Raw genomic sequence first — 121,070 nt, 5'->3', positions numbered from 1 at the left:
TACTGTATGTAGGGCCAGTGATAAGCTCTGATCACAAGCATTATTAGGTTTAATGTCAAGTTTGATGAGTTTAAAACACAACAGTTCTTCTTATAGAGAATCACATTCTTACAGTATTTTTCATAGCTGCATTTCTCTGCTCAAAACTATGAGGAGCATTGTAGCACATCTTTTCTGGGATCAGCTGTGGTCGGACTGCCCATCAGGCAAAATAAAGCTTAAATCAGTCTCAAGAATTTGAGAAAATTTACAAACGAGAGGTGATTGTTTGGTCCCTCTAACCTGTTCGATAATTCATAGCGAATTGATCTGAGGATCTCATCCAGCTATTTCTTGACACAAGCCAGGGTAGCAGATTGAACAAGATGATTTGGCAGCTTCATATACTCACAACCAAACAAAGGAAGTGTCTCCTGTATGAAATGCACTTCCATGTAGTTTTCACTTGTTGGTTTCCGTTTCACTCACTGAGGATTTCAAATACTTGCATCAAATTCCCTCATAGTCTTCTCTGTTCATTAAAAAGGTTGAGTTTTATTATTGTATGTCGGTGGAGGACTTTTGTTTGAGTTCGAGAATGTAACTGGTTGCTTTTCTCTGGACTGAAACAGGGCAGCAATACATTTGTTGTATCATCTTATCCAGAATTGTCCCCAGTCTTCTAAATGGGGTCTTACTTGTTCATTTTACATAGCATTTTAATACTCCATCCCTTAATTAACTTCTACATTTAGAATTAAATTTCCTCTTAAAAGAAAAAAAAACATGTAATTAAAGATTTAGTTCTCCAGTTCTCCATGTATTCATTTAAAAATAGCCTATGAGCAAGGTTTTGTCTTTCTAAATCACTATGGTCTGTGTACAGTTTGAACAATTGCTTTGAAAACGTCAAATATTGCATCATATTTGTGTCACGTGTTTTCTATTACAAGTGAAATATTTTGTACTGCTAATTTTCTGGAGGCCTACGTTTTCTGCAGGTCACAGCCAGCTTTTATACACAGCGAGGTTTATTTGAAACAATGCCCCAGTGATTTAAAAACAGGAAAGTTGCATTGTGAATTGTCGTTTCTTGTCGAAAGGTTTTACGCAAACATGTTTTTGACACTCCGCACTGAGAGGCAGTGATTTTTTTAATTTTTAGTAGCTATTGTATTGTTTTAATTCCCTGTTCTTCTCTTTTTTTTCCGCAGACTGTAGATTAGAAAACTAAATGATAGCAGATGATCTAAGTGATGAAAGGAGTTAGGTCTCTCAGTAAGGATTGTAAAACCTTTTAAAAAATGATCATTAGTAGAGGTTTGACAGGTTATCATTTAAACACTGCATTTCACCATCTTGAAACAAAAAAAACAAGCTATCTAATTAAGCATTGTATACATCATTATACCACAGCTTGACATTGAAATTAAAATTTGGCAGCAATGGCGAACAAGATGCAAATGACTGCTAACTTTTCTGGAGAGAAAGTCATGAGAAATAAAGCACAAGAAAACATGTACAGAGATGAAAAAAAATATTGTAGCAGCAGCATTACCACTCTGTAGAATTTGTTTTAACTTCACTGCTGGTGCAGAACTGGGGACTCACCCAGGTGAGAGCTGCACTACAGTGGTGAAGCAAGTGCATCTGCTCTTATGTCAAAAGTACTTTGTGAACCTCAGGAATGACAAATACTATGTAATTCCTTGCATGTATTGTTCAGTTAAAAATAAAATCAATCTTGGAAAAGAAATGCACAAATCATACTTGCATCTTGCTATCATTCCCTGAGTTTGAGACGTGGCTGTTGAAAAGGTAGAGAGTACATGAGTTGATTATGTGCTATTCCTATGGGGGCTTGAACCCATTGCTGTGGAGGAGGACGTCTTGTTATGGATGCCTGTTATGGATAGGGTTCTGTAGATATACGCCATAACTAGCCAGCAGGGGTCTCCCTTTCTGTTGCTAAACAAGACTGCTTTCCTAAAATCCTAATCCAGATTTTGTTTCAAACTGTCAACAGGATGTGTACTGTTACAATTCTCCTTTTAAATTTAATTTTAAAATTGTAAGGGGGGGGGGGGGGGGGGGCAGGATTTGGGCTTCCTTTTCTCTCAAGGAAAACACATGCTTAAACTACAGGATTTTCACTAGACAGCTGTTCGGCTGTGGAGGCTTCTTTAGGTGTGATCTTTTAGGAATGATATTATGACATCTGTAGAGGAACAGGAGGTGGTTAGAAAGCCTGGTCTTGGAACAGATGGCTGTGAAGAGCCAGAATGCCAGTTTAGTGAGAGGAGCAAGGAGCAAGGAGAAAGAATGACAGATTGATCTAGAAAAATATATACAGTAGCGGAAGGTGTAGTGGGTCACAGCACAAATAGGTTGAAAACTTTCAAGCAGGGAACCATATCAGCATGTAGGCTGTCAAGGAACAGGTAAATTTATTCCATGCTGAAAGGAAAAGAAAAGAGACAATGTTTCGGCTAACCTCAAGAAGGCTCCACAGCCGAAGAGCTGTGTCTCTCTTCCTTTCAGCACGGAATAAGCCTTTACCTGTTCCTTTGCAGTTCACATGTGCGGCAGACACAGCTCCCTACTCGAACTGGACAGCTGTGACAGTTCCTTTAGTGACTGCACATGACTGACTCAGTGCCACCAAGCAGAGACAGTCCTGGGAATAGAGATTAGGTCTGGGAACCTAGTGCTCTCTTGGCTCCTGACACCTGCAACTTCTGCACCAGCTGGCAAACTCCTGATATTGTCAGTGATGCACCTCAGCATAGAACCTCCTGGAAATTGCTGCAGGACTCAGATGTCTGAAAAGATGAATGGCTTGAAGGTGTGTCACAGGTGCCCATCTACAGTTCCTCATTCTCCACTGTGGTTCCAGGAGCTGTTGCCCAGAGAACTGACAATTCTAAATTCAGAGAGTCCTTAGTAAACTGGAGGTTCTAAATATACTTACCTACATAGGCATTGAACTAAGCAATATGTTAATTATTGCATCTCAATATAAGTATTCACAAAAGATAGAAAAAGCCTTTTAATTCCAGTATTTATATTTGTTATTCAATACATAAAAAGAAACAACTAGGCTAAATAGTCTTAAAAATGTTTAATTTATGCTCTTAAATGTACAATAATTAATTACACAATGTTCCCAGATTTTTTCATAAAGGCCTCTGATCTTCAGACATGGCCTCATTCATAACCTGTACGATAAACAGTATGCACTGCAGTTTCATTCATGAGAACTATGAACCACTGCGTGTTTACAAACCGTTGGCTTGATTCTCATCTTCATGTTTACATTTGGCAGATCATACTCTTAACATATACTATTTCTCTTTATAAAATAAAAGTGCAGTACAATATGTATTGAAATATACAATCATTAAAAAAATAGTTGAGTCATGTGAAACCTGCTCGATGTACAAAATAAAATGGTTATTTTTGTACTTTGGATTCTGAAATGGAATGCATGTTTGTTTGTTTCAGGTCACAAAAACACAAAAGTGCTTAAAAAGTATTACCTCTTTTGTCTAAAAAATATTCTGGAGCTTCTAAAAGCTTTCTTTACAAATCATATTTGACAGGCTGAGAACTTCTACCACTTCTACATTATAAATAGAGTGGTGAACAAATGTGGTTTCTCTGAACATATCATTTTTTATTGTTTCAACAAAGGTGAATTCCAAAAATAAGCTCAGGACTAGTGTTACTTTAACAAATACTTGGAACACTTATAGTCAATCTGATTTATTGTTTTTTTTACAGTTTCCTTCGATTCAGTATATATATGATCCAGTCATGGTGTAGCTTGTAACAAAATGTTTTTGGAACTTGGGAAAATCTGCAAAACTATCAATTGACATGGCTTCTTAATAACCTCAACCTCAAAACAAGAGGACTGGGAGATAGTTTAATCCATGCATTATAAAAAAAATCTACATTATCTATGCTTTCCACATTCTACAAAGTTCAGTTCTGAATAATGATAATAAACGTACTCAAACTCCTAATCATATCATAGGGACTGTGCCATGAAAATATGCTCGACCACAATAAAAATACTCAAGAGGTTCAAAGTCGTTTTGATTCATTCTTATAAACCAGCCTGTAACCTGCGGAGGTTATCTTCAAATGGATTCACAAGCACATCTGAGCACCGGACACTTAATTAATCACAGCTGTTTTTTTATTCCTTTATTTTACCAGGTAGGTCAATTGATGACTAATTCTCATTTCTGAAGCCAACCTAAAGTCTGATTTATACAGCAGGGTATTTACTAAACTGAAGTATTTTCTCAAGAGAAATGGCCACATCCCACAGAATTTCAATCTGCCTAATAAAATATGCAGTGATATGGCTTCAGAGCAAGGGTTACAGTCTGCTGTTTTAGATGTAGCAATTTCTGTTTATCACCCGGGTGGGTGTCAGACTTCTGTTGTGGATAAAGTGAATGTAAAGCACCATATGAGAAGTAAACTATATATCTATTTCCATTGAGATTAAGTGTCACATAAATGGAAGGAATTATTTTTATAATTATCACACTTATATTTGTATTTACTTAAATCTTATTATTTCACAGATTCAGCTACATCTGTTTTTTTTAAAGATTTGTTTTTTTTTAAATCAAGGGAGTTCCTTCGTAGCTGCAAGGCAGTCAGTTTTACAACACTGTACTGTATACTGTATATCAGCTACACTTGCATTAGCTCATAATCATATGATAAAAATGGTGTTCAACAACAACATGAACAGCAAATCTCTATATCATAATATTGCTTGTTTATCAAACCAACTGAAACAATGCAAAGTGTACGGTTTGTATGGAAACATTAAAATAAATTGAAAAAATATTTATTTAGAAATGCTTTTTTTTCTATTGTAAAATACATTTAATTAATTATTCTAAATTCTTGTTCCCTACAAATATAAAGTACAAAAAGTGCCACAAATATAATGACTGTGCTTGCTAGGGTACAAATTCTGTTCATCAAAAAGGTTTTGATTTTCCCCCCCAACACCTGGGTGGAAAATACTTTAAATAATACAATAGTAGAATATAAACACAAGCTCCCGAGCAGACTGAGAAATATGAAAAAAAAAACGCATTTTGTTTCATTTGATCGTTTTCAAACTTTGATAAAGTTGAGCTATCCCCTATGCAGAATAAAAATCCTATTTAAGATTAATACAATTTATTTTTAATGAAACACTTCTAAAGTGCTACTGGACACACTTTTTTTCCCCCATCAGCGGGTGAGTTTCTGACAGGTGTAAAAAAAATAATCTCTATCAGTCTCTCCTTTTTTTTTTGCCGCTCAGGAATTATGTAGGTCTTATGAAACAAGGCATTTAAAAACTTCATTACACTGTTGACCATGATGATTAATACTTTCTGTCCACAGCTAGACAAATACAATCATTTTGACAATTCAGGAATGAACCCAGCGTGAAGACGTTGTCACCACAAGCAGAATGCCACCAGTACTCTGTATTCAAGGGCAGACTGGATGCATTAACTCCACGGTCAGACCAGCTCTGTTTGGTGGGATGGCTAAGTAGTGTAAACCTCAGTTCTGACATTGTACATCCCATGGTCACCTGCTCCTGCTGATGACGATTGTGTGGTTTTTGGAGTGCTCTTTGCCAGTGGGTATCACCATTTCATCCTTGTAGCAGGGAGTAAACACAGCGTAGTGCAAAGCGTTGGTCCGTGTAAATAAACTGGTTAACTGGAGGTTTTCTTTAACATTCTTGGTCTCCCAGGAGAAGACAACGGGTGATGAGTTCAGCCATACTGCACGACAGAGGTGCGGCTAAAGTGCACAGGTTACTGGGATCTGCCACTGGAGGCTGCTCTAGAAGCTGCCCTGCACGAACGGGTGGCTCAGCAGCTCCTCGGCTGTGGGGCGCCGCTTCTCCTCGACAAACACCTGCCTGAGGAAGTCCCTGCAGGAGTCCGACACGCCGTCGGGCAGCGCCGGCTTGGTTGGCTGGGTGGCAATTTTGAAGATGGCAGCCATGGCTTCATACTCTGCCCAGGGCGGCTTCTGAGTCAGCATTTCCACCACAGTGCAAGCCACGCTCCTGTCACATCAGACAGACACACAGATCAGCTGGGACAAGCCTCTAGCCAGACAGGCACTAGGTAAGCTGGATTATAGACAACAGGTTTCTGGCTGCTACCAAGAACAGACAAGGTATCAGGCTCTCACTGTGACTAATGCATTTCAGTTTAACCTAATTGAATGTCAAGGTGAGTTAATTGTTAATTACAGTGGACGAATCAGAATAATACATGTATAAAAGTACCCAAGCAACTTGCTGAACCTGACTTCCTGGGTTCGTTAAGTAAGAGATGACTTGATGAATGCAATTTTAAAAACCAGTCATTTTGTTCACAGGAGTCGTGTGTTTCAAAAGTGTTGTATCTGCTAATGTCTTTGCCCTAGAGACAAGATGTACTGTTTGCTATGGCTGTTGGTTCCCACACACAAATCAAATTGCCTCACCAAAACTTCCTTTTTGCTCTGAGTTAAAGTACAAAAAGGCAGAGATAGACAAGGTCTTCAAGATAAACATTTCATTTCAAGGGAGAGAACACTTCCACATTGCCATTCTGCGTTTTATGTTAACTCGTTAGAAAATTAATTAAAAATACTAGCAGTGATACTGATCACAGCTAGCACAAACACAAACTCCTGTACAACAGTCTTTCTCAGTTGAGACAGATATAAAGAAAGCTTGCCCCATCAGATTATGTTTGCAGAATGCTTAGATGGAAAGATGAGGGGGACAGGGATGTGAAATGGGCTGAGAATGGTGTAGTCTTAGCTATAAGGATGTGGTGACTGACTAGAAATAAGTTGGATCCTAATTTCTGGGCTCTACCATTCCAAAATCATGAAGTGCATCTAAGATCATTTGTAAGCATTTGAAAAGTCAGAACTGGAAAAACCCAAATCATGTTTATCCCACTCTTGACAGACACCACAGAATTTACATTGCTAAACAAGTTAGCATTGCTATACTTACTATTACAAATACAAATTGTATTATACAATTATACAAGATACAAATCAAAACTCTTGCAGATCACTATCCTCATTAATCAAGATTCTGTTAGTTTTATTTCCCTCAGCTATTTAGCTGACCTGATCTGTTTAAAATACTGCTAGTGAAGGTACAGTATTTATTGCCCCCAGACTTACTACCCGTAGCATGTAAAATATCACTGCTTGTCTGCTTGTTGATGTCTACAGGGACATTAAATCAGAGAAGTGTAGCAATTGCTGAACAGCAGAAAGGCTACAGGGGAGATGAGGACATTGAGTTCATCTAGCAATTTAAAAATACTTTAAAAATTAAATGTTTGTATTAAGATTTATCCATCCAAGTTAGTGGTAAGGCCATTTTAATATTGCTATTAACAGGCATCTGCATAACTAAGAATTAAATTAAATTAAATTAGGTATTGTTGCTTAAAATAAAAAAATAATTACACAGAGTATTAAACATAACACTGGTTGAAACATGCTATAGCGATTAAAAATATATGAGATAGTAAAATATACAGACCTCTGAATTGTTTAAACAGGCCTGATCAACAGTGAAATAAAGACATTAAAAACGCCTACAGAAATAGCAGCATGAAAAACAAGCTCTTTACCAAACATCAGCTTTCCTGCCATAACCTTCTCCACTGATAACCTCTGGGCTCATCCAGTAAGGTGTCCCGGTCACCGATTTGATTCCAGTGCCTGACATACAGATTGTCTGTATTCGCTTGCTTGCACCAAAGTCGCCCAGCTTCACATTCCCAGAAGAATCTCTTAAAATGTTAGCCCCTGGAAAACAACATCAAAAATAAAAATAAAATGAAACAGCAATTCCTAAAAAATTGCCTTTCTGAAGGCTGAAGTGCTCTTAACTTCATTTAAGTCCAGTATCTCATTTGCTTCTTAATTTAACCACACTGCAATAGTCTAACCAAAAGAATAACAGAAAAATATTACTTATAAAATGTTGCAGATTTTTACAAGTTCACAGCCTGATACATTTTAATTACTTGTGTCCCCACCCAGCACTGTGTTTTTCCAAAGGAACAATCCTAGACAGGCCTGATTGCAGCTTTGTGGTTATTTGAGTAGTGACTAATTCATCCTACCCACCAGTATTCCATATCCAGAAAAGAAAAGTTGTTCCACTGCATAATATCAGTGAATCTATTCTAATCATACCTCAAGAAAGTTTTCTTATAGCTCTTAGTAAGATTGATCAGCAAATCTCAAAAAGTTTGACTTATAGTAATGTTTAATATGTGCTTTAGGATTTGAAATGATAAAGAAACCACACTAGCTGCTTGGAGTTCCAGTTTGTTCCGGTTTGTAACAGGAAACTGCTCACTCCATGCACTGTACTTCCAGAGTTATCAAGCTATGGCTTTCTGACTGTTCCTTCCTCTAGGATGAAGTCAGAGTGGTTTCTGGCAGACTCTTAGAGAATATTTTGTCTGACAATAAGAAATGCCAAACCAGTCCTTTTGAAAGTGCTGCTTTAGACATGGAAGTTAGATGAAATTGTGAATTCAGCTGTCTTGATTTGCCTTTTACTTAACATGGTATAAAAGTGAGCATTATAAGTGTGAATTTAATATTATTATGATGGATTAATCTTATTAAATATTCATTACGTTAATTAAAACCATAACTTTTCATCTGTTTTTTTCTAACTCTTTTGAGCAGAAATATTTTCATTTGTAATACCGCAGGACTTTTGCCAACTGCAAGGAGACAATAATTTACCTTTAATGTCCCTGTGTACAATCATGTTGCTGTGAAGGTAGAAGACTCCCTGAAGGATCTGCCTAGTATATTTACGGGTTACATTCTCTGTCAGAGCTCCGTAGGCTTTCAACTGGTCCTTTATTGAACCCTGGTGAACAACACCAACACAGACACAAATGAGGAAAAAAAGAACATTTACTGTCTCATTTTAACAGTTTATTTGCTGAATAATCCGCCAAAAAAGGGAAATTTGGAATTTGCAACATCACAGCCCAAAATTATGTTCTTGTTCAACAAAATGTAATGTGCACGAGAACAAGTAGAGACCATATTTTCAAACACATTTTGGTTTCCATTTTCTGTGATGGCTATTCAAGGGCGTGGCGTCTTATGAGGAAAGGCTCTTGCAATGGTCCTTCTTGATTGATATCTGTGAAATCCTTTTTTAAGGCCGCACCACCAGATGTAACATGCACATTATTCCTGACCACTGTGGAGGTATAGTTTTACCACATATTAATAAGTATTCCTCAGAGGGAGTTTGCATCAGTATTGGCCAGATCCACAGAACTAACAGTTAGGATCTTGATTCACTTGATTAGAGATGCCAAGTGTCCACATTGCTTGTCCCATGTTTACAGATGGATCAGGTCATCAGTAATATAAGAAAAACTGTCTGCCTAAATGCACATTTTCAACCTAGGAGTGTAACTGATGTCACGTTTCAGAATAATACTTGTAAATTCTCTGAGAATAATCTATTCCCATTCAATGTAACATGTTTATTTGCAGATATCTTACAGCCAGAAAGCATTGCATCCTGTGCCTAAGTGCATCCTATAGTCAGCATTTTTGCAGCGTTTTCTTCAGTTTCTACACACTACTGGCCTTTAATGTTATTAAAGTGAGGTGTTATGTTTACTCATTGCTTCCACTAAATTTACTGGCATCTTAAGACTAAAGATGTAGAGCTGTGCATCCTTGCCAACTTCCCTTTTTTCCGCTGTCCTGTGTAAAAACAACAACTTTACAATTTCAAAACACACCTCGACCACATACTCTCACTCACCAAAAGGCTAAATAGTATGTACATTATCTTTGTAAATACTTTTTCAAAAGCAGAGCTCAACACCTTTTTCATTTTCTCTTGTGTTAAACTGGGATTAGCACCTCTTTAGTTCTTCTTATCTAAAGCGGCTCCAGCTGTAACCTGATCCACTCCACAATCTCAAAGGCCTAAATCTTATCAGTGTTTTACAGCAGTGTGAAGCACACTCTCATCACACTGTTTACTGGTCAAGGAGGTGCAGGGGAAATGGAAAATGACATGGCTGGCCCAGGCCACTGGTAACATTGCCAGAAATATTCCTACAATATAAACATTCACGATTTTTTAAACAATGCATATCAAAGAGAATCAAGCAGTCACACTCAAATTATGAATCTACTGCTATACCTCATACAATGTTATATCCGCTTGCCTTTTTAAAAAAACACCATTGTGTAGGGCAAATCCTCTTTAACCTATTAACACGCAGTTTTGTCCAATTTAGCAGATCTAAGGACAGGAATAACTATGATTTATCTTAGGCAGATGCTTGATTTTTAACTTCTTTAGTAAGCTAATTATTGTCATTGAGTACACTGGTCGTAGTCCATCTTCAGATTGTGACCTGGAACAGGGCATTTTTTAAAACATAACTTGGCATTTGTTATACCCTTTTCGTTAAACAGTTAATTGAAAAGGTCAGCAGCATAGCAGCATGTTAAGCCAGTGCAGTGAAAAAAAAATAGTGGTCAAACTGTTTTAATGCTATGGAACTGAGTTCCATTCAGCATTCTATAGACAGACCACAATGAGAAGGACACTCACCCCTGCCATGAATTCAACAAAAATTGACAGTTTTCTTTCCTCCGGGTCTCGCAAGCAGCCGTAATACTGCACAATCCTGTCATGGCGAAGGTTCTTTAGCAATTGAATCTCACACTCCAAGGCATTCACTTCCTGCACAGAAAAATGACAACTAGTTTCCCATCAAACCATTTTTACTACAGCTTCAATATCCCTAGAATAGTGCTGTATGTACTGAATTTGGAAATGTACATCTTACTTAATAAACCAACATTTCAGAATGTGTTGTGCCACAGCTAATATGTACTAAAACACAATGAGAGAATGAGACTTCTGTCATTCGTAAAACATTTTACAATCTTTTTCAAGTATAGAGTTTTTTTTAAAGTGTAGACATCAATAACAGCACATATGCAAGATCAGTTATCTCTGTTGATTCTGTCCTTTCCAACAAAGTGCATGTACTGTATTTTGTTATTGCATATAATACTATTTTCTTGATATTGCACAAAGTATACATTCAGGGAAAATACAACACAGCTAACAGCCATCTAGCCCTGTGAGAGAATTTTTATCTTCTCTATCTTTGAGTGTTAGCACATAATATGAGAATATACAGTATTCAAATTTCAGTTTTACACAGCACAGACAAATGTTATGCACATATTTACAACCAGCTCCATTTAGCCTGGACATTAAAAGGAAAGTATAAGAGCTATCATGAAGAACATGGCAAAGCAGTAGATAAGAGGGTTTTAATGTTACTACCATGTAGGCTCAATACGTCAGTATGTAGCTTGATCACTACTGACATTGAATACTGCAGTTTTCCACTGTAAAAATTTCAAGCCAAAAGAGTTCTATGCAAGTAAAGAGCTTCCCTACTAGTTTCCAGTTTGAGTGAATTCCTTATTGTGTGAAAATTAACCTATTATTTCAAGCACCGTCAGCAGAAACTACAATAATTTGTTACTGTTGAATTGCTTTAGTAAAGTTCCAGCAGTTTCACTCTGTCATGCACAGCATGGCTTGTATTGTGATGTTGTTTTTTACTCCTTCATGCTGTCTGTTGATCAATTCAATCTATTTTTTTAAACTATGATCAATAGCAAAGCATTAATCACTGCCACAGCCATAACTTCCATCAATAACATGAAGACAGGTAGTGTTGCTTGGCAATAAAAAACCTGCCAAATGACTAATTGCTTCTGCACTGCAATTAAGTGCACCTGCATGAAATGCCAGCAACCCCACTACAGAGCTGGTGAAGAAGTGCAAATTTACTTCAACAATTTATATAAAGGGAAATGAACAGAGGCCTTATTATACAGTGATATTCACCCAGGACACCGGCATTAACACCTCTACTATTAAGAACTCTGTCACAGAATCTTTAAAGATCTAGCAGTCAGAATCTCAGGTTCACATCCACTCTTAAGGATGGAGCCTCATTCGGCAACCATTTCTCAGATGACCAGCCTGGGGCACTGGACTGGAAATGCTTATCCAGAGCGAGGAGTACCACCTACTGGTCCATCAACACATAAGATCTCATCCATTTCCATATCAAGGAGCAGTGCGGTGGCTCTGTGGCTAAGAATCTGCACCTGTGGCTGGAAGGTTACCGGTTTGTATCCCACGGCCGGCAGAGGAATCCTACTCTGTTGGGCGCCTGAGCAAGGCCCTTAACCCAAGCTGCTCCAGGGGCGCTGTATAAATGGCTGACCCTGCACTCTGACCCCAAGCTTCTCTCCCTGTCTGTGTTTGTATGTCTGTGGGTCTCATGGAGAGCAAGTTGGGGTATGCGAAAAGACAAATTCCTAATACCAGAAATTGTATATGGTCAATAAAGTGATCTTATATGTTTCTTGAAAGAAGCCAAGGTATCAGCCTCGACAACCCCTTGCATAAAGAATACCTCCAGATCACAAGTAGTGACAACTTGTGTCCTCTGGTTTGTGTTTTTTATTGTTGATTGAACAGGTCTATTCAAGGATCTATTAGCCTGTCAGTAACGTGAAAATGGCATTCCCCTAGATCCCAAAATGTATCTGACTACTCTTTGCTGAACTGATCCCAACTATATTTTCTATAATGTGGTGGCCAAAATTGTATACACTGCACACTCATTCTAAATGAGGTCTTACAAGAGCAGTGCACAATTTCAACATAACTTTATTTGATTTAAATTCTCTGTTTCCATGTAACCGAGCACCTTGTTTACTTTAAATTGCTTCCCCACAATGTATAAAAGATATTAAATGGGATAACATTAACACTTAACACAACATAAAAACATAAAGTATTTTTTCTAAGTAGCATTTTCAATTTATTTTCAGTTTTGCATTGATAGCTTTTGGTTTTAATACCTGCATGCAATACTCTGCACATGTCAACATGAAACCTCACCAGCCTGCTGTTTGCCTTTACTTACAGAAACAACCTGGTTTATTTGGGGGGGTCTCCCATCCCAGTACTGAGCAGGCAAGCAGTGGGAGTGCAGCTGAGCTGTTGATGACCACAGTAGTTTTCTCACCTTGCTGGTATCCTGACACTCCGGGTCAAAGGGCACCTGTTTGACTGCTAGCTCTCTCCCTGTGTCCACGTCATAGCAGAGGTACACTTCTCCAAACGCTCCCCGCCCCAGGAGTTTCCCAAGCCTCCAGTTCACTGGCGCAAGAGGGGCTGCAAATCAAAACAAGCCTGAATGAGTGAGAGCTAATCTACTGTAGCCATTGCTAGTTGTATATGTTCAGCCAGCAGCAATTGACTAGCTGTAGGCTGGATGATTGATCATTCATATTCTCTTAGCTGTTGAAGTTAGCTAATTATTCTATTAGTCAGTATTCCAATCGCATATTTAGTATAATCTGGAATAGCTGTCTTGTTAAGAGTAATTGGGCGGCCACTTTAAAAAGGTGTGTTCTGTGCTCACTAACACAGAGTTCATCAAGCTAATCCAGGCTAGAAATTCTGAAGAATCTCCAGCTATACAGTTCTCTGTGAGATTTCCTGACACAACAGGATATTGTGTTCAGACAGTATTGCATGTAGATCACTAGGCAAACTTTCACATTTTTGGATTTATTTTTTTCAAGGACTCTACTGTGTATTTTGTCAGGCGACTTGGCAGTAGTGAATAATCTAGTACAACCCTTTTATAGACTTTATTTGGATAAGCACAGTACAGCTGTTAAAGGACTAATCATGTTTTACCACATTCACATTAAGATATAAGTATGAAATAAAGAAAAAAAGATTCATTATTCAATTTCTGTGAATTCATAGGCATAGACCAACTCTTCCAATATTTTTTTTACTGACCTTGCTCACAGTTTCCTTATTTTCTCCTTAATCTAGCCATTAAACCAGTTTGATCATTACACTACAAAGTCAAAGTTTAGGATATGAAAGAAGAATTTTTACAAACAAATGGGGACATTTGCCCCATCTCGATAATCGAGACCTTTCTATTAAAAAGTTTCTCCTGTTCTCAGTTTACTTTGGTAAAGTCTAATGATTGATACTCATCTTAATTCTTTAATCCCAAACCAACAGTTCCTAAATATCCACATTGAAAATATGATACATAGTATTAAACATTATTACTCAATATTATTACTAAAGCCAAGCTAAATCAAAACAAAGAATGAGCACAAAAGGGCAGAACATTATTCCATTTTTAGTAACTAAAAAATACCCTTGCAGTCCAACAGGGGGCTATTCTGGTGCTTTCTCATGATAAACACAGACTGGACAAATTAATGATGCTTCTCTCTTAAATACTATAGACAGATTTAGAGTGGGTTTATTATGACATATAGTTGTGAGTGTATGCATTTCTATGTTTTTGTTCAATCATTTTACTACTCTAGAAGCCAAACTGTACTAACATATGTCTGAAGTACATTACAAAAATTAAAGCAAAATGGGTTTTAAATGGGATTATTAGATGAAATCACAACAATAACACCCTTATGATGATCTTTTTCTGCTGACTTGAATGATTTACAGAAACCAAAGCACATGCTTAACTTGTTCTGTGGAAACTATATTTTTATATTTAAAACTAATTCCACTAGTTTCAAGAAAACAAAAGCCTCTTAATATTCGATGCAGGAGTTTTCGACAGTGCTGCCAAAGCAATGGCACAAAGTTGATCCCACCGCCTGGTGTTTTCAAAGGCCTATACAGTTGACTTGCAACTAATGTGCTACTAACCTCTTACAGTAATTCAAGATATTAGAGAGAAGTATAGAAACAGTAAATAAAAGTAAATAAGATGACTGTATAGGCTCACTAACTAGCTCTGGTAGGCATGCTTGATACATTTTTCAGAGGGTAAAGCATTTTTGCAATATTTTTGATTTTCCAGAGCCACCCGCATAAAGCTGAGACCCCACAAATTGAGAGCACGTAAAATTGCGAGACTGCCGTATTACCATGTTACTTCCTCCTTAATGTCAAAATACCTTAGTCCTGGAATCATTAAAAGCTGAATTTTAGTTAAAAGTGGAGGCGAAAACAGACTGTGGAGCCACCCCCAAAGCTTGCCCAGTGTTAAGAGTGCCGCTGTGGCCCGCGGGTGGGGACTCACACTTGGAGGGGGCGGAGATCTGGCTGGTCTTGTCTGGGCTCCAGGTGATGGTCCTGAGGTCGTGGTACTGCAGGGTGGACGCCGCGCTGTCCCCGTTGTAGCTGCGGGTCCTGCTGGAGGATGCCAGCGGAAAGGGGTTCTCCGGGGGCATGAAACTGCGGGGGAAGGTCCTGCGCCCTGGGGAGACGTCACCGCACACACGGCGACCGGTGAGACAAGGGACAGCTGGCACAGGCTCTCTCAGGCTGCTTTGCCCTTTTCTCAGACAATTCATCTCTCTGCACCCACTCATGATGTCGTCAAAAGCCAAATATGGAAACATTCTTCACTTCTGCACTGCTTCTTGAAAGGATACTAAAGGGTTACATGAGCAATATAATGGGAAAACTTTTCATCTTACATGGACCTGCATTAGCATTAGCATTCCATTACAGTAATATTTCACATCTAAAAAAAAATCTCTCCTGAATATGTGCTTTTATGAATTTACAATTATCCTGAAATAAATTAATAAATCCTCGCTTGAAAAATAATTCACTAATATGTGCTGTAATATGCTTATTTTATGCTGAAAGCTTCTCTGTACTTCCATCTCATTGTGCGTTGTCACACTTACCATCATTGTAATCCTTCTGCTGACGGGGCAGGTGAAACTGTCTTGGAAAGGTGCCACCTTTGCCATATCTGTTACCTGGAGCAAAACAGAACGGAGCACAATTTACCAAAAGATTCAGAACTTAGAATTAGAAAGTAGTTGGGTAGTACAATCAATTAGGTCTAGTGTTAGAGCAAGTGTTTTTGAGGAGACAAATCCAATATCTACAGTACATGCAACCATTCTTTTAGAAAGGAATTGCTGTTATAAAATAAAGGACATGAATATAGGCATGAGCTACAGCCATTCATTTCAATAGATACATCTTTTAAACTTTGTTTTTCTCAGTATAGTATTAATGTTATTACATATATCCAATGTAAGTACCTAACACACAGAATACAAAACATTTTGTAAACAAGAGAAGCTTGTTTTCTTTTTAGTGGCTGTCACAGCTGGTTCTTAAGAGACATGATGGTCTTGGCTTCAACAACATGGCTGGGTACTTCTCTTCCAGACTCCCAACACCCTTTGTGTAAAAAAGTGCCTTCTGTAGGCCTGTATTCATCACTTGCTTTTCTCATAAAAGGAACTATAACTGGGAAACACAAATAATTCTAAAAGATGGTACAAAAAGGTTATCAGAGAGGAGGTCTATAAGGGAAAAACAGTGTTTAAAGTAATTTTTGCATCTCTAGCACAGCACTTGAATAATCTGCAATTACTAAGTAGCAGGGTGACCACTGCCGACTCCAGCACTGATCTACAATCATGAGCTTTACGTAAAGAATGTGTTAGAAGGCCAAGAGCAATTGAAAGCAGCTGTTATGTATAATGATTGCTTTTTTTGTTTTTGTTGCCGTTTCTAAGGGAGATGACGTTATTTACTTCCCTTATGTAGAAATGGGGGAAAAAATGAAGTTTTATGAAAAGTAGAGACCGAATAAAAGAGACATCCAAGAAAGATGAAATCCAAGCAATGTCTGTCATTCACAGTTCGGTAAAGTCTCTTCAATTTAACTAAACATTTAACCTCTCTGCCATTAAATTGGAAATCTTAGGCTTTTTAAAAGACTGCCTCACTATTAATCTTATCAGAAGGAGACAAAACACAACAATGAAGCAAAAAGACAGGCTGACAGAGCGAGCAAAAATGTAATGGAGTTTATAATTTTCATTATAAATTCCGTCTCTATAAGTGATTTATGAAGTAAAATAGTTACTTATGGCACTCAAATGTCCCACCTGCATATTCGTAACTCATGTAACTCTTCTCTCTGTTGGACACCGACTGTGAGTACGGAGGGCTGCAACGATAGAGTTCAAGGTTTTTGTCTTTAGCTTGCATATTTTTCTTGCCAGTGTTTGAGTCCTCACATACAGTATAACACATTGCTGAATCTTTATTACACAATATCTCTTGAATGCTTCCAAAAGTTTATCAAAAGGCTTTTCAATTTTTTTTATCAGAACAAAACAATTCCACATTTATATACAGAACCTCTTTAATGCCTAAAAACATGTCCATTTCAATTTGTAATTTGTATTGCACTTGTGTTTTTGCATAAATGTATTTGATGTCAAATAATTCTCATCGACAGAGAAAAGAGTACAGTTTCGGATAGTTCCATCCTCTGAAATCTCAGAAATTCGAGGATCAAATTATACATTGTTACTTTATGCTGACCTATTATGAAGTAACACTTCAAGCACTAAGTCCTCTCGTTTAATCTGCAATAAATTTACATCATAATTCAAGATCATGATAACAAAGGGACATTAAAACCAAGATAACAGCTATCCAAGTTCACATTAGAAGTTTCTATGTAGCCACTTCCTTTAATTGTTCATTGTTTCGAGGCTAAGATAATGATTACCCTAGGTATTGCAGTTTCTGAGTGAATGGGCTATGCGACACTATCACCTTTGGGTCTGATCTTGTCAGATCTCAGAAAATAAGCAAAGCTAGGTCTGGGCAGTAATGGGATGGACAAAAAGACTAATATTTCCTACTGAACCAGAATTGCCAAACCAACATGGTGGCCCAGTATGATGACCAGTGACCAGTGACACTACAACATGGAGTACCACTGCTTGGATGAGAATTTATAAACCACAGTCCTGATTAATTGGTTATGAAAGATACCACGGCACTATGATAATCGGCTAAACTTCACTCTGAGCTTTAAGGATCTGGCATTCCTAAAGTCCCCCCTGAATTCAACCGATGAAAGAGTTTCTCACTTCTCCAGTTGTGGGGATGTTAGCACCTAACACATAACACTTGTCACATTGGGGAGTCCTACACATCAGTAGTAGATGATATGAGTCCCCTCCCACATGCAAAGGAAGGGTTCCTTTGGAATGAAAAGCACTGTATAAATGCAATTACTTCCATAAGCATCACAGAGGAGGCTATGATCTCCATGGATCAGGATAACACTATCACTTATATTATTATTATTATTATTATTATTATTATTATTAATAATAATAATAATAATAATAATAATAATTGCTTACACTTATATAGCGCTTTTCTGGACACTCCACTCAAAGCGCTTTACAGGTAATGGGGACTCCCCTCCACCACCACCAATGTGCAGCATTCACCTGGATGATGCGACGGCAGCCATAGTGCGCCAGAACGCTCACCACACATCAGCTATCAGTGGTGAGGAAAGCTGAGTAATGAAGCCAATTCACAGATGGGGATTACTAGGAGGCCATGATTGGTAGGGGCCAATGGAAAATTTGGCCAGGACACCAAGGTTACACCCCTACTCTTTTTGAGAAACGTCCTGGGATTTTTAATGACCACAGAGAGTCAGCACCTCGGTTTTACGTCTCATCCGAAGGACGGAGCCTGTTTACAGTATAGTGTCCCTGTCACTATACTGGGGCATTGGGATCCACATGGACCACAGGGTGAGCGCCCCCTGCTGGCCCCACTAACACCTCCACTACCAATCTTCCTGGTTGGCTTCTTTTTAAAGTATATGCAGTGCATTGTGTGCTGAATGCAGCCATCTGGTTAAAACATGTCTTTCTTCAGCTTAAGTGTATCAAGTAATTTGCCCAAGAATGATGCTGATAACTCTCAACTCCTTGCATGTTTTCTGGCTGGTTGCCACTCACCTGTCTAATGACTTACAGCTGTCTGACAGAGAATCCTCAGCACTTCCAAAGGGTTCCAGGATCTGTTGTAAAAATAAACTAAATCAATATTGTGCTTCCATACTGAAAACAGGATTTAGAATTTATACACTGTTTTTCCAATTACCAGACTATTAAGTGAACACTGAATCCCCACAAAAGCCTGCTTCCATAGTATCAATTTGTCTAACATCCTCCTTCTTTGTTCGTCTTTCATCTTACTGGATGAATGAATCCATGTCTGTGCTGCACACAGTTTAGAATCTGTATTGAGATTTAAAGAGTCCTGGTATGTCTAAACCTTCTTCTATAATAAGCCACCTGACAAAATACCACACATCGACACTACATCAGCACACAACACAGCAAAAGATTAAATAACTCTAATCTAGGACCGAGTGAAAAAAATTTCAGAAACTAGATTTCTTATTACACTATTTAGATTTCATCACTTATTCCACAGACTGCATATGGTTTCCTATGTGCCCCATTATAACCATGACGGTGGAGCATTGGTTAGCACTGGAGTCCTGGGTTCAGTCTCTGGGGTGCAGTCTGTATGGAGTCTCTATGTTTTCCCTGTGGGTCTTCGCTGGGTTCTCCTGTTTCCTCTCACAGTCCAAAGACATATGGGTAGGTTAACAACTGGCTTGACTGGAAAGACCAGCCCTGGTGGGAGTGTGTGCGTGTTTGTATCTGTGTGTGCCCTACGGTGGACTGGCATTCTGTCCAGGGCGTATCTCGCCTTGCGCGTGTTGCTTTGCTGGGATAGGATCTGGCTGCCCCATGGATTTCGATTGCAACGGTAATTAAAAGACTTTAATTTCAGACAGTAGCTATAATCATCCGATTACCATACAAGAATACTAAGCGATTTTAGTGTCTCTAAACCTGGGTGGGAACTGAAGACGCTTAATAAAGAGAACAGAGTACAGGAGGTGTGGGCTAGTGGAGGAAGAGATGCTCACAGTCTGTTCCACGATCTCAGGGATGAACTCTCCCTCACTGTTGATGCTGGTGTATGAGCCCTGCCGGGCGATCTGCTGCTGCTCCTCTGGGACGCTGCCTGGTGGAGGGGAGCTCCTCCCAGGGTGCAGAGACCCTGAACACAAAACAGCAGCAATAAGGAAAGGAACACAGCCCTTCCTGAGCAAGATACCGACATGTTCTGCCACTGCTGAACCTGAACATTCTGCATGACACTTCTCAAAATGTTATTGATATTATAATGGTTATTCAAAATACCTGACTGCTGTACCCATTTGTACAGCTGGGCATATTATATTATGAGTACTGAGTGAAGTACTATGCTCAATGAAACAACAGCAATGCCTCACCCGGGGTTTGAACCTACAACCTTCTCTTTACGAGCCCTAATCTTCCTGTCTGATCTGTCGATCACACACTACTAGGGCAAATACTTTTCCTGACTTTTGCTATACTATTACAATACAAAAAACACAGCTATGACCGGCAATCGTTGGGCATGGACATTTTTTGATACAATACTTACTGCAGGTTTTATTCGCGTGTCCCAAACAACGAGCCTATTTGAAAATTATAAGAAGCTATATATAGGATTTCAGCATAAGAAGTCATTTTTAAGAAGGACTATTTATATGTTCCCATACTGTATGCATTTGACTTCTAGGATGTCATTGGTCTTAGGCAAGGACATTTTTTGACACATTGTTTTCTATACGTGTTCGATAATAACTATGACCACATGTGGCACTTTAAAAGAAGTTAAGAGAAATTTTGCTCTTGCCATTTAGGAATAATCGTCATGGGCACGCTAATTTTTTTTATATCTGGGTGGAAATGCAATACTATTTACGTTACATACTGACCATATCTCTAGTGGTACCCTCTAAGCATGTTTTGCATTTGACTTTTAGGAGAGGTAAAATATCACAGATAAGGACACTATCTGACAGGCTACATATGGTTTCCTATATGCCCCATAATAATAATGTCTTCAAGATTCAGTAAAGTAGAAGATTCCCCTTTTATCTTATTTAAGATGTTGCACAGAAGAAATAAATTTAAAAAGTCCTCAATTTCTATGGAAAATGTGGCAGCCAAACTATGTAACATGTGGGCTTAACTTTCACTCTGACACAACTTCCCTTGGACCTTTATAATCTTGCCAAATGTAATGAGTGTTTATTCAGGGATCTGGACTTGAGATACTCAAAAATAAAGGCAGAAAAAAATAATCCAAAGAATAAGAACAGGGAACCAGCCACTCCATTGCTTATACACTGCATCTGTGCTTTCACTTATTAATAATCAAAACTGATTGACCTTAAAGAAAACTAAAAAAACTGCCTTCTGGAAATCATACATATCATGTGCAGGGACCACATTTAAATATTAAAGCTCTTCATGAGCGCTCACCAAGTGTAGCTAATGCAAAAACAGAGCATTTCCACTGAAGCGTTTCCCCGCTTGACATCAGTGAATGACTGCACAATTTTATCCACAATTTTTTACTGGGGGCTTTAATGTGTGCTTTTAAAACATGTGGGCACACGCTAAGCTGCAAATTCACCAGACTTGCACAATGACAGACTCTGGGGGGCAGAAGGCTTATTGCAGAAGCCACCAATTACAACCTGTTCATCATACCAGTAGCCTTCAGGGAAGCTGGAAATTCATACTGCCTACAGCTCATTTTAGCGATTGCAACACTGTTTTAACTAGAGTGTCGAAAATATTTTCACTACCAAAACAGGGGTATTACAGCCCATGCATGAGGATCTCCAAACTAGCAGGAAGACATTTTCAGCAAGTTCCCAAATCACCATTTGCAAATACAAATGGGCAATATCAAGTAATTCACTAAAAACTGTAAAACAGCTTTAGCACATTCGATTGATGGCAAAAAAGAATCAATTCAATCAATTTTCAAATAAGTCTACAACACAGCAAATTGTACAAAAAGTGGAGGGGTCCGAATACTTTCTAAAGGCACTGTATGTGCTTTGATTTAGTGTTAAACTAAATCAAAGCCTTGACATACATTTTATTTCTTATGAGTAAGAGCATTTATTATTCATGATTATTCTATGATTAAGCTTGTCTTCTTCCCTTTCTATTTTCATGTTACGGTATGGCTTGTTAGCGATTTTTTGTCAGAGTATTTGGCAAGGTGAATAACAAATTGTGTTATTGATCACACCAGAAAAAGGCTCCACGGCCAAAACGTTGTGTTTTCTTTCTTCTTTTTTCAGCATGGAATAAACCTATTCCTTGTTCCTTAACAAATTGTGTATGCTTATTTTAGTGTTATTACATAACACTGTTATCATATATACATACTTTGAATTTATTTTTTCTTCATATTCGAATTAGATTAAAATTGAAATTAGACTGTAAATAACGTGCAAAAAGGAAGGGACTATAATGCTAATATAGGACTTTGAGCACCTGTGTTCCCCTAATCCTAATTTTCCATAACCTCGTACATTTCTCCAACGTGCTATGCTGGAGGAATGAAACCCCTTGCTGTATAATTTAAGAGCTTTGCCCTTCCTCTGCCTGAGGCATACTTTTGAATTTTTCCCTAGTGCACACCTGAGTGAAATATCCATTTGGTACATCAGCCACTTCCTTTTAATTGTCTAGAAGTTATCCATTGTTATACCAGATATATTTTGTTTCATCCTTTACAGTTCTTTTGCTGTTGTAGTAAAAACCTTTTATTATTGACGTTAGATTTGAATAGCTTCGGTTTTCTTTTATTCTAAAAATTAGAATATCTCTATTAGTTTTACTTTGTGCATTTTATCATACACTAAATTTAACCCCTGCTGTTACATAACAACCCATCTCTAGACCACAGGGCAGGGTAAGTTACAGCTGCAGTCTTTATCTCTACAATGTTTTTGTCCTTATTAGATACTTCTAGAATTATCCTACATTTTCAAATTTAAAGGCAGTTCCTTTCTAATGTTATTTTGCTTAAGAACACTCTCTTGAGCTTGTTTCATTATAAACTAATTTTATTATTTACTACTGTAACATAGCTCTCCAGAGACCCTTGTCTGATGTACCTCCTAATCAATAAAAAAAACATAGCTGCGACCAGCAATCACTGGACATGGATATTTCTTGATACAGTACATGACAGTACAAGTCATTTTTAAGAAGGACTATTTATGTGTTCCTATCTGTATGCATTAGACTTCTAGGATGTCACTGGTCACAGGCAAGGAATTTTTTTCACACATATTTATGTGTTCCATAATAAGTTATTTTTTCCAGTCTTAATTTTGCTTTAATACTCTCTCGAGCTTGTTTCATTACAAACTTATTTTTAACCACATAGTAAGACTGTTTTGCTTTATTGTAACATCTCTCTCCAGAGATCCCGGTCTGATGTACCTCCTAATCAAAACTCTCTCTCCAGCTTTCTTGACTAAGATTAAGATTCCAGTTCAGCACAGTCTCTCTCAGTAAGGATGTTTTACGGGAAAACTAATGAGGACCCCCCTTCTGCTAAACGTGGCAGTCTGCCAATATGCCCATAAACAGTAACACTCTTTGTGATTGGTAGATGGAGTATATTCCAATTTCTTGTGTATATGATGTTATCAGCATAAGGCCAGGAAAAGGCAACATTCAACTGGAGCAAAAGGAAACTTTTGGTAGTAGGTACACTTTTTAGAAGTAGAAACACAAGCAGGATGTGTCTGTAAGCCCTGAAGTCCTCAAGTAGTGTACCTTCTGCTGCTTAACAGTTTACTGAGGTAATAGCCTGTCTCTCATCAAAAAAATACTAAAAGTATTTAGTTTTCTTATGGGATTATTTTCTTGTTTTTTGAACCAGTCATCAGAATTTGTGTAATGACTTTCTTGTGATAATTGTTCATGAAAGCACACAAAAGAAAAAAAGCTTATATTCAATATATAAGCTTGAATAGATGCAGCCAGAAGAATCAAATTACAATTTCATACCTTCGGATATTCTTCAAATAATTAAGTTGCTTTTTGTTTGCATTTGAATTTCAGTTTCTTTTATAACTCAGGTGGTACTTTAAAAACGTTAAATGAAACGTCACAAGTCGTCCAAGAATCAACAGAAAATCAGAATAATGTGCAATAAGTACAGCATTAATAGCACTCATGATGAGTTATCTTACCAAAGCAACATCAGGACCTTGAAGAATAGAGACTAAATATGATTTTAGGCTGAAATCAATTTGTACTCAATAATTAAATCTCAATAACCTTCTTGTTAAGAAGAAATCCTACCCGCATATAAATGAGTTTTATGCCAAGTTAGAATTCTTCACTACTTCATGTTTATATTTACATATCTGAAATGACTTCTAATGAGCAAAGTTGCCTAACCTCAGGCACATACTAGTTGCATACTTTTGACCTCAACATTACAGCCAAAGAAACAGTACAGGTAAGAACAGATTTTTAACATAACATTGTAAGCAGGCTTTGAATGACAGGTTCAGAGATCTCAAACGACCTGGCATTGCTTAATGCATAAAGTGAAATTGGGAGCTTTTCACTCAGTTGAAAGTACAGAACTTACTGTACGTGTGCTTGATTACAGACATACAAGAAAAATGTGAGAAAACAAGAAAGCAGTCTTTGTCTTGTGTTTAAAAGAGCTGGTACACTATGATCATAGACCATCTGACTTGAAAGATTGAACCAGCAAGGGTGACGCTTAATTTGAAATTAAATCTGAAATTGCTGGTAAATGACCATTTACCATCACAGATGGCTATATATTGGATTGTTACAGAAAACCATATCTTACTTAGAAAATGTAAGTGAACCTCAGGGTAACCCGTTAATCCCCATCTAATCTGGTTAGTGATGTCACTTCAACTAATCAAATCAAATGATGTCATTGAGCCAGTCTGGCTAATGCATTATTAGGACTTAGCTACAAATATGCTTGTAATTGGAGCACAACTACTGCCAAGATGAAGCAGGCACAAAAATGGATGTTTCCTGTGCACGACAACAGAAAAGAATGAACAGAAAGGGGGCAAAAAGAAAGGGAAGGGTGATACCCTCATAGAAAATATCTGAGCCAGTCTGGGTTGTGTGTGAAGAGGCTGGTACCGAGGCTCACCTGTGGAGTGTTTACGCACTCTCTCCGAGCTTTTGTATGGAGAACCTTTCAGGTCTCCCATGGACTTGGACATTCTCATCTCTGACTGTTTGTCTGCTTTGCTATTAACCTGTAAAAACTACAATTAGAGAGAGGAGACCAGAGTTTTAAATACTAGTTTTATAAACATGGACAGAAAGCAACAGAAGTCAAGTCTACAGAACACAAATCCACACAGTGGAGCCTGCTGTGGGCATTGCTGTGAAAGTCTGGCTCTTTTTAAACTGGTTGGTCAGTTTCCAATATGAAGCAACATTTTGGCAAAAGTCTGATGTATGCCACCCATGTGACATTCTGTAATCAAAAGCATTATTTTCATTAGGAATTTTTAAACTATTTTGCATACAGAACATCCTAAAACTGATTTCTAAAATACAGTACTGAATAATATGCTAATTAACCAAAGCACTTCAAAAATGCAGTCATACTTAATATTCCATTTTATTAATAAAAAAGCTCACGTTGCAAAACTTAAATAAAGATAATCGAGAATTATTATTTTGAGTGGGATCGAGTAGGGCTAGCACATATCTGCACCACAAAACAATCTTTTCAATAAATGCAAAGTATCCCAGATTTTCATCAGTGATAAAAACAGCTCCTGAACAGCCAAAATCACTTTTAATTGGACTGCATTTTTAGATTTTTAGTTTCATCACTCATTAAAAATGGGAAATTATCTAAAAAAAGTATGATACAACATCACATACAAAACTTTTAAAGTCAAATGCTAAAATTAACAGACACCAGATCAGGATGCTTTTTGATTTAATTCAGGAAACCCTCTTTTTGTTTGTGCTTTGGAAATCTCTCTCTTAAGCTTGAAACAAATCCCAGCTGGAATCCCTGCCATAAAGATGACTCACATGGTTTTTTGGAGTCTTGACTAATACTCTCAAGCTCTTCATTGACGGGCTACGGTCCAAGCACAGCATAGCCTTGTCTAAATCCTCCTGGCATTTCAGCAGAAGGAGAAGCTGAAATCGAATTTGAAGTTTTATAAATGAGCAATGGAACTTGCCAAAATGCTGCATGTTTTTTCATTAATATAGGAGTCTTTTCACACAGCAGAGTTCCAGGGTAGAGGGAAACATTTGTATCACCCACACAACCTTTCTCATTTGTAACCAACTAGATACTTTGGAGCTTTAAATCATTCCATGTTGCTTGTTCTTTAAGAACCAAGAGTGTAACACCAATGGCAGAATCCTAGGACCTTAAATATGAGGAAAATAGATTACAGTTTATACTACAGACACTCTGTAATCGAATTAATATAAGAGACACTAAGCTATGCGTTTAATAATTGTTGCTGGAAATTACATATGAAGATCATCTTTTAAAAATCTTAACATCTTAATAAATCCTAAAAATCCTAACAATAACTGCAAATAGACAGTAAATGTTAGCTAAGATTTTCTGATCATTATGTGTAGTCTCAATTTCATCTGTTTAAATTCTAGTATCAGAAGATGATTCCAATCAGTCTGGCATAGGAAATAGCACCTCTTTATCAGGGTAGTACAAATCCATCTGTTGTCCAAAGGCATCTGTGACTTTCTGTGTGAGCTCCTTAAACTTCAATGGTCTTCGAAACTGAAGAATCCTAAAAGAACAATTTGAATTGAACTTAGTCTTTAAAGTGCCTTGCATTTTGTCAATGACAATGAAAGTCCATTTCAACTTTTACTGTTTTGTGGCAAACATCATGCTGTGGTCTATTATTCTGGTGGACATTTCTGTAGTGTTCCAAAAAGCACTCCTTTGAGTGTGAGAAAAGATGCAATACTTCACATACTACATCAGTGACCATGGACATTCCTTAGTAAAGATTAATGTGCTATTAATTTCTTCCAGAGTTTTCAAAAGATAATACACAAGTGTTCAGCTTTGTACATTGCCACTTCAGAAAATATATTGATGCTTCAAACTGTCCTCGGCCTAGACTATAGAGTGAAACACTAGTTCTTTGACTCTGAATGCCCAAATAAGTGATGCTAGTCATTATGCTGGAAGAGACTTGAGTCACTTGTTTGTGATCTAGTGTTGATGAGTTAGGTACTGAGGCGATGGCTTTCTGTTTGTTCTCAATTCCAAGCACACCCCAAAATATATCTATATATTACTGAATCATCTGTCATGAAAGCAAAGCACGAGCATCAACTTTTTGTTTGTCAAAAGTGTCTGCTAAATACTTCTGCACTCAGTGATTAAATGGCATTTTAGTGTTCTGGGAAACATACATCTAAACTGTTAAGTTTTTAACAGTTTTTTTTTAAATATCTTTAAAATTCTGAAATAGAACTAAAAAAAAGTACACTTAAAAGTATGTAGAAGACAAAGAATAAAATGTATCTTTTAAAGATATGATGTTACATAAGAGAACTTGTTTAACAACACTTCATATGATATGGAACAAGTAATAGGTTTTTTTCATACTGAAAAGAGAAGAGAGAAGAGAGAGGTGTGTGCACACACCTGAAGAAGGCTTTACATCTGAAACGTTGTGTTTTCTCTCTTCTCTTTTCACCATGGAATAAACCTTTACTTGTTCCTTTGCAGACTACGCATGCTGACCCAGCTACCCACCTGAACTACTTCATATGATGACTCTTTCTGATTAAAGCATTTACTCACTATTACTTAAATTATTTTCTTTAAAATAGAGTATTTGATGCTAGATTATCAATTAAAACAGACAAACCTATTAAAAAGTGTTATTTGCAAGATTAAATTACACACATTCTCTATAAGGCTTTTCTTAAATTTAAGATCTGAATTAAATCTCATCTACCAATTTTACTTTATTTTCTCTGCACAATTCACAATAAATAACCAATGATAGGCTTATTATGTTACTACAATAGGAACTAAAAATAATTACAAAGGTGTACTGTTTACCAATGCTTGTAATACAATTAAGTTGAATGCTATTGTACATTGACTTCTAGAGGAACAACATGATTTGTGTACTGTATAATTGAAACGGTCTCAAAAAACAACAGATGTTGCTTTGCAATAAACACATTTTACAAAGTTTGTTTCCATTCCAAATGATACCTGTCACTGGCAAACATTTTAAATAACAAATTTGGAAACTGTATTAAAAAGCTCCCCTTACTAACCTTTACTTTATTCTCGCTTGGCGGGAAGAGGCTAATAACCTCCCATTACCTTGAGCCCTGGCTCTGCTCAGGTTCAAGTGCCTTCAGCTTACAGAATATGACTCTGATGTCAAGCAACTACTCTCTCACATACTGCTCAATTTAAAAAAGAAACAATAAAATGGAACAACCACTATAATTTCTGGGTCGATAACATTTCTATTTTCTTCAAAATGTAGCATGTTTTCTTCTGTTTCTTTTCTGCACGTCAGCTACTATGTTTGTACTCCTCTGCAAGAGTCAACACAACCTGATCCATGAATGGTTTCAAAAGGTAATTTCTTTCCTATCTCACAGGTTGCTGGTGGAGTAGGTGTTCCAGGGTCATTAATCACAGGAAAAGGGAGTGACCCTGGTTTTGTTTCTTGTGGGACTCCTCCCATACCAGGTTTCTAATCAGTAATGCAGGCCGTAGGTTTAACACTAGCGGCCCCGAATTAGAGCAAGTCCAAAGGGAAATTTCCTGAGAGGAAAAAGAAATAACTGGAACAGCATAAAAGAAGCAGGAAATATTTTTCAAGTTAGTTTTTAAGTGAGTAATGCTCAATGGAAAATGTTCCTTATACAGCATAATTTACCTTTAATTTCATAACTACAAATAGTTTCTCACTGATTCTATCCTAAGAAGTGGTGTTGGAAGATTTAACTTCATGCCCCTTATTCAGCTAATTCTTTCAGATTGTTTTTTTGTTGTTTTCTGATTTATATACAACCTATTTTAAACAAAGCGTCTTTGGAGCGTGGTTTAAGCTTTAATTCACAACGCAATGAGTACTGCTGACAGTATCACTGATTGCAATGCTAGTTAAATCCTCTGATCCAATCTCTTGGGGGCTTTATGAAAGTCATGGTTAAATTACCTAACTCATGGTAGATGGTTAGATGGTTTATACTATTATACTATAAGTTGAAAAATGTGTTTTTTTTCTGTATATTGGTTTAATATGAACACATTTTTTCTCATACTTCCATTAACCAATGCTCCCTAAAGTCTATAAATTACTAAAATGTTTACTATGATGCATCCTTGCCCCTAAAAAATGCCTGAGCCAGGTGATATCAAATGAAGACCATATTTTATATTATTATTATTACTACTACAACTTTTGTCAAAGAGATTGTAAACCTTTGAATTAATGATTCAGAATACTGAGCTTCCCAGGTAATTACAGTGGAATAACAATCATTCTAGTGAAATATTGACTGGCTGAAATGGATCATCAGGTTTATAATTCTCAATCTGGAGGTCTGTATATATACAGTAGCTTAATTAACTGAGATGATTCAAATATAGCAAATGTCTTTGCAGCTATTCTTCAATTAAAGATCTAAAATAAAGGTTATTCACTTCATAACTACTTTTCTGTTTATGATTGGAATTTGTATTAGATGCGAACTTGAAACGAACAGCCTAAAAAAAGTGTTCAGTGACGTGGCAGCCGCAGAAATCAGTTGTCCACGCTGAAGTCAAATTTACTGTATAGAGCTAAGAATCATATTCATTATTTGTGCTATTCCACACAAGGTAACAGTTGTTTCTGCCAGATGTTCACTAGAGTGAGTAACCTACTATTTGTACATAACTGGGGCGTTTTCATACAAAGATAGTGATTAAGACTTCTAAAAAACGAGATATGGGAAACTGTAGCAAGCTTACGATACTTAAAAAATGTACTTAAGTAACATAGGACCAAACCTATTTTTCTAGAGACAAAAAAAATGTGTTTTATTTTAAATATACAGTATATACATCACTTGAGTATGCTATGAGATTTTTTTAGCTATCAGAGGGAATAAATCCAGTTTCACTCTATCAGGCAAAGAAATCTTTAGAGCACAACTAGATTAGTGTACAACTGTCGTATAAAACAGAGCAAAAGAGTGTCAAGATTTTGGTGCACATCTCACAAGACTGGGACATAAAACTGAAAATACAAGCATGTTCAAAACTAACATCTGGAGCTGAATTGTCTTTTTCTGCACACTAATAATGTCAGGGAACTAAGCCCAGAAATTCAATATGCATATACACCTCACTACTGAGCTAGAGACTGCATTTGACACCTAGTTGGTAAACCTGCTTTATGAGTATTAACAAAAATGTTTCATTCTGTAATGTGGTTTCTTAATAGGGGATGCTTCTTTGATTCAATGCAATTTAAGATCTCTAGCGCTGAATCACAACTTAACAAACTCCTAAACTTCAGAATCACTCTTCAGAAGTGAACTGAAGCCCTTTTTTTCTTGTTAGTGAACAGTACACTTCCAGGCACCAAGTAACTGAAATTGCATTGACCTCGATATGCTAGCGTGATCTCTTTTTAAAAAGCCAGAGCTCAATCTGCATGTAGCTGGACAGAGCACACTTGATATATTGTGTTATCCTTTGGATAATGAATACCACATGAAAACTCAGGAAACTCTAAAACACTTTACAAAGTCAACAGCAAGACACGTGATCAAACATGCAAGTCTATATGAACTGATATTAGTACAAGTAATCATCACCGAGGTGGTACCACAGTCCACTCACTTTTTTTATAGGTTTTGCACATTAATTCTATCCAGTAGGATCCAAGGGTATTTTTTTGTTAAACTAATAAAAGCCTCATCTGGCAAATTCAAATTAAATGCTAGATTCATGGAGATTTTTTAAAAGATCAAAATCTAAAAAAATCCAGAAAACATACTCAGAAACTTGCCAATAAATATTATAGGCTTAAATAAATTAGTTTTGAATGTGAAGCCATTAATGAAAAAATAATTACCTTTTTTCTCTTTCATGTTCTAACTTGATCCGTATGTCCTGCTAAGGAAAAAGAACACGACTGTTAAATTCTGGACAAAGCTTATGTGCTTAATGATTAGAGGATACTGAATATCCAACTTGTTCTTCAGAAGCTATAAAATGTGTCGAGAAAATTGAAGGGAGCAAAGACAAAATGGAGAAAAAGACAAGAAATAACAAATGAAGAAAAAAATCCTGCTTCATTACCACAGGTGACAAGGTTCAAATACTTTTAAGGCACATTCCTCTGGGTGGACCTTACTCTTTCAGATTTGTGACAAGGAAATATAATTCAACATAAGAATGGCAGTTAATGAAAATCGACTCTAAATCATCAATCCTAACTGAACACAAAAATTAAGCAATGAAAGTGTGCTATTAAAAAACAACATTATTCTGTTCACAGCAATGTGATCTCTCCATTGCTAATAGTATATCTACTTGCTCTGTTCACTTATATCCTTTTTTACACACTTTCTTTTGGCCTTAACTGCACTAATTGGAAAACTTTGTCCAAAGTAGTAGGAATATAAATTCATACATAAATTGCATATTGTAACGCATACGGCCGCCATTGCAGGTTGTGCGAGCCGGCTTACCAGTGCGATGACGTCACTGCCCTTCCCTGTGAATAGCAGGGACCGCAGCCGTTGGGCTGAGGGGAGATTTCCCTTTAGCTCAACCGGCTGGGTCCCTGTTGAGTGACGCCGGAGGCCCGGGTTCGAGTCCCCATCGGTGTTGGGGGACGACCTTAGGCGGCAGCAGCGAGGGCGCATACCCATGTGAACCCGAGAGCGCTACAATATTCATGAAACATAATGTATTTCTTATACAGTACGTGCGACTGTACTATCCTCTCACACTAATAATTCAAATTCAATATGGTGCCAGAGTTAATAGTGTGAAATAATAGTTTCAGTAGTAGTATAGACATAGAAAGACTGACATAAGGCTACATAAGAATTTAAATCTCAACAAACAAGACAAGCTTAAATAAATAATAAACCCTAAATTGTGTACACAGTTTCTCCACACCCATGACTAAATGCTTCTTATTTAGTATTCCGCTTTTTCTTTATTTTATATTTACATACTCTATGATTCCAAGGTAAGAACGTATGAATATAAAAAAGTTTACAAATGAGAGGAGGTCATTTGGACCACTAAGCCCGTTTCGTAGTTGAAATTGGCAACACATCTTTGTTATGCTCTGGAATCAGTGTTGCCTGTAACTGTGCCTGAGGGAGTGAAGAAGCTAAAAACTCAGCAGCTGAGACGTTAAGTGAAATGTGGCTTGTCACCGTTGACATCCCAGGCCCTCCTCTCCCAGGTGAGTTTGTTCTGGGCCTGCTGCACATAATTCCTACTCTACTACTCTCTGTCTAAGCCAATAACACCGTCATCCGCTATCTTACAACAATACTAACTCAAATACTATTAACTGCTTGTACTAACTCCTGTTCAATTTCTCACAGTAATGTTCTACTCACAAGCTGCTACGGCTCTCCTCTGGCTCTCCAGTGGAAACACACCAGGCTTGCATTTATTACCACCAGAGCCAGAAGCCAGACAGACTGCCCCTCCTACTCTTCTTCCATCAGAGTCTGGGAATGGTCTCCCAATCTTTTTACACTACATATCTAATTTAAAACCGCAAACACCACTAACACTCAAGCTTTCATTCACCCACAGGCATGACCACACAGGAGAAAAGGTCTGATACAATCTGACAGACGACTAGGGTATGCTCTCTACACTTCTGGCTTCACTGTCTTTTTTATCCCTTTAATGTGGCCTTTTTCTGTCAGAAACCTTCTGGGATCTCCGACACTTACACTTACAGTACATACAGCACATGCCACTGCTCTGCCTTATTGTATCTCCTGTGGCCACAGCTGTCCTACTCTGCCATTCAATAAGACTGTTTACTCCAGTCTCTCTGAAGACGGCCCTGTGGATGGCTTGGACGTTCCACCAGCTTTCCAACACTTTATGGCTCCTACAGCCAACAACATCTCTATCCACGCTGCCTCCGCAACAACCACACTCACATAGCACATACTGTATTTCCAACACCTCCACTGCCCCTGCCAGGCCTCTTCTCCAGCGACTGCAGCCACAAGCCTCTGCTGCTGAGTTAATAAGGCTGTTTTCTCCAGGTTCAACAGAGCATTCACCAGGAGAGTGTTGCTTCTGAAGAGAGTTTAAATAGGTAGACTCCCAGCTGCCACCCATGAAGGTATCAAGTCTTGGTAGCTGTGAGCTCCCAAATGAGCACCAGCTGACAAGCTGTCAGAGTCCTCTTTTGGAATTAGCATATGATTAGTGTTTTTAACTGGGAATCAGAAAAAAAAAGATTTTAAAAAGTTTAAAGGGATGTCACATGACAAAAAAAAACAAGGGACACATAAAATGTAACACCGAGAAATGTAACACCAAAAGTATATATAGAAGGGTGGCATAGTGGTATAGTGTGTAGCCTCACAACTGCTCAAAGCCAGCAATGTATACCATGGAGCCATGTCCCTGAAAAAACAGTTCTCTTTGCTTTTTAGTCTATGAAGAGTACTCACTGTAATAAACCTGCACCACACTGCTATGCAATTAGTGTAAAATATTAGGTACCATAAAGTCACAAGGATAAGAGAGGTGCTGTTAGATCAGAGCTGCACATCCAGCAACAAACAATGAGAGACATAAGAAATTGCATCTTCAGCCGTCATTTTAATTAAGTATAATCAATACTGCCTGTGAAATTATAGTTGTCTGACAATAGCTAAGTTTATTTAACATTCATTTATATACAGTAACTAGTGTTATTCATGATTTCTACGGGTAGAAACTAATTGAAGATACGAAGTGTTGATATTTAGACCTTGACCTCCATAGACTTTAACAGAGTGGCAGAAATAAGTATCTACATTCTGTAAATTCATATTATAAAAATAGAGGTGGCCAATGCCTGCAGCTGTGACTGTACATTTGTATCAAACACTAAGATTTTTTTTGTTCTTGAGCGACTGCTGTTTAATGATTTAAATGACCACTGGCATGGAATGATGCAATAACCCAAAGGCATGTAAATAATGAACAGCTGCTGTACTGACATGCAAGACAACTATAGAAACACACCCATTAAAGGCCAAGCCAAGCCTTTAGTTGACAAGATGAAAAAGAAAGCTGCTTTCTGCTTAAAATGATTACACCATTGAATGCTATCAAGCCACACCCTTTTGAAAGATTTATTGCTGTTTCAGCAGCAGCAAGAGTCTCTACCCCAGACATTAAAATACTGTGCTGAATGGATGACCAAATAATTAAGATATGTGGGAAAGAAGTCAGGTACATAAAAATTGTAATTTGAATGGATAACTAAACATACATCTATAGATGCAGACATGCTTCTGAAATTGAATTTTAGACAAGCAAACTCAAAACCACAAAAGAACAGAGACATATCTATTCAGGCTTTCTATGTGGTACTGTATTAAAATATTTTTCTGTATTTGTTATTTACATATTTTATATATATAACTATAAGTCTATGCCTGTGACATACAAAAACAGAGACAGGGGTTTGGCTCTGTTAACACTGTATTATCTCCTAATAATGCATGATTCACTTGAATGCATAATGCCCAGGAGAAATGATGCAAGAGCACTTCTCCAAAAGCACAGGTGAAGCCTGGAGGAAGCTGCTTTGTGTCAGCTAAACCACAGGACTGCAAGTATCCCAAAACCTTGTCATGAAATACCCTTTCACACTGCTATTTGCAAGTTTCTAAGGGTCCTTTCCTAAAAGAACAATTATTCTGCTAATGACATAATGCAGTACTGGTATTCCAAAAACCTAGGAGAGCCAAAAATATATTTTTGTTAATTATGCTCTTCTTCAAACTTACCATAAATTAAGATTCCATTGTGACATTAACATGAAAGATTAACTGAGAAGACTTAGGTGTTCACCTCCATCTGCAAACCAGAGCTCTTATGTAAATACAAAACAGATGAGGCAGGATCATATAGCTTACCTGTCTGAAGGACAACGAGCTGTTTTTTGTTTTATTGCTGTTAAGATGTGCACAACATCGACCCAAGGCAGCCAGATCTTTCATAATGGAGTTGAGGGCTTCCTCGTCATCTGTAAATAGAAACAAGATTGTAAGAAGGCGAGATTCATTCATAGGCAAACATCGCCTCTTATGATTTATATTGACTATAATCAGTACCTGTGACTGCTCTTGCACAGGTTTTGGATACAAGATCCACTTCAGAACTACAATGACAGCTGTAGCCTGTTTATTTCTGTTTACTGTTACTTAAACAAGGAAACCACAGGTTTCTCCCATTGTCGGTTTCAAGCTCAGGTAACACGCAGGAACCTGAGTTCTTGAAAAATCCAGCCATGGAAACTTGCATACGTGGTGCAAGATCCTTCATTATGCCTCATTTTGCTATAACCACACGTGGATCAGTACACCCTGCCACTTAAATTTGTTCAACAGCATGACTTTCATATTTCAAATGACTTCTGGGATTACACAGCTTGTACAAAATAAAATTTGATTAGGTGTTTTATATGGCGGCACACACATTTGACATTTCATTCCTCAACGGGCAAGCAACAGGTGCAAGACAGGGTACACCCTGGCCAGGACACTGGTCCATTGCAGGGCACACACAGACAAACACACTCACACCAGGACCAAATTCCCAGAAGCCAATTAACCTACCAGTATGTTTTTGCAACTGTGGGAGGAACCCACTTTAAACTCACACAAACACAGGGGGAGAACTCCACATGGATAGTACCCCAGGGTGGAATCAAACTGTGTCACTGTGCCGCACACATCGTATTTATTAAAAAATAAGTAATTTCTAACAATTCTACCTTGTTTTACATTCTGGTGGGTGACTACAGAGCACATTTACACATCCTCACCTATACACGCAAAAGCAATTGTAAGTGAAGTTTAATAGAATTAAGGCTGTGAAGAAAACAACGTGATTTGTGTTGGTTTAAGTTCTTATGATATTTACTGGTTGCATCATCCATTTCACAAACAACAAAGGGTCAAAAGATGGGGAATTTACATTTAGGAACACATTAAATTTGTTCAATATGTTTTCCAGAGGCTTACCTTACTGTAATATAAAACAACAATAATAGAAATCAAGACAAAATGAGCAGTGTCCTGCTATTAATTTAGAAGAAATACAATGTTCTGTAATACAAGTATCTAATTTTTCCATGTTTTTTAATTCATTATATATCGTTTATCTTAAGTTGTTTTTGCCTGAGATTCATACCTGACTTAATTGAAATAATGTATTTGAATGTTTTAACATACATTTAGAAATAAGGACAATAAAAATTCCACTGCATAGAAATAAAAATCTTCTGCAGGCCAGACAAACCTCACATGTCTTATAATTGAGGCATTGGATAGCTATGTATGTACTGCAGCAGTACATGTGGCAAAGGAACTTTCCAGCAGAACCACTATGATCTCACAGGGCTGAGGTACAACTTAAGTATTAGTAAAGAAAATTGAAGAAGGCCCTAAGGACAGCAATTCTTTTACAGTTTTGTAGATGCAGTTTACTAACATGAATGGGAAAATCCCTACTCTGACTTTTATTCTTCAACGAAGAAAACAAGAAGTATCCACAAAAATGTATTTCTTTCTGCAGCTGCTTCTGTCGTTTCATGTTACTCATATCAGACAATAATTAGCTCCCTTTTTCTCAGTCACATTATCCTTTTTAGGAATCAAATAATTGAGACCTAAGAACATTCAAGCTTATTTTCTCATTGAGTTTCGTGTACAGCATAGCTTCCTAATAGTTTAAAAGTAGCTCCTAAAATTTGCAAATTTTAAACTAATGTAATTCTAAGACCTTAAAAGTATCTTGAAATCTCCAACTATGCCTGAAACCTGAAAGGACACTTTACAGGCCTGTAAAATATATATATGTTCATAAGCAGGACATAATAGGCTTAAATCAACAATTTCCAGAGCCAAATAACAATTGGTCACCCATGTGTTAAATGAAGTAAGCCAGTGGTTCTCAAACTTTTTGGACCAAGTACCACCCCTGATCAAACCAAAGCATCCAAGTACCACATACTGTACAAGTCATCTTCTCATAGGAACCCCAGAAAATCTCAATGACCAACATGAGCACGCATGCGTGCACACACTCACATACACATATAATAAATATTATAATAAACTTTATTTGATATAGCGCCTTTAAAGGTGGCTTCTCAAACTGCTTTACAGAGTGACAACAGGAAAAACAACACTTAAAAATAAACAATAAAAAAACACCATTTCAGTGAGAGGGGTGAGCCTGTTTAGGCGAGCAAAGCAGATATGAATTCATTGGTCAAGCCTTGATACAAATCACAACAGAGTCTAACAGATTTTAAATCGTCAGGCATTTTCTTGACGGCCAAGGCCTTGCGGTGGATGCTGCAGTGTGTCCACTTCATATCTGGAGCAACCTCTAATTCGCGCAACTACACCACTGTGTCGGCTTGTCATCGCTCTAGCACCGTCTGTACAAACTTTGACGCATTTTATCCTGTTGATGCCATTCTCTTCGATGCATTCATTCAGAAGCTGAAATATGTGCTCTCCTGGAGTTCCTGTTGGTAGTGGCTTACAGAACAGAAAATCCTCATGGGACATACCCACAAACTCGTATCTAATGTAAACAAGCAAATTGGCCAAATCAACGACATCTACAGACTCGTCTAATTGTAGTGAAAAGCATCTGCTCATCTTAACGCGCTCTGTCAGCGTACTTTTGACATCATCCGCCATACCAGTAATTCTATAAGTGACTGTCTTTTGAAGGGGCAGCAGGTCAAGCTGCTTAGCAGCTTTTTCTCCACACATAATACATGTTAGCTCTTTTGCCAATGGTAAACAAAGTTCTTCACAAGTAGTGTGGGGTTTACAGTACCTGCTTTAGCAATCCGCATTTTCCCCATTTACGTTTCAGAAGTCCATCTCAGAAGTTAAAAGAAGTTTTTATTTCATGCACATGGGAGCGAAACACAAAGAAAATCGGTGTATTTTTTTTCAAATTAACCTAGAACAGTCCTTAAATATTTTTCTGTTATCTATCACACTTTCCTGTGCTCACAAGATTGCCAGTGTTCCAAAACCATGCACATTCTCCTACCTCCCTATTTGCTGAAGATAACTTTTTTTTAAATACAATTGGTCACTTACGTTCGTAGTATGCATTTGTATGCTTTCCTGTGCTTACAAGGTTGGCATTGTTCCAAAATCACGCACATTCTCCTACCTTCCTATTTGCTAGAAATAACTTTTTTAAAATACAATTGGTCACTTACGTTAGTTGCACTCATTTCTATACAATGGTATAGAATTACATAGTAGCTCTTGTGTCCACTCAAGTATTAACGCGCTCTGTATCATAGTATGTAGGCTGTGTATTCAACATGTATTAAAATAGAAAATATGAAAACCGGTCCCGATTTTTCAGTGCACACAACAAAGTTCCAGGGTCATACGACATACCACGAGTTTGAGTAAGTAAGCTAATTAGGCCTAATAGAGATTATCTGGAAAAAAAACATGAACACCATGTAAACTTTCTAGAACCAGAATTATCCTCTCCTGAGATAACTGAACAATGTGCTTGCTTAATGAGTTGGAATTTACAACTTTTCAGTGTCCTTAAATTGACTGCAACTTGACTCTGTTACCTGTGGTGTTCGAAGAATTCAGACACTGCCCAGCCAGCGATAAAACAAACGAAACAGGATGCGTCAAACAGCAGGGCATGCTGGTCCATGGGGCTCCATTCTAGCCAAGTTCTCAAGCAGGAGCAATCACGTTTAATTTGATCTTTTTAGTCATTTTAAGTGCTAAAAGTGGAAGTGCTTAGGTTTACCTATAAAAGTGAGTTACATGAAACGTGGCATTTTTCCCAGGCATTGAAAACTGAAAAAGATTTCTGACTAAGCAAGTTATTCTTTCAGTCAAGGGTTCAATCTAGTAAATGAGTGCACAGCTGGGATGAATTTGTAGAACGTACTTTAACCATGACAGGAAAGAGTCATGTCCTGCCTGCATGGTGCTCTCAGCTCTCATTGTATAAATCTAAATTCCTCGATTCACCTTTTCTAAATGACTACAAGCACAAAAGACAATAGTTTGTATATATGAAGCTTTCTGAAAGAAATTTCAAATGGTTTATTGACGAAGTTTTATTAATTTAATAGTTATTAAATGCTTAATCTGCACTATTTCTCCTGAGTATTAGCTGCTGTATATGTTTAACACGTGTAGGTATAAAATCTATTGTATTATGTTTTGTTAATATTCTGTTTATCGAGAAGTAAAACAGCATACTTTGAAGATTCTGTCAGGTGAATCATTTGGCAGCTTTCCACTAAACACCACTGAGAATAGGTCATGCAGCTTGGATTCATTTTACAGTGTAAAAGCACACCTACAAGCAGTACTGTAAGCCCTCTCAGAAAACCGCAGCTCTGCAACCAATTCGACAAAGCAATATTTGATTGGTAAACCCATGAAATGTATTCATTTTACTTTGTTGAGGTATGACAAACCAAAAGTTTTTTCCATTCTTATTAAGGACATTACTTAGAAAATCTAGCAAATATAAAGAAGAAAAAATTACTTTTCTCACCATGAGAAAATCGCTAGATTCGTTATGCCATTGAAATGGTTTTCTACTGACCGATATTGCTCACAGAACCTTAATGAATCAGCATTGTCTAGATACCTATGTCAGCAGTACTTCAGAGTCTTAGATACTATTCTACACTAATACAAAAGTTACCCCTTTAATTTTTTAATATCACACAAGCCGTGCTGTACTTTCAGGGAAGCTTTGTTCAAAGGGAGCAACTGTAATCTCGTCTGAAAGACACTAATTACACAGCAGCATGGTGCACACTTAATATAGTGAATGCTCTGCTTCTGTGCAGAGAGGAGTACTCGGGGGACAGAACTATAGAGGATACACTGCTGCTTTTGGACAATAAATCAATTGAATCGTGGACTCAAAAGCTTTAATTTCAGTAGTTCCTGATTTTAGGAACCAACTGCATGTAGAACAGAGATACTGTATGTGATGTGAAACAGCAGGTTTTCTGGTTAGACCTGAAAGTGGTATCACTTCAGTGTGCATCACTCATTGAAACACTGCATCAAAAATGTGTGAATGAAGAATTCTGCTGTGAAGAACCTGCATTTTCTTTTTATTGAAACGCACACAATTCTTGTCATCACAGTTAATTTGTGCACACAATTCTTGTCATCACAGTTAATTTGTACTGCATTCTGGAAAAGTGAAAACAGGTTTTAGAAATTGAATGTGATTGCTTTCAAGTACAAAAGGCTACATTTAATTTTATTTTCATTATCTGAAAAGATCTTGTTTAGATTATTTATGCACAGGTACATTTATTAATATAATGCAATAAATGTAGTTCTAATAACTCATATAATAAGGTTAGAAATTGTTATATCAGTCTATAAATAAAATGGATTCCATTATTCTTCAAGTGGTTACACTAAAATGCCTGTTTTATCAGTCCTGACAATGTAACAGCTTAGGTTTTTCAGTACATACACAAATTAAAATGAACGGGGTTTATTTTATTGTGAACTCTGGGACTGGAGGCACTAAAAATGCCACAGAAATTTACTAATAGAGACCTTTGTTCTTCGCCACAGGCACTCATGAGTTTTATTTATTTTCTTTACTTAATATAAGAGTTGGGTTTAATATCTGCACCAAAAAACTGTTTTTCAATATTAAACATTAATGATAGGAAATCATTTTCATATTGTCAGTGTAAGACCATCATTGTTATTTAAAACAAGATCTACAGTAGCTAGATGTTAGATATAGTGCTTTTTAAAATTGTGTAAATGTTCTGTTAAGTTTTTAATGATCTCCTTCCTTCTTCTGGCCCTTTTCCAGAAATTCAGTCTGGATTTTTATAATATCTTTAATGCACCCTATCAAAAACAGAAATGTGAACTTTCATAAATACAAGGGAAATTGAACAATGCAAAAACTTAATGGAACAGGAATCAATCTCTGATCAATGGTTGTACAGTACAACTACTTTATATTTTCATTGATATTCAAAATAGATTTAAATTACTCATAATTCAAATCATGTATAAAGTCTCACTTTCAACAAAATGACGGGTATATTATTGTACCAGTTACAATAAAGCTGTTCCCTACTAAATTAGGAAATACTCCTCAGAATTCACAAGTAGCTTAAATGAAAACAGCCTTTAAAAATAAAAATCTGAGCTCAAACAAGAAATCTAAGTTTCTTTTCCCACAACCTTTAAAACTGGGGACTTACTGTTCTGAAGAAAAGCTTCCAGTTTTGTACTAAATTCTCAGAAACTCTGATTCACTGTAATGTCAGAAAGACAAGGGACAGACAGTATAAAGAGGTCTTACTTCCCCATTAGTTATTTTCGAAGGTTAATGCTAAGACAGATGAGCACATCTCCTGTTCATCCAAAAGTCTCACTCCATTCATTAGGGGTTTTCTATCACATGGCCTAGTATTTGTGATAAATGTCAGCTTTATTTCTTTAACATATTTATTATAAACTTTATTTGGATTTTATTAACAGTATACCTTGTCATACATTTTAGTTTTTTAGTAATGTTTTTTTATATTTTTTTTTACTTTCTTAAAATAAAATAGACCTTTATGGTCTCTTAACCTCCCTCTCAATAAATGAGGGTTTATGACACTAAAGATGTAGCATCTAAAGGAGCATTATTTTGAAGAATATACTGTATACATTTATTTTAAGGGTTTGAGCATGTTCTTTCTTTTTTAAGCTTGCATATACGTATTAAATAAAGAGCGGTCTAATTTATATGCTATTTTAAAGCATAAATATTAAATGTGTAGTTGAAATGAAGTACATTTGTATTAATTTCAATTGCTTATCCAGGTTTCATTTCTTAACTAAAATGTCTTGTGCATCTCAAAAAATAGAATTACATACCAATTCCACAACTGCATTTCTCTAAAGTTCAAGAACATTTTAAAAACTGTTCTTATCATCTGGAAAACATACTACATTATGATTTGATGTTGATTTGATTATTTGATTGATGACAAATGGCAACACTTATACAGTATGTGAATTGCCAACATGAGGCAGCTGAATGAACAAAAAAAAAGCAAGGAGCAGATAGACCTGTTGCTTTTAAATTCTAAATTTGGTACCATTAATTTCTTTTCCCAAATTTACATAGTAAATCATGATCGATGGGACTAATGCACAGGAAAACATTTCAGATCATAACTGATTGCAAAAAAGTAAATTGATGAATCTGAGGATCTCATCCAGTTATTTCTTGAACAGCATGGCTGGGTATTTTGTTTCATATTCCCAGGTAAAAGTATAAAAAAAGTGTGTCATGTTCAGCTTTAAATCTACAGTACTTCACCATAATTGCTACATGTATCCGCTTGTTTCATGACTCACTGTACATTTAGACTTTTAATGTACATTTTTCCAGCAGAAAAAATATTCTCGGTGTTGTACTTTATTATGTAGTTATATTGTGGAGGGCTGTACAGTTCTTTATTTTCCATGCTCAGGGTTGCCAGGCAGGGAACATACTGTATACTTTACTGTACTTTAAGGGTGTTTCAAGTAATAAAATCAGTGAAGCTCAGTAGTGTTCCCATGGATGCAACATAATCCATTTTTGGTACCTTCCCACATATAAAGATCAAACTTTTCTCCCCTTAAATTTATCAAGATATCAAGAAAGTTCTACAACCTAAATTTTTCAATTTTTTTCTTCTCAAACAGACAACCCTGACCAATCCCGACAACAGAACCAGTAATTTATGGATTTTTGGAATTTGGATTAAATGTCAAACGTGGAATTATGGTCCCGTGGAGCTAAGAGATAACACTTTGTTTCGAAAATGTAAAAAGATCGTCAATAAGACTATGAATTGAATATTGCATTTAAGTAACTGATCTTAGTCGCATTTGTGCCACAAGCTAAAAACTTAAGGAGGCACAAAATAAAATAAAATACCCTTGAGCTCATATGCTTCTACTGTACTTGCACAACATGAGTTTCTCAATTTCAGCAGAAACCATAGAATGTGGAAATCCATTTACAAATGACAATATGGCAGTAAAAGAAGAGCAGGTTTTTACAGGATGTAATATTAAGATTAGAGGGAATTTCAACAAAAATCCAAACATCGATAATGTTTTTTTTTAATGATATTTTACTTTATCCTTAGGATAGCTACTTGAAACTATAATTTGACACATAGGGAATTAAACAGAAAAAGCAGAAAAATGGCAAATTTAACTTTCTTACCAATATGAAATTGTGTGTGACTGTGTGAGAGGAGCTAGTTACACCATCTAGTTACACACAAGGGTATTTACTAGAGATTATATTCAGACAGAGCACATTAAAATACAATATATATGTATATAATATATACAGTACAAGGTTGATAAAATGGTAAAAGATATCCCACACTCAGTTTAAGACATCACAGCTGTTCGTTATTCTAATTACTGAAGTTCTTAAATTTAAATAATAATGTAAAATACAATACTGTATAATATAAGGATATTCCACTTTGCACTACATTGTTGTTAACAGTCGACATAATAATTTGACTTGTTTTGACCACTTCATGTCTTGTATAGAGCTAGGAATCTTCTGGTAGCTATAGCAGTTCTTATTGATGCTCCACTCTCATTATCTGTAGTTAACATTGGGTGAGAGGTATGTTAGGTGGCTTGTTCCTGGCATGCTAGGTGCCATATTTTAAATAAAAATGCTTGTGATTCTGCAAAAATAACTGCAATATCTGTCAGTCTTTAAAACGCACTAACAATAAGGTGAGTGTAGTTTCCCTTTGCACCTGTGAAAAGGTGCAAGTTTCAGCAGGTGTACATATCATTGGAATCCTAGACAGATTTAACAGAGCTATATACAAGTATCCAGTTTTCAGAAAAGCATCAAATATGTTCACTACAAGTATGTGAGTATATATATTAAAAAGGCTTTTTAGGTAGTATTAAACCAAACATATAAAGATTTAAAGATAATAATGATTGTAAAACCCAATTTCTTGCTTATTTTGTGCTTCAAGAATGTCTGAACAATCCTTGAATCTGGAAATCAACTACTACAATATAGTCCCTTGTACCACCTATAAGAAGCTGAAAATACTAGAAAAGAAGAATCTGTGGATATAAAAGCAGAAAATCCTGTTCCCTGAAAAAACACCCCCTCAAACACAAACACTAGCGTCAACCGATTTCCTTTTTCAAGTGCTTTCCTCTCAGAACGAGAGATGGCTGCCGGCTCGGAGCCGCAGCTCCTCCAGGAATGTTGACGGCCTGAGCTCCAGCCGCCAAGGATACCAAACAAACACAAGGGGCCCGGTGTGGGAGAAGAGTGGTGCAACTGTGACGCAGGGTAGTAAATTAAGGCATTACATCACTCGCTGAACACACAGCTGCCAGACCACACAGGCCAGGCCAGCTACACACACTTGATGCACAACGCCTTCAGATTCTGATTCTGGTTCAGGCTTGCAGCTTGGACCAGAGGTACTGTATGCACACATGACGTCCATTCTCTAATTCATAGAATAGGATAGGGCCACAGGCATTTCTGTACTTGTGTGTGTGCACTATGATTCCTGAGATACACAGATCTCTTTAGAGAGTACAAGTGAGGATCAGTGTGCCTGTGCCTAATGGTTTCTGTACGTCATTATGTAAGCTTTAGGACTTTTTAGTCAGTTTAGGACATTTGTGGGTGATTCAGTGAATATCATGGTGGCAAAATCTATTTTAAAACATAAGTTTTCTGGCATGTTTCTGATGCGCTATGTCAAAATTGCAGTGCGGGGAAGGGTTTCTCATGGCAAGGGTGATAAATAAGTGATAATTCTGGAGCATTTCCGAATGCTGTGAACAGCAGATTAAACATTTACTGTATGTAACCAGTGTTGCTTTCAATTTTTTTTTAGATTTCAGCTTAATGGATATACCAAGGTTGCAACAATTACCATTGCTGGTAAAAGTTCTTACAGGTTTTTAAATTAACACTTTCTGCTTCTGAGGCTTTCCTTATGCTGCAATGGGCAACTCATCCTGGTTACCAGAAAAATGCAATCCAGAGAAGGTGAGCGGATAACAAAGGCCTAACACAACACTGTTAATAGCTTTTTCTAACTCTGTTCTTTCAGTTTACACTCCAGTGTGCATAAGTGGTTGTAGGAACTGGTCAGCTGGAGAAAATCCTCATAGCAGGGCATAAGACAAATGTCCTTAATGAAAGCCAAAAATGATAGGGCTTTAGAGGCTGGAAGAAAAGTCTTCCACTAGATTACAGCCTGAAATATGCACAAAAACCTCAAAGCTCAGATAAAGTAAAAGAAGATACTTTGGGGACAAAGTAAAAGAATGTGACTCTGCTGGGAACAAGTGGAGATACTGGACAACATATCCCAAACTCTTACAGAGTCACTCTTACAGTGCAGTATGCTGGAATGGAGCATACGGTGGCAGAATGCAGGAACAGACCCTAGCCTACTCTTAAAAGTCAAGATCACAAAGCAATTTGAGAGAAGTATATACTGTATGCCTGAAAGATCCCTCCCACACACCAAATGGAAACATTTAGAGAAAATGTTTGTTCTGCACATGCATCTACAGAACAGTATGCTGTGGACTTTGCCTTTGTCAAAAACTTGTAGTCTGTCAAGATTGCTCTATGCTTACCACTTAACCAATCTTTTGATTATTAATTTTGACAAATAATCCTGTCATTGTTTATTTATGTCATCTATGTTATCTTTTATATGTTGATAATTATTATATGTTCAGGTGGGTAGCTGCGTCAGCATGCGTAGGCTGCAAAGGAACAAGTAATAGGTTTATTCCATGCTGAAAAAAAAGAAGAAAGAGAGCACAACGTTTCGGCCATGGAGCCTTCTTCAGGTGAAGAAGGCTCCACGGCCGAAACGTTGTGTTTCTTTTTCTTCTTTTTTTTCAGCATGGAATAAACCTATTACTTGTTCCTTTGCATTATTATATGTTGTCCTTAATGTACGTTTTTATTGTAAACATCAGACAGTGTCTCAAGACACAGGCCATAACAGAAAGAAAATTAGATTTTTATCTTGGAAAAGACTAAGATGCCATTATTTCAATGGACATGAAGAACATGACCTTGAAACTATGACTTCACTATGACAAAGTCAAAAATATGACTGCACCGTGGAGAAAATAAACTTTTCTTCCATCTATACTACACACATCACGCCATAAAATATATTAACATCTTATGATAATAATTTAAGTAACTTGCTTTGCATGTTCCTGTGATGCCCAGGTCCCACAGGGAAACTGTCTTCTACAAAACAGAGAATAATTAAAACTGTATTTAAGACACAACAGCACATTCTTTTTAAAGTAAAAACACATTGTTTTTGGGTGAAAGGGCTGCTGTAAATAGCCAAAACCCGAATACCCATGAGCAGGAATAGCACACCAAGTTAGGAATGGCTTTTAAAGAAGTCCAAAAATAATGAACCATATTCCATTTACAGGCCCATGCAGTCTACTAGCAAAAAAGTAAGGCAGATGTCTGAGCTCACTGGTTTTGGACCCTTTAAGACATACTGTAAGCCAATGGTGACAGTGACTGGAACTTGGTAAAAAAATGGTGTGTCCTCAGAGAAACAATAAACAAGGAGGATAAGCTTCATCACATGAATGAAAAGTTGGCCCCACTGAAGATTGCTAGCTTGTAATTGAGGACCCTAATGGAAAGTAGATTAGGAGCTGCCATATGCAGCTGAACTAGATGAAGACATTCCGGGCTTGGAAAACAGGGGACATTGAATGGGCCTTTGTTTTAAAAGGACCAGGGAATCAAGAGAGACATAACTGGACCATTTGTTGGGGAGTTAAGAGATGTCAATATCAAGATTTTGAACAAAGACAAAGTTATATGTATCGTGGCAAGTTATAGAAGAAAACAAATAATAAAATTTAGAGTCAAAATTCTACAAAACCTAGAATCATTGAGGGAACATCTTCATGTGATAGTGGTATAAACAGTGGTAAGATCAGGTAGGGCTGGGCGATAATTCGATAATGATAATTATCGCTATAAAATTTTCCTCGATATACATTTAACAAAAGTTTGATAAATGTTCGATATATGTTTCTGCTTTGCGCATGCGCACAAAATACTGCGCGAGTGCGGGTGCGTGTTGCAGACCGGGCAGCTAACGTGGTGTTGTTTACCCACACGGTGGTGGCTGACAGGACTGTAGTTAGAGTGGAGAAATGAGCGACACTGAAGCAAATGTAGTGCTGCCAACGACCAGCTCGAAGGACGATGACATCATCGACAGAAAACTTTGGTAATTTGGAGATAATTTGGCTTTTTACGATCAGACAAAACAGAGCACTTTAAACTTTGCAGTCTGTCTGAGCCATCTTCTATGTGTGTTTTATCACACTGCAGTATTTAATTTTTCTATTAAGATATTTATTTTGTAAATTTTACTCATGCATATTTTGACATAAAAAAAGACTTGAATACTCTCTATTCATTTGTTTAATGTTTCTGCTGTTTGGCAAGTGTTTGTTGTGTTCTTAAAATAAAGAGTTGTTTAATTTTCCAATTAACTGTTTCTTCAACTTTCACTCAGGAGAAAAAATCTGCCTTTAAACTTTAAACTAAAAGAAATAATGATTTGAGATTTATCGTGATAATTATCGATATCGACTGATACGAAAATTTTTATCGTGATAATGTTTTTGGCCATATCGCCCAGCCCTAAGATCAGGGAAACATTTTAGGAAGTATATACTCTGCCAAAAAGTATAAACAATGAGTGACTTGTAGTCCTTTGATCTTTTCAAGTACTGCAGCAAGGTCACCAAAAGGCTAGAGGAGGACAACATCAAATCTGACCTAGAACTGCTAACTGTGTTTGTTGCACTAAAATGTAAACATTACTAAGACAGTTCCCAGAGACGGCAAGACAGAGAGTACACTCATTTCTGTTATGAATGAAGTTCCTAATAATTCCTAATTTACAATTTTCAAAATGAAACAGAAAAAAAACCAAAAAGTATTACCAGCTTGTGTGTGTGTGAGTGAGGAAGTCCTCTGTGTGGTGGGACCTATAGAAAGGGAAATGGAGAATTAACAGTTTTACGTGAGATTTACAGGCCCAAAGATATGAATGTGGGTCAGCTCTGTTGACACATTCAGAGCTTTGTTTTGTAAAGTCTTTCCAGGGACCTTGTTTTGTGTTCACTGTTTCTCCATCTTACACAGTGTGCACGGTAATCTTTTTGAGGCTGTGGGAGGTCTAGGTTTGTTGGTGCAAGAGACCTTTAGAGGGAGTGCAAGGAGATAATATTTCAGAGAAGAGTGTTGATTTTGTTGTGACTGAGGGAGGGATTCTCCTAGAAAGGGAACATAAAAAAGCCAATTCCGACATTTCAGGAGAGGATGTTCCTGATGACAGTTGTCAGCTGAGTGCTTTTCTTTTTTATCAATTTTTTTCTAAACTTGAAATATTATGATTTTTAAATTTGCCACACATATTTGTCTTGTACGCTGTCTCTTACCAGACTTGAACTTGAACCAGAATGTGCTTACCAGACATGAACAGTTTTTCCTTCCCCTAACACACAATGTTGAAAAAGTGAAACTACATTACATGGCTGGGATGCATGCCTGCACCTGCACTGGCAATAAAGTGTAAAAATATCCCAAAAGGAAACAGAAACAAATGTGCAGCTTACCCATGTTTACAGTCATCATCAGGAACTGGGCTCACTGAACTTCACTGCAGCACTGAACTTCCCCTTAGTCAGTAAAGCCTGCACCCTGGTAAATAAATTTGAACAATTTGAGTTAAGTGAAATTTTATAAGCAATTATAGTACAATTCTAGAGAGGATGATGTTTTTATTATTGTACTGAAATAAGAGAAAAGCTGTGCTCTACACTATTGCACAATGTTAAACAACAAATTTATTTTTTAATTTATAGTACAGGTCCTGAAAGACCAAACACCTGCTGGGTTTTATTCTATCTGAGCTTCCTTACATAACTGAAGTCTTAACTGAACAAAGAATTTACTAGTTTGGAAAATTTGCAGATTTGCAAGTTTTGTTTTTCTGCTCAGGAAATGTATTTTATTAATGAACACCCAACAGCTAAAAGGATACCTCCAATTTAGAAGAGATGAAAATGAATTGTATTATTAAGTCATTTCAGTTTTCAACTGTATAACAGAGTTTGGCCAGAACAAAAATCAGCAGTTGTGTGGTACTCCAGGAACATGATTGGAAACTGTTATAATTTGTTCCATTATTAATGCATCAAGTATACCAAAGGAAGAAAGTATACCAGAACAACAAAGTAGTACATCAAAGGAAATACAGTACATACACGTCTATACAGTGCATGAATGAAGCAGCACATTTATTTTGAAAAGTTGGTTCAAATTCATATTCATTCAGAAATTAAAATAGACACAAATTTACTATGTTAAATTTTTTTCTCATTTTGTTCTTCATTTGACAAAGTGAAATCGTAACTCATAAGATCTCCCCAAACTATGCATAGAAGAAAGACTTTTAAGAGACTGAAAATATTTAAGGAGCATATTTAGCATATAAGTTTGTTAAATAGTTCCATAAGCCTTTAGATTTCATTTTTGACAGTCCAGATAAATATTATAGCATTCTGGGAGAGAATACTCTTTCTAAGATGGAATACCAATGCCAGAATGGTTCTGATACTTTCAACCCAGAATGATATGTTATAATAGGGCAGTATTCAGCAGGTGAAAGGACTTGAACTTCAAACGTTCTAAAAATATACTGTATCTAGACTTATATCATAGTCAAATAAAGGGGCTGTCACAATTAGAGATCAGGGAATTTCTCTTGGAGTAAGGCAACTCATACAAAAGGTGCAACCAAAAAGTGTACTGGATAATGTCAAGTCAGTGTCCAAGTCCAGACTATTCTCAAAACTGAGCTGAAGGTCAGACTTCTTTGTTCATTTCCTGAATTTTAATGATATGGATGAAGTAACTGCTGAGGGGAAATTCCATGGCCCCACACCAAGTTGATGCTGTTTATGCCTCCTCACGTACCCCCTCACTAAACTTACACCTACAAAGGCAGAAATACTGAGCTTACTATTGGCTAGGCAAGATCTCGTGCCCTACAGATTTTTTCATGCTACCCTTGAAACAGGAACAAAAACATCATATAAAAGAATGTGTTATGGAACTGATGATGTGGCTTGCTTAAAGCAATTCTAAAAATGTTATACTGTAATCGTAATAGTGCTGCACAGAGAAAAGTCATATCTGTCATGATTAGTTGAATTCAAGAAACCACAAGAGTCATGGTTATTCTTAACTGAAAGTATTTTTATTTTTAATGTGTCAGAATTCCTCTTCAAATCTACAATATCATTCTGCTCTTTGTACTCTAAAGTGCAATGGGACCCTCTTCAATAATATAGAGGCCTCCGAAGGCTTCCTGTTTCCCTGAGGTTTAAAGGGAGGTAGTGCAAGGAAAACCTTCAGCAGCACCATGCATCATCATGGTTAAGATAAGACAGCTCTCCAAAGACTGTATGTGAATAATTGTGACCATCAAGTTTTCTGGACTTAAATTTTTAATGTCAAATATGTCTTTGCTCTGTGCAATGCTATTAATATTACAGCACAACAGTTCTGGAGTTTTTTTTCAGCAGGAAACATTACTCCAATCTGCAAATCTTTGCTATATGAAGTTTTTCGCTCCTGTTTACTCAGCAGCATGAATAAATCCGGAGGGCACTGTATAACTGAACGACTACATATCGACCAACCGAGATCATCTGAACAGCTTTACATTTATACTTTATACTTCTGATTAATTAAGGAGTTATGGAGGCTAAGAACATGTTGCACTGCAAGTTGTAGTGGTAGATTACAGATTGTGCACCCTTTGTTTACTCTGCAACAAGATCAATCATTATATTTATTCATTCCTTCACTTCCATCCACCCCTAACAACACAACAATTCACAAGCATTAAAAATACTACAATTACTGAGCTGTTAATCAAACCCAATAATAACCACATTTCTCAGTCAACTGTGTATTTATAACTAATGTTCATCAGGGATAACACCGCCACTTGGTTCAATTGGCTTCACTAGTCCTAAATTGTATTCATTCCAGGATACATACATCCAGGATAAAAATATAAATACTATACAGTATGTAAGCCCCTCTTTCCTTTGCATTTGTATCTCTCCCCTACCCCATCTCCCCATTTGCAGCTGCCCCAGGGTTAACCCTTTATTCTTCATGTTAACTCCTAGAGGTTTGTCCTCAGCCAAGTGTGTTAAGGCAAATTTACTATGATTAAAAAACAATAAACACTTTTTAAATACGCTTTATTCTTGGGTGCCGTTTTACCTCATGAACTGTATTTAAAAAGAAAGTCATCCTTAGTTTGTATGCTATGGGTGCATGCACAGAAGGATGGGAATTAGCTGCTGCATGTTGTTCATACACTTTTAGAAATGTAGATCGCACTTACAGTAAATCCCCCTTAAACTGTATATTGTTTTCTCATTGGCTGTGGAAGTTGTTTTTATTATATACTTCTACTACTGCTATTGATTCTATGACTGTGGAATTAACAGAACAGGAAAAACATCTAAATTAGAATGTATAACTATAACACAGAAATGAGTAGCATCACAAACTCTGAACAAACTTTAGAAACACTCCAAAGCTAACCCTGGAAAAAAACCTTGTGGTTGCCGATAGGAACTTCAAACTCTCTTAGTATTTCCTCTCCGCATCAAAGCACGTCTGTTAGCTTTGTTTAAAAAAAAAAACATGGGTTTCAAAAGCAAAGATTCTCCCAAGCCTTATCCCTCTTTTCATATGGTGTACAATGTGCTGCGTCTGTAGGTTTCTCCAAAACAGTCAATAGGAAAAAATGTCCTCTCTCAACATGCTGCCACAAAGGGTTGCTGTAAATTTCCGTAGTGTGAGCCAAGGGCCTCACCACTCACAACAACAAATGTTAAAATAACAGAACTCTGAGAATGAGACAAGACTCCACTTCCTACAGCACAGATAATGCTCGGCACTCTCGCCTTCTCCCAGCAAAAGACCTTCATATCCCTAAAAAAAAATACTGAGCTGTATTGAATACAAGCAGGTTGCAAACAGCTTGCAAAAATGAATGGCTTTAAATGGGATAGCATACAAGTGCCAATCACAACAATGGCATTAACATTCATCCCCAAAACCACAAAGATAAGGAAGGCCTGTTTTTAACAGTACAAATTCAGCAAAAGACTTTAAGTAACAGTACCGTCTCATTGTACACATTAGGCAAAGCATAAATGTGTGATTTCTTTTCTTGGTATGTAACAGCCAAATGCATATTAACTAATACAGTTTGGTTGATTTTTCCACCAAGATGAGTGATCACAAAATGAGACCAAAAGATTTTCTTCTCATTTAAATGTCATACATTTCCACGGTTGCATTTAATGTCCCTTTAAAAAAAACACTGAAAATCTCATTTGTTAACTACTGTGGCCAAATGAAAGGAACAGTGCCAAAAACATGTTTTTCTTTGGGTTCCAGTTTCACTCTACTTTATTACATTTCAGAAAACCAACTCACAACAACCAAATGTAACCAGCTAAATCTCAGTCTGGAGAAGAAGGATGAGCCCTGTTATCAGATTTGATAGGCTGCCAAGAGTGGAGCCTGCCAGCATCATATACACTTCTATAACAAAGATTCGTTCACTGTGCCACAGGACGCCAGGCATAAATCATGTCCATGGATAGTGACTGTTTCAAAAATCTGGCAATAAGAAGTGGAGTTATTTTAAGAAAGGCAAATCACAAGTATACAGTCCTTAACAGCAATGCAGCCATTAATGATACAATTTCTCCATTAATTACCAAGTAATTGGTCGGTAAGTGACCACTACTAAGTGGCATTAGGTTCTCTTCATGTACTGTGGGTTATAAGACAATTATACATAAATTTACACTCCCGATATGTTACAAAAAATATTTAATGGATTACAAAATGAGAAACAGTTTAATCTAGCCTACCCACACTTTCTAACAAAAACCCTCAGTACAGGACAAAAAGACTCTAGAAGGCGGCAGAGAACTCAAAAGATGATGGAAACTCTTGGAAAACTTTGCTTTTTCCATCCTGGCAGTATTATGAGCCAAGAAAGGTTGCCTGTTAATTATTTGGCATATTTAATAAATGCTTGAGAAAGATTAATACCAAATGTTTTCGTTATCTCTGAGCAGTGGGGTATGCAAGTTTTGGTTCCGTGCTGCTCTGATGAGGAGATTTATTTTCTCTAGTGCTCTTTGGGGAGTGCTATCTCCACAACACAGCACAACTTTGAAAATATATTTACTCCATCTAGCCTTATTATTTTTTGCTGTGCAACAAAAAGAAAATAACATATACGAGAACCCAAAACTCCATAACTAAGAACAAAATTAATAGCACGTTCATTGAACAGATTTGCTTCTCTACGAAACTGAAAAGGTGTCTAAACTGGAGGCTGTAAGGGACTTCAGAAAGCCAATGGCCATCTCGTATATATAATGTATGGTGTCAGTACTTCAGAGACAGCTTGGGCTCCTCGTTCACTTCCTCTCTAACCTCCATGGTGAAAGGAGCATCACCAAGAGTGGATACCATCATATAAAGGCCAGACATTCAGCTCTTCGGGACTTCTCCTTGAAGGACTGAAAATTGTCAGGTATTTCAGAGTTGAAGAGACCGCTTATAATTAAACAAAAAAAACTTTATTCTTAAAGTCGTGGACATATTTCCTCTTTTCTGTTATTCACCTAGCAAGAGAACCCTCTCTGTTGGATTGAGACCCATTATTTAGTCTAGGTTTCATATAGCTTAGCAAGTTGTTGTTTTGAATATGAATTTGAATTTTATAAGAATGGCTTTATGTTTCTCTTACTTACAGTTGGACACTCATTAATAGGGCCTAGTGATTTTCTTAGCTAATTTCCTAATTAGCATCTATTTCAGTTCTCCAGCACGTAGACATCAATATAATCTTGTTAAAGCAATCATACCATTCCAGAAATCACCTGAATTAGTCAACTATAACATCCACATATAATGGCATGTACAGTACATCAACAGTGTTGTTTATAGCTACTGACATGGCATCATACAATTTATTCAAAACTACCACAGACGATGATTAAATAAATTAAAATGGTCACCAGGAACATGTATTAGTGTCAACAGAATAGTTTGCTTTGATGGCTAGATGAAATGTACAGAAATCAGAAAATGAGTTGGGTACAGGCTGAAGAAACCTACAGTGTTCTAGTAGTGGAGCAGGAAAGTAAAAACTTTTTTTGCTTTACATTTTACATTGTTACGCAAGATGCATTTGAATGACAAGTACAACATATTACATACAGTATTCATTCACAATAGAACAAAACACACTTTGTATTCAACCGATCAATCAAGTAAATTATGTAAACTGTAAATTCAGTATGAAGTTATCTATCCTTTTGAAACAATAACTACACCGAGCTTAAACTCTCATTCAGGATGCCTTGCCACGCCTCTGCTGCGTTCTGAGTTTTTGTGTTTTTCTATTTTTCTGTCTTCAGCAAAATAATCCAAGCTTAACATGTTTTTCTCATGATATCTCTTTGGTTCCATTGGCCATGTTTTAGGTTATTGTGCAGCATGGTGAAGCACCACCCAATATGTATGGAAGCACTGTTTTCTACACAGGTAGAGAAAACATTTCAGTAAACTTCAGAATTCGTGATGCCATCATCAGTTACACCATCAATAATTCAGCAGCTGAGCAAGCCAGTTGCAGTAGGCCATGCATGACCATACCCTGATATTTCCAAGACCATGCTTCAGAATTTGCTTAGAACTATAAATATGGGCTAAGAGAGCTTTGGAAAAAAAGTCTGACAAATTAAATTAGATTTTGTAGAACTTTATCAAATGTACTGAATTTGGCATTAGTTAGTATGCCTTGATCACGTAGCTGACATTATTTCAGACAAATAGTCACATTTTAAAAATTTACTTCAAATGCCTTTAACACAATACCCTAACATAAATATGCTTTCTTGAAAGTAGTATCCTCTTCAACAACATGAATGGGTAGCCTATTCCAGACTTGCACAATCCTTTATCAATGTGGAAAGAAGTGGAAAGATTGAAATTTGAGTACAAAAGTGCCTTTAAATGCACTATCATGTACAGTGGTGCTAGAAAGTTTGTGAACCCTTTAGAATTTTCTGAATTTGTGCATAAATGTGACCTAAAATGTGATTAGATCTTCATCTAAGTCATAAAAATAAAGAGAACCCAATAAAACAAATAACACACAAAAGGATATACTTTTTCATTCATTTATTGATCAAAACGAGCCAGTAAATGTCTTTGTCAGAAAAAGTATGTGAACCTCTAGGATTATCAGTTCAGTTAAGGGGTTAATTAGAGTCAGGAGCGTCAATCAATGGGATGACAATCAGGTGTGAGTTTGGGTGGCCCTGCCCTATTTAAAAAACATAAACCTGAGTCTTCACTACCAAAGTCTGGTCTTTGTGAACGCATGCCATTCAAAGGAAACTTCTGAGGACATCAGGAAAAGTGTTGTCATCAGGCTGGAAAAGGTTACAAAGCAATTTCTAAAGACTTTGGGCTTCACCAATCCACTGTCAGGTAGATAGTGTACAAATGGAGAAGATCCAACACCATTGTTACTCTCCACGGGAGTGGTCGTCCAACAAAAATCACTCCAAGAGCAAGGCGTATAATATACCAGGAGAATACAAAGTACTCCAGGGTAACGTCTAAGGATCTGCAGGCCTCTCTTGCACTGGCTAATGTCAGTGTTCATGAGTCCATCATCAGGCAAACACTGAACAAGAATAGTGTGCATGGGAGGACAGCAAGGAGGAAGCCACTGCTCTCCAAGAAGAACATTGCTGCCTGTTTAAAGCTTGCTAAAGACCACCTGGATGAGCCAGAAGACTATAGAAATAGAAATGTTGTGGCAGGACCTAAAGCGGGGAGTTCATACAAGAAAACCCACCAACATCACTGAGTTGAAGCAGTTCTGTAAGGAGGAATGGGTTAAAATTCCTCAAAGCCGATGTACGGGACTGATCAACAGTTACCGTAAACGTCTGGTTAAAGCCATTGCTGCTCAAGGGGGTCACACCAGTTACTGAAAGCATAGGTTCACATACTTTTTCCAACATAGACATTTAATGTTGGCTCATTTTGATCAATAAATCAGGAAAGTATATCCCTTTGTGTCTTATTTGTTTTATTGGGTTCTCTTTTTCTATTTTTATGACTTAGATGAAGATCTGATCACATTTTAGGTAAACTTTATGCAGAAATTCAGAAAATTCTAAAGGGTTCACAAACTTTCTAGCACTACTGTAGTTTCCATTTGTGTCCTCGTTTTACTGCTGATTCTGAAAAAATGTGAGCTAAAAATGTCAAAGGGTTTTCAATACTTGAAACAAGTCCCCACGCACTCTTCTCTTTTCAGGAATGAGAACATTCACTTCTACAACTCTGTCAGTTAAGGATATTCCTTTAAGCCTAAGATAGTACCAGACCACTTTTCTCTAGACTGATTCCAGAAACCTGTTTCTGTATCAAGATGAACAAAATTGTAACACATATACTAAAGAAAGTTGTACCCGTGCATTGCAGAATTTTAACATAATATCCATCCATCTTCTTTATCCGTCACTTATACAATTCAGGTTCACAGGTGAGCTGGAGCCTATCCTGGCAAGCAACAGATGCAAGGCAGGAAACACTGAATGTGACGCTAACAACTGTGCCACTGTACTGCCCAACATATTATTCCTTAATTTTAATTCTACAGTATTAACTACTGTATATCCTGTTCACTTGCTTCACCACATCACCTATAGGTGATAATCACGATGTATCAACAGAAGGATTTAAGTCTTTTTCATAGGTGGATCCTCAAAATTAGTTTTCACCATCTGATAAGTTTTATGATTTTGCTGCTTACATGTAGGCACTCTAAACATGTCTACCATAAAATATCATCCAGATGTTTTCACAGTCATTTAGTCTATTTTTTAATTTCCTTTGCTGCTTCTAGTGTTTACTGACCCTCTTATTTTGTCAAGTACAAGTGTTCCTAATGAAGACCCCTATGGTACACCACAGTTGAAGTATCCATCCCCTGTGAATGTACATTCTCCCTGTACCCTCCATTTCCTACCCCTTAATGTTGCACTTTTTGATACAATGTGTACAGTATATCCATTTTCAGTTTTACTTCATGTTTCTATAATTATGTAAATATAATGATCTGCATTAATAAACTTATAAATCATAATTCTAAGTTTATAACTAATCACAGTTTCAGTGCTGATTACTTACTGATTTTTAAATTAAGAGTCTCTACAGAGACACATGGAGAAGAATGAGATTAAGGTTAGAAGTCACATGGACCAGAAAAACTCCAGACCCTACTCTTTAAGGCTGTCACTGACAGACATGCGTTATGTAAAATGCTGAGATGAGGCACTGAAACTCAGTATAAACATTTTGCAAACAATAGTCTAGGCATTTTGCATTTTTTTAATCTTGTAAATAAATACACATTTGTCTTTTAAGTGATGCTGTTCATACCCTCTGAAACCATGTTGTGCAAAGGAAAAAGAATCCACTTGACAACATTTGACATTGCTTGACCAAAGAAGCATTTTAATTTTAATGTTTTAAAAATATGTTTGCTAGACAAACTGGTATCAGGACTGACTTTCTCACTTAAAAACTGACCTTTTGACACACACCTAATTCTGTTTTGAATATTTGTATTATAATAAAAATAATAATTCAATAATAAAGTTATTACTGAACAATACACTTCAATTTGCTTAATCAACTGTATATAGTATCATACAAAGTTCTAGTTCCCTGTGTAGAATGAGGAGCTATGAGGTCATTTACAGTATATAAGCTTTTGGGAGTGTCTAGAGATGGTTACATTCTGGAAGCAGGTTTCTTTTTGTTTGTCAATTATTCTAAAATCACAATGCAATTTTTCATCTAATGTTCACAAAAACAGAATCAGCCAGCTATCATCAGTGGGTCTATAACTAGCATTAATTACATTAAATGTTATTTTGTTGAGCGTGTATTCTTATTATATTTTTATACTAGAAATTCTAGAAAATTATGATTTGATACTATTTACCACAACAATACATACTGCATACTATGAATTCTTATTTGTTACTAAATCAGTTTTAAACAGATTATCATTTAACCGATGCAGAAATTGTATTTCTGCACTCCAGTCATGGTACAAACAGAGGGACATATGAACCATCTGTCAAAAACACTTCCTACAGTGTGGCCATGCGTTATTTTTTTAAATAGATCAGTGGAGCTGCTTGCACAGTTATTATTGGCAAACACACACTGAGACAGCTGTGGGTCTTCTGCGCTTGGTTCTGGGTAGAACAACTCATATCACATTACATTTGGTTGCTTGCAGTTCTGCATTTCCTGGAAAAAAAAACATGCAAGGTAAAGAATATTTTGTTTTTATAAGGTAGGTAATAGTGGGAAATTTTGCAAAATAAATTATCAGAGACCACCACCCTTTCACCATTCGATGCAACGGTGTGCATTCATCCACGTCCTCTGCAAAACAGAAAACCAGCCATCCAAAAAGAACTGCTCGTGATCTCATAGTAACAACTACTCGTTTTCCCCTTGAAGGCAATTCTAAATCCTAAACTGAAAAAAGAGCTTCAGAGACAGCCTCTGACTTTACTCACTGGCAGTTGTTGTTGGGTTCCTTTTTTTCCAAAGGGAGTTACTGAAAAAAACTGTGCATTTCCTCATACTAATACTAATGTTCAGTGGCATAAAAAAGATGACATGGTAGCATCACAGATCTTAGATCCTGAGTTTGGTTAGAAAGCAAGGCATCTCATGTGTGAAGTTTGCACCTTCTCCCTGTGTCAGTGTGCTCCCACTGTCCCTGTGTGCTCGCTGAGATGGGCAGTGTGGGCATACAGTCCCACCTACAGTAGTCCCCCATGTGTCCAGGTTGCCTCAACCCTGACCGGGAATCAGAGCAGCTTTCTGCCAGTGAACAAAGAGTACAAAGAGACCACATGTAGAGATTAAAGTCACCTAAGGCAAATTCCATCAACCTGCCCCTGGGTTGATTTCATAAAGAAAGGTTGATCATCCACAATATCACCAAAATGACTAATGTTGCCATATGTCCACGTTTTCTCACAGTTCAACTTCAGAAAGGTCTGTTAAAACACAATGTCAGAATAGAAACTGCAGCAGTAGTATCTAATTTGGTTTGCAAACAAATCTGACTGCCAACAGCACAGCACTGAAACACAAAGTTGTGATGAAGAATGACCCACTAAAAGGCAACATGTAAATGCTAAAATACAAAGGTCCCGGCAGAGATCCTTGTGGAACACCCTGTGTCAATGGGATGATGTCATATTTCAAACATTAGTTAACACCTGCTAGCCAAATACTAACCAAATAGCAAAATCAATGCAGGAAGAACGTACTGTTGAATCCTCGATAATTTTTCATGCAATCTAGTAGGATGTAGGATTGGTAGTAACAAAAGTTGTACCTAAATCCACATTAAGACAGCCATCATTTGGCAATGCTATTGATGTTTGAGTACTAGCTAGTTTCATTTTATCTGTGATCTCAGAGCTACACTGACTTAGAGAAAAAAAACTACCATCAGTTTTCCGCTGTCTAAGAATTCTCTACACAAACTTTCAGGCTGTTTGGGGATAATTTTATAACAATATTATAAGGAGTGCATTATGTATTCTAATTTGTAAAAGACCAGTTTTATTGCATTTCTACACTCATAATACTAACAAACACAATGTTTAAGTACATACTAAAGATGGAAAGTAGTGGTGAGTCACTAAGGACAGAAGTTCCTATGTGGTTTTTAAGCAGATATCCTTCCAATTCTCACTATAAACCAGCAGGAAACAGTGCATTTATCTATAGAAAACTTAAGATCTCTTCAGTGACAACTTACATGACATCTGTGTTCATGTTTTTAAACAGATTCTACTTTAAATGGCAGAGGAAAAAAACACTTTTATTCAACAAACCTACATCTAAAATCCAAAATTACATTAGTGCCTTCAAAAATCAATCTAACATTCTACAGTTCTTCAAGGATTAAGGTAACATAGTCTAATAGTATAAAAGTAAAAGAGCTTTCAGGGAGCTCTGTAAGTAAAATATAAAGAGAGAAATGTCACTACAGAGCAGAACGAACTTTTTCTTTCCTATTAACTTCAGGAAAGAAGTTCTGTTAATGTAAAATCTACATTTCCATGAAACAGCAGTAAAATTATTTATCATACATTAGAAGCCTGAGTTTTTTTTGTTCTACTTAAAATGACAAGACTAGACAATTTCACATCTCTAGCCTAAAACTAAGGGTGCATCTCACATTTACTCTAACAAAAATAATGCATTAGGCAAAAAATGAGGCCTATCGATGGCTCTCAATTTGTTTTCTCAAAAAATCAGACATGAATAGCATCCATAACAATTTTATTAAACCATGTGAAAATAGACTGGCTGGAGCAGCCCTGTTTGAACCACACATGCCTCATTCTTAAGTAAAAAACATTTTTCTTAGGGTTTTTACGTTGTTTTAAATTTCATGTTTTTCCATCCATTGTTGTAGGTTCTCACTACTATGGCTCCAAAACAGTACCAAGTTACTGTAGTGTTAACGGGTAATGAAATCAAAAACATGTTTCCAAGGCTGGATACTGTATTTTTAAAACTTAAAATATATTAGTGCTTTCCTCCCCTTGTTTCGCTTGCAAATGTTTCTAACAATCATGTAAACAATTACATCAAAGTGCAGAGATCCTTAACATTATATTTAGTGTGAAACAATACCCTAAAAGAAATGTTGACAGGTTGACAACTGGCTCAGTTCGCTCAAGCACAATATGGGATTAAAATGTCAAACCACGAATTATAAAAAAAAGGTATATGCATTATTATAAGCAAACAGATTAACATTACGTCTTACACATACAGTACTTAGAAAAAAAAAAACACATATTACACACACACAGTATATATGACTGAATCAATGCAACATTCAAGATCTACATTATTGAAGAGCCTAATGCCCTGTAAATAGGTGCTATTTCGGAAGTAAACAGTTCTATATTCCAGGCTTTGAAACTGTGTCCCCATAGGGAGAAGATTTAAAAAGAAGCTGGCGGGATGGAAGGGGTCTGTGGACACTTTCTTAGCTTTCCGTTTGATGTGGCTGGCATAAATAGATGCAACAATGGGAAGATCACATCCAATGTTTTTATAATTAATAATAATTACTTACTAACACTTATATAGCGCTTTTCTGGACACTCCACTCAAAGCACTTTACAGGTAATGGAGACTCCCCACCTCCACCTGGATGCTCTACCTGGATCCATTCTTGGATGCCCTATGATACTTTCAAGCTGTTTCTTCTCTTGGGCAGCTGTATTGCTGTACCACACTGTTATTGATAAGGTGACCATGCTCTCAATCCCAATTCTATTGAAGTGTGGCATTGCTTCCAGATTAACTCCAAACTTTCACAACTGTAAAAGAGAGTACCACCTCTGATGGACTTTCACCATGATGAGGCTGGTGTTAACTTCCCACTTTGGTTAGTAGCAGATGGTTGTGCCAAGAAACTTGAAGTCCACTCTCTCCACAGATTGCCCATTAATGACAAGTGACAGCTCATCACCTCTGTGAGTGTCCACCGCCAGCTCTTTGGTCTTACCAATGTTAAGCTCCAAATGATTCTCATTAACTTAGCTGGAGCACTGATCTCTATATGCTGTTTCGTTATCGTTAGTAATTAAACCTACTAATATTGTCTCATCTGCAAATTTTACTATGTTCACACATACTATAATCTGAAGAAGAGACACATTATTCATGAATAACAACTGAAGGACTGGTAACTGAACTGGTAACAGTACACAGTCATAGGGGACACCAGTTGAGGCACAATTATATTAAATGCTGAGCTGTAGTCAATAAACTCCGCCATAGCCAGTGGCAAGCCCGGTTGAGAAAGGAGAAGCTAACGCCCAATATCTGAGGGCAGTTAAATAACTGGACCAAGGCCTGGTGCACCTGACTGAAAGGAGGAAATGCCTTTCAAATAAATGCACTCCCAGCCCAGGAATGTGGGTGAAGACCACAACGACACTGAGGGCGACTTCAAGTAGTGAGGGTGATACAGATGGTTCCCATCGAACTGGCCAACCATCTACCCCACGCTAGCCTTGCAAGCAGCTGGGGGAACATGTTGTCCATGATGTAGTCAATAAATAGGTAGCAGAGGTCTCAAAGTGCTCTCTATGATGGAATAAAGGCAAAGAGAAACAGCATTCTCTATGGACCCATTGGCCCAATGCATGAACCGGTACGGGTCTGGCTCAACACTTGACAGATGGTTACAAATCAGGTGCTCAAAAACATTCATAAAACAGAACTGTAGATCATAATATTTCAGAAATATACAGTAAGAGACAAAGGTCAAAATCACTACAGACTTTATTAGCTAGCCTCGCAAAAAGTATACATATTCATTTCTGTGTACTGTTGATGTGGAGTAGCCTCAGAATAAGAGTCAGTTAATGAAAAATAGTTTTGGAACATGACAGAAATACAAACTCCATCTTCCATTTGACTTTATATTACAGTCTGAACTGAAGGCAATTCTTTGAAAATGAAATTCTTTGAGCTACAATGTTAATGTAGTAAGTAGATCTTATCATGTGAAAGCAGGAAGGACAACAACAAGAAGAGCAATGCAGACAATCACCCACATACTATTTCTCCACAACAGATTACATCTCTGTATAAAAGGTGTGTAACTATTAACTGGACAATCCAGGGTGTCAGAGTGCACCAAGTTTTTTTGAGTAGCAACTTCAGAAAAAAAGCAAAAATAGCAAAATAGTTCAAAGAAGTCAATATCACTTTCTTCATAATCAGTAGAAAGGTAATCCATCTACAACCCTACATTTTGTTTTCTGTGGGTTTTGAGAGATATAAAGAAACTACAATATAGTGATACTGTGTGTTTTGTTGTGTTTGGTTTTAGCTGTTTTAAATGGATTCACAGCTACCAGAGCTCCTTACAGGAAATGTTTTATGATCTCTTACTCATGAACCTCCAAAGTTTTTTGATCCACTGACCTCAGACCATTTATAAATACCAGAACTATTAAAAAATGTGCTTCATTAATGGAATACTAGCAGCACATTCTAACACAATGAATGCCAGTAGGCTGTCTTTGTTAATCTACACTATAAAAGCATGATGCACAACAGTGCAGTACATCATCCACTGACATAATTTTTCTTTATGGCAATAAAATGTGGGATTAAATAATTACCTAGAATGTGCTTAAATTACTTTTGGCTACCTTTAGTTTATTCATTAAAGAAAAAAAGCAGGCCTCACTGTTAAAACAACTGTTTCACCACAGATCTTCAGATTAATTTCCCTGTCATCACTGGACTGGATCCTGGATTATTTAATTTAGTCATTAATTTGGCTGACATGATCTAAATCAACTTACATTTTTACTCATTTATACATCAGGGCGTGTTACTTAATCTCAGTAAAATACCCTGTTCAAGGACACCACAGGATAACAATGCCTGCCAGTTACGAGTCCAGATCCATAATCGCTACCCTTCAATGCTGGCTGTTTATTCATATGGAACCTTCTAACCTGCCGATCACCTGGCCGTAGTTGAAAAAGATCCGGACCTCCACACAGAGAGAAACGATAATCAAAGGGCAGCTGCAGAGGTGGAGATGGGGCGGAGCAGGCACGCAGAATGTCAAATTGAGCAAGAGAGAGAGAGGCTTACATTGGAATTTATAGTTCTTCAAGAAGTGAAGTCATGGAGAATTACAAGTTAAGAGTAGCAGAGGTGAGGGAGACCTTCGTTGCGGTCATCCCTCCTGAACGATCTTTAAATAAACTCCATTAATGATGCTTGAAGGTTAGGTGGGGGGGGAGGGATCTCAGTGTGAGAGACATTTTTCTGTTCTCCATTGGAATTATAATATTCATATAAAAACATACTCAGATTGAAAAGAAACATTACTCTGCATATGTTTCTTTGGAAACTGCATGTATTTTGGATGTTTATTGAATATTTAGGCATCATTTTGCTGATTTGATGACTGAAAGTGATACACTGAAGTGGCATTTACTAGTGCAAAAGCACCATGGCACCTCACAAGTGAAACTGGGCACGTTCATCAGGTGGACACGAAGAATTTCGTCTTGAACGATAAGTAAAGATTTGGTGTAGACCAACCTGATGAATGTCAGCAAGTGTGGTACAGCCATACAGAATGTGGATCCCCATTAATGGGGAGTTTCTAGTGTGAACCTGGGCACATTTATTTGAGTTCTACATGAAAACTAGGACATAATTTCATAAGACAGCATCTGCAACCAGGTGAAAAGCATGCTTCACAAATGTACAGTTTGTACGGATTATAACTGTGGCCACATACTGTAGGCCAATAGCCTACAGTGACTTTCACAGTAGATCCCTCTCTTCATCAATTTGTCAATGATTAACATTAAACAATGTTAATTGGCATAAAGAATTTACCTACAGGTATGTAATGTTTGCTCAATAACACTGTCATTTTCCTGATAACTTTTTGAATTGAGTGCAGCTATAAGTGATAAGTTTCTTTTCATGCTCTGTATAAATGTGTTCACAATAAAAATAAAGTACGTGCTATTGCAAAACCACTAACCTTGAGTTTCTCTGACATAACCAGTAGGGTAATTTTTCAGAGTACAACAATGCAGCAATATGAATTTCCGAGTCAAGACCGAGATAAGATGAAGACACGATTGCTTGACAATGCCAGGTGCAATGAACACATGACTGAGCAATAAAGCACCAGTTTTACTGGAACATTCCTAACATTGTACTACCAACATTCACTTCATCCACTATTTAAACACTGTACTCTGTCGCATTGCGCAAGTGTTTTAGCTCAATTTTTCAAGTTAAGGTTTCAGTCTAGTTTTGTGAAAGACTATAGGGAAGTAACCAGTTGAATGTGAATACTGTAATTTGATTCTACAACCCTCATCAGACAAAGAATCAGAAGACTCTCATCTTACAAAACAAGACAACACAAGTTTTAAAGTCAGTCTTGCAGATCTGCAGTCATATAGATAAAGAGAAAGTGGGATGAGGAGGCAAGGCAAAAAATGGCACACTCGCTCAAAACAAATAAGAACCAGAGAGAAAATATAAAGTTCAAACAGAGTAAAACCCGCACTGCTGGAGTACAAGAAATCTTTTTCTGCTTTTAACTTCTGCATTATATCACTTCTTACACTGTAACAGGAACATCTTTTTGTTAAAAAGCAAACTGTTTTCTAATTCCATTTTCTTTATAATAATGATGTCACAAAACAAAAACCTTTACAAGCCATTACAATGGTGCATATATGCACATGTAAAGTATGTTTCCCAATGTCCTTATATGCCTAAATGCATCATTAGGATAAATAAAGTAAACAGTCTTTATTTCAACTATAAGATCCTGAGATTGAATAGCTACCATTTCATAGATGGGCTGTCTCTTTTGGAACCTTAGTTTTGTGCCTGCATCCTCTGCATGGCAGGGTTGCCAAAACACCAACTTCAATTTATTAATAATGAACACTAAAGAGGAAAGTGTTCAATTAAGCATTATGTAGTTCTTTGACAGCCATTCCCAAACTTTAATGACCATTTGCCTGGAGAGCTCTCTGACCTCAGATGGGATTTCTTCTTTTAACAATCACCTTGAAGATATTCCAGAACACAAAAACATATTAAGGAATAAAAGTGGTATTACTGAATGTGAACATTATTAAAAATAAAATGTTATATTATACAATGCTAGCATCATTGAAACAATGGAGAAGAAGCCAGGCACGAAATTAAAGACTCGCACACATCCTGTTATTCACTCACAACACCTGTTATTCCCAGGTTAACAGCTATTAAAATGAAATACATGCAGTACATGCACACAATGCCTACTAAAGAATTATGTATTTAAAACAATGCATTTCTGATTCAATCAAACAGAAGTGACTGAGTAGCTGCAGTGAGGTAATCAAATGCATAACCTTAATGCCTAAGAACAATCTAGTCCACCAAACCTTAAAGTGTTACATAAACAAATGCTTTTATGTTTAGATTGTCTTGATGCTTATGATAGCATTCATGACTTAAGTAAGAAGCTCAGAACAATTACTTTTTTGCAACAGCCACTTTAACTTCACTTTCTGTGACTTGAAGGTGCCATTTAAGTCCTACAAATGTAATGTACATTACAGCAAATATGTTAAAATGAAGGCACTATTGGTCACATAATGACACAAAGGAATCATTTCATTTAAGGTTTAATTAAAAACAACATCCTGATGGCTAAAAACAGGGGTGTCAAAGGCACAAAAGTAGAGAAAAATGTGTTTTTTAAAGTGTGATGAACTGTAGAAGATATTGTAACTCACATCACACATCAAAGACTGAAGTTTTATAATACAGATGCTTTAGCTTGCTGTCTGGGATCATAGTGATATGAGATGCTTTGGTGGCAATAGGTCATGTCTTAACCACATTGAAATGTTATGAAGAAGGATTTTCCCTAAAAAAGAATGTTTCATTTTTTCACTGAACTTTTATCAATTAGTTTATTGTAGCAAAAACTCAAGTTGGAGTTCAGCTGGGTGTGTTATGCACGTGAACATTTTCAGTTTCTCACCAATAGAGGGTTCCTCTGCTGCTGAAATTTCAGCTCAGCACAAAAGTCTTCGGTGCTGGGACTTCACGAGTGCCCCAAACGGTAAAGGTGCTTGCCTGAGCATAACATGCCCTCAAAAAGTCTGTGTCATGTCACTAGCTGACTGTGACTGGGATCCCCAAGTGGCGCACAAGTGGTGCACAATTGGTTGAGCCACTGAGGGTAGAGTTGGCTTAGTCAGCTAGGGCTCTCTCAGCTTTCAGCCACTCCTGTGGCCTGCAGCCTGCCGGGCTTGTGGCGCTATCAATGAAAGATGCTGCTCTCGTCCAGTTGGCACAGAACCTCCTGTATGGGACAGCTGGGCCTGTGACGAGTTAAACATTTCTTTGTCATTCTCTCATATGAGTATGTGCTGGGTTTATAGCTGTGAGCTAAGACGTGAAAAACATATTTAGCTACTCCAAATCAGGTGGGAATAACAAAAAATAGTTATTCTAAATTTCTTTTAAACTCTTCTGCATACTGTACATGATGCACTTGGATGCAAGGGCTCCGCAGTCCTGGTTACGCACATGAATGTCTTAAAGTAAAGTTTTTTTGTTTCATCTGACACCTACTTAGATTTTATTTAGTCTATAATTCTGTGGTCAGAGAGGTGTTAAGACGACTCTTCTGACCACCAAACACTATCTTGAACAATACCTTCAGGCCCACTCAAAATCCATCTGACTAACTCTAAAGTACCTTTTTTTTTTAGATGCAAAACATTGGTGGGTGGGATTCATTTCTGCACTCCTCTGATGTTTTGTTCTGAAACAAAAGTAAAATCCCCATAAGTGCAAAATGGTGAAGTCCCATCGATATAGCTACGTGCCTGTCTGAAGACTAAAATGTTTGGCATAGCCATAATTACCACTTGTAACACCCACATCTGATGTCTTCAGTCATCTATCAACTGGCAAGCTACAGTACTCCTTAAACTCCAATCCGAAGGAGAACAAAAATGACTCACAACTAAAGAATAACCAGTGATTCCACAAAATAAAATCCTGAGAAAAACACTTTACTCCTCTTCAAAGGACTCTTAACATGCTTAGGGATCAAAAAACATTCCACAAGAGTATTTTCACTAAGGTATCCTTATTTTTTCACATTAACATACATATTATCCACATTTCCGTATGTATATACTGTATGCAATTATGGTTCAGATGGTGTAAATGAGGATGGCACTGCAAAAATGGTGATGAGAAAGCACTTGTGTGAGAGGAAAATATCTGCATTTCATTCTCTTTCCTCTCCCATCTTTCTGTGTCTACTCTACAAAACATGACTCTACACGTGAGAAACCTAGTCTGGCCCAATGGCCTAATCATATGAATAAACTGCCTTAACCTTTGATTGCTGACCTTTATTCCCAAAATAACCTTTGCCCCTAAATGATGTTCTGACTTAATCCTTATAATGAAATGTACTGCATGAAAATCCATATAAATAAATGTGTGGTAGAGTCTTATATTCATTGTGTGAAACCCACCATTTATTACTGCATTTGTTATTTATGTCTAGTAGCCTGGTCTTTTTTCATATGGGTCTTTGTGAAATAAAATATAAAAGTTTAAGAAGATTCTTCTTGTAAGAAGAATTCTAATAGTTAATTGATCTGAAGATTTTATCCAGTCATGTCTTGGAAGAAATGATGGGGTAGAAGATATGTAGAATGTTCCAGACTCCCACAACTCTCTTACACCTCTGGGTAAAAAAGTGCACCCTATTCTTAGCTCTTGCACACAGGTTTAATAGATTTCACTTATGTCCTGTGGTTTGTGTTTCACTGGAGAATCAAAAGAATCCTTAGGTTAAACTTTCTCAATGCCTTTTGAGGATTTTGAGTACTTCAAACACGTCTCATCACAGTCTTTTGTATTCAACACTAAAAAGATTTAGTCTTTTAAGCCTGCCAACGTAGGACATGCTTTGAGCCTGGGAATGTACCTGGTTGCTCTTCTCTAGACTGATTCCAAAGCAGTAATAACCCCAGCTGGAGTATTCGGTGCTTATCTGTACTCCTATCCATTTACCACTTCTTAATCCAAATACATAATAATTGCTTACACTTATATAGCGCTTTTCTGGACACTCCACTCGAAGCGCTTTACTTGTAATGGGGACTCCCCTCCACCACCACCAATGTGCAGCATCAACCTGGATCATGCGACGGCAGCCATAGTGCGCCAGAATGCTCACCACACATCAGCTATCAGTGGGGAGGAGAGCAGAGTAATGAAGGGATTATTAGGAGGCCATGAGTGGCAAGGGCCAATGGGAAATTTGGCCAGGACGCCGGGGTTACACCCCTACTCTTTTCGAGAAACGCCCTGGGATTTTTAATGACCACAGAGAGTCAGGACCTCGGTTTTACGTCTCATCTGAAGGATGGCACCCGTTTACAGTATAGTGTCACCATCACTATACTGGGGCATTAGGACCCACACAGACCGCAGGGTGAGTGCCTCCTGCTGGCCCCACTAACACCTCTTCCAACAGCAACCTTAGTTTTTCCCAGGAGGTCTCCCATCCAGGTACTGACCAGGCTCACACCTGCTTAGCTTCAGTGGGTTGCCAGTTGTGATTTGCAGAGTGATATGGCTGCTGGCATGGCTATAAATACATGTGATTACCTCAGAGGCACACAGACTGCAATTTAAAACATTCATTTTTATGAGGAACTTTATGAAAAACCTTCTGAAAATCTAAATATGCCATATCATGTTTTATTTGTATCCATTACTGTTTCTGCTAGTCAAATTTTTATAGGTTAGTTAAGCAAGACCTATCTTTCCAAAATCCATGCTAACTCAATTTAATCCAGAACATTGAAATTGAATTATAGTTTGGTTCTGTTTCTAAACTTTGTGTAGATATATTGGTTTATAATTACCTGCTATGGTTGTGTCCACCATTTATAGATGGAGGCTACATTATTATATTTCCAGTCAAATGGTATGACCTGTTTTTAGAGACCACTGGAAGTCTTATGCTAACAGCCTATGAAGAACATTTTGTTCCTTTAATTAAAATTGATAGAATATCATCAGTTTTAGACTGAATATTTCTTTATCTTAATGCTTCTATATGCTGTAAACACTTACACTTTTTCTATGCTAATACTATTTAATACAAAACTGTCTTTTCTCAGCCAGAAGCATATTGATGATTTCTTACTTGAAAACCTGAGAGAAAAATTCATTTAATACACTCATTTCCCTTTCATCATCTAAATGTTTCTCATTTCTATCTCTGAGACACTTACTGTTACTTAAGCTACTGTAAAAAAGCTTTATTACTTAGTTATATTAGTCACCAATAACATATTTATATTTTCTCTCGACCTTTGTAATATTTTTTTCACTATACCTTTTTTAATCAGTTATGTTTTGTTTCTCCATAGATTTTTTCCTCTTGATTTATTAAACACTTTAGGCCAATGCTTTCTAGCCCTGGATTCCTTTACTCTTGGTATCCACTCTGTGCTTAAAGCAGAATATCTTTAAACTGCTGCCATTGTTTCTCTACTGATTCTGTACCCATACCGTTCTATTCTACTTCTCTTAAGGTCTGTCTCATTCCTTCATAGGCCTCTTTTTTTAGAATCAAAACATTTTGCTTTGTTTTGGACCCTGTACCTGTTCAGTTTCAAAATAGACGTCAAAGCATCCCATATTACAATCACAATTTCTTAATTGTTTCCACACCTCTTTTTATCCTCATTTCATCCTGATTATTCAAAAGTGTTGGTACAACACAAAATATCTCCCTAGTTTGTGCTTTGACTAAGTAAAGAACTGTTTGCTAGCCAGGTCTTCCATTTTGGTTTGAACTATCAACATTTACCAAACAATGTGGAGGAAAATAAAATCTCTAATGAATACTGCTTCTTCCTTTACTAATACATCCCTGATTTCATGGCATACTGTACGACTGTATTATAATTCATACCTGAATTAGGTGATCAGCCATAAACACCTCATAGTAGCCTATATCATATTTTTAATCTGACTCCTTTAGAGTGTGATAGAGTGTTGTATGGAGTTGTGCCCGAATGCTTTAATTTGCAATGCTTTGTTCCCACCTCTTCCATTTTCCTCTTGTCAGAATACAGTACACCTACTAATGTTATATTCTTCAGCATCATTTTCTGTTAACCAAGTTACAGTGACTTCAACTACATTGTATTTGCATGCTAATGCAGTAAACCTCAGAACACTTGCTGATATACAATATAGTATGTTTTTAGAGCATCAGTTACCTTTACAAAAACAGTTTTGATGTAAATAAAAAACATTATTCAATATTTTGCAAACAAACCTAACAAAACTGCTTACTTAGTGTTTGAATTCTATCCACGTACTTTACAAATTACTAGTGGATTTACACTGAAAAGGAGTACAGTGTTTCCTAATGCAACATAATTGCTTTTATGAAGCACAGAGTAATCTATGTAATATAGCTTGCAAATTATATCGGAGTTCTGCAGATATAAAAGAGCTACAGAATGCATCGTATTTGGGGTTTAAAATGATTTTAGAGTGTTTGCAGACATGAAAGGAAGGAGACTGATCTATTAAGAAACCGTATCTTGTGCTACAGTGATGCAATGCTTTTGAATTACCTCATCGTCAGGAAAGTACCTTCTGCAGATCTCTCAAGCACTTAAGTTCTCAAAGTAAGCCTGAAATACTTCATTGCAAATGACAGATACATTGCTGCTAAAGTGCTCTAATGACTCAATACCCTGATTAGCAAACAGAAAGCAGCATGAGACTTTTTCCACCACTGACCTCAACTCTGCAACTTTGAAATGAAAAGCATACTTCTTTCAATTGATGAGTAATACATTAATTTGTGCATAGCCTCGTTGTGCCCATCTTTGTTTCATTTTTATTGTCGTTACTACCAAATTGCACCCAAAACTACTGAGCATAGTGAAGCATATTATCATTCTTGGGTTATAAATTCATTGTAAAAGCCCATGTGAAACTCTTCAAGTATTCTTCGAGCATGTTTCTGATCTGAGTCACAAAAAGACTAAAAACTGATTAATCTGATCCACACAATTGCTTTCTTCACAAAATATTTTGGATTAGTATAACATATTCTGGATTAACATGTATAATTGAAGGAAAATTTTAGATTACATTTTGATATCTGTGCCATCCATGGGTATATGTCAGGAATGGATATGCATGTTTTTGAGAGACCAGGCCCTCTAATGCATTGCAAATAATTTTTGAGATATATGAATGGAAGGTACAGTATACTTTGTGCACAATGTGTGTTACATATTGATGTTTGATCTGCAACCAAGATAAAGTAGTATGCTGGACTCCATTATTCTCAATCAAGAAAACATCCCCAGTACCAAATAAACAGGAACAGAAGCGAGATTAGATGTTACGTTAGATGATTTGCTCAAGATAAAAACCCCTGGCTTCCAGACCTAACTGTAACACAGTCTTCTAGAACAGAGGTACTGTTTCAACTGTCACTTTGAGGTCTCCATTAAAAATAGGTTGCAAATATAGCACTCTAGATCAGTAATTTACTTTATAATGAGCTTTAATTTGATTTCTATACAGTGATGCATGAACTACTACTTAGCTATTGATATTTTTTAAATGCAGATAACACTGTTACTGTCCCCCTTCACAAAGAGAATGGAAAACCCTGGCTGTAGTACAATAGCTAAGACACTTTGTACATGGCTTACTGTTAAAGGAATGTTCCAATAAGGAAATAATTTAAATTGATAAAGCATTTTTTTCCTAAGGACTTCATATTGAAGGAAGCCTTATCTATTTTAAAGGTACAGTATGAAAAACAGTAAATCTGAGCTTTCTAATAATAAAAATAACAAAATGAGAACTAGAGCAGCACACTTCAACCTCATCACAAAAAACAAGTTGGTGTCAGAATATATTTACATTTGGAAGAGTAGGAACGCATCTAAGTACAACAACAATAACAAAAATTAAAGTAACAACTGGTCCTTGCACAATTTGAGGCCATCTAGATTCCTGTGTAAGATAAGACTAAAATAATTATGTACTAAATGACTCAAGATGGAAAATGGAAGATGGAAACAAGATGCAAGATGGAAGCATTCCTCAAGGAACAGGCTTGTTTCTGTAAACATTATTTTCACATTGCCTAGGTTTAACAGAGCACTGGAAAATATCGCCACCATCACACTCCATTACTCTAAATGCAATTTCCATCCAGACTAAGGTTCTGCTAAAGCATGTATAACAAAAACAATTTAAGCGTCTCTTCACACAAACATTTAATTCCTCTTCGAAGAAAACCAAAGAAGTTGGAATATGGTGTTCAAAAGTACTGCTGGACCCTTTCACTTTCTGCCTCCTGGGGTAAAACACATACTGGAGAATGATTCTCTCTTCCTGTTAATAGTAAATTTGCCATTCCGTGATTAACAGCAGAGGAAATGAAAACAGCACAAAAGAGATGTAAGTCCTTAGCTGCATCCGTTAAAGCAAACCGCTATTCCATGGTGATTCAAGGTTAAGTCTTTAATTTGAGGGCTCTCCGTTGGCACCCCTTCTCTGCCCAAGAAAGTATAATTATATTACAGTGTTGTAGCCTTTTTTAACTCAAACGGAACACAAATCCATCTCTAACCCTGAAATTAAACAATATGCACAATTGTGGGTGCTGGGCCATTAATCACACATCGTTTTTAACCTAAATACGATACACTACAGCAAAGTTTCACTGCTATCATCTGTGACACCATACATCTAAATCAGAATATTAAGCAAGAAATCATTACAGGCTACCTATTAAAACAAAGAACCATACATGCCAATTTTAAAAAAAGACGACCCCAACAGCAATCCTGATGCACAGCACCAATGCTAAGCAAATAAAATGCTTGCTCAGGTAACATATCGAAACGACGAACACCAGCAATTAACATTTTTCCAACTACTATAACACAGAAATCATCAAGAACTACAGCAGTCTAAATGCAGTTGTGACTAGAGTTTTTTTAAAGTTTGTTTCCTGCAAGACGAATATGAAGGAAAGGAGAATATGTTCAAAGCCTTCACTGGTAAAGATGTTTTCAACATATTGATTTCTCAAAATATTTTTCAGCAGTAAAAAATATGACTCGACGATGACTCGCCCGCTCTCCCAACAAACACACACGAACACTAAGTCCTCCAAAATAAAAAACGAAAGCAAGTGTGAGTTTTTTTTCCTGCGCATTTTGCTTTTATATATAGCCTTGCAAGCTAGGAAAATACTCCGAATTGAATGGGCTATCAGTGGGAAAGGTATGATATTGTAGCGCTTTGTCTTGTCTCTGCACTCACCTGGTTACCTGCGTAGCTTCATTTTCCACTCCAATTAGCAAACTACTGTCAGAACAGCAATATGAAAAAATCCGTTCCGACACTCTTGTTTGTCCGTCGTTGTACGGCACTTAAAATCCGGAAATTGCGATAGCTGCACACAAATCTTACAGTTGTCAAGCTTTGAATTTACATGGGAAATCAATTAAATCCACCGATGCAAAAACTCAACATTTTAGGTCAAACCGGCGATTTCTTAAAGAGAAGGCAACTTCAACTTAAAACAAACCGAGAAACGTCCTAAATGCGATGCAACATGTCTATGCTCCAGCAGTTAGTCAAAGTTTCTTTTCTTCTTTTTCGCTGCTCGGACCGACTGTAAACTCATCCACAAGACCGAAGCTAACACTGTAATGCCTCCAGCACTGTCTCTGATGTCAGCAGAACCTGAGCTCCAGGAAATAGTGACGAACGCAGGGCTCGGGGCAGCTCTGGTCTTCAGGCGCATGAGCTGCTGCCCTCCGCTGGATTGAAGACCGCTGTGCAACACTTGGGTGAAGGTTTCCTGGATCTTCCGTCAACCACCTATTAAAATAGCCATGCTGAAAAAAATATGATAAGAAAAAGCATATCTGTGGGTCAGCACACAATTACATACCGAAGCATTTATCAACATTAGGTGCGTGTATAGTTGTTCACATTATATGCATAATACAGTGTAGCTTGGACACAAGACTAATGATGGTGCGAAGTTAACATCTGTGGCGTTGTGTGCCTCTAAATCAGAATTATCCCTAAAAGGTCACAAAGCATTGCATTCTGCTGCACCTCAGAGCCTGTCGCAGACTTACTGTATAGGGCGAAAGGTCAGATTAAACACAATGCTATGTCATGTCATTTGCCAAACCGCTTTATACCATACGGTGTCACAGGAAGCCGGAGCCTACCCGGCAAGCAACGAGCACAAGGCAGGGTACCCCTTGGACGGGGTGCCAGTCCATCGCAGGGCAAGTGCAAGCCAATCATACATGGGGACAATTTGGAGGCCATGGTAAAGGGCAAGATGGGGGGAATTTGGCCCAGACACTGGGATAACTTCCTACTTTTATCGAGAAATGCCTGAAGACCTTTAATGACCACTGAGAGTCAGGAACTCAGTTTAACGTCTCATCCGAAAGACGGTAAACACAATGTAAAAAATGTAAAGATACCAATTAAGCAGAAAGTCCACAGCAGGTAGCAGGAAACCGGAGCACCCAGAGTGCACAGAAGTGGGCACAGGAAGAACCTGCAAACTTCACAGAAACTGCAGCATAGAATCAAAACCAAGAACCAATGCGAGGAAGCAGTGCTTAACCACCATGACACTTTGTTGCATACTGTATGGCCAAAAGTAAAAGAAGACCCTGCTTTTGTTTTACAGTAGTCTTTTAGAAGTAGTTAATGAAAATTAGGTACTAATGTATCTGTATTTTGTGTACGCCAATAGCTGTCTTTGATTTCTCTTTTGACAAAATGTCAAACTATTTGGGTAGGTCTTAAAGTATTGCCTTGACTAAAACAATACTAAAAGAAATATGAGATATAAATAAATCCATATGATCCATCCAGATTTGTTAACAACTCATATTTTCATTCCTAAATGCACCTGCACTAAACATTCCCACTAGTGTTCCGAAGTCCCTGTGTTTGATTGCTGAACTAGAGACAGTCCTTGGGTTGGGCAGTATTATAATCAGTAGAATTTTGAATACTTAATTCCATTCCTTGTGCAGCTAGTTATTAAAACCAAAGTTCCTAATAAATGGTATCATTTGAGTGATGAAGGTTGAAAGCTCAGACCCAGAGCCAAGTCCACCATTAACCATCGCCAGCAGCAATAGTGAAGCACAAACCAGAGATCACAAATGGAAATGTGTGAAAGTACATTAAAAATATGACAATCGGAGACCTGTTTTTACACAAAGGGTTGTGGGAGTATGGAGTCAAGTTGTTAAAGCCAAAACCCAGTTTCCCCCCAAGAAACAGCTGGATTAGATGCCAGGATCAATTAGCTACTAAATACCACATGGGTAAGATGGGCCAGATGGCCCACTCTCATAATATTCTTCATGATCTTATCTGATTATCGTATGAAGTGGCAGATTTTCCTTCACCTTACTGCATTTTCACTGGGGCATTTCAGATGTCAAGGACTGTATGTTCATGAGACACAAGTGAAAATAACAGGCCTTCCTAGCATGACGTATGGAAATACAGTAGCATGAAATTTCCTAATAAACTACAGGGTATTCATAAGCTCTTCAAAAAACACTGCCCAGAAATAGCAATTAATCTCCTGAAAAGATATTTAAAAATGTATATTTTTATGCTGTTGTGCAATTACTTGCTTAGTGATCTTGAAAATGTCAGTTCATGACAGACTGTTTCCTCAATTCAGAAAAAAAAATTGCTGTCAAGTTCTGTTTTTTAAATTAATTTCAAAGTTAGCTAGTTTCACATATTCAATCCAACCCAATATGTGTTGATAAAGTAATATAATGCCCAAGATGCATACAGTACATCACAGCTCTGTAGAGGCAAAGGTCACCCAGGTCTCTGGTCTCTTTATTATGACAGTGTGTCGTTAATACTTTTCTTCCTGATGAAAATAGCAAACTGCCTCCCCATTCATACCACAGGATGGTATCACTGTTAATGTAGACATAGGAGTGTTATCCAATCTCATGTGATGAAGGTGTGCTTAAATGTTATTGTTGTATTATAAAATACTTAATGGAATACTTCAAATTAAAGCAGACACAGCTTTAGAGAGCTTGTCCCAGCACGTGGACTACTTTCCAATACAGGGTTGCAGGGGATACAGAGCCTATCCCAGCAAGCAGCAGTGGGTTTCCTCTGGACTCTTCCTCCCACAGTCCAAAGACATACTGTTAGGTGAACTGCTTCTGTAAAATTGCCCCTGCTATGAATGTGTCTGTGTGTGCCTTGCAATAAACTGGCATCCTATCCAGGGTATATCCAGCCTGCGCTCAGTGCTTCCTGGGGATATTCTTCAGACCACTGTGAACCTGAATTAAGCAGTTATTGAAAGTGATATGATGTGATATTCTAAACTGTCAAATTCTAAAAGCTACCACATTGACTTTTCATTAATATATAATTTCTTGTAAATCTGATTAAATATAAATATTTCCACTGAGTTTCAGAATTACACAATGGACAAATGTATTGTGTTGGAAGTCCTGTCGGCACCACAAGTACTGCATAGGCATGGTTGAATTGCAACTTGTTAGAGAGATGCCAGTTTGTTTCAATTTTAATAATGCACCACGTTTTATCGTTTTACTAGTAATCCACATCCTCAACAATTCTCTTCCAAGTGTGTCAACATGATGCAACATTTTTCTAGATAAACGTTCCAGAGTTTAAGGAAATATAATTTCTTTTTCTATTCTTTTCTTTTTTGGTTATGACATCTTGATGCGAGATGATTTAACCTTTATAACAACATGCCAATTGCTGAAGCTGCCCCTAATTCCACATCTCCCCTACGGTAGGTCACAAAATAGTTTTGTAACACAGACATGCTGCGCCTCCTCGTGCAAAGAAACGTGATCTGAGCTTCCACGATTCACGCTGAGTGTCGTTCTGTGTCCACGGCGAGCTCACACGAGACCACAAGAAGCGAAACCTCTGTGCACTTATTTTATCATCTCTTCTGATGTCGACCATACGCACTATCATCTGTCTACTCAGGAATGATCTACGTTTTCACGATAATGAGGTAAAGACAAGACTCACTCTCGTTACCATTACTTTAAAAAGCCGGTCAGAAATAATTCTGTAAAAAATAACAATCGAAATCCGAACTCCGAATTTGGACTTTAGCAGTTTTGTGTGGTTGCATTCACGGCTTTATCGACACAATAACTGATTTTCAACAGTTTCGTTTAAAACAGCGTTGTTTTTATAACATATTCCAAGTGACGTCATCGAGGTTTACGCAATAGTGTACGCGCATGGTAGACGTCTCGAGTAATACGCTCTTTATTTTGGTTCGGTTTCCTAATTTATATTGAATTTGACATTATTGAGTTCATTCGAAGCACAATAAACTGCATCAATATTATACAACATATTATTGAGAATTTGTGGTGATTTGAAATAAAATAAAAGTGCAAGTTTAAAACGCACCTAAAACAGCTGCAGTCTGATTCTGAAAAATGCTACTACAGTACGTGAACAGCCTGCGGTGTGCCTTGTTCTCAGCCAAATATATATATATATTTTTTCCTTTAGCTATTACATTGGGCTCAGGGGAATGCAGAGCAAATTGTTCCGCTGTATTGTTTTGATCCTCGACACTACCTCGGGACCCACTGTTACAACTTTCCAAAGACGGGCCCCTTCCGGCTCAGATTCTTGCTAGAAAGCGTGAAAGATCTGAGGGACACGTTGAAGAAGAATGGCAGGTGAGAATAGCTTTTTGAGCCTACAGCCACTATGGCAGTTGTTCTACCATACAATGGTACTTTATGCCAGCAGCTATATTGTCCTGCTGCTCACAACTGACAACCCACTGAAGCTCAGCAGATGTGAGTCTGGCCAGTACCTGAATGGGAGACCTCCTGGGAAAGCTAAGGTTGCTGCTGGAAGAGGTGTTTGTGGGACCAGTAGTGTTACCCCAGGGTCTTGTCTGAATCTCCCCTTGGCCTTTACCAATCATAGACTCCTCAATCTAAATCCTTAATCCCCATTAATGTATCGGCATCATTACTCTTTTCTCCCTCCACCCTGATAGCTGATGTGTGGTGAGCATACAGGCACACTGTGGCCACTGTCATGTCATACAGGTGGGTGCTACACTTTGATGGCAGTAAAAGTACTATATTATTATCATTTTTTCTCCTTATTATTAAACAATGTGGTATATCAGACTCATTCTCCTAACAAAGCATTTTCCTTTCCCTAAATGATTTCATGCTTCCAAATTCCAATCACATTGTTTATCAATAAAATAAAAATTATCACCTTTACAGTGTGGTTGCTAATTCTGACATGCAATGTTTAGAATTTCAATCAATAATTTAAATGAAAAATCTAAATTTCATTACAATTAAAATGAAGTGGTATTCCTGCTTCTTTTTTAAAAATACAAGAGTTCCATACAATCCTAAAATGACAGTAAATAAAATCCAGATGCATTTGGGGAAAAATAAAAAAGTGGCACACAGACCAATGAGGGGTCAAATTTTTTAATTTTCGGATACATAAGCCTCAAAAGGGACGTGTTAAGGAATTAACACAGAAAAATGTTGCGTTAAACCGAAAAAAGGCAGTGTCATTACTACTGTGTTATGTTGTACATAAGTTGTGTAAAGTCATGGTCATCAATCTTAACCGAGAATTTCAAGGAAATGACCCATTACATTCAGGAAACAACACAAATAACCAAGCGTCCCTGTATCATTGCAGCAATCTGCTGGTGAAGAGGGGAAAGCCAGAGAATGTTGTCGGTGATCTCATCAAGCAGCTGGGATCAGTAACTGCTGTGGCTTTTCATGAGGAGGTGAGTAATAAAAAAGGGAGATGAAGCTATGTACAGTACTGTCAGTCAGTCTTTGAGAGATTTCTACAGAAATGTTACTCAAGTCCTTGCATTGCAAATTGATTCTCTTTTTTCTTTTGGATGTGGCAAGGTTACAAAAGAGGAGCAAGATGTGGAGACTGAAGTAAGGCGTGTGTGTGCCCAGTTCAAGGTTAGAGTTCACATTTGTTGGGGATCGACACTTTATCACAGAGAAGATCTGCCCTTTAATCATATTGCCAGGTGAGTTGGGCGGTTTAGTGTACAGAATCGGTGATGAAGCACATATTAGTGTAACGTGGAGAAATAAAACTAGGATAAGGGAAAAAGGAAACAGTAAACCGTAAAGAAAACATAATCAATATCTTTTTTGTGTACCAGCAGAGTATTGTTATTCCTCTTTCCTGCAAGTATGGTGATCTTAAAGAACAGGAATAAAGTTATTTTTCTCCCATGGAATTTTAAATAGCCTATTTAAGGACACCAGTATTCTTCCCATTTAACTGGGGAAGACTGTATTTGCAGTTGAACACAATGAAATAATCAGTTCTTTCCTCCATGATTTAAAAAAACTGTAGGTATAGGTAATGAAGGAGCTATAATATACAGTATGATATGCGGACAGTGCATTTTAGAGGGATGATTCAGGATCACCCAAATGTGACAACAGTCACTGATCTACCCTGAAGATGCTGTGATGTCAATCGTCTGATGTTTCATGAAGGTGGCATACTTGCTTTCAAGACTTTCATATAATTTGATCATGATACAGTAAGTGTAAATAAAATATGACCTTTTAAAATGTTTTACTAGTACCACATACTGGCAGCAACCTTACTTACATGCAGTACTGGAATGTACCAGCTTTCTTTAACTTCTGCAATGACTTATTATCATGGTTTCTTTACTAAGACAACCATACTAGGAAGAGTAAAGGTAATGAGAAAGGTTGTGGGAAATATTTCTAGTAGCTCAAGAGAGTGATAACGTGGTAGATTTCGGGAAGGCCTACTGATGTTACCAAGTAAATGTTGTCCCCCGGTTTATCTATTTGATCTAGTGACATAATAAAATTCCTTGTACTGTTATGCTGAGGGAAGGGTGATTTGTTCCATCATAGAGGTGTCTGCACCCTCAAGTACATATACAGTATGTCTCCTTTCAATTGCTTAACACTTTCTTGCCTCTGGAAAAAGAGTCAGTTTCCACCTGGTATGATATCCCCTCAAATATTCTGGAATATCTTTGGAAGTTTATACAGCAGAAGCCTGATTTATGGCTTAAATTAAAGTGAAGAGCCAACTGCTTTGTTTCTTCTATTGGGGATTAAAGGGCACTGTAGGCCTGCAGAATGTTTGTTCTGAATTTCAGTCTCTATGAACATAGTAACGTTCAGTGCTGTTTCATCATGTGTAGATAAGGCCTTTACACTTTATTACAAAAAGATAATTTGGCTATGTGTGCTTTTACATTCAGGGTTGATTGCATGTGCCTCCTTTGCAGACTTCCTGATGTGTACACTCAGTTCCGGAAAGCAGTGGAAACTCAGAGCCAAGTGCGGCCAACCATTCGAATGCCTGAGCAGCTGAAGCCCTTCCCACACAATCTGGAGGAAGGTCCAATCCCAACACCTGAAGACCTGGGGCAACCCAGTAAGAGACTGATTACCGAGCTCCCATCTTTTAACATATACAGTATAGTATTTAAATACATACTCACTATACACAGCAATTTAATTGTGATTCATTTTTTTGTGGTATGTTTTAGATTGAATATAAGAAATGAATATTTAGTGCGCTATATCTAAGTAAATAACTACAAGTCTTTGGTAATGGTATTTTATATGAATCATTTCATAAAATAGATACACCAGAAATGTTTTGTCCAAATCCTTGCTTTTGACATGAATAATAATAACTTTTATTTATAAAGCACTTTCCAAACCCAAGGACGCTGTACATCATGAATAAAGAAAAAAGACAAAAAAATGTGAATTAAAAGTAAATGACGAAAAAAACAAAAGCATACAAGTTTTTACTGTAGGCAATTAGACGTGGATCGTGGTAAAAAGGTAAATTTTCAGTTTAGATTTGAAGAGAGTTGAAGTTGTCTCTTGTAAAGTCTAAAGAAGGTCATTCCACAACACTGGAGTAGTGACAGAGAAGGCACAGTTACCAAAATCTGTGATTTAGTCCTGGGTACAGTGAATAGAGGACCAGCAAACATGAAGGAGTTCAGAGATGTGTGATGGAGCCAGATTGTTTAGAGCCTTGAAAGTCAGCAACAAGATCTTATATTGAATACGTGATTTTATAGACAACCAAAGTAGAGACTTAATTGCAAGAGTGATATTCTGCCAAGGTCTGGTGTAAGTGGTTTAGCTGCAGAGTTTTGAACACGTTTCAACTTGTTGAGAAGAGAGTCATGAAGCCCATAGTGTATGGAATCCACTACGAGAAATCAGGGCTTTAAATGCATGAATCAGACACTCGGCATTGGACATTGATAAAAATTGCCTAATGCGGGCAATATTTCTAAGGTGAAAGAAAGAAGTCTTAATCAAATGTTTCACATGTGGCTTGAAAGACAGGAGAGGATCAAGAGTGACTCCCAGATTTCTGACTATGGCTGGAGTGTGAATGGGGAAGCCATCCACCATTACTGTAAAATCCTTAAGTTTATCAAGCTGCGATTTGCTGCCAACCAGTAAAAATTCGGTTTTGTAACTATTTAGCTTCAGGGAATTTGATGTCAACCAGAGTTTGATGTCAGACAAACAAGAGATAAGTGACAGAGGGGGAAGACGTTTTAACATAAATCTGAGTGAAACTGAAGAACATGTTTGCGTGTAAATTTGGTCAAGCGGTAGCATATGAATAATAAAAAGTAAACTTCCCAAGACTAGTCCCTGAGGCACACCGTGATCGAGTGGGGCCATGAGGAATTTATGAGAACCAAGGGAGACTAAATTGCTTAACCACACATACTTTTATACTGACTTTCACTTTAGTATCCTGAAGATAAGAAATGTTAATCAACCTAATAAAACAGACAAAAAATTATTTTCCTGAAAACTTGGATAATTTGTAGCAGGTGTAAGTGATAGTTATTTTGATGCTCCAAATATTTTGAGTCCAAACACAGATTTGCAGCTATCCTTCTTTAGTTATATGAATGCCATATTCATATATGAAGGGCAGAATCTTTTAAATTCTGTTGTATTCTGTTGTGAACCTATTCACAGACTACATATATGACTGAAGTTCTCTTTTTTTTATTCTGTTGTACAGTACTTTTGTGATCTTTCATTAAGAATCTAATTTGAAAATTGTATGCTGCATTGCAGTCTACTCCTGTTTTCAGTACACATCCTCCACCGATTTGCCAATGAACATCCACAAGAGATCTGTACCATGATGGTAAAATTTTAATACTTTGAATTGTAAGTTGAGCAGCATGATTTAGGAACTAAAATTACAATATGAAATCGAAATTAAGAAAGACGCCTCCAGATGGGTCCCCTTACATAATTTGAATATAAAAGTCAGCATTGTGGTTTCCTTTTGGTGGCAGATGCTGTCTTAGACCCACGTACAGCTTTCCCTTGTATTGGAGGAGAGACTCAAGCCTTAGGTAGGCTGAAGCATTATTTCTGGGACACGGTGAGTAAACATGGCAAACAGCAACAAGATGAGACCTGCCTTTCGAAAACTGTTTGGGGGTGGCACAAAAAACTGTGACTGAAACACCAATGAATCCTTAATGAAACTACTTCTAAATATTTTAGCAAGCAATTTTAAATTTCATTAGTTTAGCATAAGTATTGTCCCATAATAGAGCACCTTAAAATGTGTTCAGTGAGGAGTCACTGAACACAGACCTGTGACAGTTTGCCTTTGATCCAATCTCCAGAAGATGCCAGAATCATCAGCATCTCTCTATGGCTGGCAAAACACCATTGCATAACTTTCATGTTTAAAGAAGATGGCTTTTTAATGGAGATCGAGGTCAATGAAGGATTTTTTTAAATATAAAAAAACATAGTTGCACTTTTGAATCTTTAGCTGTGTGTCTATTTCTGCGCAAAGGGGTTCAATAAGCTAAATCAGCTAAATTAATTTGCGTGCTGAGGAAATATTTTCTCTTTAAATGCTTTAAATATTATTGGAGTTGGAGATGTGCCATCACAGGTAGGGTAAAAATAAATGGACTCTTTGTGTTTCATTAGAAAACAGTGGATTGAAGAAGAAAATAATCACATTTTTGTTGCAGAATCTAGTGGCGTCCTATAAGGAGACTCGCAATGGGTTGATTGGAATGGATTATTCAACTAAATTTGCCCCATGGTGAGTTATGCACTGTAGAAAAATATAAAATGCAACCTGTATTTGTTCAGCCATTTCCATTTATGCATTAATGTGCTTAGATTTAGCTATGATCTCAAAAAAAGGCTTCTGATTTTATTAGATTGTATCTGTTAATATAATGTACAATAATAAATTCAGAAGCATTTTTACTAAGTGACACTTTTTCAGTTGGTTCTGTGAGAGTTCTGTGAAGTATCTCCCCCAAGCATTTAATAGGAATATGAAACACTGGTCCTGGGGGGGCAGTTTTTTTTCTTAACTACCTAATTGAACTTGTTATTTGCGTAATTGGACAAACTGAAGCCTACCCTCGTTCTCAAGAAGCTGGAGATTAAACAGTAAAAACCTACTGAATATCGGCCCTTGAGGACTGGAACTGGCCAGCCCTACTATACAATTTTCTGTTAATTAAAACACTCTTCCTGTAACCATGGCATCCATGCAGAACACAACTGTGTTGTTTGTTGCTTGGTCTGGCAGTGAGAGATATGTTTGAGCTATATATTACCATAGCATTTGTTCATATTTTATTGACTTAGTTTGCATTCAGTATATTTAATATTTGGGAGCTCACTGTTGTATTGTGGGGAAAGTGAACATATTTTGATTTTTACATTTTTATATATTGTTTTCTGCAGGCTACTAGATACATTTCTCCCATTCGTACTGTAATAGTTGGAATTTTTGTGCTTATTATGTTCTTGAGTCTTCCGTTGCGCTTTCAAAAACAGAATGGTTTTTGATGGCTTTTGAAGACATACTTAGGGATGAATAAGTGTGACTTGTCTTTTTTCTGGAACTGACAAAAATATGTGCAGTGCTAATATATAATTACAGTATAACATTTAGATTTTTTTAAACAGATGCATTAATGCATTAATCCATAGTTCATTGTGTTATATGTTTTTGTAACCGTTTCATCAAGGATACTGTATGAATAAGTCTGGAGGGCATTGGGTTTACCTCCATTTCTTCCATTTCCTGTTTCTTTCAGTTTCCCTTTTTGTGTTGCTGTTTTTAATGTTTCTTAGGTTTTCTTCTCTGTTTTTATCCTGGTTTATCTTTTACAGGTTAGCTTTAGGCTGCATATCACCCAGGTATATTTATGAACAAATCAAGCAGTATGAGAAGGAAAAAACTGCCAATCAGAGCACATACTGGTGAGCATGATACATTACACTTGAATATAAACTGCTCTTTGGAGTAGTTTTGGGGTTAGTTTTGTAACAGTGGCTTGTAACAGAGTCCGTTTTCATTACACAGGAAATGTTAGGGATAATAATGTAGTCCAAGTCATTCATTAAATGTGGTTCTGAAAACTTTAAAATGTATTAAGATCTAAAAACGTTCCTGGCTTTCATATCCTTGTGAATCATTAATTGAAGTAGTGTGATTAACTATATTGCAGTATTATAATAAGAAAAGTGTAAAACTGAAACTAAAAAATCACAGGGCACTATCAGGTGGGACTTGCTATGATAAGGCTTCCAATTATAATTTCTATTTTATTATTCCTTCATATCCATAAATTTACGGAACTCTACAGGTCAGTAAAATACTTGCAAAGGAGCAAGTAAAGGTTTATTCCATGCTGAAACGAGAAGAAAAGAAACACAACATTTCCTCTGTGGAGCCTTCTTTGGGTGTCAAAAGAAGAACCTGAAACATTGTTTCTTTTCTTCTCTTTTCTGCATGGAATAAGCCTTTACTTGTTCCTTTGCAGCCTACGCATGCTGACGCAGCTACCTACATGAACTACTTCAGTAAAATACTTGTGTATTTTTTTTACATTTGACCTAACTGCACTATAATTAAATCCCCTTATAATTAAATATTTCTGTGGAGAATAATCTTTATACAGTAACTCTTTCATTGTTGAGGTAATTTAGTGGTTTTGTAACAGTCAAAAGTCATTTGAGCATTTTGCAGTCACTCATGAAAGATCAATTACTCAAAATGACTCCAAATCTGTATGCTTTATTCTTCAAAAGTATAAATTCAGAATGATATGTTTGTCTTTCATGTGTACAGTGATTACATTATATAACATATAAGTGTGATTTAATTTATTAATATATTCTGTATAATTCAATGTGTATGTAATGTATTGTATGTGTATTTATTTCTTTATTTCTTCTAGCAAATGTTAGATCAAATTGTTGCACGGGATCTCTTTATTGTATTTTGCACATACAGTGAAATAAAACCATTAACTAATACAGAAACAGAGTTTACCCAAATTGTGAGATTTACAGTTACTCTTCTAACGTTTCTAATGTGAAAACCATGCTGCTATTGTCTTAACTATGAATGGGAAAATTAAATCTCAGTTTTGTTTCTCAAATCATAATCATTAGTAATGAATTTTAAAACTTTACTTTAGGATAATTGTATGCATGTACAGTATGCATTTTCCCTTGTTTATTTCATAGTGTGTTTGTCTTGTGCTTAATTTCAATTTGAGATCTGTCATGTTTAAATTCAACAGTAATAACAGAAGTGGTGAGAATTTATGTAAATAGGTCTGCAGCTCATGTCATCAGGGCTTGATCATAATGTGGATAGTTCTTTTTACACTTGTATACTCATATATTAAAGAAATGTATAATTTTTAATGCTGGAGTGGAGGAGTCCAAGCTTTAATTAGCTGTCAGCAAAGAAGGATTGAGGGAAATAATTACAGAAACAATTATTAAAAATTAAAACCCACAAAGAAATATACTCAGACAAATCTAAACCCAATTTCATATTTCATGTGAGATTAATTATTTTTTCATATTAATGTTAAGCCTACAGATTACACTTGCAAGAATATTTGAGATTCTGACTCAAATGTGTGTGGCTTCCATGTTTTATGGATACTGATAAATGTCATTAATTTGTGGTTAAATAATTTAAATTGTTTTAGTGTCATTAAAAGCTATGCATAATCAGCTCTAATTCATAGTGATATTTATTTTTGTTTCTTTCAGGGTCATTTTTGAGTTACTCTGGAGGGATTACTTCAGATTTGTGGCTCTGAAGTATGGGAACAGAATTTTCTCTGTAAAAGGTGGGATATGTTATGAGATAACAAGTTAATTATATGTCACGTCATTGTAGCCTTCAGCCAGGTGACTCTTTTTGCTTTAAATTATTATCTGATTTTCCTGTCCCTTTTCTGTGATACTTCTGTACCATTTTTAGACAATGTAGTCAAGGGATCAGGTAGTCAACATGAAATCATGTGATTTCCTTCACTCATAATTATATCTAAACATATAAAAGAAACCACAGAACCTAAACCAAAATACCAAAAGAGCACTTTAGTAGATAACAGGACAATTGGCAGACATCTAGGAGACCATGTTTCAAGACTGGTGGATAAACAGTTACTTGTGATTTTAACTGTAACCTTCAACATGTGACATTAGACTTTTTTTTGCCTCTTATTTCCTTTGAATTTTTTTTTTCAAAGCTCAATAACCTTAATTAATAAAAGACCCCTGTTGACGCTTCAGGTTTCTGCTTTTCAAACACTCTCAGAAGTTGCATTTCTGCGGTGAATTAAGTGATGTACTGTACCTTCCAAAAGTGTGCTCTATTTAAAGCAGTTTCCCCGTTCTGGTTCTAGTTTCTGTTTTTTGTTGTAGCTGAGCTCTTGATTAATTTAGGCTCTTAATTTGTTAAAGCATATTGAAACTTTGCTTTTTAAATCATTTTTAGCCTATGAGTCAGACTAGAAATTAGCGTTAATCAGGTAAGAAATTAGAATTAACTCTGTGCCAGAACCCATGTTTCTGACTTGAGGTTTATTGTTTCAAGGTATTGTTTAATCAAGGGGCCTGTACACAAAAGTGTTATAATCCTAAGTGACTGATGCAGTGCCAGTCCCAGAGAGTGACCAAGCAGTTGCTTTTATACCAAGCTCAAATAGTAATCTGTTTGCTACATTTCTTGAAAATAATACACATACAGTATATTATTTCTGAAACTGAAGCCAGTAAATGGTAAAAAATAAAACATTTGGATCAATTAAGGGTTCAGTAAGCATAATTAATCAACGCTGTGCAATATTTTCATTGCAAATATTCAGAAGCTGAAGAAACTTAATAATTCTTTATAAACATAATGATGGCAGGTGGTATGTTGTAACATATCTAAGAAAGGATCTGTTGTTTATTTCCATGTGATAAAATGCTTATTTCTTTCCTGCTTAGGTCTCCAACAGAAGTCTGTATCTTGGAAGAAAGATGTTAAACTTTTTGATGCCTGGAAAGGTACTTCATATACATTTAAAATATCCTGTATCTTTTTTTGCTGTAAATAAAAAATTGATCCTGTTTTGCTGGTCATCCCCTTACCTCTGTTGGAAAAAAAAAACAAGCAATTATTCCATATATTACATAAAAGGGAAAGTGTTACCTTAGTGTTTGATCAATGCAGTACATATATATTAACATTATATTAACATATAATGAGCTTGTCATTCCCAATGTTTTCCAGAAGGAAAAACAGGTGTTCCATTTGTAGATGCTAACATGCGGGAGCTGGCACTGACTGGCTTCATGTCCAATAGGGGACGACAGAATGTTGCCAGCTTCCTCACCAAGGACCTGGGGATAGACTGGAGGATGGGTGCTGAGTGGTTTGAGTTTCTCCTGGTAAGAGTGAATAGTTATTTTTTTTTCTGTGATCAATTTTAAATAAATACAATTGTATAAGTAGTATTCATTCCTAAAACACAGCTAATATGCTTTACTCAGTACCTCACACTAGGATTTCTGAAAAGCTGCCAAAACCTTCCCCTATGTGTCTCCAGCAGATGTTAAGGAATTTAATGTAAAAACCTGTAAAAAACTGCGTGCTCTCAGTAAATGGTATCTGTGGAGAATGACACTCGTACAAGGCAGTCAGGATATATTACGTATGTGTATTACGCCAGCAGCCATATCACTCTGCAACTCACAACTGGCAACCCACTGAAGCTAAGCAGGTGTGAGCCTGGTCGGTACCAGGATAGGAGACTAAGGTTGCTGCTGGAAGAGGCGTTAGTGGGGCCAGCAGGGGGCGGTCACCCTGCGGTCCATGTGGGTCCTAATGCCCTCAGTATAGTGACGGGGACACTACACTGTAAACAGGCGCCGTCCTAGCAGATGAGATGTAAAACTGGGGTCCTGACTCTCTGTGGTCATTAAAAAATCCCAGGGTGTTTCTCAAAAAGAGTAGGGGTGTAACGTATACGTTACTGGCCGGCATCCTGGCCAAATTTCCCATTGGCACTTAACAATCATTGCCTCCTAATAATCCCCATCTATGAATTGGCTTCATTACTCTGCTCTTCTTCCCACTGATAGCTGATGTGTGGTGAGCGTTCTGGCACACTATGGCTGCCGTCGCATGATCCAGGTGGATGCTACACTTTGGTGGTGGTGGAGGGGAGTCCCCATTACCTGTAAAGCGTTTTGAGTGGAGTGTCCAGAAAAGCGCTATATAAGTGTATTACAATTATTATTATTATTATTATAATAATAATAAAGTAGAAAAGGACCTTCTACAAGCTCAGATGTACTGTATGATGGTACCAGAAGAAAATGATGTATCTTTCAAAACGATGTTGTTGCATGTTTGAAGGTTTGCTGAATGCTCGTACTTCACAGATGAATTACTCAGTTTTGCAGGTTCGATACAGTGGTCATTGTCTTAAGTGTTTATGCAGCTGTCCTTGATCCCTGAGGCAAGAAAACATGGCCAAAGATCTTGATGATCAAAAGAGTGATACTAAATGTTAACTGATGCTAAAAGAATTCTCTTTTAAATCATTAAATCAGCCATATTAAAACATAAATATTTATCAATGACCAGACTGTTCCTACTTAGGTCATTATCCTTGTTTTCATGGGAAAAGGACATAGGAAATGAGCTTTAAAAGAGGATAAATACAGCAAGACAGTAAGCACAGAAGAGTAGAGGAGAGAGGGAGGAAATATCGTCATCATTATCAGAGGGAACGAAAAAGATTTGTTAATGACAGTGTTTACCTCTTTCAAGCATATGGGAAAACAGATACTGTCCAGGTAATCAGAACAGGCATGCTGTCTGATTTATTTGTGGAAATTCTGATTTCCTGTACGGTATTACAAAATCCACTGGCCGAGAAACATCTGTCATTGGTTAGTGATGCATTGTTTGGAATAGGGAAATAGGTATCCATTCATTGTATTTAGAGAGAGCAAATTGGTCTTGGGGAGGATCCTTCCTTTTGTTTAACAGTACTCAGGTTACCTCACTGCCTTTCTAAATGTTTTTGTTTTATAGCTGTGGGGATAGAATGTTGTGTGTTCTAGAGCTGCTGAAGGCAGGGCTCTGGCACTCACAGAATCGGAAATATTTCTGTAATCGAAGTTGTAGATAAGCATTGAATGTTGTATGTGTGTAACTTATTGTAGTAAATATTCTTATTTATGAAGCTTGATCCCCGATCATCACTCCATTCCATTCCATCAGCTATGCTGGAGAACAAACAAAATCAAGTGCTTTAATATGTGTATTCCCCGACTTTAGGGGACTAAATTATAATTAATCTTTCTAATTTGCTTACATAGCAATCCGTTGTGAGCACTTGATTTTGTCCCTCCCCTTTTAACAGTATTTTAACATTGCATATGTCCTCTGTAAACATATGGTATATACATAAAGGAATATAGTAAACTTTAATGAATACATTTTTATTATGTGTTGCCTGCTACTTCAAACGTATCCAAATGTCACCTTGTGGTTTAAGCTCCTCTTTTGTTTAAACAGAACAAATACTGCAACTGATTACACACCATTTTTCTGATGCAGGTAGACTATGATGTGTGCAGTAACTATGGAAACTGGCTGTACAGTGCTGGCATAGGAAATGACCCCCGGGAGAACAGGAAATTCAACATGATCAAACAAGGGCTGGACTATGACAACAACGTAAGTTCTGATTGCACTCCTATTGGGAAGCAAACAGTCTGTTTGGCCTTTTTGTCAGTATGGAGAAAAATTGATTGAAGATTGAAGTGTCTCTACATTAATTTTCAATTTCGGTTAGAATGGTAAAGCTATAGAAAAGCTGCAATCAAAAATGAGATGTTCCTGCTTTGCTTATTGTATCACAAGAAAGATGAATTCATACTGTGAAAAATTCATCTTTTTAACCCCTCATCTACAAATGCTCTTGTGTTTTCCCTTTGCCCTGGCTGTGTTTCTTCAGGGAGACTACGTGCGGCTGTGGGTTCCAGAGCTGTGTGGCTTGAAGGGAGGAGATGTGCACGCTCCCTGGGTCCTCAGCAGCGCCTCACTGGCCAACGCCGAGGTCTCTCTGAACCAGACATACCCCGTGCCCGTGGTCATTGCTCCTGAGTGGAGCCGGCACACCACCAGCAAGGCAGTGAGTGTGCACTTTAATCCTCTTCGCGTTGCATAGTGAGGAACCAGAATATCATCCTCTGTTGGTAAACAATAGGATTATTTTATGGCATTCTTCTGTTTTTAAACAATGCTTCTAATGGTTTGTGTATGAGTTTAAGCATGTGCATGTATAATTTGGAGACTTCAAGTATGGAGCTGCATCAGCATGCGTAGGCTGCAAAGGAGCAGGTAGCGGTTTATTCCGAAAAGTGACACAAAGTGCGGCTGTGCTGTGTCTTTCTTTTCACCATGGTACAAACCTTAAGCTGTTTTTTTGGAGTGTTATTTTTAGATTTCCCTATTGGTTTTGAAAATCCCTCTTCTAACTTTAATGCTGATACCAAAGCCATTCACCCAAGTACAATACTCCTTTTCACCTAATCAAACTAATCATAAGTGTATTATTCAGAATTTAACTCAGTCATCTTAAATCTATTTTTTTATCTGATATTATTGTCAGGTTTGTTCCGTGTATCCAATACTGTACAATTAGTGTACATTTTGATTTTTACAACACCCCTTTATAATTCTCCTTTAGTATAATTGAATGAATTTTAAATTATCTCAATTTCATTTTAAATTAGACTTTTTATCTAATTGTATCATTCGACGACACTTTTTTTGATGTGTAGATTTCCCTGCTATTACACCACGAATCATCTATAATGCTTCTTCTCTCGTTTTTATTATAGAGTGGCGGAGGACTGAGTCAGAAGGGGAAAAGGGGCCCATCTCACACCCCAAAACAACACAGAGACCGAGGAATAGACTTTTACTTCTCAAGGAATAATAAAAAACTGCAGTGAGGAAACATTTTGCCTGTGAAAACACTGTTGGACTTAATGCTTATATTCCTTTTAGACAGGCAAACAGCATCTGCAAGAAAAGTGGAATAAAGCACTGAGGCCGAAACTACAGGCACTACAGGAAGTGGGGGACTCAGGGCAGCCACAGAGAAAACCAGTACCAATATATTTTTTTTACGGAAGTGGGATTAACAGAGCTACCTGTATTGCAAATACGTTACATTACATGGGAGTGCTATGAGGATTTCTTTCTCAATCAAAAGGATTATATACCCATCAGGGAGATTAGGCAAATAGTTATTTCTGTGATTTAGCCATTAACGTGTTTTGGATTACTGCACAAAGGAAAAGAAATCAGGGTATGTTTTGTTGTATAAAACAATAATAGATGTACACATAATATAAAATGGGTGAGAAAAAAAAGCAAAATGGGTTGGATTCATATTCATCACTCTTCACACACCTGTACAAACCCAATTGTGTAGTTCAGTAGGTTTTCCTCCACTTTGACCAGGATTTGGTTGACACCCCTATCCTCAATATCAGTGATCTGCATCTGTGTTACGGGGGTGTTCTCACAAAAGTGGGTGTTGTCAAGCCAAGAAACATAAAATGGGTTATTTTAACAGTGTAAGGATGGATCAGCTTTCAAATTAGTTGTGAATGGGAATGCAGCTAGCAACCTAAATACATTGTTCTATGAACTCAATGACCTACCCTTACAGAAGATAAAAATGACCATTGTTCTCAGTTAGTGTAAGTGTTCTCCTTAGATCCTAAATTCATCTTCCCTGTGAACTAGCAGCAGTTTCCTGTCATATCTGTTGTTATTTCTCTTTTCTTTCACAACACAGTGTAATCATAGGTCAATTTTTTTTCCGTTTTAGTACAAGGTTTTGAGAAATTAAATAGCTTAATTAAACCATCCTTTTGTTTGTTGTTGTTGTTTGTAATAAGTACATCAGAAATATATACACTACATACTGTTATATACAGTAATAATTGAATTTGATACCTTATGTTGTTGGTTTCAGTTCCAGTAGGTTTTTTTATTCTTATATGGGACTCAAGGCAGAATATGGAAGTGTCTGTTACAGTAATGAAAAAGTTGTATATAAATATGGTGAAATGGCTTTTTTGCTGATGACACTTGTGGAAGACCAGTGGTTGTATTAAGTTATGATATTTATAAAAATGTATTTGCTGAACTTAGAAACTTAGTTTTGAAATAGAATGACTTTGAGCAGGATATATATTGTGAATGTCTGTGGATGTTTGAAAACAGATCTGGCTGTACACACAGAGACACATGGTAATTTAAGGAGCATTTATGACAGAAACCGGAAGACGCTTCTTTACACAGAGGACTATGAAAATCTGAAACCCTACTCCTAACCAAGCCACATTGTTGAAACTCTGTGGAAAGTTTCGTTCATTAATTCAATAAGATGCTAATAATAAACAAGCCTCCACTCTTTTGCAACCTTGCTTGTGTTCTCCTGTTAAGGCAGGGATAACACAAATGCATCTTCTGTTCTATAATTTCAGAATCATTATTGTCTAGTTTATCCACACCCTGTTTGGAATTGCCAATTGTTCATCACTTGATTATATAACTAGGAGCTCTGAACTGAGAGAAAGACAGTGATTCTCCCCGTTTACGTACTTTCAGTTTGCAGGTTTGGAGTGCCCGTCAAATCCTGTGAGCTGCTGCTGTTCTGAAAGTTAAAAAAACCCTGATCAATGAAATCCACCGAACACATATAATGTCATGCCGAATTCTGCTCCCCCCACATAAGCCACACAGGAAAAAAGTCATGAAATTATGTTGTGATGTGTATTATACAGTACCTCTAGTGACCTGTCTGTGTCACTTCACTGTTCAGTCAGTGATAATCTGTTGTTTGAATAGATGGACCTGAACTTTACTGAGCATAATTAGAATTTCTCATTTGATATTGGAAGGCATTCTAATTTGAATATCACAGAGGTAAAACTACATAAATCATCACAAGTAAAAGGTTTATTCCATGCTGAAAAGAGAAGAAAGAAAACCCAATGTTTCGGCTGTGGAGCCTTCTTCAGGTATGATACACACCTGAAGAAGGCTCCACGGGCGAAACGTGTTTTCTTCTCTTTTCAGCATGGAATAAACCTACTGTATTACTTGTTCCTTTGCAGCCTACGCATGCTGATGCAGCTACCCATCTGAACTACATAAACTAACACATACTCCCTTTTCTGGCACATCTTAATACACCACTATATTTTCTATAAAACTAAAGACGTAAAGTAATGTGCAATTGTAAGTTACTGCACATTGTATCAATATCTTCATCCTGCTTATGCAAAAAATTTACCCAGGTACAGAACATGCATTTGTTTCTACAAGACATAACCATATAGTTGCTGGTTATCATTTTAAAATGTACAGTGTACATAAGTGATGAAGAAAATGAATTACTATATGTAGAAAGATTTGTGATTTAATATCATTGGGTGGAATAAAATTTGCCATCACCTTGAGCCAGTTGGAAGTGATCACCTTGGAAATCTCAGTTATTGTCAGCACAGAATCACAATGCCTGAAACACAGAGACCAACCTGTGTTCTGTGTAAATGTCTGTAATGGATGAGCCGTGTGTAAAGTAAATTTTTATTAAATGCTTTGTCTCTGATCACCAACTGTATCAAACCTTGTTCAAGATTGTTACAAACTAGGGGGTTCGGGAAAATAGAGCACTAAAGTAAAATCTATAATTAGTTAAAATTGTACCCAAGTGGTAGGAAACAATTTGAGGCAAGTTCTTGATGTGTAATTTATGGCACAGCTCTGCTGACAGTGTAGTGACACTACAGTCAAAATGTGATAGACAAATATTTTTTAACAAATTAAATAATTACACAACAACATTAAACATTACACTATACTGTATATACAAAATATAAGGGGCAGCCTAGACAGCTGTAGGGAACAGGGGAATGTGCAGGTAACAACAGACAGATGCTAAACAACACTAAAATAGTAAATCCTTAAAGTCCAGGAAAAGACCAAATTCAGGAACCATCAAGGCAATCCAAAGAGAAATAAAACACGAGGACTGAAATAGAACAGGGATTATATGAGACATAGGATAAAGTTCAGGGGAAAAAAAACAGGCAAGTGATGCCCAAAGCTCTACCTAGACACATACCAAACTAAGCTCTAAAGGAAATGAGAGCTCAGTTTATATAGAGCTGAGGGAAGGAGGCATTGAGACCTTGGTACACCTGTCAATTTGTGATTGGTTACAGCCATCTGTGTGGTCTGCACCTCTGCTGCGCAGCCAGACCGGCGGCCAGTGCCTGAGAAGATGAATCCATAACACAAAACTATGTACATCTCTGTGATTCAGAGGCCTACATCCTACAAACAGAATTATACACCTTTAATATGAAACACCCTGCAATACCTGATAAGCCTAAAAGAGAAACGCCCTGTGTCCTAAACGAAATGATATAATACTATACTACGCAAGACCCAAAACTACAAGATGGATGCACAAGGACAAATGGGAATTTCTTTTCCTATTCTAAAGATCCTTCGTCAAACTAGGAAAAACATATTTACTCTACTCCACGGCCGAAACGTTGTGTTCTCTTTCTTCTTTTTTTCAGCATGGAATAAACCTATTACTTGTTCCTTTACTCTAAGGATTCCACAAAACAGAAAATCGGAACTTCCTAAAATAAATAGGACATCAAGCTCTGTATCACAACGTTCACATTACTTGGGCACAATCTGATCTCTAAGACTGATCAGAACAAGGTCCTCTCGTCTGGCTCAGCTTTAGAGGAAGAGAAGGGTGATGGTGTTACTTCTCTCTCTGCACCCACTTTGTTTCTCTGTCTTTTCGTCGGTTTCACTATCTCCTTGCTTTTTCATCCCGTGTTCCAGTGTGATGAAACATGAAACTAATGATTTACCAAGAAGTTAATTTAATTACATCTCCTTTGATCATCTACTGTATGTTTACCCACCTCTCAGGCTGCCTGCAGCTAGATAAATACCTCAAGGACCTTGGAAAGTGCATTCATCCGATCATTTTTTAACTGCTTTATCATACAGGGGGTCACAGGGGAGCCAGAGCCCATCCCAGCAAGCAACGGACACAAGACAGGATGCGCCCTGAATTGGACGCCAGTCCATCGCAGGGCACACACAAACACTGACATGCACACACTCACACCAGGGACAATTTTCTCAGAAGCCAATTAACCAATCAGTATGTCCCTGGAACAGTGGAAGGGAACAGGGGAATCTAGAGGAAACCTATGAGAACATGGACAGAACAAACAAATTCCACACAGCTATCAACCCAGGAATTAAATCCAGGGCCGCAGCGCTACAAGGCAGCAATGCTAAACACCGGGCCACACTAAGATGCAAGCAACAAATGACACACCCCACCCCCTGTCTGCAAGAATACCTTCACTTCTCCCTTTAACTCATCACAACCACTGCCTGCTTACCACTTTCAGGGGCCTTTGTGCCTTTTTTCAGCACATCCTTTTTTCAGATCCCTTTTCTCTGCCTCCTGTAACAACGTGAACTCTGTATTTGTTTCTATACATTTTGCAGCACACCAGAGCTGTGATATTGTATGTGTACCGATACTAACAATGGCTCCAAAGATACGTGGAAAGGTCAGTACGTTCCTAGAAAAGGGAATTTTGCTTCATATTATCAATTTGGTGAATGGGTCGAATAAACATTTTCTTTAGTAACATTGGAAAGAGAAGTTTTTTTGTTGATTCTAAAGGACTGATAATTGCGCTTCGCATCATGAAAGGATATAACAAAAACTGCATTTGATATAAAAGCAAACAAGAAGATTTTGAAATAAGTTATAATTACATGTTTTTGCCCACAGCTGAAGAGCAGTCTTTGCTTTATATGCTGATACGAGCAACAGACAGTAGTTGCTGCTTGTGACATTTCACTAGTGTTAGAAATATGCCGAAGTAGCAATCTGGAGTGGCATAAGGACAATGTTCTAAAACCTTTGGAATCACAACTGTTTAATTCTAGTACTAAAGTATGCTTTAAGCTAAAAGATACTCGCCTAACACTTTGCAAAAGAGTACACCCAAAACAAACACAATTTTGTACTAATGTCACTAATGTGACACTGAAGGTTAGCATTGCAGCCTCACATCAGTTCCCAGAGTCTGTGTTGAGTTTGTATGTTCTCCCCATGTGCATGTGGGTTTCCTCTGGGTGCTGGTTTCTCTTGCAGTCCAAAGACATATTGGTAGGTTAATTGGCTTCAGGGAGAAATTGGTCCTGGTGTGAGTCTGTGTGTGTGTTTGTCTGTGTGTGCCCTGCAATTCCTCCCAAGATGCTTTCTGCCTTGCGCCCATTGCTTGCTGGGTTAGGCTCTGGTGTCTCCCATGATCCTGTACTGGACAAAGTGGTTAGAAAATGGTTGGATGGATGGAATATAACACAGCTATTTTGCCCATTGAGGGCACTTCACATTAAGGGCATTAAAGGAACGCTGCAGAGGTACAAGTGAGCTGTGTTAGTGTGCGTTGGCTGTAAAGGAACAAGTAAAAGGTCACACTGAAATGTAGAAAGGAAAGGCACAATGGTTTGGTTGTTAAGTCATCTTCAGGTGTGAAGCAGAGAGAGGAAGACAGCAGGAGTATAAACCATGTGAAACAAAGGACAGAGCAGGTGAGAATCGGCACAGAGCAGGAGAGAAAGTGTATCCAGATGAAGGGATATCTGGAGTAGAGGTTTGTAAAGCTGAAATCTGCAAACAAATGAAGAGGCCCTAAAAAGCAATGAGTCCATCTAGAACAGAAGGTGGAACATGTGATCCATGTTTAAGGATAATCTTTGCTGCTAATATCTTGCTGGAGTAGGAGTCCTGAAATCCCTGGTCAGTGAGAGGTGAAATGATGAACCATCTGTCTGAAAGAGATATTTGATCCTTGGTGCTCTGACATGTTTCCTGAAACAATCAAGAAAGTCCTCTTCCTCCGCATTTTCTGCAAGAGATTTTAGGTGATCTTTAAAATGGCCAAAGGGGCAGTGTGTATGCAAGATATTGGAGACATATCTGCAGGTGATGCAGTGGTTTAAGTTACTTCAAAAGATGTCTGACATGAATGGTGGCTATGGGCGGTTAAGGAAACTGTGGCCAAGAAGGTTGTGCAGGTTAGGTGGTCGGTGGTATGAGATGCTAGTTGGTTGAGCAAGAGTCACCTACGCAGAAAACATCCCCCAGAAAATCAGCCTGACAAGGAATCCCCAGATGCAGAACTGTATTCCACTGATGCTTCTCTTCCACCTTATCACTGATATCATCCCATATCTCCATACACCTCTGTCTTCTTATTTAATTAGCCTAGCAGTAGCAACTGGTTGCCTAGATGCTTGTCCATTTCCACACAGTCAGGGTTAGCTCTGGAATGTGGACCAGACCTGGAAATGAGGGGCAGAGAGAAATCAAAGAAAGATAAGAAAATTAAAACAGCCCATCCCAATACTTCCCAGTTATCACACACAATTAGTCCTTCGGCTGATACCTGTTACATTGCATGCCTCTGAAATACCTCTAAAAGGACTTGAAGGATGCAGCAACTGATAGTTGCCAGGCAGTGCTTCAGCAGTACTTTAGCATGCAGTGAGGAAGAGTATGATTGTACCGGTGGGAGACAGAAGACTCTGGCAGACTGGGGGCAAGATGCATGTCTGTGTTACAGCCAGCTCCAATGAGGCAGTACAGCTGTGGCAGCACATTACACTCTTGTAAGCTAGGCCAGGCCTTCCGGCAGCTCTATACTGACCTGGCCTACAGTATCGGCAGTCTGGATTCAAATCCAAGCCTGGACAGTTAGTCCTCCAGTGCTGCATAGATATGAATTGGTCATTGTAATTAGGTAAAATTGTTTTCCTTTGGGAGCTTCAAAATGTGACTTAAATCTTGCTGAGTCATTGGTTGTCTTGTTAAGTTTAGTCCTTTCATTTCATTTGAGAAAATTCAGTTAAGCCACTTCAGGAAATATGCAAAGTATTGAGCCTCTCTTGATGTGTTCTACTTTGCTAGATGCTCTAACTTATCATTAGACGAGCTCATGCTGAGCTGAGGTGCTCAAAATAGACTTGTTCATAATCGACAAAATGCACCGGTTAGTTATCTGTTCTTGGTGTTTCGACTATGTTATTGCTAACCTTCAAGGCTGGCTGAACAGTATGATGTGGCTGGGTTTTCTACTGCCTTATTGCCATATCATTTCAGAAAATGTACTGTGCCTAGAGCAGGCTTACTGTATATTGTACCAGCAAGAAATCACTTAATAATAATAATTGCTTACACTTATATAGCGCTTTTCTGGACTCTCCACCCAAAGCGCTTTACAGGTAATGGGGATCCCCTCCACCACCACCCATGTGCAGCATCCACCTGGATGATGCAATGGCAGCCATAGTGCGCCAGAACCCTCACCACACATCAGCTATCAGTGGGGAGGAGAGCAGAGTAATGAAGCCAATTCATAGAGGGGGATTATTAGGAGGCCATGATTGGTAAGGACCAATGGGAAATTTGGCCAGGACACCAGGGTTACACCCCTACTCTTTTCAAGGAATGCCCTGGGATTTTTAATGACCACAGAGAGTCAGGACCTTGGTTTTACATCTCATCCGAAGGACGGCGCCTGTTTACAGTATAGTGTCCCAGTCACTATACTGGGGCATTAGGACCCACATGGACCGCAGGGTGAGCGCCCCCTGCTGGCCCCACTAACACCTCTTCCAGTAGCAACCTTAGTTTTTCCCAGGAAGTCTCAGATCCAGGTACTGACCAGGCTCACACCTGCTTAGCTTCGGTGGGTTGCCAGTTGTGAGTTGCAGGGTGATATGGCTGCTGGCAAATAAGTTCTTGATAATGCAATCATTGTTAAATTAGTAGTTTTAAATTAGGAAATCACTCAACTACTCAGATTGTACATGCAATATGCCTTATATACTTAAGAAGAACTTAATTTCCTAGCGGCTACCATTATTTTATAATTTATAACTTCCTTTTTACTATTGGGCTGAAGAGCTGTCACTCCTCCAACAAGACGCCCCTCTCATTTTGTTCCTCATTCTTATCTTGAGCAGGAACATTTCCTGTAAAGGGCGTCACTGGTTTGAGTGACGTGAATTGCTTGAAGTCCGGTGTTATGTCGGACTTTCTTACTTTGTGCAAACGCACTTTTTTTAAAATTGTGTAATAGGTTTTTAGAAATTCTTGTAACTTTTTGTGGGCAAGAGGAAGACCTGTGAAAGGCAGTTTTTGAATACTGTTTCGGAAATTTGAAAATAAGTACAGAAATGAACAACTCTTGAAAAACAGAAGACGTACAAAAATCAAGCTATTACAATTTTGTTTTTAAAGTACTGGTCCACAGCTTTAGTTACCTGCGGTATTTGCTTGCGATTGAGCAAATATGTCTGAAACCGATTATTATGGTATTCCTTTAACAGCGCTAAATGTTACTGTTAGAAAAAAACTTAGTCTTTACTTAAATCCAAAAACAACGGTAGCTGCCGACTGGACGACTCTGGCTGAAACGATGGGTTTCGATTATCTGGAAATTAAGAACTTTGATCAGTACCAGGACCCCACCAAGAAGATATTGGATGAGTGGATGTCCAGATGCCCAGAAGCGACGGTAGGAAAGCTAATACAAATGCTTAACGAAGCAGGAAGGGAAGATGTGATTACAGATCTTAAACCTATGATAGGTGAGTCTTCGTATATTATCCTGGAAGTTATAGGTATAAAAAGTTTTTAAAGAATTGTTAGGTTGTTATTTTTTATGTCAGTTACAGGACAGTATAGTAGGATACAGGATAGTAATTATATTACTATGACGCCTTAGAAGATGTTTTCTTTTTAATATTTACCTTGCTTGTAATACGAGCAATTTTAGTATTGTTTTACCATTATGTTTTATGGGGCCACGGGCTTTCTTTACAGGTCCAGCTATACATTACATCTCAATGTTGACCCTCAGTCTTGGGTTTAAAATCTCTCAGGACTGTACCAGATCTCGGCTGTTATCTGCAAACAAGTGTGCAACCAGGAAGGCATAAATGAAAATACAAAGCAAGCAAAGGCAGACGATACACAGGGCTCGTGTTGTGTCACACCAAGGTGAAAACTACAAATTGCACTTGTTTATTAGTGGACTGTATGCAGTACCTTATACAAAGTATTTAGACCCATTATTAAAAGATACAAAATGATGCATACACATTTTTTAGACTTAATATTTTATTCAAATCTAAATGCTCAAATGGAAGACTTCTGAGGATAAGTTAAACTACAGTAAATGTCAACAAACACTAAAGTGAAAAACAAACAGAAAAATTACATGTATGTTCAGACCTATTAAATAAATATTTGGCGGAAGCACTTACAGCCACAGTTTTTGGGTATGACTACCAACTTTCTACACCAGCTTGGTGCACTTTTTGCTCATTCTTATTGGAGGAATGGTAAAGCTCTCTCAAGTTGCCTAGAAATCTCTTACAGGTAGAGGAACCATTCCACAGATTCTCAATAGGGTTCAAGTCAGGACTTTTACTGGGCCACTCAGAATAATTCCTTCTGATTCTTCAGGCATTCCAGTATATTCTTGGCCTTGTGCTTTTGGTCATTGTCCTGATGAAAGATTAATTTATCCCGCCGTTTTAGATCTGAAGCACGTTTTCTTCTATGATTTGCAAATACTTAGCTCCATCTATGTTCCCATCAGTCTTGGCATGCTTTCTGCTCCCTGCTGATTAGAAGCAGAACTATATTTGAACTATATCATAAGCAGAACATTCTTGACAGATGGATGGTATTATAGACTGAGTGTTGGGTTTGCTTCAGATGTAACACTTTGCATTCAGACCAGACGTTTCTAGTTTTGCCTTGTGTGACCAAAAAAACATGTTTGTGGTATTGTTTAGGTGCTTTGTTGAGAGCTCCATGCAGTACATGTGATGTTTTTTTTCAGTTCCAAATAGTTTCCTTTGTGGTGTGACCTAGATGTATTCTCTCATCTCAGCTACTAGACTCTGTAAGTCTTTCAAGGTCCCCTTAGGCCTCACAGTTACATCCCTTAAACGGTTTCCTCCTTGCCCGGATGCACTGTTTTAGGCACACAGCCTGATCTAGGCAGTGCCTGGGTGCCTTCTGTAAGGATGTGTAGTTCAGGACCCTATCCAGACGGTATAATCTGGAAGTAAGTGGAGAAGAACATCAGGGGAAGGTACAGCAGGATAGGACAGGTTGACAGACGGGGGGCGGTGACGGCGGTGATCCAGTGCTTGGGGGGCGTGACGAAGGCAACTAGTCCAGGGAAGTCCAAAACAAGGTGCTGTCCAAAGTCCAAAGTCCAAAAACCAGGTGATCCATTCAAGACAAGACAGGGTTAAATTCTGGAACAGGATCCGGAACAGGAACAAGAAGTTAAAAGAAAGTAACAAGGCCAGGTCCTCCGAGCCCCAGACTCAGACTTCAGGATGCCGTGAGAAAGCCTATGCCATCGGGTCTCTCCTGGACCCGCTGGTAGGCGGGCTTCCGGGCATCCATCTTCCAGTGCTGATCCAGGAATAGTGAGAGCGCCAGGCTTAAATAATGAGACACAAAACAGGTGGTAGGTGCACATAATCAACTAAAATACGAAAGGGTCGGAGCGCCCTTAAGAGGAGGGATCCCGATCGTGACACCTTCGTCTTCTTATCAATTTCACAATGTTCATGTCACACCCTCTGTAGCCAGAGGGCGCTCCTACTCTGTCCTGTCCCTAGTTTCCTGTGCTTTGCTCTCCTTCCGGTGTCTCTCTCTCTGGGACTATATATTTCCAGGTCTTTCATTCACCTTTGCTCAGCACTGACGTTCAGATGTCCTGAGACCCGCCTAGCACCAGGTCGCCGCTCCGTCCATGGCCTGAGGGCTTTGGTTTCTATACGGCAATTCCAGAACTCTTTGCACTGCTCTCCCCGTTCCCCTCCTTCGCATAGGGTCTTTTTCCGCTCCCCTGCATCTCCACAGTTTGTCTCTTCCGACTTCCGTGACAGAATGCTGAGCCATCTCCGACCCCACGAGCGGCGCCTTTTGTCTCGCTGCAGTTTTTTCTTTTTTGCTCTGGGCATTTTTTTTCAGTTCTTCTATTCTAATCACGGGATGCTACTCCAGACTTCCGTGCCTGTGAGCGGGTCATTCTGTGTTATGCCGTCCCGACATACACTTCTGAATACCTGGCTTTCCTTGGGTTGTCTCTCCCAGCATCCATGATTGAATGTTGAGCTGGCTCTCCTATCCTTATCGCTGGATATCACTCTGGTCATCCGTGTCTGTGAGCGGGTCCTGTGCCTGGCTCTCCTCGGGTTCATCACTCCGATATCAGTGATAGGATGTTGAGCTTTTTCCCTGCTTTTCTATTCTCATTGCTGGATATTACTCCGAGCATCCGTGTCTGTGAGCGGGTTTTGTGCCTGGCTCTCCTCGGGTTGCTCATTCTGATATCAGTAATAGAATGTTGAACGTGTTTTGCCCAGTTTGCGGTATTTTTCCCCGGTTTTTGTTTTTATTTTTGTTTCTTGCTTGGTGTTTTGATTTTTCACTTCCTGGTTTCCCCTTCTATTTGGTTCCCCTGTTCCCTGTGTCTCGGAACTTTTGGTTCCTATCTGTTTTTTGTTGTTTGTCACCCTGGTCTCCCAGGTTTATGTTTGTGTTGGTTTGTGCTTGTGTATTTGTCTTTTTTGTTTTAAGCCTCCAGAGCTCTACTCGATCCCCCCTTCCTCTACCAAATAAAGGTTTATACCCCGGAGGAGGGGGCAGCTCTCAGCCGTGGACTCCTGGAGGTTTCCTTTCAGTTAAACGAGGTTTTTCCTCCCCCCAGTGCTGTGCAGCTCATTTATTCGTTGGGCGTCAGGAGCTGCCCATGAAGGGGGGGGGTACTGTCACGCTCTCTGGCTCCTACTCTGTCCTGTCCCTAGTTTCCTGTGCTTTGCTCTCCTTCCGGTGTCTCTCTCTCTGGGGCTTTATATTTCGGGGTCTTTCATTCGCCTTTGCTCAGCATTGACGTTCGGATGTCCTGAGACCCGCCTAGCACCAGGTTGCCGCTCCGTCCGTGGCCTGAGGGCATAGGTTTCTATATGACAATTCCAGAACTCTTTGCACTGTTGAGCCCGGGCTATCTCCCCGTTTCGCCGCTTTGTATAGGGTCTTTTTCTGCTCCCCTGCCTCTCCACAGTTTGTCCCTTCCGACATCCGTGACAGTTCAAAGATATATTAAGGGTCTTTAAAATGTTTTTACACCTCTCTCCTGATCTGTGCCTTTATACAACTTTGTCCCTGAGTTGTTTTCAAAGCTCAGTTTTGCCATGGATGACCTGACCGCTGACCTTGGGTCAACATATGGTACCTAAGGTAGGGCTGGGCGATAATTCGATAACGATAATTATCGCGATATAATTTTCCTCGATATAATTTTAACAAAAGTTCGATAAATGTTCGATATATGTTTATGCTTTGCGCATGATATGCGCATGCATGTTGCAGACCGGGCAGCTAACGTGGTGTTGTTTACCCACACGGTGGTGGCTGACAGGATTGTAGTTAGAGCGGAGGAATGAGCGACACTGAAGCAAATGTAGTGCTGCCAACAACCAGCTCGAAGGACGATGACATCGTCGACAGAAAAGGTCATTCAACTTCGGTAATTTGGAGATATTTTGGCTTTTTATGATCAGACATAAAACAGAGCAGTGTGCACTGCAAACTGTGCCGCAGATCCGTGCCAGCAAAGACAGGCAACACCACAAACCTATTTCACCATTTAAAACAACATCACCCATTAGAACATGCAGAAAATAAAAAAATACAGTCACAAACCACTGTTGTTAGTGGAAGGGGACCATCTATAAGCACCAGGCCAGTATTCAGTGCGACTACACAGCAGCAAACCATAGTAGCATCATTTTCGAGCACCGTGCCTTACGACAAAAAAACAAAAAGACATGAAGACATCACAAATGCAGTTGCATGTTACATTGCAAAAGACATGCTTCCCATTAGCACTGTCGAAAATAAGGGATTCAAGAAGCTTATCAGAGTCCTTGACCCCAGATACGAGCTACCTGGTCGGAAACATTTTGCACTGACTGCACTTCCTCGGCTGTATGCAGAGTGTAGGGAGATGGTAGAGCGGCAGCTGCAAACGGTGCCATTCTTCGCCACTACTTCTGATATGATCCTTTAAAGCACTTTAAACTTTGCAGTCTGTCTGAGCCATCTTCTATGTGTGTTTTATCACACTGCAGTATTTAATTTTTCTATTAAGATATTTATTTTGTAAATTTTACTCATGCGTATTTTAACATGAAAAAAGACTTGAATACTCTCTACCTCAGATTTGTTTAATGTTTCTGCTGTTTGGCAAGTGTTTGTTGTGTTCTTAAAATAAAGAGTTGTTTATTTTACCAATTAACTGTCTGGTTTCTTCAGCTTTCACTCAGGAGAAAAAATATGCCTTTAAACTTGAGAGAAATAATGATTTGACATTTATCGTGATAATTATCGATATCGACTGATATGAAAATTTTTATTGTGATAATGTTTTTGGCCATATCGCCCAGCCCTAACCTAAGGTCTATGATGAGCATGGAAGAGAATCCTTTAAGGTGTCATTAGTATCCTGGTGCAAAGTATGAAATGCAGATGTACAGCTTGTATTGCTTCCAGCAGTGACCACTCACGCTGCTAATCCGTGGCAGGAGATGCCTGTTGATCAGCCCTGTCACTGTCATTCTTACGTTGTGTTCTTGTTGCACCTGTAAATGATCTGTTTGTCTTGATGCACAGTACAGTATATGCATATTCATTTCTCACTGATAGAGACATAGTGTTGCGGCTGTGATATGGCAAGCCCTATGTTAATAGAATGGTTAAAATCTAACATCTTATACAACACTTTGCAGCTGGTGTTGACACTACTGTCATTTGGGTCTGAATTGGGCCAAATTAAAAAGTACATGATTTTCAAAAATCCCATCTCAGTTGATGTCCTTCATATCGATTTCATGCTTGTCAAGGTGTTTGTCATTTGACTTTGGTTTCACACATATTGTTATTTATCAAATGTTTTCTTGCATGTTAGAAGTAATCATAACTGACAAATGCTGTTTTTGCACCCTGCACGAGAAAAGGTATATTATATTAAAATAACCTTCAGTAATATCATGTATCCTTCTTACCAATGTTAAATTACTTAAAGGGGCACTGCAGTCCCAAATTTCTCAGACTAGTTATTAAATATTGGTCACAAAATAAATTCATTGATGGAATAGAAAAAGTTTAAGAACAAAAACGTGAACTTTGTGAAAGTATTTGAAGTCGCTGTGTTGCCACAGACCTCTGGTCTTGCCACAGGCAGGAGTGAGAGGTCCCACGGATTGTGACGTGAAGTCAGCCCTCTCTGCTCACTAGTCACTGTAATCACTAGTGTAATGCGATGTACAGACAACTAGTTACAGGTTGTGTGGCAGATATTTCACAGCAGAAAGTTTCCAACGTGATCTGCATGCAGAGTTAACCAGTGAGTTCCATTTGTCGGCAAAACCGTCTCAAAGTCGAGAGCAATGTTCATACTAGAGTAAAAGAAATGTATTCACAAGCCTGTTTGATTACAATGCAAGAAGGCCGCTTCACGTCATCAGTAGTTTTGTTGTCTCGTTCAGAATTGCAGAATACAGCACTGCGCATACCTGGAAACAGCATCTATTTTGTGAAGGAAAATGTTAGGTTTTACCAGATACTGTGTAGACCTTACTTTTATTGTGGTTTAAAATGCACTCATCAATACTGATTCCTTCTAATGGAAAAATAAAATGGGGGTGGCGCAATGGCACAGGGGTTAGCATTGCTGCCTCGCAGTGCTGAGGCCCTGGGTTAAATTCCTGGAGTGCTGTCTGTATGGAGTTTGCATTTTCTCCCCAAGGTTCACTTGGATTTTCTCTGGGTGCTCCGATTTCCTCCCACAATCCAAAACTATACTAGTAGATCAACTGGCTTCTAGAAAAATGTGTCTGATACAAATAAAGTTCAAGAACACATCCAAAATGATATTTCAAAACTACTATGTGGTGAAGACTTGAGAGAGAGCCCAAGATGCCATCAAAATCAGAGCTTACCACTACTGGGTGAGGTTTAGGTACAGAACTGGTTCAGAGCGAAGTTATTTATTGATTTTCAATTTTATATGGTGTTTTGTATGGATATAATAATTACTAAAAAGGCTTGTTCTAAGTATTCTCTGTGAAATATAATTACATTATTAAATATTGTATAATATTGTTTTCTTTCACTGAAATATTTTCGTGTCATATACTGTAAGTTAAATGCAAAAACGTTTGTCGTAGGCTTTTTTTCAAATGGATTCCTGAATCCCCTCAGACTAGCCCTTGAAGCATGTTTACCTAATTACTGCAGTTTTCTTTACTATTATAGAAGTCTCCACTAATCTCCAAATTCTGTGTTTGTAGACAAGGATTGTAAGGATTACCTGAGGAAGAAACAGATGAAGGAACCCCCAGTGCAGGTTCCAGAGGTGACTAGTTGTGGGCCCAGGACGCAGGAGATCAATGGCATCACAGTTCTTGATGACCCGATGGGTGAGTACAGACAATAGTCTGCTAGTCAAGAACTTCAACCACAGCCTGAGTGACCTTACCAGCTGTATGAATGGAGCCAAACCACCCGATCCTCTCCTGAATGTTTTATTTCAAGCATGTACAGATTGATTGTCAAGGAAATTGTGATCTGAAAGAGACTTCAAATATGTAAATACCTTCAAACCTTTCAATTTTAAGCAATTCAATTATTTGAATTATGACTGAGAGGTCTCCTTTTGCTTTTAGAGTGATGGAGATGTTCATATGAAACTGGTTCCTCTGAAATTGTTTTATCTTATCTTTCCGCTGTAACCCAAGCCTTTTTCACATATTAAATGGGGCAGTTGTGTAATGTGCTAATCAGCCATCTGACACTTAAATGTCAGTGGACTTTGTGTGTTTTGAAATAGATAAGGCAGTCTGTTGAGAAAAGCACTACAACTGCGACTAGTGTTCATTCTGACTCGGATATTCTGGTGTGTTAATTTAAGGGAGATGCTTTCTCCTTTGTCATTTATTATCCTGTGGTTTCAGGTCACATGCCTGAAATGTTTGACGCCTTCATCTGTTACTGTCAGAATGACATTGAGTTTGTCCACGAGATGATCAGGCAGCTGGAGCAGACGGAGTACAAGCTGAAGCTCTGTGTCTTTGACCGGGATGTCCTTCCAGGCACTTGTGTGTGGACCATCACCAGTGAGCTCATTGAGAAAAGGTGAATAGCCAGTATTCAGGCACCTCTCAACCCATTTAATGCATTTTAGGCAGAAGCTTTTTTAACATGTGGGAGATACCTTGTGCTGTTTTTACCTCTGTTCTGGCTGTGGCAGAGAGCCCTTATGAATGAGTAAAAGTGTAGGCGATCCAGGACAAAAATGATAGAATTCTAGACAATGAAAGGGACATGTCTGATGTACTAAACATGTACAGTATTTCACTCAGGTATTCACTGAGGAAGAAGTCAACAATATATCTCAGTCACAGAAAAACGTTGCATAAAAGCATAGCATAGAGCAGGGAACATTTTCAGGTAATATAGTTAATACAGTAAAACCTCAGGATATGCAAGGGTTAATATTTATTTTTTATTTCAGAGCGCAACACTGAATCACATACAAGCAATACTCTGATAACAGGTCTAGACACAATGCACATCTAACTCTTTCCTTAAGGAAACAATCACTAAAGCGTCACCAAAGACACACTGCTACACAAACATGGTAACTCTTTATTAACTAAGCTAAGCCTCATGCAGTGGAAGTAGATCCACAAGATAAAAATGCTGCTGGAAGTAGGTGCCCCTGTTTCTGTGCTTCTGTGCAGCCTGTGAATAGCCGAATTTAATCCAGTAATAATCATAATAAATAATAATGCACAAATAAGCAAAATCGTGACTATTGAACTTGCGAATATTGAGGTTTTACTGTATATTACATCATCATATAACTTTATATTACATACATTTCTTATATTTTTGGGGGTGTGTCTGTTAAGCTAAATTAATTGATGTTTGTTTTCTTGAAGGTGTAAGAGGATGGTGGTGGTAATTTCAGATGATTATTTAGACAGTGAGTGCTGTGACTTTCAGACCAAGTTTGCTCTGAGCCTCTCTCCAGGTAAGGGTTCATACTGTATGTCTTTGTGGTTGCCACCCTGGCATTCAGTGCAATGCTAAAATTCCTTAATATATTCCTTGAGTGCATATGGTGTAAATGGTATATAGTTTAAAGTTTACAGTGTTGCAGAGATCTCCATCTCTGGTGCTGGAGAGCCCTAATCCATCAGGTTTTGTAGGTCGCCATTTAATCACCCATTTCTAAATATGTGGAACAATTTCATTGTGATCCATTATAGAGGTGATTGCTTAATTTAAGCCCTTTAGAGATCACTCAGAACTGCAATCTAAGTACTATTCAGCCCTTAAGGACCAGAGTTTTCTTAATTGAACAGATACTGTGCTTGAATGATTAATTTAATCATCTTACAGGTTTTGCCAATCTTTTGCCAATCTTTAAAAAAAGATGACCTGCATGACTAACTGGATAGAGTCTCTCCAGAGACCCTTGTAGTGTCACAACAGCTGTAGAAGGCTCTATCCCTAATTATGTTTTTTTTTACCTTTAGAATGGGTTTTGATCATTTTCTTACTGGAATGTTTTTTATAGATGTACTAGCAGTAATTTTTTGTACAGTATGCCTTAATTACATGTTTCTCAACATAGTCATCTAGATGCTTATCTGTTGATTTAAGGCATGATTTATATTAATAAGATTAGGTCATGGTGGTAAAACATCAAAAATTATATATTGTTGTTGAGAAATGCACATTCATATTGTTTCATACTACGTGATAAAATTCTAAAATAAGCAATGTCAAATCAATATCACAATCAGATCCTGACTCCAACTAATAAAATTTACAATAAATGCACCCGGTAAAACCAGGGAACACTAAAAGGAAAATTGCACTTTTTGTTGGTTTCTGCAGCACAGTTTGCTAATAAAGTAATAACCAGGTTGGCATGCTTAAACTGGACATACAAATTACAACTACAGAACACAAGGTTTACAGCTATATACAGACATTACAGTCCTGTGAGTACCAGAACCCTGCAGTCTATAGCAACACAAAACACAAAACTCTCCCTCTAATTGAGACTTAAATATATTATGGAAAGGGGGGAACCTCTTTGTGCTTATGAGTATGTTACTGTTTTAGGAGTACCAGCAATACATATACTGTACTTCAAAGCTAGGCTCTTAGCAAAATACAAGTACAGGTTTGAAGACTCTTGTCAGAGTTTTCTATACAGCTCATTCTGAAACACGGATCTGAGCTGCAAAATATTGTAAAAAGTAGCTTTTGCTAGCTAAGATGGCCTAGAATTTTCTGGACGTTTGACTGGCTTGCATGACAGGCAATAATAGTGTACTATCTCAACTCACATGACTGGTGTTTTGTTTGTGCACCACCCACTTGGGTGATGAGTGGTAATCATTAAGATAAGATCACTTTATTGGCCATATACAATTTCTTGTATAAGGAATTTGTCTTTTTACATATCCCAACTTGCTCTCCATGAGACACTTAGACAAAAAACTGGCAACCCTCCAGCCACAGGCGCAGATCCTTAGCCACTGCACCGCCCCACATTATGTACCACTATAAAGCAGGACAGGCTAATAAGTGAAAAAATCACTTATTTAAGTAAGGGGAAGGTTTACGTTGCTCACATTGTGCAAGCCAGTAGTGTAATTTAGCCAGGACCAGAGAAGGGAGCTACGTGCTGTTCTGCTATAATTATAGCGGAAGCTTGATTTTCTGGATGACTCCCATTCCTTCCTTGATTAACTTGCGATATCTCATGAGATCAGGCTGGAAGGTAGCAATGCTATTTTGGTGCAAGATGGGATTCAGTCTCTTGCTAGATGTATTTTGTATTCTTTTGTATTTCATCCTGCTTTGTATTTTATGTAAGTCGAAATTTGCTTCTTCCCCTGCTTCCAGGTGCTCGTTCGAAACGTCTCATTCCAGTTGTGTACAAGACCATGAAGAAACAGTTTCCCAGTATTTTACGATTCCTGACACTCTGTGACTATACCAAGCCCTGCACAAAATCTTGGTTCTGGATCCGACTGGCCAAGGCTCTAGCTCTCCCTTAAGGTTATGGATGACTATGCCAAGCCTGCAGGGGAATGTTGTTCAATACAGGACCTCGGTGCCAACAGAGAAATGGTACATACAGAGGAATGTTTCACATCCCTACTGAATCTTTGGTACAAAACGGTTTTGATTTACCATACTTGCATATAAGCAAGCACTAGTGGTAGACGAGACTAAATGGAGCAGACTACAAATCTGATGCATATAGCCAAATTGAATTTGAAGAATTTCCCATAAAACACACCATATTCCTATAAAGGTGTTACATGTTACTTTTTGCTTTATGGCGCCGACCTGTGTATCAGTTTTCCTAACTGTGGAAGATCTACTGTATGCAGTAAAGCAGTGAAGACAGTGTTTATAAAAAACCTGTTGAAGAGAATGGATAACATTCACTCACTGCCATTGCTAAAGGATATGATCTTTTGTATCGCATCAAGTCATTAGTATTGACCTTTTCCTTAAAAAAACATTTTGTTACAAGGTGTGAATATTTTCTCAGTTCTTTAGACAAAAGTTTCCTGTCTTGTTGAAATGTTGCATCATCATTCTGTACATGATCTGTTTACTGGGACCACAAGGCTTTGGTCACATGCTTTTTATTTTACAAGTGTAGACAAACGTCAAAATAAATGTTGTGAAATTGTGCATTAATGTTCTGTATTTCCATGTATATTCTTCAGAATTTTAGAAGGGCCAAATCAGCTTAATCTAGCAATTTTTACCACCATACATCCAGTTTGAGTGACTTCTGTACAGTTTTGATGTTTACCATGCTTATTTACTGTAGTTTTGGTCCATCCTCCAACCTGTCTAGAAAATTGCCCCCACCACCCCCACCATTCTGTCCTCCCCAAATATTAGTGTTGTCTGTGAGAAAACTCACAGATCCCAGAGTTTTAGAGGGTTAATTTGCCAATTTACTTAATATAACCAAAGCGTAACCAAAGAGTACTGAATCTTTTATCTTAATCATCTTGTGACGATGAAAATCACATTTTTCATGCAGTTTACACGATTAGGTAATGATATGAAAACAGTGTCAGGCACAGTAATATCATGAGTCTATACTGGCAGGTGATTTTCTAATCTAAGTCTGTGTTGAGATAGTAATAAAACAGTGCTTCAAGCTTGTATGATGGAAACTCCTTTTTAACAGAAATAAAACAAAACAGTAATAATGCACAGCTCAAACACAGCTAAAAACCCTGGATCCAATCTTAAATGCAAGTTATCCTAACATGTACACAAAAACTATTGCAAGCTGACACATGAAAAACATATGCTTCATTAGTCCATGCTAGATTTTTGTCCTTTTTGTGTATATACAGTTTATGTGAAATGTTACATTGTACTGTAGATGAAGCCGTAAAATGTTCTGGAATTCTAATTGTGTTATTTTTGTTGTTACATTTTCACAGATTTATGTTAAAACAAAAGGTCGAGTATTGTTTCCTATTAAAGCATACTTTGCAAAATAAGGCAGATTTTTCTGTTTTGTGTTTTTTTCTGTGTTTTATATACCTAGTGTTTATCATGTTGGACATAGTGTAAAATCCATGAGAGATGTGGGGTTTTGTCCAGGATGTATTATACACATGGATACTTAATGATGTAAAGTATATCTATTTTTCTAGTTTAACTGAAATACTCAAGCTCCTTTGATTACATTCTAATATATCATATATATATAATATGTTTGTAATTGTAACACATTAATTATTCTGTTATTCTCCATTTTGAATAGATATTTGACTTGTGCACGAGTTATAGGTTGTGTTTAACATAGGTAGGATAGGTTTTTAAGTAGTTCTACAACAAAAAAAGGAAATAGAAAACCTATTTTACCATACTTTCCCCACAGTTTAAATATGTATTCATTTGGAGCCAAAAATGTAAAACATTTGTGAACATACACACACATGTACTCAATATGTTTATATGAGTAAGGAGGGCAGGGGTGATTTTTATGACGGGTTTGTTGAGTTCAAAATGCATTCAATCAAATAAAAAATGGCCACGGATTTCAGTGATTGTTCCCGCCTGCTTGATTTTCAATGGCACTCGAGCTGGATATTCTTTATGATTAAATGATCTTACTATTCTAGCATAATTTTTTCTAATGAATTACAGGACCTGTGAGAAGAATTCATACTTAAATGCTCTTGTCTTTTGTTAACCAGGGTGAGAGCGTGCACTTCAGTCTCGTTTCCTTTGGAGGTGAAAGATGTCCATGGCCTGATTGGCATTATAGTCTGTCTGTTTACCAAAGGAAGTTCTCTTTTACACACATGGCTTTTAAATCCTTTTCATGCACCAGTTAGTACACTATTGACTGGTAATAATTATTCTCCCTTCTGCACTCACTGGCTTTAAATGTTAGCAGGATGCTGTTTGATGAAGCCTCTGTTTAGCTTCTAAACATAAAATGTAAGGTTTGATAATAAACTAACATGACTTTGAAGACTTGTTGACCTAAATAGGGAATGACGTGAGTATCAGTTTAGGAATAACATTCGGTTTTTCACTTCCCTTTCTTAATCCTTGTTAAATACTTTAAACATTGAATGTTGAATGACAGTACTCAATTTATTATAACATTCAAAACATTCAGTTTTTAACAAGTCAATCAGTTTACTTCAAACCTCTCTCCCAAAGTTGTGAGGTGTCTTAATAATTTTCCCACTCATTCAAGACACTGCCAGAGAGTGATGATCAGTAAAATGTTATGAAAAAGTGGTTTCAGATTTGTTGAAAATTGTTCTAAGATCACAAGTTATTTGAAATTTTCAATGTATATGATAGGTAAAAGCAACTATAAATAATTTACTGCATTTATTTTAATAGACTGCCTTGCTTGAATGCTTCTGTTGAGTTCTTAAATCTTAATTTTATTAATGCTTTAATTTGATTAATAATCTTCAGAGATTAATGCCATCATATGCAGAAGTCAGCAGAATGATCCTAGAATGACAAACTTGCTAACTTTATATGGCTCTCACTAACAGAATACATCCCACTGAATTTAACATTTTTAAATTAAGGATTATCATATTAAAATATGATAAAGGGTTTATTCATCTCCTTCACTGGCAGGGTTCAAATAAATATTAATACTATTTTTTTTCATGTACACTGGAATTTCTAACATGTTGCTTATGAAATAACTAAATGCAAAAGAAGAAATTAAATTGAACTTTGAATACTTTTAAACTATTTGTATAGATATTTGTATAGAAATAATGTGACTACATTCCTAAGTTGTTGCAGACAGTACAAAGTCTTTAGAATGAATCTATGTTACAAATTTGAAAAATATTGTAATGATGTTACAGATGTTATATCTGGTTTTGATTTGGCAATTTGTCTTTATACAGTATGTCCATCTTAAAATGACTTGGGATCAAATATGTTATATATGAGAATGGTTTGTAGTTCAGAATTGTTAATGAGCTTTCCATCTTAATTGCTACATTGAGTTATCAAAGTATTTCAGAAGTTTTATCAAATCCTGTTAAAGCAAATCCAAATGATTCCACACAAAATTCTTAACTGGTTGATTTGATTGTACTGTAATAACACCTGGATTTAGTCAAAACCTTGGACCAATTAGCATAATTGCAAATGAATAAATCGTTATCAGGTTATTGCCTCTCATCGGCTTCTTGCGTTGATTCAACAGAAACTCAGATCATTTACTGCAATCTACACTTCAGTTGTTTTAATCTAATCTGTGCTTATAGTCAAAAACAAAAAAAGTACATAAAAGTTACAAGATCATATAAAAGTTACTGTGGTTAACTGGCAAAAAAAAACCTTAAACCTTTGATCATCTGAGCTGTGCTATAGCTGCAAAGGAACAGGTAATGGGTTTACTCCGTGCTGAAAAGAAAGGGAACACAATGTTTCGGCTGTGGAGCCTTCTTCAGGTGTGAGGTGTTCCTTTGTAGCCTACGCATGCTGACGGAGCTACCTACTTGTGCTATAGCTGTACTACTGCAAACTACCACTACAGGGCAGCAGACAACAGGTGGTTTGAGAAAGACCTTTGGTACCTCCAAGATGTGCATTCTACAGGTGATCTTTATTTGAGCGTTATGGTTATTCAGGTCAGTCAAGAATTACATTTCCTCGTATCTTTAAGTAGTAAGCATACATCATGGCTTTTACAGTCTATTATGTTTTTCTGATTGTATCAACAATGAAGAGGTCTCCCATCGTCTTGTTTTTAGTACTGAGAGAAGCAACTTTCCAAGACTGTCTTCAATTTGAGGAGCAGTCTTTCATGTGGCATTTTATCTGAAAATCCAAATACACCATACCATACTGTATAACTTCAAATCTTACTGCTACAGTTCATGACCAGATGCTAATAGTCTCCTTTTCTTAGTCTAGGTAGTAAGTTGGAAAGGATCATCCTGTTCTACTGTAAATCCATGCTGATTACCTTAATCAATACAATGTTAATTTTAATATAAATTTGTACTTTTTGCTCTTATATTTTTTCAGCACATTTTACAACTCATTAAGGTAAATCTTATTGGCCTGCAGATGGTTCAATGGTTGTACCTTTTTTACGAAAGGGTACTACAAAAGCAATTTTCCAATTAGTGAGTTCCTTTTCTGCCCTAAGAGTCAATTAATTGTCCTAATAACTTCACTCATATCTCTGAATGTAAGTGGAAGAATACTATCTGGGCCAGACATTTTAACCCTATTTAAACTTGTGATAAAATGTGTGATTGCCTTTAAATTTATGGCACTTAAGCTATCTGTCCTATGTGATCATCTGAATAAAATTATCATTTAGAACCTTACCCATTCCCTGCTTGTCTTCTATAATTAATATCTGTATGTCATCTTACTCACTTTACATCTTTCTTTACTAATGTGCATTTAATTTGAGTTACTTTTAGCTTTGCTACATGTCTATCTTTCACTTGGTTCTTCTGATGTCATTTGTGACTTAAGTGTCTGTTTCACTTGTTTTACTTGGCCTTGATACCACCAACATGGCCAGAAAGTATTCTGTATTTTTTTTCTTAATTCATTTAAGATAGATAGATACTTTATTGATCCCGTGAGGGAAATTGCAGTGCAACAGCAGCTTAACACAGACAACACAGCAACAGTGTAACAAATGATACAATAATAATAATACAATACATACAATACAATCAGTACAGTGAGAAGTGCAGTAAGAAGAGATATTCACAGTCCAGAACACACAAAGAACAAACCAGAACAGAACAGTACACAAAAAAGTTGTATTGCACAATATAAATATAAATATAAATGTATTGCACAAGTCCCTGGCATACTGTATATTGCACAAAAACGGTTGTAAACAGGAAAAAGAAAAAGAACGGATGTAGCAGTTTACTGTTCAATCCAGAAACAGGTCACTGTCAATGTTGCCTCTGCCCAGACGCAAGGTGGATGTGTTGTACAGTCTTATGGCAGAAGGCAAGAATGACCTCCTGTAGCGCTCCCTGTCGCACCATGGATGGATCAGTCTATTGCTGAACGTGCTCATCATTTCTACAAGCCTGTCATAGAGGGGATGGGAGACGTTGTCCATGATGGCCTCTAGTTTGGACAACATTCTCTTCTCAGCCACTACCTCCAGGGGGCCCAGGCCAGACCCAATGACAGAGCTTGCTCTTTTGACGAGCTTGTTCAGCATGTTAGACTCCCTTGCTCTAACCCCAGAGCCCCAGCATACTACCGCGTAGAAAATGGCGCTCACCACAACCGACTGATAGAACATATGTAGCATCTTACTACATACATTGAAGGACCTGAGACTCCTCAAGAAGTAAAGTCGGCTCTGTCCCTTCTTGTAAATGGTCTCGATGTTCTTAGACCATTCCAGTCTATCGTCGATGTGCACTCCCAGGTACTTGTACGAGTCCACCATCTCCACACCACTCCCATGGATGTAGACAGGAGTAGGTTTGACCCTTTTTCCTCCTCCCTTTTACATTCAATTGCAGGTGGTTCTCCCCACACCACTCCACAAAGCTGCTGACCAGTCCCCTGTACTCCTCCTCCCACCCACCCTTGATACATCCCACAATTGCAGAGTCATCCGAGAACTTCTGCAGCTGGCATGACTTTGAGTTGTACTTAAAGTCCGAAGTATAGAGGGTGAACAGTAACGAAGAAAAAACTGTCTCCTGAGGAGCCTCTGTGTTACTCACTACCTGTTCAGACACACAGTTCTGAAGTCTCACAGACTGTGGTCTGCCTGTCAGATAGTCAGTGATCCATGAGAACAATAAACCAATTAGAACAATGTTTTTGAGACTTTGTTAGGTAAACATTTGGTAGGAATACTGTCTGGTTATCTGTAGAATTATGTTTATGACATTTACTGTAGTTATAAAGTCAATGCCTCTTTTCTAAATTGTTAACCAATCCTTAAAACTTTTGAAATATACTAAACAATAAAAATGGTTATACAGTGGTCACAATTTCCCCGTTGTTCTTTTCTGTTGACAAACAGATGTTTTTCAGGTACTTTACAGGCGACCAAATCCAGTATTGTGATTGATTATATGACAGTATGATGGTATTATGACTCGATTCCATGTTTATCAACAGTAACGATATTTTTATGCAATTAATTTTGCACTTTTTTTAAGCCTGCTTGCCATTGTTCATCTGTACTAAATTGCTATAAACACACAAATCCAAAATAAAAAACTCCAGCGACTGCTTCTCTGTGCGCGGTTCAGGCCTGCACATGTTCAGAGTGAGTAAAAGCCACAAGGCCCACTGATGCAAATCAGATCAAGGGGTCTCCACCCATACTCTGTTGCGTTCACACACTCGTGTACTGCCAATACTCCCATTCCCAGCAATTCACACCTGCAACCTCCAAGCAAGATGACTCACCCCTTTACTCTGGGCGGAGGCTCCCACTACACTATTGACAGTTTTTTCCGATACAGACAGGAAATTCTGACTTCTGAATGTTTAATTGAAAAGAATGCAATATGCATTCAAAGATACAACAGTGACATTTTTGTTTACTTTGTGTTTTCCCCGTTACCTATTTTCTTTTTCCGTTTCACATCCTATCATATAAGTACTTTGTTGCCAGAGTAACAAACCTGAATAAATTACCCGGTAAGTACATTTCTTGGAATCCTTCAAAGAAAGATAATATTCTCACCTCAATAAAATATCTATGTTTTTTTATTCTGGGATTTTTGTTTCCCAACAAAATACGGCCTCTAATGAGATGTCTCACAGCTAATTTTTAGTGATTGCTCGGGATTGTCAGCAAAGTGCATTGATCAGACACGATTCACTCACTGCTGAAACTTTTCCTCTGGCAGTTTGGGAAGTTTTGTGTTCAATGATTTCAGACAGTGTTTGTTCATCATTTGTGATGTTCAGCCTCATAAATAATGCTTTTCCACTCTTCAGTATGGCAAGAGTCAGAGATACTGTGCTGATACTGACATCAATGGATTATTTTCCCAGAATACTGTGACATAAAATATGAAAGCCCTTGACAAAAGTGCTCCTTTATATTTAGTGGATAGATTAAACAATACCTTTTAGACTGAAATATTTTAAAGGAGTACATGTTGTGCCTTGCAAAAGTATTCAGACCTTTTCAATGACGTTTCATTCTGTGAAAATACAAAATAAGGCACATCGATTTTTGACAATCTTATTGAAAACCAGACAATCAGCTCAAACTGATAGACAGGCGGGGCATCTACAGTACATTAGGATGTTGTATATATATTACAGCTTAGCCTTTGACACATTTTCTCCCAAAACTTAGGAATCCTGAATTATACAACTCTGTCTGCAGCTGGATACTGGATTTCCTAACGAGCAGACCTCATGTGGTGAAAATTCAGTGATCCTAAACACTGGAGCTCCCCAAGGCTGCTGTCTCAGTCATAGTCTGTCCTTCTTGTTCACTTATGACTGTACAGCCACTTACAACAGCAACCACGTTATTAAATTTGCAGATGACACCACAATTATCGGACTGATCAGTAAGATGAGTCCACATACAGGAGTGGAGCATCTTACAAGATGGTGCTTTGAAAACAATCTGGCCAGAAATGTTAACAAGACAAAATAACTCATAGTGGACTTCAGGAGACCCAGAGGGAGTCACGCCCCAATCAACATCAATGGCACAGCAGAGGAAACCATCAGCTGTCTCGGGTTCCTCGGTCTACAGATCTGCACCAACTTGGCTCAATCTCACAACACTGCAGCAAGTCTGAAAAAGGTACAATAGCGCTTGCACTTTCCGCGGTGCTTAAAGAAATGTGGCATGGGGAAGCAGCTACTCATGAACATTTAGTGCAGTACCAAAGTGTCCTCACTGGTGGCACCACTGTGCGGTACAGCAGCACTACCATGTATGACGAAGACGCACTACAAAGGGTTGTGGCAGTGGCACAGAGGATTATAGGATGTAATTTTACCATCACACCATCCGCTGCCACAATAAAGCCCAATCCATCATTCAGGATCCCAACTATCCCAGCTATAAACTGTTCCCCCCTCCCCCCTGTGCTCTGGCAACTAGGCTTAAGGACAGCTTCTACCCTACTGCAGTGTGCATTAAGAGCTAACTGCAATGCCACAGACTCAATGCACATATGTGTCACGATTGTAGTCCCTCCTCTTAAGGGCACTCCAGCTCTTTCACGTTTCACTTGATCATGTGCACCTGCCTCCAATGCAGCCCCTGCTTAAAAGCCAGATGCTCAATCTGTTCCGCGCTCTTTGAAGACGGACGCCCGGAGGCCCGCCTACCACCAGGTCACCCTACGCTCGCGGCTTGAGGGCATAGGCCTCCTATTGGCATCCCGACCAAGCTGAGTCCGGGGCTCAGAGCCTCTGGTCCCGTTATTCCCATTTTTATTCCCTCTCCCTGCACCGGATCCCGTTCTGGTTTTTAACTTTGTCTTGTTGTCGTCTCATCTGGATTTCACGGTTTGTGGA

General features: G+C 37.7%; 3 protein-coding genes across 11 annotated transcripts; 2 read left to right on the top strand and 1 right to left on the bottom strand.

Annotated features, from left to right (window-relative positions):
- Positions 1–3,086: 3,086 nt before the first annotated feature.
- On the bottom strand, positions 3,087–74,969 carry map3k22 (mitogen-activated protein kinase kinase kinase 22). Of its 8 annotated transcripts, none has more exons than XM_088918463.1 (19): positions 74,549–74,937; positions 48,976–49,060; positions 48,301–48,345; positions 46,514–46,558; positions 35,113–35,222; positions 31,062–31,102; positions 26,636–26,735; positions 25,996–26,106; positions 25,091–25,208; positions 19,953–20,086; positions 18,967–19,028; positions 17,074–17,135; positions 15,850–15,924; positions 15,234–15,410; positions 13,173–13,321; positions 10,658–10,789; positions 8,803–8,932; positions 7,668–7,845; positions 3,087–6,085 (listed from the first exon to the last, which is right to left on the bottom strand). In XM_088918463.1, exons 2-19 carry the CDS (start codon positions 48,992–48,994, stop codon positions 5,857–5,859), a joined length of 1,917 nt encoding a protein of 638 aa, XP_088774589.1. In that variant the 5' UTR covers positions 48,995–49,060; positions 74,549–74,937; the 3' UTR covers positions 3,087–5,856. The 8 variants fall into 8 exon arrangements, with proteins under 8 accessions (XP_088774589.1, XP_088774592.1, XP_088774590.1 ...); XM_088918466.1 differs by having other exon boundaries at positions 25,091–25,199; XM_088918464.1 differs by having other exon boundaries at positions 31,062–31,099.
- A 3,145-nt stretch (positions 74,970–78,114) lies between these two features.
- Positions 78,115–93,637, top strand: cry-dash (cryptochrome DASH). 2 transcript variants are annotated; one of them, XM_088918943.1, is made up of 14 exons: positions 78,115–78,314; positions 78,830–79,002; positions 80,006–80,099; positions 80,230–80,360; positions 81,621–81,769; positions 83,691–83,779; positions 84,390–84,463; positions 85,555–85,644; positions 87,457–87,536; positions 88,684–88,743; positions 88,970–89,127; positions 91,310–91,429; positions 91,710–91,886; positions 92,599–93,637. In XM_088918943.1, exons 1-14 carry the CDS (start codon positions 78,252–78,254, stop codon positions 92,710–92,712), a joined length of 1,572 nt encoding a protein of 523 aa, XP_088775069.1. In that variant the 5' UTR covers positions 78,115–78,251; the 3' UTR covers positions 92,713–93,637. The 2 variants fall into 2 exon arrangements, with proteins under 2 accessions (XP_088775069.1, XP_088775070.1); XM_088918944.1 differs by lacking the exon at positions 78,830–79,002 and having other exon boundaries at positions 78,199–78,314.
- Positions 93,638–100,890: 7,253 nt separating this feature from the next.
- myd88 (MYD88 innate immune signal transduction adaptor) lies at positions 100,891–113,560 on the top strand. Its single transcript, XM_088919397.1, has 5 exons — positions 100,891–101,494; positions 108,290–108,418; positions 108,953–109,133; positions 109,943–110,034; positions 111,927–113,560. Exons 1-5 carry the CDS (start codon positions 101,197–101,199, stop codon positions 112,079–112,081), a joined length of 855 nt encoding a protein of 284 aa, XP_088775523.1. The 5' UTR covers positions 100,891–101,196; the 3' UTR covers positions 112,082–113,560.
- Positions 113,561–121,070: the final 7,510 nt, after the last annotated feature.

The sequence above is a fragment of the Atractosteus spatula genome, chromosome 6 (genome assembly GCF_055471065.1).
Source record: "Atractosteus spatula isolate fAtrSpa1 chromosome 6, fAtrSpa1.hap1, whole genome shotgun sequence".
Classification (NCBI taxonomy): Eukaryota; Metazoa; Chordata; class Actinopteri; order Semionotiformes; family Lepisosteidae; genus Atractosteus; species Atractosteus spatula.
Note: the sequence above shows the minus strand (reverse complement) of the source record. Positions and strands in the feature narration are given on the sequence as shown.

Bases quoted from the DNA above. Each gene is read 5' to 3' on its own strand.
- map3k22 (XM_088918463.1), bottom strand. The intron at 19,029-19,952 runs GTGAGCATCTCT...TTTTTACAACAG, and splicing joins CTGAGATCGTGGAACAGACT to ATCCTGGAACCCTTTGGAAG. The intron at 8,933-10,657 runs GTGAGTGTCCTT...GTTGTTCACCAG, and splicing joins TTGTTGAATTCATGGCAGGG to GGTTCAATAAAGGACCAGTT.
- cry-dash (XM_088918943.1), top strand. From the start codon at position 78,252: ATGTCGACCATACGCACTATCATCTGTCTACTCAGGAATGATCTACGT. The intron at 80,100-80,229 runs GTGAGTAATAAA...GGATGTGGCAAG, and splicing joins CTGTGGCTTTTCATGAGGAG to GTTACAAAAGAGGAGCAAGA. The intron at 85,645-87,456 runs GTGAGCATGATA...TGTTTCTTTCAG, and splicing joins GCCAATCAGAGCACATACTG to GGTCATTTTTGAGTTACTCT.
- myd88 (XM_088919397.1), top strand. From the start codon at position 101,197: ATGTCTGAAACCGATTATTATGGTATTCCTTTAACAGCGCTAAATGTT. The intron at 108,419-108,952 runs GTGAGTACAGAC...CTGTGGTTTCAG, and splicing joins AGTTCTTGATGACCCGATGG to GTCACATGCCTGAAATGTTT. The intron at 110,035-111,926 runs GTAAGGGTTCAT...CCCTGCTTCCAG, and splicing joins TGCTCTGAGCCTCTCTCCAG to GTGCTCGTTCGAAACGTCTC.